At 41.2% G+C, this 143,415-nt stretch overlaps 8 protein-coding genes across 14 annotated transcripts; 4 read left to right on the top strand and 4 right to left on the bottom strand.

Annotated features, from left to right (window-relative positions):
* The first annotated feature begins 7,729 nt into the window (after positions 1–7,729).
* LOC108933539 (neuroendocrine convertase 2-like) lies at positions 7,730–34,809 on the top strand. Of its 2 annotated transcripts, XM_018750685.2 has the most exons (12): positions 7,730–8,273; positions 9,851–9,955; positions 13,704–13,817; positions 14,205–14,313; positions 14,792–14,829; positions 18,464–18,540; positions 21,624–21,712; positions 22,173–22,348; positions 25,993–26,208; positions 28,678–28,778; positions 29,960–30,187; positions 34,072–34,809. In XM_018750685.2, the coding sequence occupies exons 1-12, from the start codon at positions 8,091–8,093 to the stop codon at positions 34,556–34,558; spliced, it is 1,923 nt and encodes a 640-aa protein (XP_018606201.1). In that variant the 5' UTR covers positions 7,730–8,090; the 3' UTR covers positions 34,559–34,809. The 2 variants fall into 2 exon arrangements, with proteins under 2 accessions (XP_018606201.1, XP_018606203.1); XM_018750687.2 differs by lacking the exon at positions 9,851–9,955.
* Positions 34,810–36,609: 1,800 nt separating this feature from the next.
* On the bottom strand, positions 36,610–46,242 carry LOC108933607 (filensin-like). Its single transcript, XM_018750786.2, has 8 exons — positions 45,872–46,242; positions 45,146–45,206; positions 42,643–42,738; positions 42,063–42,155; positions 41,142–41,249; positions 39,502–39,722; positions 39,061–39,152; positions 36,610–37,511 (listed from the first exon to the last, which is right to left on the bottom strand). The coding sequence occupies exons 1-8, from the start codon at positions 46,240–46,242 to the stop codon at positions 36,610–36,612; spliced, it is 1,944 nt and encodes a 647-aa protein (XP_018606302.2).
* Positions 46,243–51,905: 5,663 nt separating this feature from the next.
* LOC108933676 (prokineticin receptor 2-like) lies at positions 51,906–54,237 on the top strand. The gene is made up of 3 exons (XM_018750875.1): positions 51,906–52,021; positions 52,302–52,920; positions 53,480–54,237. The coding sequence occupies exons 2-3, from the start codon at positions 52,478–52,480 to the stop codon at positions 54,210–54,212; spliced, it is 1,176 nt and encodes a 391-aa protein (XP_018606391.1). The 5' UTR covers positions 51,906–52,021; positions 52,302–52,477; the 3' UTR covers positions 54,213–54,237.
* Positions 54,238–60,852: 6,615 nt separating this feature from the next.
* aplf (aprataxin and PNKP like factor) lies at positions 60,853–71,814 on the bottom strand. Of its 6 annotated transcripts, none has more exons than XM_018750840.2 (11): positions 71,498–71,814; positions 70,980–71,087; positions 69,384–69,455; positions 66,901–67,061; positions 66,219–66,366; positions 65,827–65,950; positions 65,137–65,318; positions 64,028–64,362; positions 63,426–63,560; positions 62,934–62,980; positions 60,853–61,529 (listed from the first exon to the last, which is right to left on the bottom strand). In XM_018750840.2, exons 2-11 carry the CDS (start codon positions 71,070–71,072, stop codon positions 61,366–61,368), a joined length of 1,461 nt encoding a protein of 486 aa, XP_018606356.2. In that variant the 5' UTR covers positions 71,073–71,087; positions 71,498–71,814; the 3' UTR covers positions 60,853–61,365. The 6 variants fall into 6 exon arrangements, with proteins under 6 accessions (XP_018606356.2, XP_018606350.2, XP_018606355.2 ...); XM_018750834.2 differs by having other exon boundaries at positions 60,853–61,491; positions 71,498–71,812; XM_018750839.2 differs by having other exon boundaries at positions 60,853–61,491; positions 71,482–71,812.
* Positions 71,815–73,500: 1,686 nt separating this feature from the next.
* On the top strand, positions 73,501–75,549 carry fbxo48 (F-box protein 48). The gene is made up of 3 exons (XM_018750844.2): positions 73,501–73,532; positions 74,003–74,327; positions 75,333–75,549. The coding sequence occupies exons 2-3, from the start codon at positions 74,013–74,015 to the stop codon at positions 75,492–75,494; spliced, it is 477 nt and encodes a 158-aa protein (XP_018606360.1). The 5' UTR covers positions 73,501–73,532; positions 74,003–74,012; the 3' UTR covers positions 75,495–75,549.
* Positions 75,550–77,477: 1,928 nt separating this feature from the next.
* On the bottom strand, positions 77,478–86,117 carry LOC108933660 (pleckstrin-like). Its single transcript, XM_018750853.2, has 9 exons — positions 86,007–86,117; positions 85,148–85,303; positions 83,841–84,022; positions 83,489–83,580; positions 83,137–83,321; positions 80,803–80,907; positions 80,358–80,441; positions 78,790–78,862; positions 77,478–78,673 (listed from the first exon to the last, which is right to left on the bottom strand). The coding sequence occupies exons 1-9, from the start codon at positions 86,046–86,048 to the stop codon at positions 78,534–78,536; spliced, it is 1,059 nt and encodes a 352-aa protein (XP_018606369.1). The 5' UTR covers positions 86,049–86,117; the 3' UTR covers positions 77,478–78,533.
* A 6,140-nt stretch (positions 86,118–92,257) lies between these two features.
* ppp3r1b (protein phosphatase 3 (formerly 2B), regulatory s1ubunit B, alpha isoform, b) lies at positions 92,258–117,828 on the top strand. Its single transcript, XM_018751044.2, has 6 exons — positions 92,258–92,461; positions 105,278–105,317; positions 114,020–114,196; positions 114,638–114,697; positions 114,863–115,047; positions 115,638–117,828. Exons 1-6 carry the CDS (start codon positions 92,459–92,461, stop codon positions 115,683–115,685), a joined length of 513 nt encoding a protein of 170 aa, XP_018606560.1. The 5' UTR covers positions 92,258–92,458; the 3' UTR covers positions 115,686–117,828.
* A 547-nt stretch (positions 117,829–118,375) lies between these two features.
* On the bottom strand, positions 118,376–121,396 carry pno1 (partner of NOB1 homolog). The gene is made up of 7 exons (XM_018751043.2): positions 121,081–121,396; positions 120,750–120,899; positions 119,625–119,708; positions 119,419–119,479; positions 118,813–118,930; positions 118,640–118,710; positions 118,376–118,553 (listed from the first exon to the last, which is right to left on the bottom strand). The coding sequence occupies exons 1-7, from the start codon at positions 121,288–121,290 to the stop codon at positions 118,486–118,488; spliced, it is 762 nt and encodes a 253-aa protein (XP_018606559.2). The 5' UTR covers positions 121,291–121,396; the 3' UTR covers positions 118,376–118,485.
* Between the last annotated feature and the right edge of the window lie 22,019 nt (positions 121,397–143,415).

Consider the following 143,415-nt stretch of genomic DNA (forward strand, 5'->3'; position numbering starts at 1 on the left):
TAATAATTTGTTGATATAATGCACTCGTTCTACTTTTCACTGAAATGTGCATCACTGGGGGTGAGATGGTGCAGTGGGTCCTACTCTCTACTGGGTCTGAGGATCGAGTCCCACTTGGGGTGCCTTGTGGCAGACTAGTGTCCTGTCCTGGGTGTGTCCCCTCCCCCTCCAGTTTTACGTGCTGTGTTGTCAGGTTAGGCTCCGGCTCACCGCGTCCCCGCTCAGGACAAGCAGTTTTGCCCAATGTGTGTGTGCACATCATTTTGGAGAAAAGTGTCAGCTAAATTTAAAAATATAAAGGTTTCACAGTTTCAGAACCGCCTGTCCCATACGGGGTTGTGGGGAACCAGAGCCAACCCGGTAACACAGAGCGGAAGGCCGGAGGGAGAGAGGACACACCCAGGACGGGACGCCAGTCCGTCACAAGGCACCCCAAGCGGGACTCGAATCCCAGACCCACCGGAGAGCAGGACCGTGGTCCAACCCACTGCGCCACCGCACCCCCAAATATAAAGGTACATTTAATAATAAGAGATTACTTAGAATTTCGGGATAAATATATAAATGAAATTAAATCCGGGGGTGCGGTGGCGCAGTGGGTTGGACCACGGTCCTGCTCTCCGGTGGGTCTGGGATTCGAGTCCCGCTTGGGGTGCCTTGCGATGGACTGGCGTCCCGTCCTGGGTGTGTCCCCTCCCCCTCCGGCCTTACGCCCTGTGTTACCAGGTAGGCTCTGGTTCCCCGTGACCCTGTATGGGACAGGCGGTTCTGTGTGTGTGTGTGTGTGTGTGTGTGTGTGTGTGTGTGTGTGTGTGTGTGTGTGTGTGTGTGTGTGTGTGTGTGTGTGTGTGTGTGTGTGTGTGTGTGTGTGTGTGTGTGTGTGTGTGTGTGTGTGTGTGTGAAATTAAATCCTAGCATTTATATGTTCATTATAGTGGTTACAGCTGCTGCCTTTGGTCCCCAAGGTCACAGGTTCAAATCTCACCTCAAGCTTTAGTACCCTTGAGCAAGATACTCGCCCTAAATTGCCCTAGTAAAATTACCCAGCTGTATGAATGGGTAAATAACTGCAAGTAGATTAACATTGTAAGTCGCTTTGGATAAGCATCAATTAAGTGAATGGGTAGTACAGCTAGAGATAAGAGCTGGACCTCCAACCTTTGGGTCTAAAGGCAACAGGGCTAACCACTACAGTAGCAGCTGTCCCTGAGTTTGGGGAGCACACCTTAAACATGCCATGAGGTTTTTATCTGTCCATAATAAATTACTGGTACAGTAATTCATTACAGCATTGACCAGACAAGTACCCGCCTTGCAAATTTTGAGAATTCAAGTCACTGAAGGTCGGGTCATTATGCACCATGAAAAGACAGTCGGAGCACAATACACATGGTGTTTCATCACTGTTGTTTGGTTTATGTCAGGAAAGTTTTAGATAGTAACATTTTTTTTAACCTTTTTAATTATTCATTCTAGTCTATGCAAAAACATCAAAAACTGAACTAACAGTTTTTTTTTGTATTTTTTTTTTTACTTTGTGTTTCCAAACACCAGTTTGTGCATTTGCAGCACTCTTCCTAGTAATATTAATGATTAAAAAAAATGGTATGTTATCTCAATTATATCTGGTAATAACTGCAACAAGAAGAAGAGAAGAAAAATTCTCTGAAATTTGATTCAGTCTATGGATTTAATTTGTTGATCTGAGGGCCAATTGTGACCTCCATGAATCATCTACACTGTGGAGAAAATAATAGCCACTGGAGTACTTTGTAAGTAAGGTGCTATGATAGTTGACTGAAGCCAATGGTCACTACTGAAAAACTTAACAGAAAAGTATAAAGGGGAAATGAGATCAAATGCATGTCGATTTCATTCACTTTGGCACATTTTGCAGTGAATGAATGTACAGAGATTCATACTTTTAGCTCAGTGTAAATTTTAGTTACCTTTGATGCAACAACCATCAAAAGTGCGCACAGTAGTGGTAGTGCCCAGAAGTAGAATGAGATGAACATACTGACAGAATGAAATGAAGCAAACCTTTTGCATTTTGCACATAAAAAATATATAATTAATAAAAGGACAAATCTCTTTGCCTAACTGGAACAGGAATACGGTTGGTATAGACTGAGCATACTTGAAAATGTTAAGGTGTTTAAAGGTCAAGCATGACTGGAATAAATACAAAAAAAACCACTATCATAAATCATATCTTAGACTATGCGTGTGAAGTGAGCTAGACTTCATAGAATGATACTGTGCTCTATGAAAAAAATTGATTTGTTGTTACTGACTGCAAACATACAGTACAAACAACATAGTGCTGCTTGAAAGTATGTGATCCCCTTTGCCCCTTAGTTTCACCATAGTATGGTTGTTTAATAAGAAGCAGTCTTTCTAATCTGGCATAATAGGTGTGTAATGACCAATTCCAAATGTTGCTTTAGAGGAAATCATGTGTGTAGTAGAAACATGGAAGTAGTACAGGTGGAAACATAAGTGAAATCCAAGTTGCATTGATTAAACCAAGTAGGTAAGTAGAATCAAGTGTGTGAATCATAATAATGTTTGTTTATTTTAAGATTTAAGATTGAAATTTTATGTGTTTATTTTGATATTCTATACAAAAATAATGACTATCCCTGTAGGGTTCCCATCCTTTCAAGCAGCATGGTAATGTGTCCTTTTATGAGAAAAGTTACAAAAATAGCAATAGCATTATCTAACAACAAATGTATTGCAAATAATGACTAGTTGTAAAATTATTGTAATTAAGAAGTGGCTGTGTGTCTCGGGGAGAGACTCTTCTAACATTGTTAATAATGAGTAAGCTCTAGTAGGTGTGGATGGTTCTTGTTGCTGGTACAGTGTTAGAACTCTACATTGTCACGATGCAGATGATATCCTTATGGGCAATTTAGTTTTAGTAATAAGGACTAAACGACAAACACTTCAGTAAAATGCATTACTCTATTGCAAAGAAATGTTTCTCAAGAAGGGGGACGTGGTGGCGCAATGGGTTGGACCACAGTCCTGCTCTCTAGTGGGTCTGGGGTTCAAGTCCCGCTTGGGGTGCCTTGCGATGGACTGGCATCCCGTCCTGGGTGTGTCCCCTCCCCCTCTGGCCTTATGCCCTGTGTTACCGGGTAGGCTCTGGTTCCCCGTGACCCCGTATGGGACAAGCGGTTCTGAAAATGTGTGTGTGTGTGTGTGTGTTTCTCAAGAATAAAAATCCAGGATGTGTGAAACCTTGCCGTAAAGGAATTTTACTGCCAGGAAGCTGCTTACATCTAAAAATAGATCAATAAAGGTGGTGTGGACAATTATACCATGAAACCAACAGCCCAGAGCACTTCCTGTGTCTCTTGAAGGCAGAATGTTTACTGCAGAAGCACCAGCCTGAAATGTATGTTGCTGAAGATGTTACCAAGCACTTTTTCCTCATTTACATCTGATCTGAACACGATATTTATAGTTCCGGTGTAGCTGAACATCATACTACTATGCAATGAGTTCAGTTTAAGGAATTCAAATCAAACACTAAAACGCGATACCTTTTTCCTGTTGCTCTCATAGACTCTGTTGATACCCAGCAGAAATGCCTTCAGAATGCTGTCAGATGAGGTCGCAGTAACCACGTGCTCTGCAAGACAGAAGATGTTGCAGTGACACTCTTCTCAACTGTCATTGTGTTCCACTCTTACCTTGCCACGTGGAACTGCTGACATGAGTCTGTGGGACTGCAGGTGTGATGTCCAGGATGTGCTCCTGTCTCCTGCCCTGAACCACATGCTTTATGGATCACACATTTGATCAGTTCAAATGCATCTTTTCCTCCTTGACTGTACTTGACCTTGAAACAAAAAACAAGCTTTGCATAGCTGCTGATCAGAGCAGCTGGGGCAGCTGGTAGTGTAATGGTTACACCTACTGTTTCTGGACCTGTAGCTTGCAAGTTTGAATCCCACATCCAGCTGCAGTTCACTTGTGTAAGGCCCTTAAACCTGCAACAGTACAGAACTCTATGAATCTGTAAATCACTGCAGCTAAGTTAACATCATAAATTGTATAGAAAAAGTGCCAGATAAATGTAATGCACAATATAAGCTTTAATGTACCTTGTATAATATTAGGGGGGTGCGGGGGTGCGGGGGTGCAGTGGGTTGGACCACGGTCCTGCTCTCCAGTGGGTCTGGGGTTCGAGTCCTGCTTGGGGTGCCTTGCGACGGACTGGCGTCCCGTCCTGGGTGTGTCTCCTCCCCTTACGCCCTGTGTTGCCGGGTTAGGCTCCGGTTTCCCGTGACCCCGTATGGAATGAGTGGTTCTGAAAGTGTGTGTGTGTGTGTGTATATAATATTATTAGGTCAGCAAACAGTTTTTAGGTTTTTCAAAGAACTCTCTACTCAATCTGTTATATAAAAGCTGTTACAGTTTTTGCATAAAACTGTGTATATGTATAAATACACACACACACACACATTTTCAGAACCGCTTGTCCCCTACGGGGTCACGGGGAACCGGAGCCTAACCCGGCAACACAGGGCGTAAGGCCAGAGGGGGAGGGGACACACCCAGGATGGGACACCAGTCCGTCGCAAGGTACCCCAAGTGGGACTCGAACCCCAGACCCCCCGGAGAGCAGGACTGTGGTCCAACCCACTGCACCACCGCGCCCCCCTGTATAAATACATATATATTTAAAACATCATATACTGTAAGTGTCCTGTGCAATAAAAAACCCATCCATGGCTTATGAAACTCTATACCCTTTCTCATACATTCATTTCTTTTCAGTACTGCAGCAAGCTGTACTCTGGGTTCAGATGGGGCAAAGAAGGATCTACAGGCAGCATTCATTACAAATGTTTATAAGAACACCGGCACACAAGGAAATAATGCTTTCAGTCTAAAGACCCCTTTTCCTCAAGGACCTGCACCTCAAGCCAGTCTTCCCACCATGCTTAGCACCCCTCAGGCTTTTTTCCCCTTCCACCTGGCAAACACAGTCACCACCTCATATTCCCCGTAATTCTCCCTAGCGGTTGAACACTTTATTCACATCTTACCCACAATCCAACTATTAACAATAGACCTGTTTTCCCGTCCAAACTCATGGTAACGCGGGTCCACACAGCATAATGACATTATTCCCTTTTACACAGTTATTTTACTTCCTCTGCTGGTACTGTATTCAGTATAATGGCATGTATTAGACATTTATGAACACAAACACTTTCAAAAGGTGTCTCAGAAACAAAATATTTTGCATACCTGTGGTTAACTGGTGTCAGCCTGACTATTTTTTCCAGAACAAAAATGACCATAGATTTCCTATCACTTAGACACTCTCAGCCAGTTGCAGCTATCTATTATGGTAAATATCCTTGTCCTCTGTTATGGTAAAATTAGCATTCAGTGCTATTTTTATTAATTTACTTGATGCTTTCCAACAAAGCAACTATTTTAAACTACTTACACTTATTTACTGTTTTACAGTGCATTTTGAAGGATGTGAAGCCCTTTACTGATTGATTGACATTTTATGGTTATTTTGATATTTTATACAAGACTGGTAATTTCTATAGGGCTAATATACTTTCAAGCAGCACTGTGTATAGCAGTGCAATTTCTACTTGAGCAATTCAGTGTAAGTATCTTGAGCAAGGGTTGTACAGCAGAAGCAAGAAATAAACATTTGTTCTGAGTGCTGTGCTGCACAGCACTTCTAATGGCACAGTGTCAATGTCTTTTGCAGAGTGAAAAACATGGGAAGTGATTTTGTGACCTTTATTCCTTATATAATAAGCTAAGCAAAATGTCTCCATCGAGTGTGTGCTTGGCCCCATGCCCTATGTTTCCTGGAAATACTCCAGACCTCTGCAAGCTGTTCTATTTATTTATTTATTTATTGCTTCACCCAGAACTTAATGACCTTCAACAAAAGTCAAAGGGTAGTTTTTTTTCCCCGCTCTTTTTATTGAATTCAGTGGTGTGAGATTAAAGTCAATTTTAATAGAACCTTGGGAGTAATGCGCTCACATCCCAATGTGTATCATTTACGGTTCACGGGCCAGATTTTCTGTATAAATATGAACATTTCAAACATATAGACCACTCACTCAATTTTTCTAACTGCTTGTCAGTCCACCACAGAGTAGCCACACGCAGATACAAACTACAAATAATCTGGTGTCACCAGTTCAACTCAGCTAAATGTGTTTTGACTGTGGGAGGAAACTGGAGCAGCAAGAAGAACCCTGAGCATCCATGGGGAGAACATAACAAACTCCACACAGCACAAGTAATTAGTACAGCAGAAAAAATGACAAAAATTCCTCATGTGGACAATATGATTTTGTTTTATTTTTTTTTTACGTTGAATTTTTTAAACCATACCCTCCATCCTGTCGAGGGTGTACCACTCTAGTCTAACTTCCAGTGAGTCCAGGATAGGCTCCTGGCTGCTGCGACCCAAACAAAGGACAAATGGTTACTGAAAATGAGCGAGATTTCAAGCCATAGTTTGCTGTTTGATGACAGTTCTTACTAATCCTCATGTTTGCAGTGTTGCTACTGCTGTCAGTACTCTTTGGATTTCTGTGATAAATGTTTTTTAATGGTCTTTATAGATGAAATGATAAGCGCACCAGGAACACTATGGCATGAATGTCTCGATACAAAAAATAATTTGAATGGAATTTGAATTGAATTCATTATTCTTCATCTGTATCCTTGACCTTATGACTTGACTGTACGAATTTAGAAGTGCAATTAAGAATGTATTCATGACAGACGACTATGCATCATGAATGCAATTCTAGTTGAACTGATAGTATTATGTTGTTTATCTGACCCATCTATAAGAGAAATTTTTAAATTTGCATTTGCTGTACATGTATCATTTGGGTGTGCGGTGGCGCAGTGGGTTGGACCACCGTCCTGCTTTCTGGTGGGTCTGGGGTTCAAGTCCCGCTTGGGGTGTTTTGCGACGGACTGGAGTCCCGTCCTGGGTGTGTCCCCTCCCCCTCTGGCCTTACGCCCTGTGTTACCGGGTAGGCTCCGGTTCCCCATGACCCTGTATGGGACAAGCGGTTCCGAAAATGTGTGTGTGTATCATTTAGATGTCGTTTTTGCATAGTTTTTGTGAGTTTGTGCAGTAAAATCACATGAACCCCAAAAAAATAATAATACATTAATTATATGAGGGGGTGCGGTGGTGCAGTGGGTTGGACCATAGTCCTGCTCTCCGGTGGGTCTGGGGTTCGAGTCCCGCTTGGGGTGCCTTGCAGCAGACTGGTGTCCCGTCCTGGGTGCGTCCCCTCCCCCTCCAGCCTTACGCCCTGTGTTGCCGGGTAGGCTCCGGTTCCCCACGACCCTGTATGGGACAAGCGGTTCTGAAAAAAAAAAAAAAGAAAAAATTATATGAAAAAATATTGATGGATTATTGAACGATACAGAATATAGGTTATTTACATATTTTACTCTAAAATAAATGCAAATGTTAGCTTTACTGTTTCATATTAGCATTTTATTTATAACCTTATTCCAAAGCACAATAAGCCCATAGTAAGTGCATCTTCAATGCTGTCTGTTATATTGTTTTCTATAAGAAATGTATTATTATTATTATTATTATTATTATTATTATTATTATTATTAGAGGAGCGCCCGGTGCTCAACAGGGGAACTCTCCAGGGTCCTGAAAGTGCCCTCAGTCCGCGGGTGCCAGAGGCGCTTCCATCGCAGTCAGGAGTCCAAAGGGTGGTCGCGCGGAGGCGATCGCACGCACGTGCACACACAGCTGCGCACTGACGGATGCGCGCGCGAGCGTGCGGAGGCACCGTGGGCACAGCTTACGGAACATCCCATCCCTCTGTCCTGTCGGATCCTCCAAGTTCAAGCAGTCCGCCTCCGCAGCCGAGGAGACCATGCAGCGCGAGGGCCACTGACTGAGCCAGCAACTCCGTTGAGAGGAGAGGGAGGCATCCCGCGTGCGCGGCTGCTGCTCCTCCTGCTGCTGCTGCTGCTGCTGCTGCTGCTGCTCCTGCTGCTTCTGCTCCTGCTGCTCGCAACCCGATCGCGGCACGATGCTCGCCTCTGGCACGCGCTGCGCTGCTTCGCTCTTCGTGCTCGTGCACGTCGTCGCAGCTCTCGCTGGAGGAGCGGAAGAGGGCATTTTTACGAACCATTTCTTGGTGCAGCTGCACGAAGGGGCAGGTGGGGACGCGCACCAAGTGGCTGCCGAGCACGGTTTCGGCGGCGCGCGGAAGGTGAGTGAGTGCCGCGCCTCCGACACACGCTCCGCACACTCCGCTAAAGAGTGCGGCGCGCGGTGTTACACAACCACGCTCACCCCGGAGTTCATCTTCCATTGCTGCTCCCAGATACAAAATGCACCGTGAAGAATGAAAAGAATAACAATTTCTCGTTTGTCATCTCCAAGATATGGGTGAAATTAGAAAAGCCGGTGTGTATTTATACTGTATACACATATATATATACTGTACAAATATACATCAGCCTGGCGTGTGCTGTATTTCCACATACAATTTGTTTTCAGGTAATACACATTCGTAATGGTGTTTTTAATATATAAATGCAGTGCTGTGCTGTTTTGTATTCGGAGTCCCAGATGACAATAGGCTATTTCATCCCGTCGCTTTTGCATGATAAAGTGAAGCATACAGGATAGAGGAAATCACATTTTTATGCACTTGTGAAATTAACATGCAGGGGAAAATGAATAAGTTCAGTTCAGTGACCTTTGGAAAATCAGAACTTTTCCCGGAGGGGCTTCTGCTGTAAAGCAGGATGAGTGGAAACGTCTCCCACTGAAAGATTGCTTCCCTTGTGTGTGTTTTCTTTTTTTTTTTTTTTTTTTTTTTTTTCTGGAAATCACCTTTACTATTGTTACAAACCCCTGAAAATGAATTCAAATACAATGCTTTCTTTCATTATTGTGGCTACTAGCACTGGTTTGCAATTACAAAACGCAGTCTTTAGATAAAGGAGTCTTTTTGCACTGCATTATTGTTTCATTAAAGAAGAGTGTTTTTTAAACCTATAATATGGTAAAAAGGGTTTTTGTGATTTGTCAGAGTGAACCCAGAGAAGACCTTTTCAGAATTTATTCACACAATACAGGCTTCTTGCTGTGAGTTCTCTTGTGCTCTGTGTGTGTGTGGGGGTTTACTCCTGGTACTCTGGTTTCCTCCCACCTTCCAGAGGCATGCAGTTCAAGTGAATTGGTGACTCAGAAATGCGTCTGTGCCCTATGACAGATTGGGGTTCCATCGGAGGTTTACCCTGCTGTGTATGCCATGATTCCAGGCATATGTTCTGGATCGCTACAGCTACCTATTTCTGATTTTTAAAAGGTTTTTTTTTTTTTTTAAATTCTTTATAATTTAAATCCTTTACCACAAAAAGTACATTTTAATACACTGACACATCCACTGCTGCTTGCACATGTCAAAAATAAATTAAATTTGTCAGTGGGTGCCAGGATGTTTCTTGAAACAGAATTATGGTGTTTTGAGTCATTCCACTTCTTATTATACTCAGCTGTATTGCTCCATTTTTATTACGCATCCATTATTAAATGATATACAAGGTCTTCTAACTGTTTCTAACTCTCCAGTCCCCACCCTCAAAGAAATAATATTCTTTATTTAGACGAGTGTAACTTTTCTCTTCCTTCATTTTCTTACTTTTAGTTTTTTTTTTTTTTTTTAATCTTAATTTTAATTTTTATTTTTGGTAATTTATAAGTTTCTGCATATTTAAGTTTAGTTTGTCTCCTGTGACACGTTTGGTTCTGTCTCTTTCACATCACCTAATGCTGTAGCTTCCTTTTGGGGAGGGACTTTTCCACTTTTACCCCACGGACATCCACCACACCAGGAGGCGACGAAGCCTTGAGCTCCAGCGACGACTGGAGAAGGATCATAGGGTAAAATTCCTCCACTCATGCTTTGGTTTCCATAGAAACGAGATGTCATATAATCTCTAAGAATCTTTTGGCTAATCTATGGCCTCACACTATGTTTGTCAGGCCATAGTTGCAGTATTAATAGTAGTAGTTGTAGCAGTACAAATAAGAGTAGCACTTTTGTTATATTTTTTTTTAACTGTATGAATGCCTCTAATTTTAATAACAAAATGAAGACAGTATATGGATATTTATAGTGTAATTTATTATTGCTTGCTATTACTGTGTCATTGTACTGTTATTTTTTTCATTCTAAATGAATATTGATGTTGCACAAGATGTTCTGGTGGTTTAAAGCATATAAAGTGTGGAAAAGCATTCAATTCAAATGATATGATTATATCCTTAGAATGCTTATTCCTACAGACATGCAGAAAAAAAAGACATTATTGTTCTGTCTGGTAATTATAACAAGTACAATACAATACGTGAAGTCAACATGTGTCAAGGACGTAGAGTAGATCTGGGTGAAGTGGACTTTGATTCCATTTATGGCTACATCTGCTGGACTGTTTTACATATATAAAGGGGATCTTAGACAGATATGAAAGATTGCTTTTCCCATCTTCACAAATTCATTAGTGATGTTAGCCCTGCTTTCATTTGCCTCCCAAATTAAACTTAATTTGCAACTGGCTTGTCTCTGTTTCGCTCGCAAGTTGCTTCTCTGCTCAAGATAATGATGTGTTAGATTGCATGGAACACTTTGCACATTGTGTAAGTAATGAATTAGTTAGCGCCTAAACAGTTTTGTGGGATGATTGTTGAGTCACCAGTAAGCTGTTAGATTCTTTTTTTGACATATGAAATACCCAGTGGTATGGCACCATTTTATCATATCTGATACTGTCGCTACTGAGTTCCTTGCTGAAAATAGGGGCATATTGTTTTACCCTTCTACACCGCAGCATAGACATTATTCCCTTGCAATCACACAAATTGAAATAAAAAAGAATAGTGCACATGTCAAATAAGATTTATAGAGTTTTGCAGTGTTAAAGATATGAAGACGCACTCTGTTGAACTGTGCTATAAAGATTTTGCTCTTAACATTAACAAGATGTCTTGAGTGTCATTTTGGCTGTTGTGTAACACAACCATTAGTTCCAGTGAGTCACTGCAAGCCTTATGTGTTCTTTTGTGCTTTACAACAACTTTTTATGTTCACACAATCTGTGGTGCTTCCATTTTTCATAACTATCCTTCTGGCTTAAAGGTTGTAGTGCCATGATTCAATATTTCAGATAGATCTAAAACTAAGCATTCCAAAACTGATTCCCAAATATCTTCTGTAGATTGCATGGATAACAGCAAACTGCGTAACCTGACCTCACCAAAAATAAAATTTTCTCAAAAGCAGCATCCAAGGAAAAAAAAAACAGGACCAAATAAACCTTATTGTTTAACATTCAACGCTTCCCTGTTTGTTGTTGTTTATGTTAAAAATAAAACATGAAACGATGACTGCTTCTTCTGTGATTTCAGTGCTAAACTGAGAGAAACTGTATAAACTAGGGAAACAAAAAACATCTGACAAACTACAAAACCTGAAAAATAAAAATGTATGCACCTATCCATCCATCCATCCATCCATCCATCTGGCAGTGATAGTGTGGAAACTTTCGTATGAGTATTATGTGATTGATTAGTAAACAGCAGCCGTTGACATTTTAATCTTTCTTAACAAGGGTTGACTGCTCTGCTATTCATGGTTTTATTATTTATGCTATTATTGATCTTTGGAGTTGCACAGTGACATTTCTGCTCAGAGGCCAAACACAGTTGACAGGTTACAGGTCCATTAGAAGACGTCTGTAACAGAAAAAGTACATTTGGAATGTGCTACATTTATACATACTGCCACAAATGGTTAAACATGATAAGTTACACAGTGTATCTTTTCTGCTACTTATGACTATTTTCAACCCTTTCGGTATGACTGCAAAAAGTAATTCAGCCGCCCTCACAGTCCTCTCCCCTCTAGTATATGTTCTTATGACAACATTTTCCTTCAATTTGCTGTGAAGTTCCAATAAGTGTGCACAACAAAAAAGCATTCATCTTTTCTAGAGATGCTGTCCTCAAGGTTGCTTTATGCAGCAGTTTATTTGCGAATGCCATTGCGGTGTTTGTGCTACTACTGCATTACACAGCTCTCAAGATGCTTCTGAAAGGCTGGTAGTACAGCAGGAATATTCCAATTGCTCACAGACTCTGATAGCAGGGGTTGTTCCAGCAGAGGGACCACGCTGCAATTACTTTACACAGCGGGCTTCCGTAACCCGCCACTTAGGATCACATTCTGTTGGGCTGCAAAATCACAAATCCTGTGATTACAGCAGAACTGCAAGAATGAAGACAATTCCACAGCGAGGGAAGGGAGTATTTGACAAACATTGTGGGTTTTTCAGTCACAGGGTGCAGATGCCTCAAAAGTGAGTCATTAATTTTTTTACTGCGAGGCTTGTCATGTAAATTACAGTAGTCGGAAATTTCCGAAGGGCAAAGGGTTGGAAATGAGTTAACATGATATGATAACTGTAGAGTGCATCTTGTTGGGGACTGCAGCCAGGCCAAAGCCTGGCCACTCCCAATCCATAAAACAAGCATCTGCTCCTTAGAGCAGACTGGTAATGTTATAACAAGTCCCAGGTGCAGCCAGTTCTCCAGTAGTGTCAATAAAAGCCCAGACTTTTGGAAAATGAGAAGAAGAGATTTGTTTTAAAGGTTCTGGAGGAATGACTTGATGATTTCAGCATAGCTTGGATTTTCTAAAAAAAAAAAATATTATTGCTTTCTTGTGTTGTGGCTCTCTTTTATTGTTGTTATACTTGCATTTCTTAAATCTGAAGTGTGGAGAAAAAGAATAAAAAGAGCCTTAAATCATACTCCCACACTCATTCCCCTCCTGGTCACTCCCTCGGCCCAGCACGCCCTGGTGTGCAACAGGAACCTTTTTATTATTACTCACATTATTATTTCTGATTTACTGAGATTGTCTAAAAATCAATTTAAGATAAAAGAAAGCAGATATGAGTTTTATGTTAGGAGGGTAAAAAATATATATAGTCTGTTGATGTGAAACTGTCAGAAGACTTTGCAACTGAATTTCAATAGTTTTGCTTGAAAGCTGTTAATTGGAAAAGACACAAAGGAGGAAAAAATGTTACGTAAATATGTTTGCAGTCCAAGTGGGTGTCAATGCATCACATGACTCTTGCATTTACAAATGAATGATTTTCGCACAAACCTTAACTGGTCTCTATAGACCAATAGACCAATTCCAGTATCATGTTTTTACTTTGCTGCAAATATAACAACCTCTCCATTTACTGTAAATGGAGTTAAAAATGACAAGTATATAAATAGTAAGAAGGTAAAGTTCCCTGCCATCTATTCTCTCTTTACAAAATAATTGAAGCAAGTCATTGAAACAGTGCAACTTATTGTCAGAAACATGCATGCTAAAAGAAATGTGTATTCGATAAGGTTTGTTATTAAAGCAGATAATAAAGTGGATATATCTGAAATATCCTGTATCCAGTACATACTCAATATTCAGAAACAGTATAATGCATACTGACCATGTGAACCTTACAAGTTAATCTTTATAGTAGAGTACGTCATGAAATACATAGCCATTCATTTGAATATTTTTCACAGAGCAGTAATGTTGTTTTGTATGTGTACTAACTGTTTTCTTGTTTAGGTGAAAAATGTTGTTCAACAGCAAGGATTTAGTCGGAAGAAAAGAGGCTATCGGAAGATTGATGATATTGAGACCAAATTAAATGACCCGCTGTTTACTAAACAGTGGTATCTTGTAAGTAATTTGTCAAAGATTACAGTTTTTTAATTGGAGATTTTGTTTTTTTCATACTTTTGGCATTTTGTATGGCCTTTGTTGTCAACTCTAAGCTATTGAGACATTTAATTAGATTTTCTTGAACACTGTTAATTGTTTTTCCTTATTAGTGGACTGGCATCCGTAATGCTCAGCTATCCCCCCTGGGGCCTCTGTCTCTCCCAATTTCCACACAGTTCCATTATCTTTTGACAGCCATGGCATGTAATTTATAAAATGTATCTATATTTAGTCAGTCTGCCTTACCTCAGCTGGATTGTAGCTAAATATATATATAGTCTGCTTTGCTCTGTTTTCACATTGCTGCCTTGGCTCTCCATGACATCTCCGCGTTGACTTGTTTAGGTAAACACAGGTCAAGCGAACGGCATGCCTGGACTGGATCTCAACGTAGCTGAAGCGTGGGATCTAGGATTCACAGGAAAAGGAGTAACCATAGCAATCATGGATGATGGTAGGTGTCTGCCTCATGCAGAACAGTGGCTAAAATTAGGGACTTGTGCAATTACGAGAGCCTAGCGGCCGTTCAAATGATTTATTGGGAAATTGCATGGAGCCACCCAATGATTAAATGTGTATTGTAATTATTTTGTTACTGAATTTGCTATGTGATTAAAGTAAATACAAATGATTTCATGAACTGATTAGAAGGCCCTTAACATAGACTTTAATCACATTATGATGAGCTGGGAAATCTCATTCTGCTGACCAATGCCAAGCTTCGGGACACTTAGAAATACATTTTCTGAAAATTATCAATGTCTGTCAAACTTCTTCAGATACTCAAACAGCCATTATTAACTATGATTTGTTCCCCTTTATCATCCCCACATACACACACCAGCATGCCTGTCTTGTTTTATTTATTTTTTTTTTGCTTTACAATGTGGCCGATGGCCTGTTTAAAACACCCTATTCTTTCTCCCCCGCAGGCATCGACTATTTACACCCAGATCTTGTATCAAATTATGTAAGTATACAGTACACTCAACAGGGCAGAAGCTGATGCCTTAATTCCACATGTTTCTTTGCTCAGCCGTAGAAAGAAACAACCCCAGAGCACAGGTGAAGTGGTGACTGCGATCGCTATTCCAAACACATCTGTTGGCAAGAGTCCTTGTGTTTTCCGAAGGCACTGCTGAAGGCACCTGGCATACTAGGCATACTAAAATACAATGTCCAACCTGTAAATGTTGTGAAACAAGGAACCAGGACAGAACAATTTTCTAGAGAAGGAAAATCTGTCTTTGAACTTTGTCAAATTTAACATGCTTCACAGGGTGTCTGTTGAAGAATATTTCGGACTGTATACAACTGAATATTTCACTATTTCTCTGGCAGAAAAAAAAAAAAAAATGCAATTTTCCAGGAGTCCAGATATCGAAGACTGCTTAACAGCTTTTATAGTTATCTTAAAGGTGAAACGGGCGAACTTTGACACCACAGTGAATAAGTCCTTTTTCCCCTCTCAAGGTTACAACAGTAAATGCTGTCAAAATATGCAAATATTCCTGAGACACAAAAAAAGTGATTAAACCGGTTTTCAAAGAAACAGCTGGCATTTTTAAAGTACATTCTTTATAACTATAGGATAGCGTGGCCTTGTCGTTCTGTGGGATTTGTATAGAAAATTTAAGGTAAGCAGCATGTACTTTTGAGGATATTAATGGCAGTCAAAGAAGTGTCTGTGAGTGTCATTGGGTTGGTTCTTACAACAGTAGAAAGCTGAAACGTTTACATATTATGCCAGCGCTCCCTGTGCGCACTCCTGACTATGCTGTCTTATTGACTCCAGTCTAACCCTTGGACCCCAAAACAGCTCGTCGTGTAAGTGCCCATTTGTTCAGCACTAATGGTCTTATATTTGCATGCGTGTGCGTGTGAGTCTACATCTGTGCCGAAGTGTACCAAATTGTGTGCTTCCTTTCAAGAATAATGAGAATTCTCCCCACTGAAAAAGTCTTCCCTTTGAGAAGACGAGTATTTTTGTTTGTGATTAAGCATTTATGACACTGCTTGCCACTGGCACTGTATTTTCCCTACCATTATATATTTAAGTGAACGCCAAGCAACAAGATGCAAAAATAGCTTGCAAGACAATGGGTAGATATTGTTTTGACTTGGCAGCTTGCCACTTCTTTAAAAACAAGATTCATTTTTGAAGCTCAGTGTACAAAAAACTAAAGCTATATATGCTGTGATGCTTTTGTACTTTAAACATTTTAAGCTTTCTTTAATGAAGAAATTTTCCGAAAAATTGAGTTGTATTTATTGCATTCATCTTTTTGTTTTTGCATACTGACTAGAGATTCCAATGATTTGTAAGACTTCCCTTCTTTCAGAGAACAGTGGGAACCACAAAGAACCGGCAGCTGTTACACAGTTGCTGTAGCAGTCTACTCTTGTAAAAAATATGCGTTCTACTTTCCATCATGACAGAGTTGCTATGACAACGAGTCGGTGTCAATACGTCATATGACCCATGTCTTAAGCAGATCTATGAAAATTTAATGCTGCATATCTGTGTTACTACAGCAAGTAGCCATGGAGGTAATTATCATAAGGCCAATGGCAGGAATCTAAGGACAGTCAAAGTGTTACTAATGGAGCTCTGACTAACCAAAATGGAAAATAACCTTTGTTATAAATGTTTAAAATGAGCAAAACTTATTTAAGCATTTAAAACAAGCCGCATAATTACTTACTTGGAACCCTTGTAAATATTGTGTACTGTCTTCGAAGGTAAAATTGTTTCTTCTGAGTCCTTCATTGGTCTCTATTGGCACCACAAGAATAATAGAACACCAGCATTATTGTGTTTTTGCTTTGCCACAAGTATGTTTTCCCTCTAAATTGAGTGAAACACAGCATCTGTGGAAATAACGGCAAGTGAAAGGTCCCACCCATCCATTCACTGTTAAAAGGTTTCCTAAATATGTTAATAAAAATTATTTATCAAGTGTTAAAACACAGCTACTATCGCTTCATTGCCACTGCAATCTCTAATCAGTTTAGAGTGTGTTTTTCAATGTCCTCTTCCCATCTCTCTGGCTTTTAAATATATTTAACCGTATTTAATAATTGCTGTGAAGTGTTTCGTTGTTTACTCACAGAATTGTTGTTTCCCTCTGCTTTAATTATTTGTCAGAGCTGCAAAATAAAGCTGCAGAATATTCTGCGAACATACGAAATCCAAGCACGGACAACCAGCCGTGCTTTAAATGAAATCGATTTCCTTTACATTAATGATATATTATAGGTTGCAATGTACTTGGGCCTACATACATTTTCCTCAGCCCTGTGTTGAGCATAATCAAATTCACTTGCATGGATTGCATTAGCAGCCCTCTTCAGCATCCAAAATTGCATTATCCCAATGGGTTCCTCTATGGGTGGGGAGGTGGGGAGGCGGGGAGGGCTGGGGCCTGTTGTGAATATTGTGAACTCGAAGCCAGATCCTTCAAGTACAACTAACGAGCTCGCCTACCCACACGGCAAGGAGGATTATGCAAAGTGTGAGTGGCACAGAAAATATAAGCAGACACGGGGGGTGTTGCAAGCCAGGTTCAGAAGAGGAAGTCACAATGAGACTGAAATGGGGAAGAGGGTCACTAGGTGGTATAGGGTTAGACCTACTGGATAGAATCAGGTTAGAATGCCACTTAAACTGATACAGTAGAAGTTACTCAGCTGTATAAATGGGTAAATACTTCTAAATAAGTGTGTGGGGCGGGGTGACACAGCGGGCTTCCGGCGCTCGCTGTGTGGCAGGTCTGGGGCTCGAGCCCAGCTTGGGGCACCTTGCGGTGGACTGGCGTCCCACAGGACAAGCAGTTGTTGACGATGGATGAATTATAAAGAAGTAACCATAAATTGCTTTGGAGATTTACTGAATCAAATGTAAAAATGAAGGGAACGATTCATGCTCTTAAAAAAAATACCTGAATGCATAATGTACAGTTGAAATACTTAGGAGAACTTGAAACTGTCACCTTCACCTTTGTGGAAAAAACCGGAAATGAAATAAGGTTCCTAAAGGTACTAGTAATTAATGTGGTCCACACTGGTTCTTTTTGGTATAATGTGATCATGTGTGCTGCCTTTGTTAGCTAAGTTCTAAAGATATCCCAGGGAGATTAATTGGAAACACAGAATGCCCCCATCAGACTAACTCACAGCTCATCAGCAGATGTTTACAGCTCCTGTGTCTCTTTGCCTTGTTCATGCAGATATTAATTTCTCCGAGCAGTGAGATAGCACACCTAAAATAGCATTGGTTGTCCTAATATTTCACGTTGCGATGGTGTATTAGCTTGATGTAACAGGAAAAACAAAAACAAAGTGCACGGACGTTTCAATGTTTTCGCAAATAGCGAAGGAATAATTTATAAGTTTTAAATCGGGCTCTAGCAGTTATTCAGGTTAGGGCCATTATGGATAATAAATATATTCGCCTTGCACATTGTTACGGGGTTTGTACAGGTCTTGATGATTTGTTTTTGAGATGTTACCACTCCTCTACGGCTAGCTTTGGTGGGGGTAAGTTTACATTTTTCCTGCTGTGCACTGTCATCTTTCCATAGCTCCTTTTCTCTCCTTTGTAGAATGCCGATGCCAGCTTTGACTTCAGCAGCAATGACCCCTATCCGTACCCCCGCTACACCAACAACTGGTTCAACAGGTAATTCTTCGCTGACAAAATTTGAGGCCACACACATGTGGGAACATGATGAGACTCGGGATTCTCACAGGCCTTGGGGTCTTCTGTGACCTATGTCAATACTGATAATCCTTTGGATTCCTCCGTATCCTATGTCAACAGCAAGTCTTAGGTTGTTCTGTGTTTTACATCAAGAAGAACAGGTCTTTCCTTCCTGTATGTCCTATGTCACCCTGAAGAGAAGATTAGAAATGGTAGTAACACAATATACCTATAGGGTAACTGGACCATCCTAAGTCATGATGTGAGTTTGGATACATATCTGGTAATTTGTATTGTATACTCCTGTTTCTTTATTGTCAAATAAATTGGAGATTATTCCTAAAAATTATACATTTTTTAACAAGGTGGGGAAAATGTTCCCTAAGGGAGTATACACACTGCCTGAGGCAGGGTCACGGAGCCTAGCTCGGCAGCACAGGGCGCAAGGGGCAATACTCCTCCATAGGTCAGGGCCCAGCCAAGCCCACTGTGCCACCATGCCATTGCACTCTTCCTTTCCCCAAAGGGAATAATAGAGTCTAAATGTTTTTATTGTGTTCAAGAACTAAACTGAGTAATAAATTTAAATTATTTGTTGAACAGGTTATAATATCAAAAATTAACTGCTGATCAGATAATTGGGCAATTAGTAAATCAGTCACAGCTGCAAAAGTTAGTTGAGGTTATTTTTTGTCCTAACAGTAACTGTGATGTGGGGTGCGGTGGTGCAGCGGGTTTGGACGCGTCCTGCGCTCTGGTGGGTCTGGGATTCCAGCCCAGCTTAGAGTGCCTTATGACGGACTGGCATCCCATCCTGCGTGTGTCCCCCTGCCCTGTGTTGCCGGGTTAAGCTCTGTCTTGCTGTGACCTCACTCAGGACAAGTGATTTCAGACAGTGTGAGTAACTGTAATATTTTAAGTCATCAGTTTAGTGAAAAAAAAACTCGGGCATGAGTGTCCACCCTAAACACACACACGGACACATTATTCTTGAAAGATCTATTGCATGGAAGGTAGACTCTGCTGGGAGCAAAAACTAACCATATTTAGAGCAAAGCATTTCAGAGTAGAAAAACACGACTGCAGTTCCACATTCTGTGACATTATGTCTAAGGTTGAAATACCTCTGTTAAATCACTTTCCTTTACAGCACAATCTGCCACCTTTTAAGGGTGGCTTGAGGTTGAAGAATTTTAATTTCCAGCCTTGTCAGGCATTCACTTTTCCTAGTCTCCTGGTTGCTACAGAGAAAGCAGACAGGGTGATTAGAGGCCAATTTGCAAAAGAAAAAACGCAGTGACATGCATGTATATGTTGTGCACGCAGAGCAACTGGTTCATTTATTCACATGTATGGCTGCTGTGGGGGGGGGCAGCAGGTTTGGCTGGTGCCTACTGTGTGGCAGGTCTGGGTTTCAAGGTCTGCTTGGGGTGCCTGGCATCCCATCTAGGGTGTATCCTCTTCCCCTGTGGCCTCGTGCCCTGTGTTTGGGAGTAGCAGTGAGTAACGCTACTGTCTCTGGACATGGGTTCAATCCCCCGCTCAGTCTGTGTGGAGTTCGCACGTTCTCCTTGTGTCTGCATGGGTTTTCTCCCACAGTCCAAAGACATGCTGGTCAGGTTCCCCAATAGTGTGTGAGTGACAGAGAGAGTTCATGTGTTCCACTGATGTATGGATGAGTGACCCAGTGTAAGTAGTGTATCTAGCAGTGTAAGTCACCGCGGTGAATAAGGTGTGTGGGCTGATAACACTACATAGAGCTCATTGGAAGTTGCTTTGGAGAAAAGCATCTGCTAAAGAAATAAATGTAAAATGTTTCCGGGATGCACTCTGGCCTGTTGTGGCCCTGCTCGGGATGAGCGATTGTTGACATTGGTCTGTTGTGGGCATTTGAATTGTTCAGCCCATGCTAATGTGTTGAGGAAGTTCTTTATTCTTTATTTACATATCTGTTAATAAATACAATTGCTAATTTTTTTTTTCATATGCTAAATTAACTAAAAAACTTTAATCATATTCATGTTAAGTGCTGTTGCATGATGAGGCTACATGGTTAGAATCTGTCAATTCCCATTTTTGGGAATTTCATGACCATCTACACGGACACCCAGCCGCACACTCCTCGCTCTGAAAATGTTCTTGGGACCCATCTGTTTTATATACAAGAAAGAATCTTCTGTACTCAAATCCATTATGAAACGATCATTCACTTTAAACTAGTGAATGAGAAATCAGTTTCCCACTGTTTTCTGCTCAGATGCAATAAAGCTATTAGCCCTGACCAAGAACTGTGGGACTGGATGACTGCTCTGCATTCAAACAGTGTAACAGGAAGCCTGAAATGAAGCATTCATAGCAATATAAAAGACAGACATTATCATGAAGGTCACTGGAAATCCACTTTTTCGAATGATATGAAACAACTTTCAATGTACTAAGAGATTCCATAAATTTGTATGTGACAATTTTATAATTGTTTTGATTACACTGTCAAAGCTTATAGGCCTCTATAGCACAACTCTCGGTGGCAATAAAAGTCACAGCACAACAAAAAGAATTGTGACAATGCACATTTTTCAAAATTTTCATTTAATTTCAAAAATAAATTCTCACTTAAATATAGTTGAGTTAGTTACCCCATGTTGCAATTGTACAGTGGGGGGGTGTGGTGGTGCAGCAAGTTTGGCCGGGTCCCGCTATCTGGTGGGTCTGGGGTTTGAGTCCTGCTTGGGGTGCCTTGCGATGGACTGGCATTCCATCCTGGGTGTGTCCCCTCCCCCTCCAGCCTTACGTCCTGTGTTGCCAGGCTGAGCTCCAGTTTGCCGTGACCCCGCTTAGGACAAGCGGTTCCAGACAGTGTGTGCGCTACTGTAAAGTAACACATAAAAAATTAGTGAGCAAAATCATGAATTTCATTGTAATTTTCCATATTGTTCCAAGTCTCTCAATACATTTTTTTTACAGAGGGGACATTGCACATTATATTTGTAAAACTGAATCTATTCTCTAATGTCTAATAATATTTGTCAATTATCTTAACTTTTTGAAAAATTGCTTTAAAGCCATGGAACAAGATGTGCAGGCGAGGTTTCTGCAGCAGCAAACAACAACATCTGTGGTGTCGGAGTTGCCTACAATTCCAAGGTGGCAGGTATATTGTGCTAGCACACACCAAAAAAGCAGAACAATGCATTTATGATGAGATTAATGATTACATTATTCACCATGTTGAGAAGCTGAAGTTTACATCTTAATTGAGTTCTGCATTTCTTTTGGGAAAAATTCAAAATTCTCATTTAGTATATAGTCTAGACCATTAATATATTTTCATGTCACTTAAAATTTCCTTGCAGAAATTGTGCTGTCAAAGAAGTGCTGTTTGGCTTGGACAGATGGATGGATGGATGGAAGAAAACATGCATAGATACATATATACATGGATTGTTTATTATTTAGTGAAGTAATACAACGAAGTAGTACAACGTCTACAGAGCAGTGTAGTCATACAATGTAGTCATTTTAATCATGCAATTTAATTAAATTCTTATCCAATCCCTATACTTTTGGGCCTAAATAGTGCTTTTGTTTGTCATCTTTTTTTCTGATATTAGGCATTCGGATGCTAGACCAGCCTTTCATGACAGACATTATAGAGGCCTCATCAATAAGCCATATGCCACAAGTCATTGACATATACAGTGCAAGCTGGGGGCCAACGGATGATGGGAAGACCGTGGACGGCCCGCGCGAGCTGACATTGCAGGCCATGGCAGACGGTGTGAACAAGGTACTGGCTAGGAGGTGCTGGGCCTTCTCTTCTGTCAGTGTATAGCAAGAGGAGTTGCATAATCTTCAGTGGAAAAGCAACTGAAGTTGCTAACGACTAAATAATTTCTTTTCTCTATATACATCTTAAGGTAAATCAAACATTTTTTTCTTTTCTCATTTTTATTCACATTATATTGAACATTTCTGACTTCTACAAAGGAGTGCCTGGATTATTATAATATGACATTGGAATTTATTTTGGATATACACGTTTAACTGTTATTAACGGGAAATTTCACTGGAAATTTAACTTAATAAACATGGCAACCATGTATTGGACAGCAGAGATGAAACTGAGCTCCTACGGATCTTATTTTCTTTTAAACAAACAGGCCAGCTTGTTTATGTTCCCTTTTCTAATTACTTGGTTGACAAATTTCGTTGAGCTTTGAAGTTTTGAAGTATTGTAAAAATACATGGATTGCCGGGTTGTTACAATATGTAGAAACCTAAAATAGATCAAATTAGTGCAAAAATGTTGTTTTCTACCCCTTCCTATGGGATTACTTTATTAATGCACTCTAAAAACCTGGTTCAAAGAAGAAATATCTAATTATAACTTGTTCAAAGTGCATTTATTTCAAGAGCAGTTTTCAATAGTTGCTCAACACATTTAATACAGTACTGTCATATTATCTTTTATATTATTCTGCAGATGCCACTTAATATAGATATAAAATATGACTTCTCCTGTCAAGAACAGGAACAGAAGCGAAACCAAGATACTGATGCTCTGGAGTTTAAATTCAGGTACAGGTTTACATGTGTCAGTTCTTTAAAGAGATTAAGCCAGAAAGACATGCAAAGTTTTTCAGATTAATCTTGAAAATATTATTGAAGCTCCTCCACAACTTGAACAGAATAGACTGTGGTGTTACTAGGTGTGAAAATTTTCATATCATGCATACAGTACCGGAAAGTATTCAGACCTCTCCACATTTTCCACACAGACACACATACAGTGTGAAACCACTTTTCCTAAGCGGGGTCGCAGCAAACCGGAGCCTAACCCGAAAACACAGAGCACAAGGCTGGAAGGGGTAGGGACACCCCGAGGACTCAAACCCCAGACCTGCCAGAGAGCTGACTCCAGCCAAACCCGCTGCACCACCGAACCACCTCGCTACCAGACCCACCTACATTTTCCACACTTGTGTTGTAAACTTTTTTCAAAACAATGAATTGTTTTTTTTGCCATCAATTAGCAAACAATAACCCTTCATGACAAAGTGAAAACTTGTTTTAAGAATTTTTTGAAAAAAATTAAAAAACTGAAATATGTCAATTCTTAAAGAATTCAGATGCTGTGCCACTGTGCCACATTGAATTCAGATGCATCCTGTTTCTTCTGATCATCTTTGAAATGTTTCTAGAACTAGAACAGTCCATTGGTAGCAAATTTACTTGATTTTACATGATTTAGAAAAGCACATATCTGTCTTTATAATTTCCTGTACTTCACGTTGCATCACTAAGTAAAAACCAAGCTATACAATAAAGGAACTCTCGATAGCAGCCTCCATCATTATCAAATTAAAGAAGTTTGGAACCACTAAGACTCTTCCTAGAACAAACCATCTGGACAAATTGGATATTTGAGCAAGAAGACCCTTGGTCTACGAGGTGACCATGAAGCACCTCTTAATAGAACTTCAGAGTTCCTGTGTACAAATCATAGAACCTGCTGGAAGGACAACCATCTCTGCAGTACTTCATCAGCAAGCTTGCTATGGCTTGCTGAGTAAAAGGCGTATGAAAGCCTATCAGGAGTTCACAAAAGGACTTTTAAATGACTCCAAAAGTATAAGGGAAAAAAATTATCTGGTCTGATGAGACAAAAACTTGAACTACTTTGTCTGAATGCCACATGCCATGTCTGGTGAATACCTCTCATCATCTGGCTAATACAGAGAAGCATGGTGGAGGCAGCATCATGCTGTGGGGAGGCTTTTCAGCCACAGGCATAGGGAAGCCGGTCAGGACTGAGCGAAAGATTAGCAGAGTCAAATACAGAAATGTCCTTTAAGAAAACCTTTTCCAGAATTCACACAACCTTGGGGAGGATTGAATACTTGTGAAAATTAGTTCAGTTGTTCATTTTTAGTGAATTAGCAAAAATTCCAAAACACATTTTTGCACTCTGTCATTATTGAGTATTTTGTTTCAACTGATGGCAAATGTTTCAGTTCAATTCATTTTAAAAAAAGTCAATAACATAACAGCGTGGAAAAAGTGGAGGGGTCTGAATACTTTTTGAAGGCACCGTATATATGCAAATTCCTCTCTGAGTTAAATCCAAATATCAGTCACATCTGCACAAATCGTTTGCCTCTGAGAAAAAAAATAGCTGTTCGGTAGAGCAAAAACTAATCAACTGGTTTCAGTTTTTTCCTGTTTCATTTCTTTCCTTTATTCTCACAAGACCATAAGCTTTCTTTATCAGATTAACTACTGTCTTAAAATTGCATTGCCTTCAGCACAAGAGAACTAAGCAGTAGAAAAACAATAAACTTGGGAGCTTGCAATATTGGCTCAGGTGTTTGTTTTTTGTTATAATACACTGCAGTGCTTTGCAATAAAGTGCGATTTGAACACTGAGGACTCCTCAGGTAATCTATGTTTTAAAAAGTTACCAGTCATGATGATGATGATGATGATTATTAGTATTATTATTATTATTATTATTATTATTATTATTATTACTGGTGGCAGTAGTAGAAATAGTAATATTAATACTTTCATCTGCAATTACATCTGTTCAGAGCATATTTCTACTAGACAAGAATACCAGGACATTGTGTTTTTAAATGCTTCTTTTTGTACTCATTTTGTAAGTCTAATATCACAACTTCAACATTATTATTATTATTTAGAACTTTGCTGATGCTTTTCTCCAAAGCAACTCGTAGTGTTACAATACGGTGATTTACCCATCTAAAGAGCTGGGTAATTTTTACTGGCGCAATTCTGCTGAGGGATGAGGGACCAGTGAGAGACTGTAACACAGGAAATGGTTGGATTCTCTTTGGCAAGATAGCACAACCTCCTACTGCCCAGGAAGGTTCAGATAAAGGGTGATGAGGACATTCCCCCTCCTCCCTTCATTGCTGCTGCACACAAGCAATAGTCATAAACTGTAAACAGCTTTAATAACATTAATACCATTACCTTAATGTGCTAAACTCTGTGCCATATCTCACATCCTCTGCTCAAGAGGACTACCGCAATACTACATTGGGCAAGTAGCTACTGCTGAGTGAGTGAAAGCATATGTAACTCTAAATGACATTCTATTAATAATCTTTTTTTCTTATAAATATTATACATTTTGGTGTGTAATCATTGTCATGTGTAAAATAGCTTTTTTTTGTCTTTTAACAAATTTTTTGCTGACACTTTTTTCATACGGAACTGATTGTATTATTCTGCTAAGAAATAATCTTGATTTGGTGACGTTAAAAGATGAATTTCCCTAATGAGGTGATTTCACAAAAGGAATTAGCCCTGTTAGGCAAGGGATGAGTGTACTTTCAATCAGCACCATAATAAACATGAGAAGTGACATATGACCATAAGGTCTTGACCGACAGATTGTCTCTCCAGGGCAGAGGCGGGAAAGGCAGCATCTATGTGTGGGCCTCAGGAGATGGTGGCAGCTATGATGACTGCAACTGCGATGGCTATGCCTCCAGCATGTGGACCATCTCGATCAACTCAGCAATCAACGATGGGCGCACGGCGCTCTACGATGAGAGCTGCTCGTCCACTCTGGCATCCACGTTCAGCAATGGCCGCACCAGGGATCCTGAAGCAGGAGTGGTGAGGGGAGGAATTACTTCACTAGGCATATTCAGTGTTTTTTCTTTGTTGCTATTATCTTGCTTCCAAACCTGAGTGACAAATCCTAAACTATGATTCCTCTATCATAGCTATATATCTTGAACATAAAATGTTTCTTATTGAAACTTGAATTTGCATTAAAAGTACAGTGTTTCCTATTGATAAAATTTCTCAGTTTATAATTTTCCCAGGGTTATCTGAACGCTGAAACACTTTTTAACATATGTCAAATAAAACTGTACGTGAAAAATCTGTTTTTAACATCTAATTATGCTTTGATGTATATGATGGAAATTTCCCTCGAATAGAGCATGCTCTCAGATGATCTGTTAATTTGGAATTGTATTTTTCGTCAGATTTTCGCTTATTTTTCCCAGAAAATGCAGAACAGCATTGCTTTGCTCTGGTTTGGCACAGTGAACTATGAACAGTAAATTAATTTTGCTCAGAATAAACCCCACACTTCTTCATCACAGTGGGAATCTTCTCCTATGATGTTTTACTGAGTAAATGTCATAGATCAGTTCCACACAAAGCTAATAAAACGATACATGTACATTATACATTATACATTACAGATGTGACTGGAGAAACCATGTCAAAAAGTTAGTTTTAGTGTTTGCATCTACATTACATTTACATGTATTCATTTAGCTGATGCTTTTCTCCAAAGCGACATATAGCTCATGGAAAATAAAATGTGTTCATTACATTAGCAGAAAGAAACACTTAGATGCAGACGTTTGATTCTTAAGTGCAGTTAATTTGTTTCTTTCCACCATATGAACCAATGTTCATCACACAAGTAGCTGCATAAAGGTTTATCCAAATATCCACAATTCCTAATCACATATTTTATATTATTTTTTAAACATTTACATTAAACAAGTCGCTATATTAAGGTTTATCCATTGTTCAACAGTTATGATCTCAAAGTTATAGAGCGTGAACATTTACACATTGCATGAATTTAAAAAATCATGGGAGAAGTGCATCTGGAAGAGGTGAGTTATAAGACCCTTTTTAAATGTAGAAAAAGATTCAGCACTTCTGAGTGAGAGGGGGAGGTCCTTCCACCACATCAGTGCCAGAACCAAAAACTTCTGTGCTTTTGCTTTACATTACAAATATTTATTTAGCGGACACTTTTCTCCAAAGCGACTTCTAATGAACTCTATGTAGTGTTATGAGCCCACACACTTTATTCACCAAGGTCACCTACACTGCTAGATACACCACTTACAATGGGTCACTCATCCATACATCAGTGGAACATTCTTTCTCTGTCACTCACACACCATGGGTGAACCTGAACAGCAAGTCTTTGGACCATGGGAGGAAACCCAGCAGACAAAGGGAGAACATGGAAACTCCACACAGAATGAATGGGGATCAAATCCACATCCAAGAGCTATGATACAGCAGTGCTACCCACTGTTCCACCGTGCTGCCCACTGTGCTTTTGGACCTTTCATGTGTGGGACCTCCAAGTGGGCAGAGGTGGAGGAGCGTAGCAGCCTGGTTGAAGTATAGCAGGTGATCAGATCTTGGAGATAACTGGGAGCAGTTCCATTTATGCTTTTGTAGGCCATAATCAGAGTCTTGAATTTGATCTGGATAGCTGTACAAAGCCAATACAGACAGATGAGGAGGGGTGGTACATGGGAACTCTTCGGCAAGTCAAACACAGCTCGGGCAGCAGCGTTCTGTATCAGCTGTAGAGGTCTGAAGGCAGTAGCGGGAAGGCCAGACAGGAGAGAGCTGCAATAGTCCAGACGGGATGTCACCATGGCCTGGACAAGTACTTGGGCAGAGTCTGTTGTGAGGTAAGGACGGATCCTGCTGATCTTATGCAGGATGTATCTGCAGGTCCGGGTTGTGGCCTCAATGTGCTGAGAGAAAGATAGACGTGAGTCAATCATCACTCCCAGATGAGTGAGTTGTCCAGTTGGATAGATCACAACAAGAAGACAGGCCAGTGAGGAGGTGAAGAATGTCTGTTTTGGAGAGGTTGACTTGTAAGTGGTGATCAGACATCCAAGCAGAGATGTCCAATAGGCAGGCAGTGATGCATGAGGAAATATCTGATGCTCCAGGTGGAAATGAAAGGAAGAGCTGGGTATCATCAGCGGAGCAGTGCTAGTTGAATTCATGAGAGGCGATGGGTGAGAGGCTATTATAGTGCTTTAGTACTTTCCATTAGTTGCTCAGACCCAAGATTTTTTTGTTCATCTTCATTGATGATATACAGGTAACAGATACAAAGAATGACAGAGTGAGGCAACTACGAGTTAATGACACGTGCGAGGGCAGAATGGGAGTGACAAACACAGCTGCTCTAAGCAACACTTCTGCAGTCATTCATACTCCGAACTCACTGTCATTTCATTGGCGATTAAAATTGTTGAGATACTCTGATGTTTCATTGACTGCTCACTCTTGCTCCAGGCCACCACCGACCTGTACGGGAACTGCACGCTACGTCACTCAGGTACATCCGCGGCAGCTCCAGAGGCGGCCGGAGTGTTCGCATTGGCGCTGGAGGCCAAGTATGTATACACTCCATGAAGTCATAGCAACCGCACAAAACCTTTGAAAGTGATCGAAAGCTGAGAAGCTGAATACTTAAAATACAGTCTGAAACTGTTAACCTCATTTTGATGCAATGTTTATTATGACACCGTTGATGTTATATACCCTGGTTGACATTTAAAACCCCACTGCTTTCTTATAAAAAACAAACATGATATTTAGAAAGAAGATTGTCATTCGCACTATGTGTTTACCATGTGTTAGAAAGCACTGACCATTTTTTCAGCGCATATTCTATGTTAACAGTCTGCATAAGGAACTGGCTGAGGCTGAGCTAAAAACACAATGCATTTCCTTAAAGCAAGGAAAATCCATCAGTTATTGAAGAAAGGCAGGATATGAATAAATATTTTGAAGGTAACTTTGCTGTGAGATATTGGAGCATGCTGACCTATAGCAGTCTGCTAAGGGGGGTCCTTGTCTGCAATTTATTGTTTATAAATGAGTCATGCAACATATGAATTTTTTAGGAACATAATATTTAGTCAAGTATGGTGGATTTCATATGAAAAAAATGCAGCAATCACCTTCAAACAGCCAAGAATATCAATATCCATGTACAGTATACACTTCTTTTTGAACCTTTAATGATGTCACACAACAACTGTAGTGAAGGTAATTTCTAAATAATGGACTTCTTCATCAAGAAAACTATGCAGTTAACTTTGAAATACATGTATATAAATTCATTTAAACATTTTTTTCAGTAATAACACTGAAAAAGGGAAATGAAATTAATTTCCTCTGAACCTTGACATTCCTGCTTTTTCATATTCTCTCAAACCCACAATGTCCTCTTCTGCTACCCATGCTGTTTGATTGCTCTTTCTATATTTATCCCCTTCTCATGTGCATGATTTTTGACCCCCACTCATCCCAATGACTGCACCTCTGCTCAGCCTTGTCTTGTTTGATTTGTGCTGATGTTGGTGACTCTTAATCCTTTTTATGGTGCGATACTTCACCATGAATATGTTGTCTAAAATCTTGTCATCCACATATCTTGTGGTTTAAGTCCTGTAGATGATGTCGTATCCCCTGATGGCCATAAGGACCACTCCTTTGGCACTTGAGCTCTCCTCATCACCTTTTTGTTTGATTATCTCTTCAATCCCACTACAATTTCTTATTCTTCCAGCCCTAATCTGACTTGGAGGGACCTGCAACACCTGACCGTCCTCACGTCCAAGCGCAACCAGCTGCACGATGAAGTGCACCAGTGGCGTCGCAATGGTGTGGGCCTTGAGTTTAACCACCTCTTTGGTTATGGAGTGCTGGATGCTGGCAGCATGGTCAAGATGGCCAAAGAGTGGAAGACTGTGCCTGAGCGTTACCACTGCATTGCGGGATCAGTCCAGGAATCACAGTGAGTGCAATAACACGTTCTACCTCGACTTCTTTGACTATGGGTTTGGCTCCCTCATTTATAGACTGGAGGTATATGCACAGTGAAGTCTAAATATTGTATACTGTATACTGTATATTGTACACTATTGTACACTTGCAAAAAGTTGACAGAACTCACATAACTCATTTTAAAATCCAATTTGAGGCTGCATATAATTTGCTTTTGAACGCTTTTATAGAAAAGAGCTCCTCTTGTTTCAAAGCAGTTTATATTTTGAGTATCTGCCGAAACAGTATCATTTGGATGTAAGCCTCTTTAAGTCATTGGCAATTTTTTTCTGACTCAAAAACAATTAATACAGCCCTGTTTAAAAACTGCAGGTGATGCAGGCATACATTAAAATGCTGAGTGCTTCATAAAAATGGAAGGCTACATTGTATCTATGGTTTTTGACAGCATCATGCCATCTGGATAAATTGTTGATTTTTTTTTACTCTGAACCACCCTTGCTTAATACCAAAAATACAGTCTCACATTTAGAGGTGCTATAAGGATGAATAAGAATCTTTATTCAGTGTCTTTATTTTTGTGATGTAAAATAGAAGTGATTCAGTTAAAATATGTGGATAAAATGGTACATGTTTTTTATTAAATAGTTCATATCTACAATGCACAAGCTTTTCTGAAGTTCTAAAAACCAAAAAAATGTCTGGGGAAACATGGGAACTGATACCGCTGTGAGTTATCTGAAGAAAGGTTAGATATTTATTCAGTGGTCATGAAACTTTTGGAATGCATGTTAATTTCTCTATCTTGTCAATTCCTACCTAACCTACTTTAATCTCATTAAACAGTCAAGTGCTTGACTTTGATGATTCACAGTCTGTCTCCATCAGATCTGCTATGCTAATTGCAAATGTACCTAGAGGGCCAGCCTAATTTAAGATAATTATACAAAGTGATTTTAAGCTGAGCATCTTGTACAAGAGCACTCAGTACAACCATACTGATCCATTTATGCCACACTTGGCCCAAATTTAGGCTGGATATAAATGATCCAATTCATTGCAACTTTGTGTACTCATGTTTATATCATCTATAGATGTAATTTCCTGTCTATTCATATTTACTGCCTGTCACGTTAGGCTCTATGTGATCCTCAAATAACCCCAAGAAGATCAAGGTATATAGTTGCTTTCTTGTTAAAGTGTAGGGGCATCGTACTTAAAACTGCTTCCTTTGACTTGTTGTATCCGGGTTCAAGTCCTTCTCTTGTTAAAGTGCCTGTGAGGGAAGTACTTAGTTTGAATTGTCCCAGTAAAAATTACCTTGTCATGTAAACGAATAAATCTTTGTACAGTCCCGTGGAAAAGTATTTCCCCTTTGCCAACTTCCTCTCTTTTGGCAGCTTTTTGACATCAAATTTGATGAGGTGTCTTTGTTACTTTAGTAAGGATATGAAAGGAGCCTGAGAGAGGAAGTGGCACCAATATGGTTTTCAAATTCTTACCTTGGTGTGGAAGATAATGAAATGTGCAATCATAAGTGGAAAAAAGTAATTGCACCGTCACAGTCAATAACTGGTTGTGCCACCTTTTGCTGTAATGACTGCAACTAAACACTTTCCGTAGCTGCTGACCAGGGTCTCCCATCTCTGTGGAGAAATGTTGGTCCACTCCATTTGCTGCAACATTTTCAGCTTTTCAGTCAGATTCATATGAAGACTGACAAGGCCATTACATAACTACAATTAACACTACTACCACAGTGTTTGAGTGTTAGTAGAACGTTTGTACTCCGAAATGCCATATTTGGTTTATGCCAGATGTGACCGGAACCCTCACATCTAACAAAGCCTACTTTTGATTCATCAGTCCACAAAACATTCTTCTAGAAGTATTCAGAACATCCAGGTTCCTTTTGGTGAACTCTTGGCAAGCTTTCATATTATTTTCTTTTGAATTAGTTAAAAGTTTAGTTTAGTTTTTTTAGTGAGGCTTGCAGTTCTCTGGGTGTTGTTCTGGTGTGCTTTTGGAGGTCGTTAATGGTTTTACATTTTGCTCGTGGAGAAATTTTGGCAGGATGGCCACTAATAGAGAGATTCACTACTGTTCCAGATTTTTCCATTTCACGAGTTTGGCTCTGCGCATGTACCAACTGAAGCTGAGCCGTAGAAACGATTGTAACTTTATTCAAACTGATACGTTTCAGCAACTTTTCTCAAGAATTTTCAGCTCTGGTGCCTGCTGAGCCACCATACCTCCAGGATATGTTTTTAGCTGAAAGAGATTCCTCTTGCTGCTGGTAATATTGTGCATTCAACTAGTCATGAAACAGCTGAGAAGTAGGGGTGGATCAGGCTGGCTTCATGAGCAAAGGCACTCAGAGAACACCTTGAGCTCCGCACAGAATTTGGCGGCTGATTCATAGTGTAGAACTCCTGTTACCAAAGGCAGAAACATCAATCTGCTCATGGATATAAATGGAAACTGTCTTCTCTAAGGGATACACATTTATTGTTTTTCTTTATGAATCCTCCTAACCTGGTAACTGCCAGAAAGAGCCAAAGTAAAACCATGGCTTTATTTTTGTATTGTTCTAGTCTATGCAATGCAATGTCTACAACTGCTTGTCCCAAGTGGAGTTGTGGCGAGCCAGAGCCTACCCAGCAACACAAGGGACACACCTTGGATGAGGTGCCAGTCCACTACAAGGCACCCTAAGCAGGGCTTGAACCTCAGATGTGCCACACAGGGGGGCACAGGCCTCACACATTGCACCACTGTGCCCCCCTGTTATAGTGTACTAAAAATAAAAAAGTTATGTGAACAAAAAATATTGCTTAAGATCATAAAACTGTTTAAACATATCATGTTTAACTGTCCATTGTTATGAAGAGATTTTGTTCTATTATTCTGTTCTCCCTTTTCAGTTCTTTATAAGATCAGGATTAGTGACAGTTCATTAATTTACCAGCAGTGTACAACACACACACACACACACACACACACACACACACACACACACAGTGTCTGAGCCGCTTGTCCCATACGGGGTCGCAGGGAGCCGGAGCCTAACCCAGCAACACAGGGTTTAAGGCTGGAGGGGGAGGGGACACACCCAGGACGTCACAAGGCACCCCAAGCAGGACTCAAACCCCAGACCCACCGGAGAGCAGGACCCAGTCCAACCCACTGCGCCACTGTGCCACCACGCCCCCTACAACATACAACTCAATAAAAAATAAGCAAAGTGCATTTCACAACAGACAAAGAGTAATGAACACAGACAAGATTGTCAAAGCATAGTCAAGTTTGTCCTACAGAATTGTATTTTGCTGGTGCACTATGTACAAGGGTCTGCCTACAGAACTCTTGGGAAATATGAAAGGTGATTGTGACAGATGGTGTGATGCAAGTTCTGGTGCACTTAGGACATCAGGTAAGAACTGAGTCCGAAAGAGATATGTTTTGAGACTCCTTCTTGAAAATTTAAAGGGATTCAACAGTGCTGAGGGACAAAGGGAGCTCATTCCTGCACATTGGAAACAAAACCAGACTTTTAATTTTAAAATTTTCAACAGTGCAACCATCAAGCAGATATTGACCTTGCAAGCACTATGTTGTTTTTTTTAAATTTCTTTATTTTTTTAAAATTCTTGTTTGGCTTATGTATCCTCTTTTGGGTTCTACTGCATACTGTACTATTATTAATTTGTCCACCCAACACTGGAAAAATTATTATACTTCTTCTGCATATATCACTTAATGAAAACATAGTATCTTTTTCTACATTGATCTCCTGAAGAAATTTGATGTGTAAGTATGACTTTTTGGTTTAAAACAGTGCTGTTTTGTGTGTTACGGTGTGATAAAATGTTTCACTCCTTTGTCTTCTTGCAGCAAAATCTCATCTGAAGGCACGGTGACCCTGACCATCACCACAGATGCCTGCCAAGGCAAAGACAATTTTGTGCGCTACCTGGAGCATGTGCAAGCAGTTGTGACGGTCAACTCCACCCGTCGTGGCGACCTCACCATCAATATGACCTCACCCATGGGTACCCGCTCCATTCTGTTGAGCCGGCGGCCCCGCGATGCTGATGCCAAGGTGGGCTTCGACAAGTGGCCCTTCATGACCACCCACACGTGGGGCGAGGATCCACGTGGCTCGTGGGTGCTGGAGGTAGGCCTGGTGGGAGACGCTCCACAGGAGGGAGTCATGCGGGAGTGGACACTGATGCTCCATGGCACGCAGAGCGCCCCCTACATAGATCAGGTGGTGCGTGATTACCAGTCGAAACTGGCCATGTCCAAGAAGCAAGAGCTTGAGGGGGAGCTGGACGAAGCCCTGGACCAGAGTCTGCAGAGCCTGCTGAGCAGAAACTAGAGTCCTGCATTGCATGCCTGGTCTTCCTCCACCCTCACACTCCTGTTCGCACACACACACATTTCTCGTCACGTCATACGGTATTGCACCCCACCATTTTTACCTCCTCTTTGTGTTGGATAGTTGTACCTAAAAAAACACCTCTGGTAACCAGACTACAGTGTAACATTGTTAAGAACGAAGCAATCGTACTATAAAAAATACTTTTGACATTATATTTTTAGTCATATAGGCAAAAATACTAAATGCTTCATCCATCCTTAGAAAATATACAGTATAAAAATACAGTTCGTCATCAAGTATTTTCTGTTGTCATTCAGTTTGTTATCAAATATTTTCTGTTGTCATTCAGTATGTTTGATTTGCCAAAGAGCTAATGTATTTTACAATATTTTTATGGCAAATAATGTTTATATGAAGTGGAGCCACCTGTGAATTTGAAGCATTTCAATTTAAATGTATCCCTTACACATAACAATAAATGTTTTGAGCTGTTTTCAGGAGCATTTAATACCTGAAAAACCCTAAAAACTTAATTGATCAGTATATCTTCATCTTTTTGCCTCAGTGAAATATATCTGACCAGCAGCTGCTTATTCGAAGAGAACCAAGAACATTTTCCTGCTATTTTTAAAAGAGAATTCATACCAAGAATCAAATAAAAATAGAAACTAAAGAGGACACAATACAGTACTGCCACAGCAAATAAGGAGGAATGCTCTGAAACCAAAAAAAAAAAAAAAACACATGGTTTAGGTATTATTTAATGACATATGAAGAGATATACAAAGCCCAAAAAAATGCCTTTCATGTTTTGTTCCATCGTTGTGGCACTTTTGACTTATTGAACTTTTTATATAACTGTATTACACTGTACTTAATGTTTCTTCATTTTCGTTTTTTAACTTGAATTAGTTTCCGGGAATTAATGAGAAAGAGCTTGAGGAAGACATTTAGAGAGAATTCAGAGGGAGATTCCAGATTTACTAACTTGATATTCTGAATTATTTTCTTCTGAAAAGACAGTACCATTGCAGTTTGCTTCAAACTGCCCAAGGTTATTGCTTCTGCCGTGCATTTATATTCCTCTGAGCTTTACACAACCTTTTTAAAAGTTTAATTTTGCAACTATATGATGTTCTAAAACACCATGTACTGTATGTTGTTGACGATTCACGGCTTTTTTTGTAGTCTTCTGTGTTTTCGAGGGAATATACCCTTCTATTCTCATAGTCTTCTACACAATATGGGAAATTAGTCCAATATGTTGCACCAGCCCTTCCTTGGACAGATGTAAGATTCATATGGCTAGGATTATTACTGCAGACAGACATATTTAGAGGCAAGGAAATAATTCTTAGCAGACTTATTGCTTTAAATTTCATGAATATTACCTTTTCCCCTGCCGGAGCTGTTCTAAAGCTGATTGAACAGAAACTATGATAGAAATAATATGTGAGTGAAGAATTGATGTAATTACATCTGGTGTTGTGTGGTTTGTAACCTCATTAAAATTATGCTTGAAGTGTGTATAGCTTCAGTTTAGAAAGTCTTTTAGTTTTGAATGTATTTACAAAGTTCCTAATTACCATTCTTCAAAACACGTTTTGAATGATTCAGCTGCAAATATACCATGAAATATTGCTTCCATATACTGCACCTGTAACTTTGCATTAAAGTAATTATGCAACAAATTTTTGAAATGTATATTTTTATTTCAGTTAGGAATACACAGCCAAATTGTGCACATGCTAATAAATCAACTCCAATTGAGTAAATGAACCAATGTGCAGTAAATCCAAAAAAGACTTAAAGGTAGAGCAAATATGGAATCCAAGAGGGCAGCAGATCTTGGTAAATGACTGAAATTGTTGCTTGTTTGCTGCTTATGTCATTTTGTCACACTCCCTGGATTTCACACAGTAAAAGGCTAAAGGTGCTGCCACTAACAGCAGCATAGTGGTGCTGTTAATCAAAACCAGTCAGAGCTAAAAGCAAAACTAGTGGCAGATTTTGGGCAGGCAGGAAGTCACAGGAGTCAGACAGAGACATCAGGATGACATGCCTCCATGCTTCTTCTTCCTGCTCTTCTCCACCATGGTTTCCACAATCACAGCAGTTTCTTCATAGCCCTTGACCCTGCTGTCATCAGACCTCTTCTCCACAGATTCCACCACCTCCACCTTCTCGTAGCTCACAGAGTCAGGGGGCAGGTCGCTCCCGGCGTATGGGATTGGGGGCAGCACCATCTTGCCTATGTAACGTGGTCTGGATGGCCGGGTGGGGTCTGACTCAGAATCTCTAGACTGCGGCTGAGGTTCCTCCTTTCCCCCAGTGTCATCGCTCTTTTCATGTTCTCCACCTTTTTTGTCCTTTCCTCCCTCACCTTCCTTACTCTCTCCGTTGCCATGGCCTCCCTCACCCTCACCATCTGCCCTCGGAGTAGGTGCCAGAGGCATCGGGGAGGGGCCTGGGGATGGTGGGGTGTCTGGACCCGAAACGGGTGTGTCTTTGCCATCATCAGCAGGTGCGGAACCATTTTCGGGGATGACAGAAACATGCCCTGCAGAAGGGGAGGAAGAGCAAAAGCTGGGGCTCAAGTAGCTGCCCTCACCAGTGACAGTCACATACCTCCCCTTGGTGTAGATGTCGACCACAGGCTCAGGTTCCGGCTGGGGCTTTGGATGCTTCCGTATGTGGCCCTTCACAAGGTCCCGGAGCATTTCAAAGCCTTTGCTGATCCGGCTGCCGTCAGGGACGTCCTCAGGGACTAACTGCCTGTCCTCTTCCATCATCCTTCCTTGCTCTTCCTCCTGGTCCCCTTCCTGGGTTCCTTCCAGTCCACTCTCCAGTGCACCTTTGGAAGCAATTTCCTTCTTCTTCAGAACTTTTTTGGCCAGGATTTTCTGGCGAGGTTTAGCACTGGTGATGTCCTGTACGGCCTGGGTGATATCTGTAAGGCACGTGAAATATGCGTTAATAAAAAGCATTACAAGAGTCATTCAGGTGAGGCTAACTTTCTCAGAAAACATAACGCAGAACTTCAGGTGGTCCAACACTGGAGTGATGAAGCCCAGAAGAAGATGTCTGACACCAAGGCTCCTCCATGCATTCACATCATTACCAACATGGTAAAATTCAGCAAATCAAACCAAAGATTTTCAGCACCAGAGAACCTGACTTCCTAATTAAGACAGTTTAAGAAATCAACAAATTATCCATTTCATCGTTTAAAATTTAAAGTTTATTTCAAGGGTGTTTTAAAACATTTTTCTTTGTTGTTTTTGCAACAGCTGCATTCAGTGTAAATTTTGAAATAGCAATAAAAACACCATAACGATACACAGAAATTCAACATAAGACACACCAAACATATTTCAAAATACAGTATCATGTATAAGGTGTGTCTTTCATTTTAGAATATATCACTTTCAAAATATGAGAAAATAATTCCTGATTCAGTAAAGCTCTTTGAGTAATGACCAACAAAAACATAACTGATTTCACAGGTTTTGCATGAATTACAACTGGTATTGCTCTGAACCTTTTCAAATGGCATTCATTTGACAAAAACATAATAATTTTCTCTCTATGTAGTAAATATGAAAATGACAAAAGCTTCAGTTTCTTTCAGCCTCATTTATATTCTTAACAGAAATGAAAGCTTTGGATTCATAAAAATGTACTGCTTATGTAAAATATATGGGAATTTCTCAGCACAGTACAACATTGAATGTAAGATGAAAAAAGCAAAAATATCGGAATATTGTTTGTGTGTGGCTACCCTGCAATGGACTGGCATCCTGTCCAGGGTGTATCCCCTCTAGCTTTGCCCTGCATGCATATATATATATGAAGAATGGCTTGTTACCTGTAAGTACCTGGCACATTGCACACAAGGTAAACGGTGAAGGATGTTAGGTTATATGTATGCACTTTCGACGCTTTCACCCTGCTGCTTCTCACACTGCGTACTGTGCCGCAGGGATACCATCTGAGTCCACGGTAGAAGTTCATAACCCACTGTAAAGCTGGGCAGCACAACCTTGATTAAAGGTGAACTCCAAGAGGAAAATCATGCTCTGAAAATGTCTACCTCCCAGCCCAGGATGAAATGTGAATCCATGCCAGGCGTGTAGCAATAAAGCAGAATTTGGATCATTTATAACACAAAACCTAATGCAATAATAAGGTCATTCTGTCATACAGAGAAGATCATTGTACATAACAATTGTTTTTCAATTGTGTCCCTGATTCAGATTTATGAAACATTTTTTGGTGCAGTATGAGAGCAAGATAAAGTCCTTACGACACATCTTCTCCTGCATAACAAGTCACTTAATAGGGCTCATCATTACGGCTACAGCACTCTTGCTCGACTTGAACAAATTTGCTTTTTGGATGAGGAACTGAGAAGAGGCCTGCAACGCTCACCCACCAAGAGCACAAGCTGGGCTGCGCATCAATCCACACTGAAACTTCTGTCCTCCATGCCCCCTTACCTTTTCCTCTGCTGCTAATCAAGGGTGTGTGGGAGTACTGGTACCCAGCTGTGAACAAGGACATTGGAGTTCCAATGATGGCCACGTTCAATCTGTCAAGGAGGGTGAGAAAAACACGGAAATACCAAAAACGTTTTAAAAATCATTTTAGCGTTTTAAGGTTTTTTCCCTACGGAATCTGCCGTGTTTTTTTGTTGCATGATGAATTGTCTTTAGAGGTGTGCGGGAACAGAAAGGCCTGCTGGAAGTGTGAAACACCTTCCGTCCAAAGTCTCAGTGCTAGTTTGTTTGGGAAAAGAAACACTGCCACCAAGTGGTTTTATTCACCTTTCATTTGACTCAAAATTTCAAAAAGTTGGATTTCGCTTTCCAAGTCTAGATAGATAGATAGATAGATAGAATGCTTATAAAGTGCAATGACTATTTCTTAGTGGCTCCTACCTGTTGTCCTCATTCTCAATGATCCTTTTGTACCTCTCCAGTTCATTCTCCAGGGAGAGTTGGTACATGGCCAGGGAGCGACACTTGCTGGTGTATTTCTCCAGCACACGCTCAGCCTCTTCCGTCTCACGCCGCAGCACCTCGATCTGCTCATTGTACAGCTGGATCTCATCGTCGTAGCTCTCCTGGGTGTTCCTGATGGCCGCCTCCAGCACGGCAGTCTGAAAGAAGCAGCGTCACGTAGATGGATGCACGTTCCTCACAGCTGCTGCTCCCACACAGTCAAATCCCTGGACCATTCTGATGTTTTCGTATTATAAAGCATATTTGCTACTAAAGACTAAGGAAATTAATGGTTCAATATGAGGGTTTTTCCAGGTTTTTAAACCATAATATTTTCATCACATATGAAGTTCCTTATAAATAAAACTACCAGTTATATATGTGTGTGTGTGTGTGTGTGTGTGTGTGTGTGTGTGTGTGTGTGTGTGTGTGTGTGTATATACAGTATATATAAATATATATATATAGAGGGTGTGGTGGTGCAGCGGGCTCTGCTGGGGCCTGCTCTCTGGTGGGTCTGGGCTTTGAGTCCATCTATGGGTATCTTGAGATGGACTGGTCTCCCATCCTGGGTGTGTCTCCCCCCCCTTCCAGCCTTGTGCCCTATGTTGCCAGGTTATGCTCTGGTTTGCTGTGACCCTACTTGGAACAAGTGGTTTCTGTGTGTGTGTGTGTGTGTGTGTGTATATATATATCTACAGTACATATATACATAACTGGTAGTTTTAGTCATATATATAATTTAATTATATAATTTATATACAGTATATAATTTTTTAATCTGCAAACATGCCACTGAATTACATTTTAAAAATCTCACAATTTTGCACCAGCAAAGGATAATAATGAGGCAGAATAAATAAGTTTTTTGGTTCTTTACATAATAAATGTTGCTATTTATATCCTCTTGCAATATAGAATATGCAAAATAAACTAGAAGGACCTCAACATTATTTGAAAACCATATATTTGACCAAAAACAACAGAAGTACTAGTTTTTTTGTTTTTGTTTTTACATTTTACCTTTAAATTCAGTTTTACATGAAGGTATTCGGTGAAAGGTGTCAGAAAAAAAAAATTCTCACTACAGAACTTTGCTGAAAAGCTCAAAAGAACATCACGCTGGGAACTGAATGTGCAAACTTTAGCTCATCATTTCAGCATCCTAAACACTATATTGATCTTTGTGCTACCTTGGAGCATGTTTTCAGAAATATGTTTAATATTTAACATAATACCAAATGTTGTTTTCATAAACTTGAGTTTTTCTTTACATAACATTAATGAACCTTAATAAGAATGGCAGGACACATATACTGCACACAAACAAAATGAAGAAAAGTAATATTTGGGCAGTGGGGTGAGGAATGTCTTTGGACAAAGCCTGTAAGAAGGAATCAAAGTTTGTGATTTGATCATTGCGTTTGAAAACGCTTAAGCGTTACAGTGAGTCACCTTAGAGACCGTGTTATCTGGCATTACCACATTTACTACATCATTTGCCTGATTTTAGTGGCACTTGACGTGCAAATGCGCCAGATTGCTGTTGTCACATCTCTGAGGCCACGGTACCCTACCTCGCTCTGCAGCTTCTGTTTCTCGCCTTGGAGCCCACAGATGGTGCTCTTATACTCCTCCAGCTGATTCCGCAGGGCAGGAACACGTCTCTGGGCTAAGAATTTCTCCTGGCGTGAGAGGATGAACAGTGAGAGGAAATATAAGTCAAAGCCTTGTATGATTCATTTCCAAAATGATAATAGAAATTTAGATTTTATAAAGTTAAGTCAGGGGGGTGTGGTGGCGCAGTGGGTTGGACCGAGTCCTACTCTCTGGTGGAGCTGCGGTTTGAGTACCGCTTGGGGTGCCTTGCGACAGACTGGCGTCCTGTCCTGGGTGTGTCCCTTACATCCTGTGTTGCCGGGTTAGGCTCCGGCTCCCCATGGCCCCGAATGGGACAAGCGGTTCAGACAATGTGTGTGTGTGAAGTTAAATCAAAGTCCCAATTTATGTGTTTTTTTAAGTGTTTATTTTTACCCACAAGCTTATTCTGTCATTGTTGCTGTAATGATTGTGGGGTGGGTGTGAGGGGGAGACTGGGATTCTGGTGAAACAGGGGTTCCACATTTTTGGGGGAAAATTTCTTAAAGCTTTCTCATTATCCAAAAACATTAAATAATAAACAAGATCAGCATGGCCTGAAATGTCTCCTTCATACAAAGTTTTGCATATTTTTTTTTTTTTTTTTCAAACACACACACACACACTGTCTGAACTGCTTGTCCCATATGGGCTCGCAGGGAGTCGGACCCCACCCTGGCAGCACAGAATGGGGAGGAACACACCCAGGACGGGATGCCAGTCTGTCGCAGGGCACCCCAAGTGGGGCTTGAACCCCAGACCCACCGGAGAGCAGGACCCGGTCCAACCCATTGCCCCCACCCCCTTTTTTGGGAAACAGTGCGTGTTAAAACGATTAAAGCAGATACAGGTGAGTTTACCTCCGCTATGCCAAGTGAGACAGTGGGAAGACGTGGGATCGCTTGGTCTATTTGGCGTAGGATGTTCACGTAGGTCTGAATCTCTGCAAGGTTCTATTAAGGGACCAGAACAAAAGACAGTGTGCAGCACTGAGGTGTCTGCAAATGGACAAAAAAAAGACACACTGGCCACAAGGACCGCAGAACATCACTAAATACTGGCAATTAAGTGGTTTTTCGCCATCTCATAGTGCAGCTGTAAATTCTGAACGAGTTCTTTATATAGCAGTAAGAGATCTAAGCACTGGATTATTGGACAATTCCTTCGCTCTTTAAGATGCTTTATGTGAGATTCACTAAAGCTATGCAGTTAAAGGAAAATAACAGAACATGAAATCTGCCTGTAGAAACATCAATGTTTTCTGATGATGATGAAGATGTATAATTGTTAAAAACTAGGCAAAATAAAACTGTTGGACTTATCCACATCATGTTTGTCTTTATTTTAATGTCAATTGGCATAACTGTATTTAAAAAAGAACTGTACGTATACATAGAAATATTTTATTTATATTTGTAAATATAATATATGAGAAAGTACCTTCCTGTATCTTTCTTTAGTGGCATTTATGTCGTCTTGGAGAAACTGGGACTGGATCTGAAATTCCAGGTTTCTCAGCAGGGCATTGTCAGCCTCCTGAAACAGAGAACAATGAAATCCTATGAAAGATATGTACCTAGATGAGTAGCAGAGTGACTCCATACCTGCACTCGTTTAATAAAGTGGCAGCTCATTTGCAAATGGATGGTAAACAGGACAATGGCAGTGATGCTTCAGTTCATTTTTTAGTACATTGGATGAATATTCCTATTTCAGCTTGCAAGGCTTTTTTTTCTTTTTTTTGCATATTTATCTATGAGGATTGACAGCTGTATGGCACACAATATTTACATTTACATATATTTATTTAGCTTGCACTTTTTTCCAAAGTGACCTAAAATTACTATTGCTTAGCTGAAACCTTTGTCCAGCGTGTTCGATGCTGCACTAAAAAGTTGTCTTTCTATGTTAGATACACTGCACTAAACTCCCTGCAATCATGATTACATCCAAGATTAATTTAGAGTTACCATTTGACCAAAAACACCCATCTTTAGACGGTAGGAGAAACCCTGTGCAAACATGGGGAGATGCTTATACTGGTGCTTTTTAGTTTCTCTTTTAATGTTTACAAACAATTACAATATATTTCATAACCACGTTTAGTATACAGTACATACACACATTGACTGAAAGCACTTGTCCTGAATGGGGTCACGGTGAGCTGGAGCCTAACCCAGCAACACAGGGCGAAGGGCAGGAGGGGAAGGGGACACACCCAGGATGGGACGCCAGTCCACCGCAAGGCACCCCAAGCAGGACTCGAACCCCAGACCCACCAGAGAGCAGGACCCAGCCAAGCCTGCTGCACCACCGAGCCCCCCCATGATTAGTATATGCTTCATTTAGTGTGAGCACAAGTTAATTGTAACATATCTCATAAAATTCATGTGGTGACAGGTTGGACAGGGTTTTCAGCTTTACATTCAGTGTCAGTAGAGCAGTAGAACAATGAGAGTCATCAATCAAAGGAACGGCCTTTTTTTATTCTGATAACTAATATTAATGATTGAAACAACTATCATTTTTAATGGGATTTGGTCGTTTTTTGGCACAAATGGGTAACGGTTTTAGGGCTCAGGAGGGTATAAAAAGTTTCACCATTGAAGCTACTGGTAATTACACCGATGAGCCACAACTTTAAAACCACTGACAGGTAAAGTGAATAATTTGATTTGATAAATTGATTATCTTGTTACAATGGCACCTGTCAAGGGTTGGGATACATTAGGCAGCAAGTGAATAGTCAGTTCTTGAATTTGATTTGTTGGAAGCAGGAACCATGGGCAAGTGAAAGGACCTGAGTGATTTTGACAAGGGCCAAATTGTGATGACCAGACAACTGGGTCAAAGCATTTCCAAAACAGCAGGTTTTGTGGGCTGTTCCTAGCATGTAGTGGTTAGTAGCAACCAAAAGTGGTCCAAGGAAGGACAACCGGTGAACCGGCGACAGGGTCATGGGTGTCCAAGGCTCATTGTTGCACATGGGGAGCAAAGGCTAGCCCGTCTGGTCTGATCCCACAGAAGAGCTATTGTAGCACAAATTTCTGAAAACCTTAATGCTGTCCACCTCCAAAAGCGCCTACAATGGACACGTGAGCGTCGGAAGTGGACCATGGAGCAATGGAAAAACGTGGCCTGCTCTGATGAATCACATTTTTTATAGATCATGTGGATGGCTAGGTGTGTGTGAGTCGTTTACCTAGGGAAGAGATGGCAGCAGGATGCCCTATGGGAAGAAGGCAAGCTGGCAGACGCATTGAGATGCTCTGGGCAGTGTTCTACTGGGAAAACTTACGTCTTGGCATTCATGTGGATGTTACTTTTACATGTACCACCTCCCTAAAGATTGTTGCACATGATGTACACCCCTTCATAGCAACAGTATTCCCTGATGGCAGTGGCCTCTTTCAGCAGGATAATGCGCCCTGCAACACTGCAAAAATTGTTCAGGAATGGTTTGAGGAAGATGACAAAGAGTTCAAGGTGTTGACTTGGCCTCCAAACTGCCTAGATCTCAATCCGACTGAGCACTGTGGGATGTGCGGGAAAAACAAGTGAGATCCATGGAGACCCTACCTCGCAAATACAGGACTTAAAGGATCGGCTGCTAACGTCTTGGTGCCACATACCACAGGACACCTTCAGAGGTCTTGTGAGGTCCATGCCTCGAGGGGTCAGAGCTGTTTTGGCAGCTCGAGGGAAACCTACACAGTATTAGGCAGGTGGTTTTAATGTTGCGGCTGATCGGTGTATGTCCTCGACTTATGAGAATGGCTTTTCGCTGCCAAGATCTGCAAGCTGGGCACTGTAAGCTTCATGGACAATGAATTGGTCATTTGCCTCATGTGAATGAACAGCTGGTAAATAAATAGACGTTTCAACACCCTTCTCTATTTCACATTAAATTATGTGCAAAGCTTGCCTGTGATTTCCACATTACCTTATTAAGATGTTCTAATGTGCTGCGCAGCTGCTGCTGGTATTCGCACTCGCTTTTGTATCTGCCAAGAAAAAGAAAAACACAAAGTTATGTTAGAGACCGATAAATAGATGCAAGCACACATTCATACGTACAGACATTATGCTTCATTTAAGCCCAAAGGAAATTTTGAACTTCAAGGGGGCAAGCATGCAGAAAGTTCAAATGTGAGGTGCTGCATGTTGTAATATAGCACCTTATAACAGCCTGCAGTCTACTTTAAAACTAGTAGTACCACATTTTACCATGTTGTGGACAGAATGTCCCTTAGCACTATAACATTAATTACACAAGTAAAAACACCTTATAAAAACTGTGAAGCTGGACTGAGACGGATGTTAGTATTTTTTCTCACAGTCAACCTATGTAGTCTATGTAGGGTATACACTGCAAAAAAACAGTAAAGCACAATTTCTACATGCATTTAAAAGCAATTATAAGATGCTCAGTAATTTGTCAATTACACATTTGCATTTCATTATTTTCAAAGACCAAACAAACCCACCCATTAACAGGGTAAAAGGATAAATGGGGAAAAAAATATCATTTTCATTTTTTCTTTGTGGGAATTATTCCCATACTACTATTTAATGATATATGGGGAGCTCTACAAGTAATTTATGCAGTTAGCATAAATCTCATGCAGCAGCACCCAGATGTATGTACTTTGATCTAGAACCACTATACCTGCTGTTAAACTCATCCAAAGTGCGCTCAGCATCCTTCAGCTCACGCTCCAGTCTGCCTCGGTCTGAGCCCAGTTCACCTATCCTCCGCCGATGGAGGTTGAGCTGTTCACTGAAGACGTCTGCAAGGTCGGCAGCCTCCTCCATCCTCAGCAGGGTCTCCAGCTGCTTCCTGAGGACAGCATTGCGCTGCTCCAGCACTCGTGCCCGACCAATATACCTGGCAAAGCGTTCATTGAGCTCCTGCATGTTTTCCCGGCCCTGGAGGGCCGACTCAATGCTTAAGATATCTGGGAGCTCCATCTCCTCGAGGCTGTCTGTGTGCTCATACTTCTCCTTGCGCACTTCGCGCAGATAGGTGGCCTTGTACATCCTGCACCAGAAGTGGTCTGCGGGGTCTTTTTCTGATTTGAGGCTGCAGCTCCCTTCAGCACCTCTAATGTGTGAAAACCTGGTGCTTCCCCGTTCGCTGCCTCATCCTGCACTACATCTCTGCCAAGGTGCCTTTCTACAAAATAACCACAAATGTCGCTGGTCATGCCACCCAGACGAGGTATTCCAGAGATTGTTCATCCATTGTTACTGACAGCACAAAAACATCATCATCGTTTTCCAGCCAGATCGACTGGAACGGACAGAATCCTGCTGTGTCAAATGATTCATTATATCACTGTTTTGTTTGCGTTCACCTTCTTTTTATTTTTTTTTTCGTTGGGAATTTGATTACAGCTTCAGCTGCCTGTCAAATGATGTGCAAAAAAAGCCAAGCAAGCTGTTTTCAGGAGGAATACAAAAACAAGTCTGGGGTAACTTGGACGACTGGGATATGAAACAGCTGGACTTTTGTTCTGATGATCATTCTCAGGACTTCGTATGGCGTGCAAGCAAGGGAACACTGTCCAAACACTTAGTTCAGTAGTCCTGCTTTTACAAATTGCAGCATTTATCTGCTTAGCAGATTTTTTTCTGGCTAAATAATCTTGCAAAGTTTACAGTTTTATCCATTATGACAGCAGGGCATTTCCAGAAACATTTTTAGTATCTAATTCAAAGCTTCACCAATTCTCCCTATTTGCATTTGAGAGTACAACATCTAGAGCCCCTCATCAGTTTTGCTTTCTGCTCCTTCTGGTCCACCTTGCCTATGTACCCAGTTGTATTCAGCGTTCTCAAGCACTATGGCTTCACAGCACCATGGCTGTGGGGGGAATCCAGTCCAGTCGTTGTGGAGTTTGCATATTCTCCCTATGTTTGCCTGGGTTTCCCTTGAGGTGCTCTGGCTTCCTCACTCAATCCAAAGATATGTGTTTCAGGTGGAAGAGTGACTCTGAATAGCCTATACATAGTGTGTGAATGCGGTGATGGACTGTTGTCCCATGTACCACAGTGTACCCCATTTTGCACCCCAAGCTTCCTAGACATTCTCTAGACTGTCACACTGGACAGTGTTTATTAATGGATATTGTCTGTTGTTGTTTTTTCATAGACAAACAGATAAATGGATGCAGGCATATATTCATACATACAGACATGACACTTTATTTAATTCCAAACTAAATTTTGAGAAATAATGAAGTTTGCATGTCCTCCCCGTGTCTGTGGGTTTCCTCCCACACTCCAAAGACATACTGTTCAGGTTCACCCATAGTGTGTGAGTGACAGAGAGAGTGTGTTCCACTGATGTATGGATGAGTGACCCATTGTAAGTAGTGTATCTAGTAGTGTAAGTCACCATGGTGAATAATGTGTGTGGGCTGGTAACACTACATAGAGTTTACTGAAAGTAGCTTTGGAGAAAAGCATCTGCCAAATGAATAAAGGCAAACGTAAATTTTGAATTTAGGATGAAGTTTTATGCAGCCATTCGTGTGATGAACATTGGTTTATATGGTTGAAAGAAATAAACTAACTGCAATTATGAATCACGTCTGTATCTAAGCATCGCTTTCTACTAATGTAATAACCACATTGATTTTCTGAGATGTACGTTGCTTTGAAGAAAAGCGTCTGCTAAATGAATAAATACTAACATGCACTTTGTGTGTTGTTCTCCGACATGTGCTTCAATTTGGACAAAAGTATCGGATAAATGAATAAATATTAACATAACTGTAACCCCTGAGGTATTAATGAAATACCAACTGAGATAAATAGAGTCAATCGAATAGCGCAAAGTCATTTGTAGTGATACTGCCTTTCAAGAGAACTCGATCCATTTATAACTTAAGAATTCCCTCCCAAACAATGGAGCGCTCACAGCTGAACTGATTGATTGTTCTTGCAGATATGCAAAAGACACTATATAGTGTGATTTTTAATTTGCATAATTATCTAGGAATTGTAGATTTGAAGGAACACTTCAGCCAGTACATAAATGTTTCTTGTTTCGAGTCCTCATTTCTACACCCATAGGGTAAGAAACACTACAGAACAAGATTTGAAAGATTTGAAAGCTTGACCAAAGGTGAAGAAATGCTAACACACCATGGAACAACCAATGTAAATTAGTCTGGTGTTTGGATTTGATTTTAACAGTTGCCTGTATGTTTCAATAGGAACATCTGAGCTAGCAGAATTGTATAACATTTCTTGACTGAAATATTTGAAACTGCTGAGGAGTAACATATCAGAAATGACTTAATGGAGAGCAGACTTCACTGTCAGCACTTACACATCCTGTAAATTCAGGCCTGAGAGGGCAGATCAAAGCCTCACATTGTCGACTGAAACATCGCATTGTCTGTCCTTGCAGTATTTCAGTATTCTGTGAAAAATGGAAACCTGCTGGTACTATTGATCCTGCATCTTCAAAGCCTCATTTCCCTAGTAATGCATTTTGGTTTTTTCAGAATAGCCCATTGCGAATCCGAAGACATCCAGTGCTGCCTTAACCAGTGTTGACAGGGAGATAAAGTGAATTCCCTTGTCAATGGCAAAATCCATTTTCAATAAAACCAGACTGTTAGACTGCTGTTGATTGTGTGTGTTTAGAGCATACAAGATCTGAACAAAGAAAGACACAAAAGGCTACTATCTAATGGTATGGGAAAAACCTGGTATGTTGACAGACACCGTTACTGTGGCTGCTCACCAGAATAAAACCTACATCTATGCATTTGCAAGATATCAGTCTTTTCATTAAATTCTGCTGGACACATAACCGCTTTGTTCTGCGTTCTCCCCCACCCTACAATCAACCACCCACCATGGACTGTCATATACAAAGGAGCATGGCAGTATATAAGGTAGAACAATGACAATATAAAGCAAAACAAACAGTATTTTAAAAGAAAAAAAAATTCTCTTAAGATGTAAAATTGGTCTTGTGCCTGTCTCTGTTCCTTGCCAGAATAAAGCAATAACCATCACAATTAAGCACATTTTGAAAACCACACTTTTCACTCTATTTGCATGAAAGCTAAGTAGCTTAAAGTAATTTTCATATAACAACAGAAATATAATTTTTGCATTTGAAAAAAAATAGAACAAGATGAAACTTGGGATTTTCAAAATGATCAGCTGCTACAGGCAGGGTTGAAATCATTTCGAGAGATGTTTGTTTCTTTAGAACTGCGCAAACGACTCTGACCATCCTGCCTACTGATGATCTTTGTCATAGGGACCCTGATAGATGCTGTTACTGAACGTACTACTGTTGTGTTCATCAGCTTGGAAAAAACTGTCAGCCAAACAGAGAATAATAATGATAGTAGTAATGTGTCAAGTGTGTCATGTATATTCATGTCATGGGAAAATCGCAGAACAACTGAGGAAAGAAATTAATAGGATTCTGAAAATCATTTGGTGAGGGATATCTGGACATTTCAAAACAGCTTCCTTCTACATAAAAAGTGAAATATAATTGTTTCTGTCCTTTTTCCAGCTAGACAGCAAGTAAGATAAAAGACTACTGTCATAATAATAAATCACATAAAACCATTGCTCCTCCACAAAGGCTGATTTACTTTAGTCTGGTTGTTTTTTCTCCAAAAAGATGTAAAAAAAAAACCCATTTCAATGCAGCTATTGCATTTTCTGTGACATATTTTATACTTGTGCCATTATGCACAGTAATCCACTTTCACACTGATATTTTTCTTCATAAAACTCAAGTTTTTTGGATTTAAATGGCAATGTGGGGTATATTGTATATACTAGAAAATTTGATACTCTTAGCTTTGGTATCAGTGTCTGAATCATCATCATCATCATCATCATCAACCACTTCCACCCCTCCTGGGGCATAGGCTGCCAACAAGGCCTCTCCGGGTGTCTCTGTCCCCAAGAGCTAAAATGTCTTGAAGTTTCCTTGTTGGCGTTTCTGTAGCTGGCAAGGTTTATACGGCGTGGGGTAACTAGCCCTATGCCCAACCCTCCTCCTTTTTCAGCCGGGGTTGGGACCGTCTATGGTGGAGTTCAGCGCCTGGATGGAATATAGAGAATCATTAACTGTAAGTGTTTGTTCATACAATTCCGTGAGACAGATGTCTCCACAAAAAGTGCTCTGTGAATGAATGAATATTTGAGTATTCAACCAGTAAGAGAAATCTGAAAACTATTTTTTGCATAGATGTAACAGTTATGGGATATGTTCCCTAGTGTTCAAGCAAGCCTAATACTGTATGTCCAATACCTGACAAATTGTTATACCCCCGCATTTCTATATACTGCTCTTTTCCTCCACTGCAAAAAAAGAAACAATGGCTCTTAATACAGCTGCCAAGATTCTCAGAAATCCTTCTTGGAATCCATTAATAAAGATCTTGTTTACAAAACATCTCCCTTTCTTAGCAACTGTGTAGCATTTTACTGATCCGAGTACATTAGGCAGCACTGGGAGTCGTGGTTTGGGCAGTACCCTTGTAATATGAACATTTTGGTGTTCCCACTTTTGCTATAGCCTAGAGTGATGACATTTAGGCTGAATTGTTTCTGTAAGAGTACCCTGCTGAGTGAATGGGTAATAAATAAATGGGGAGTAGATTAGTGTAAAGTTGATTACATAACAGTGCAAGTGTCCTTGGGGGAAGAAAAGCTTTAAGGTAAAAGCTTGCAAAGGTTGCTTGGTAGCTGTCTGGAAAAAAGGGGAAAGAAAAAAAATTACTTTGTGTTATTTCTTCTCTTACACTTCAACTGGAATGGGAATATTTAAAGTGCTGATTGTTTTTAATTGAAAATACAAGACAAAAATGAGTATATCGAGAACGGGGTTCAATTTTTGAACAAATTCACCGTGCGGCGCCGTTACCGAAGCGGCTGAGGCGAGGAGCGCAGAGCGAGCGAGCGCGCGGGGCTCCACCGTCTCGCGCCGCTGCGCTGCCGCGAGGGAGGCGCGAGGACTGCCGTTTTCTAACGGTCGAAAACAGAGTCCACAGCACCGAACGGGAAGGTAGGGGTCGTTTCTGTCTCTTTCTTTACAAAACTTACCTCTTTTCTATGTCGTATCCTTAAAACTGTGAAATGTGTCATGTGCACAACTTGGTAGTTCAGCTGTGCATGATTCAGAAAGGTTATTAGCCCGTGATGGACCGGCGTTATGCGTATCCTTCAGACAAAGACAACTTATTTAACCGTTAACAAAGTTTTTTTTTGTCCCGAAATAGCGATTTTCTATCAGTCAATATCGCAATATTATAAAGAACTGATATACTATATATATATATATATATATATATATATATATATATCATAATTTATATATTGTAATTATTGCTTACACAGTTATTTAATAACTAATATAATACAATCAGCTCCCAGCAGCTTCTAAGTTTGTTATATTGTAATAATCATTAATTAATTTTGTGCAATTCCAGATTTTCACTCCGGGCTTTGTTCTAGATCTTGACTGAGTTACGTGATATCGTAATCAAAGTATAAAAAAGGGGTATATATTAATTAAAGGCAAAAGTATGGTGCGGATTTTTCCAAACTTTTTGTGAAATCTGAAGGTTTAGGACGCTTCTTTCGTCATGAGTGTGTGAGCGTTGGAACTGCTTGTGTATTCATCATGTCTCCTCTGGGTGTCTTTTCTTTTCTCAGCAAAAAAATGCAAATTCTTCGAATGAAGCTAAAGGAAAAGAAGAAACTGACTGAAATTGGCTGAAAGTGCACAAATGATAACAATGAGAAATAAGTTCCCAAAAATTGTATGGTAATTTAGTCATTTTATACTACTATCCATTCTTGCTTTTCTTCGGAGCGCTTTTTTTTCCCTCCTGATCTTCTCAAGAATGAGAGCAAAAATATGGCACAGTGCTGTTAAGAGCATATCAGTTAAATTATGAACTGAAGAGAGTAGCATGTTAAGTTCAAGCTTTTTTGTAAACATTTCTGTGGAGTACATGATGTTATTGTGTTGTTTTCCTGCTGATGTTGTGATAGTCTGAACTCAGCTTAGTGAAGCATAATGAAATTCCATTTCTCTTCCATAGACCTGTGTTAGATTTGTCATAATGTGCTGAGCCTCAAAAACTGCTCAAGGACCTCTGCCAAGGTAATTATTGTATGCTGACCGGTGCTCCACCTCGAGATTGACATCTGAAGTATAGTACAAAGAAAGGAACATAAAATGTTTTAAGGCCAAGTCCAAATCCAAAGAAGCAGCAACATGGTAGCAACATACGCAGTGAGCCAACATCACCTGTTGAGAAACGTCTCAGATGTTTACGCCAACAGTTATGACACGGACTATGAAGTTCCACCTGAGGAAATGCCTGACTCCACGAAAGGCCGTGCTTTTTTCGTGGCTACCATCGTCATTGGGGTGGTGCTCATTGCTATCATCCTAGTGTGCGGTGTGGGCAACTTCCTTTTCATTGTCACCCTGGCCTGCTACAGGAAACTACATAACCTCACTAACCTGCTAATTGCCAACCTGGCCGTGTCAGATTTCCTTGTGGCCGTTGTGTGTTGCCCGTTCCTGGTGGACTACTATGTGGTAAAAAGGCTGTCATGGGACCATGGACTTGTTCTGTGTGCCTCCATCAACTATCTGAGGACAGTGTCTCTGCATGTGTCCACCAATGCCTTGCTGGCCATCGCTGTAGACAGGTGGGTTTTTAATCTGTGTACCACCAAACCATCCTTATTTTTCTCTTTTACATTCTGCAGATCATGCATGATTAAATATGATTTACAGGTCACATGGGAGAAGTATGAGTCCAGCATTTGTGATAATTGTCACAGAAAATCTTCATCAAATCACTTTTAAGAAGCAAGATTCATGAAGTATGATCAATAACTTGACAGCCGGCTAAATAAGAGTTATGTCTTTATGACCTTCTGCAGAACACTTTGAAAGTTAAGAAGATATCGCAACACTTTGTCATTTCCTGCCTTTTTTCTTTAGAAGCGTTTGTAGATGTACGGATGGGCCGGATACATATAAAGGGAAGATATTCACAGCTTTTACTTTAAGCTTTTGTCATTTCCATAAAAAATTGCCAGTGGATATGAAGTATAAAATTTGCTATAAGAGAATACACAGATGTATAAAAATTTAATGTTGCTTTGGTTGAACAAAGTACGTAATAACTGTGATGGGATCTTGGCTGTCTAATATTGATTTGGATCTATATGTGTTTGCTTTATTTTTCCACCCCAATTACAGGTACATGGCAATAGTTCATCCTCTGAGGCCACGCATGAACTACCAGACAGCGCGCTGCCTGATCGTAGGAGTGTGGATTGTGCCTATGCTCATCTCCATCCCCTCTGCCTACTTTGCCTCTGAGACCATGTACTCCCATGTTGCCAGCAAGACCAAAATATTTTGTGCTCAGATCTACCCAGTGGACCACCGCATGTTCTACCGTACATATTTCCTGTTCATCCTTCTTGTAGAGTTTGTGGGCCCTGTAGTTGTCATGGCAGCCTGCTACACTCAGATTTCAAGGGAGCTGTGGCTCAAGGGCCTGCCGGGTTTCCAGACAGAACAGGTCCGCGGACGACTGCGCCGCCGAAGGAGAACGGTTGTGGTCCTCATTGGGATCCTGGCTGCCTATGTCCTTTGCTGGGCCCCATACTACGGCTTCGCTCTTGTGCGTGACTTCCATCCCACCCTCATCTCACGAAGTAGGAACTTCCTGGTAGTCTTTTACGTGGTAGAATGTATTGCTATGGGCAATGGCATCATCAACACATTCTGCTTTGTCAGCGTCAAGAATAGCACAGCGAAGCACCTGAAGAAGGTTGCCCTGCTTCACTTCAGATCTGCTTATGGCCTGAGCAGGAACAAAAGTGAGATGGAAGTGCGGACTTCCTCCCTGCAGGTGACAGAGGAGCCTGACTGCTTACGGCTCAAGGAGAGAAAACACACCGTAGGGTTGACAGCAAAATACTGAATTGCTGAGAATGGCCTTGGGTCAAGGGGGGTGCGGTGGTGCAGTGGGTTTGGCTGAGTCCTGCTCTCTGGTGGGTCTGGGGTTCGAGTCCCGCTTGGGGTGTCTTGTGACAGACTGGTGTCCTGTCCTGGGTGTGTCCCCTCCAGCCTTGCACCCTGTGTTGCTGGGTTAGGCTGTGGCTCGCCACGACCCTGCTTGGGACAAGCGGTTTCAGACTCTGTGTGTGTGTGTGTGTGTGTGTGTGTGTGTGTGTGTGTCTCCTTGGGTCAAGTATGGCATGTGCTGGATTTCTAGTTGCCAGAAGAGGCATGTGCATGAAATACAACATTTTAGGTACACATTTATTTACTTACCTAATACTTTTCTCCAAAACAACTTACAGTGTTTAGATACCTAAAAATACTTACCCATTTATTCAGCTGGGTAATTTTACATTTATTCACTTAGCAGATGCTTTTGTCCAAAGCAACTTACAACAGATACTATAGTGTTACTAGCCCGCACACCTTATTCACCAAGGTGACTACATTGCTAGATACACTACTTACAAGGGGTTACTTATCCATACATCAGTGAAACACACTCACACACTCTGGGGGAACCTGAACAGCATGTCTTTAGGCTATGAGAGGAAACCCACACAGACAGAATGAACAAACTCCACACAGACTGAGCAGGGATCAAACCAACATTCTCTCGCACTACCCCGGTGCTGTAAGACAGCATCACTACTCGCTGTGCCACCATGCTGCCCCAATTTTACAAGAGGAATTTAGGGTAAGTACCTTGCTCAAAGGTACTACATCAGTAGGAAAGACTTTTGGATCCAAAGGATGCAGCTCTAGCTACTACACCATCAGCTTTCTCGTGTATTGCTCAGCATGAAACTGGATGGAAGGTATGTAAAATAAACATATATAGCACCAAACCGTCCTTCTCCATACTGCATTGAATTTTAACTGAAACTGAAATGTTTTTTAGTGCTGTGTAAAAACTGTATGTAAAATGTATGGTCATTGTTTTGACAATGAAGAAACTATAGTGTTTATTATAACTGCAATGTGGTGAAAAAGTATTTGTCCCTTTATTTTCCATATTTTTGCTGCCTTTTGGTATTAAATTTCATCACACTCCACTCATCCTCATAGAACAGAAAAAAATTCTGATCAAATTTAATGTCAAAAACTTGGAAAGTGGAGAAAATTCAGAATGGGCAAATACTTTTTACACTGCTGTATGTGCTGACTTATGTAACTGCATTAAAGTGATGTACTAAAAATACGGTACTATAAACTTTAAATGTTCCTTATTTTTTCAGAGGGGGGTGCGGGGGTGTGGTGGTGCAGCAGGTTTGGCCAGGGTCTGCTCTGCGGGGTCCTGCTTGGGGTGCCTTGCGGCAGACTGGTGTCCCATCCTGGGTGTGTCCCCTTTAGCCTTGCGCCCTGCGTTGCCAGCTTAGGCTCCGGCTCGCTGCGACCCCATTTGGAACAAGCGGTAGCACACAGTGTGTGTGTGTATTTCTGCAGACAGGATATTAATATGTTTTAATTGTTGTCGACTTTATTACATGTTACAAAAGCTCAGCCTCATGAAACATTTTATTAAACATTTAAAAATTCAGCCTCCTGAATTTAATGTCATTAAATTTCAGAATGATAAAAATCTCACTTTGTTTCTGCAACCGTTTTTTTTCAGTCCTTCTCAGCAGTCAGAATAACATCAGTTCTGTTTTCAGCTTCTGCTGACTTTATTAGTCCTTGTTGACATTTGAGCCAGCAAGCTGCACCAGCTAGAGCTATCACTGTTCAAATAACACTTTTCCCCCCAGGGTACTGTCTTTCCTGTTAAATTTACTCCTAATTTGTCAATGTCTTAGTTCCAAAACAGTGGTCGTATCTGAGCTCTCCCTCAAAACATTTGGAAGAAGTTTATCCATTTCCCAAATGGACACGCACCATAAAATTGCTTCCCTCTTTCCTGCAGAGCCAGACTTGACAGGTTCCCCACAACACTGGCAGAACACAAGTCATAACAGCAGACTGCCATCAGTGTGTACCATCAGTGATTTATCACATCATTGCACTGTGGCTATGCTGCTGTTGGCATTCGCTTATTAATTCCTCTCCTGTGGATGTTTGTCCTGCCTGGAGGTGCAGCATGACTTGCAAATTATTGTTGAAACATAAACACCTGTGGATACACAGCTGGAGAGCCACACCCAAGGAGGACTCCAGTCTTTATTCAGCCATCTTTAACCTCAAAAGTGGCTCACAGATAAACATAAACAGCATTTTTATTGCATAAAATCTATTAAAGAAAAACATATCCTTTCTAACTTGGCAATTTTTTTCTTATTATTTCCACTAATAGATACCAGGACAATATATTTGGATTTTGAGTGAAGTTTAAAAGAAGACATAGCTCAAAGTCTTGGGCTTGTTTTTTTTAATTTCATAAAGAAGGCTCAGCAATAATGGGGGTGGGTGGTGCAGCGGGTTTGGCCAGGTCCTTCTTTTCGGTGGGTCTGGGGTTTGAGGCCTGCTTGGGGTGCCTTGTGACAGGTTGGCATCCCCTCCAGCCTTGCGCCCTGTGTTGCCAGGTTAGGTTCTGGTTTGCTGTGACCCTACTTTGGACAAGTGGTTTCAGGCAGTGTGTGTGTGGGTTCCCCAGTGATAATTTTTTCTTGCTGCTTGTCTTTTCAAGGTAACAATGGTAGACAGTGGACTTCTCCATGATTTACCCATTTCCACAGCAACAATTTGTGAAGCAATTCAGTATAAGCACTGCAATGAGTTAACCATTTAGGCATCAGGACATCCTTACTGAATCAATTCAGAGTAAGTACCAACAGTACCACAGTAAGATTAAAGTACTACAGCAGGAGCAGGTATTCAGACTGGCAACCTTCAGGTGACAAGGCAACAAGCCTAACTATCACAGTGCCTGCTGGCCAACATTCAGTTTTTCAGAGAAAAGTCATTCCTTGCTGTATAGTTTTCCTATAAAAGAGAAAAGTACAGCCAGCAGTATTAGTACGTCATCACACAATCAGACCTCATTTCTTAAACCTAAGTGTATGTAACTCACAAACTTTTACAACAGAATCTAGAATCGAAATGCAGATCCACTACAGAGCTATTTCTAAAGACCACCGAAGAGCAGAGTTTGGCTTGGAAATCATTATTAAAGTTTTTTTGTATTATTTTGTTATTCATCTTAAAAATGTTATCCTTTTTACATTTGCTGACCCTTGTCGCCAAAGCAGCTTACAAGGTTAAGCTACAAATATTTATCCACTTGTACAGGTGGGTAATTTTACTTCAGCAATTTAAGGTAAGTACCTTGCTCAGGGTACTACAGCAGAAGGTTGAGATTTGTACCAGCAGCACTAACCATCATGCTATGGACTGTCCCAGCTTTAGGACTTCTTTGTCAGAATTACCTAAAATGGAGAGTTATTTAGTATACTTCACCTCTCCTTCTCTCACAGAGTTTTAGTAATCTGCACATAACACACACATAAATATAGTTAAAGAGCATCAACAGTCTCGACAGGAACTCGTCAGATACCAGGAGGCTGTAAAAACAGTATAGAAGGCCACAATAAACACTGCTGTTCCCGTTGTGTCCAGAAGCCAGTGTGGGAGGCCTGCTGGGACACGAAGGCAGTGTCTGACACTTCAAAGTGTTTACCTGGCTAATAGCACAACGGTTATGTTTGAGATCCCTTTCTGAGATTGTCTGGCTATCAGCAAAAACATATCCAGCCCAAGAACATTGGAGTTAAATGTGTCCAACTACGATTACAGTGCCTTGCAAAAGTATTCAGACCCTCCCATTTTACTGAATCACAAATGACACACTGAAATTTAATTATCTGTAATATTTTAGCTCCTAGTTCTGAAATTCAAGGCTAATTATTTATTGATATTGACACTGTTGTTGCGGCAGTGGTAGGTTTATGTATGAAAGGTGACACAAAGCCATTCTTCAAAAAGCACCATCTAAAAGCGAGTGGAGTTTATTAGAGAGCATGAAAGTGACACAGAAGAATTGTGTGAAACATTTTTTGTGGTTTGATGAGACCAAGATAGAGCTTTTAAGAAACACCATGCTTACAGTGAAGTATGGTGGAGGGGACTGGATATCTTGCTGAAATAAAAAGGAAGAATACATGGAGCAAAATACAGGCTATACAGCAAAGGGGAAAAAAGAAATAATGAAAACTTGGGGAAAAGTTCACCTTCCAATAGGATAAAGAGAACAAGCACAAGGTGAAAGAAAAAGTAGAATGGCTCAGGAGCAATAAAGTAAATGTCCTACAGTGACCCAGTCACGGTCCTGATCCCATGGAGATTCTGTGGCAGTATATAAAAATTGAAGTCCTCAAGCATTGCTCAACCAGCCCGAATCACCTGGAGAAAATCTGGCTTGAAGAATGGGCTAAAATTCCTTCAAAGCGACATACAAAGCCGGTACATATTTACCGTAAATTCAGAAGTAGTACAGTACATCTTAGTCTTAGTCTTAGATCCTCCCGTGCTGTTGGGCACATCAGGCGACGAGGTCTCTCCACCGCTGCCGGTCCTCTGCCAGCACTTCAGCTTCGTTCCAGGATACGCCAGCGAACTTAAGATCGTTGATGAAGGTTCGACGCCAGGTGGTGCGGGAACGGCCCCGGCCACACCTGGCCCCCGGGGGGCACCAGTGAATTGCCACCCGGGGAATGCGTTGTCGTTGCATTCGTAGAATATGCCCGGCTACAGTACATGCTATAATTAAATCATCAGCTAAATCAATGTAGTTTCAAGTATTTTTGGCCTTGCAAAGACAGTTTTTATTATAGAATGAGAACACTTGTGTAGACAGTTAAAAATTCTGATAACGAGTGAAAAATGGATCAGCGGGCTGGGAACGGTACATACTGTTACACCAATAAAGTACAAATTACATCATTCATGTCTGGACGTTGAACAAACCTAACAAGTTACCTTGGAAACATCAGTCATGTTAACATCTGTGTTTTCAGCTTTGGGATTTGTGTACAAAAACATACTGGACATTTCAACATATTCACTCCACCAAGGCTCTACCAGAAACTAAATGCTCTGAAAAGTACCATACCGTACCATCTTCCTCCGCTATCCGGGGCCGGCAGTCCGAGCAGAGTCCTCCAGACTTCCCTCTCCCCGCACACCTCCTCCGGTTCCCCTGGGGAAACCCCAAGGCGTTCCCAGGCCAGCCAGGAGACATAGTCTCTCCAACGTGTCCTGGGTCTGCCCCGAGGCCTCCTCCCAGTGGGACATGCCCGGAACACCTCTGCTCTGAAAAGCGTTATTCCTAATTCGGTAAAGTACAAAGGTAGCACAGGCTACTCCGCACTATTTGCAAGAGTGTCAGGAGCATGTTATACAAACACACTGGGATGCCATATCACACACACACTGGCTGAAACCACTTGTTCCGAGCAGGGTCGCAGCAAACCAGAGCCTAATCCAACAACACAGAGTACAAGGCTGGAGGGGGAGGGGACACACCCAGGACAGGACGTGAGTCCACTGCCAGGCACCTTAAGCAGGACTTGAACCCCAGACCCACTGGAGAGCAGGAACCAGCCAAACCCATTGCACTACCATGCCCCCAACACCGTATCACCACTATGCAAACAGCCTTTACAGTTGAGCCTGTAGACTGCTGAAACACATGAGAGCTATCAATTCTATGAATAACAGATGTTTATGATCAAAATGCCTTTGTGGTATATTAAAAGTATTCAATTTATCCATCTTGCATTTCTCTCAAAAACACTACACATCGCACGTTCTTACGTTTAAATGTCTCACGTGTACCATGTTGTGTGTTTTGTAGTTTGAATTATTTTGACTTAAAAGAGCACAAGTTAAATCACCAGGGAAGCTAGAAGAGTCTGAGAACATTCAAGGATCTGCAGAGCTCTCTCGCCTTGGCTAAAATCAGCAGCCTCAATTCCCACATCAGAGAAGCAGTGTGTGCAAAATGTGATTCTTCTGGGAGAAGCAAGGAGGAAATCATTGCTCAAAAAGAATTCTTGCCAAAATTGCCTCCAGACCTCCACAGGAATTTTCTACTGATTTGTCAGAAGTGGAATTTTCTGAGCTCCGGGCATGTCATTATGTCTAGTCAAAATAAAACTCCACAACTCTAAACTTCCAAAATGAGAGATTCATTCCAATTACCAAGCACGGCAGTGGTACCGTCATGGTCTACTGATGTTTCGCTGCCTTGGGTCCTACATGACATGCCAAATGAAGCATGAATTTTGTGTTGGATCACAGAATTCTGTAGGTGTATATGCCAATCAGTGTTTTCATAGGATAAAACTGAAATATGATCCTAAACAAGAAAGACTCAAAGGGAATGGATAACACTGAAATTCATCATCATGAAACAGTGCCTCAAATTCCATAAAAATGCTACAATAGAACTCTGCTTAATTTCTATATGAAGTAGTGATAGTTCTTTGAAATACACAACATACGTACATCTGTATTGTTCGCGCCCTTTGGAAATAACTAACCTTTCAGTGACACAATTACAATTTCTCAAACATGAGAAAAACTGAAAGGGTTATTTACTTTTTTTACTGAACTGTGCATGCAGTTTTATTTAATAATGGAAAAACAAGAAACCAGAAAAAAAGGTTTTCCAGATGCTGGAATGAACCCAGTCATGAATACATCACAAATTTTAAGATAGTGTTCCCTGGCTAAACTTTTCATAACCTTAAAATATTAATTTTAACTTAACTTTTAATATCCTTAAAGTATAATAAAAATACTACATGGACTGATTGAAGACAAGTAGTACTTAGCTGACACTTTCTCCAAAGTGATTTACAAAGTTAAGATACATACAATGATTTACTTACAATGTATATTTACAACATATACAGTTGGATAGTTTTCAGTGGGGCAATTAAGGGTTGAGATTTATCAAAACCATAACTACCACATTTTAAATTTTTTTAATTGTTTTTTTTTTTAAATAGCAACAAAAATTCACAGTTATAAAAGTCACTTTGATTTCATTTTTACATTCAAACTGATGGTTGCCAGGGTAAAACATCTTAATTATGTTCACTTCCTCAAAAATGCTGCCTTTTGTCTTTTCAGTTTCACACTGTCATCAGACTCTGATGGAACATAATCTGAATCTTCATCAAGATCTTCACTCTCATCATCAATGAAGCTGTCTTCATCATCCTGCTCCACATCATTTCCCCTTGATGAAAGCTTTTTCCCTGGATGACAGATGGACAAATCTGATTTGCACATGCTGCTAATATACAAAAACAAAACATAGTTTTACTAAACATTCACAACCTATGCAAACACAAATTTTCAGTAAACCCACACCACTGTCAGAAACTAGAACGTGAATGTAAAATCTGTTATTTTACGTTACATGTAGCATGACTGACGACCGCATAAATACAGGCCAAACAAAAAGTGCTATTGTCTGAACTCATCTGCAATGAAAATTGTTATTGGTTTATAGCAATATGACTGCAGGGTTAAAGTGTGTTTTTCACTGAAAGTGAATTGGATATGCTTGAATTGTCCCCACTGCGACAGGAACCATGGTACTAAATCTTTGATGCTGGTGTAATTATTAGAACAATTTCACTCTTATGTAACGTAGAAACATGTCATCTAACGTTCCACGGTGTTAGCCTTGGCCAGTATCAGCTGGCATCTGCTACTAACTTCTCCAAACAAAATAATACAGAACCGACCTTCTGCAAACTGCTGAAGTCATAAATACCCACAGATATACACTTCATGCTATGAGAAGAGGCTAACTATACTAAGCATCATTTTCTAGCATCTGGGCCATTATACCACAGTAAGTATCAAGTAGCTGTTTTGGAGTTCTGATTGCAGACACTGTACTTTCTACTCACTTACGTAGCTGCTTTGGTGTAATAAAGAAGCATGATATCTCACTTACTGGTGCATGATGGAAAATAGTATAATGTTGCTAGAAAAGCTAAACATCTGATCTATTTAGTTCATTTTGTTTTTACATGAACATCTGTGTTAATCTGAAGGAATAGTTATTTATTTATGAATGAATTCCATCTGTATGCACTGCTCAGTCAAAAACTATTATTATTATTATTATTATTATTATTATTATTATTATTATTATATATCCTGTACATGAAAAAAATACATAGCACCCACAGTTTGTTTATAGTAATGGTTACATACAAAATACAAATCATAAAAATGAGAAACCTAGATAACTAAAGGCTTTGTAAATTGAGTGTTACAATGTGGAATGCTGAAATAAATATACTGAATACACTAAACACACATACAGACGTACACTGTGCAGACAGAGACTGAGTGCCTGGTATGTCTGGTAATATGATGAAACACTCCTCCCCATCCTTTCCCTTTACAAATTCAAAAACCACATGAATACTTCTAGGGTGGGAAACATTTCCTGACTAATTAGTTAATGACAAATACGATCTTGCAATTTTATTAAGCATATAACTATAGTTTTAAACTGCATATTGTCCACCACCAAAACAGCAGAATAAAAATATTGGTTGGATTTAACAACACTTCAGCATTTAGGGTGTTTCATATTTACTGTATAATACATATGAAAATGCAAATTTACTTAATATCATACTGTCATAGCTGCTTTGATGAAAAACAGAAAACGTACCAGGATCCTTAGTGTGTTTGTATTCCTTCTTGTGTTGTGGGTTTTTCCTGAAAGAGTTCACAATCATTTTTGACAAGCAATCACTTTGTGAGCTTGTTACTTTCCCAGACGTGACAATCGAACTGAATGAATGGAATGATTCACACCTTTCAACGTGTTCTTCACTGCATTATAACCACCCACGACTGGATATGAATTTCACATTTTATTCTTTAAGCTGACATGCTGTTCCCACAGGACTTACCTAGATTTTGCAGATGCTATCACTACGATATATTAAGTGAAAATAATAATGAAGAAACGAGGCCAAAACAGTTCTGATTAGTTATACTTGTTGTTTCACTGACATAAAGTGGCACAACCAAGACATAAGTGAACTGATTTATTCCATTACTGCAAATACTATTGCCAACTATGTTGTTCTGCAATGTGTGTAAAGTTGCCTTTTGTTGATGATGCTGATGTAGCTAATGATTTGGAATGACAACCCACCTGTAACAGCTGGTTCCATATGGACACTCAGGTCTGTCATCATCTTCCTTATCATCCTCAACTGCATCCTCCTCCTCCTCCTCATAGTCACTGTCCCCAGGGTGGCTGCATTCCTGAAAATGAACTGGGTTTTTCCTACAAAGAATACCACACAACAGAACTGTAGTTAGACAACACTAGTTTTCTGCATGTCCCATATTCATATCCTAAGAGACTTAGAATTCTTGCTAATTTATACAGCTGAATATTTTTTAGGCACAAGTGTGAAAATGATGATTCTCTTAAGGGGGTGTGGTGGCGCAGTGGGTTGGACCAGGGTCCTCCTCTCTGGTGGGACTGGGGTTCGAGTCCCGCTTGGGGTGCCTTGTAGCGGACTGGCGTCCCGTCCTGGGTGTGTCCCCTTATGCCCTGAGTTGCGGGGTAGGCTCCGCGACCCCATATGGGACAAGCGGTTCAGAAAGAGTGTGTGTGTGTGTGAATATTTTTTACTGTGTTTGTCTTGTGAAAGAATTTATTGCTAGGAGGCAGGCATTATACTCATTTTGCAAGGCAACTTTTGGTGAATTCTGATGGCAGAGTCTTGAATGGGGCCTGCACTGTACCTGTAGCATCTTTTTGCATAGGGACAGGGGGTCCGCAGCCGAGGCTTGGCTAGTGTGGAATGTGAGCTACTCGCTGATTCTCCTGACGATATGCTGTTTTCTTTCCTTCTCGCCCCATCACTCGTACTTTGGAGCTGATCCTCCTGTTCCGTCCTTTCCGTGGACTTTTCTCTTCTGCATCTTGAGGTGCTGGGTTTCACCGTATTCTTTCCAGTGCTTCCCTCTTCTCCCTTCTCAGTGCTGCAATTCACCATTGCACTATGAGACTCTTCACTCTCCTTATCCTGAATGGCCTTCACTTGCCGTCTCCTTTTCAGGACTGCCGAGGGAGCGGGCTATTAGGAAAAAAATGGATTCATTCAAGGGCAGAAGTTCAGTACAGGCAAAATTAATCAAAACTGATTCATATATTACAGAACAATTAATTCCATACATTCTGTGGTAGGACACAGATATAGAACAAATACTGGTATTTCAACGTCCTGTAACAAAATATCAACAGTCATCCCTGAGATACATTCACACACCCAAGAATTTGACTTTACAAGGAGTTTCATTTAATACAAACTCCAGAGACAGAGCAGTGATGAAAACATAAAATAACACAGCCCATGACACCATGTGTGAATTTATTTGCATTGTTTTTGTTGATTTCTTTGCTGTTTAGTGTTGTAATGTTTTTGTTGCATTAAAAATTGAATTAATATATAAACACTGAAAATCATGTGTGTACTTTTTGTTTGTGAGCATTTGTGAAATGTATGGTACATATCAAAGTGCAGAATGACTGTAGATAGACAGCCTTAGAGTATTTGAGTAGTTAATGAAGCAAAACTTCCTTCTAATGTAAACATTAGTTATCATAACTACTAAATTAATTGTGTCCATTTTAATAGGATTTAATATTTCAGCATCAACAGGTGTTAGTTTTGGGGCTTGGGAACACTTTTTTTAATATTCAAACTAATGAAGTTATGTCTAAGTTATGAGACTTTGCCTTAAGAAGGGTTCTTCAGGAACACATTTCCTGCAGACAGTGGGGGAACACAGTATTTAAAAATCACATTTTGAAAGTGAGTGATCAAAACTTGAAAGTTTCATGTGAAGACCTTGGGTTGAGGCTCTTCTCCTTTGTCAATCTTTTTTCTCTTTGCTTTCTTCCTGTTCCTCTCTTCTTCTTCACTCAGCTCAGACTCCTCTCCTGAAGATATGGCTCTGCGCCTAGTCTGCTTGGACTTTTGTTTCTGGGAATGGGAAGGGCTTGCTTTTTCTCTGCCCCGCTTTCCAATTTCTGGACACAAATGGTAGTTTCAGATGATGAAGAATTACTGTATAGATGGAATTCTGCAACAGAATACTCACTAGGTTTATGATTTTGAGTTATATTGCCTTCACAAACTACCACCACTGCTTCTGATTTCATACATTTTCAGCAGAAATGTACAGTATTATGCACACACTGTGATGTGCATTAGATAAAAAAACGACCACAGAAGTCATTTGCAACATTAAACCACAGGGTTGTTTAGCGAGCAGCATTACTGAACTTTAATTATCAACATAATTAAATATAATTTTATTTGCTAGGCAAATAAAAATCAATTTGTCCTTGTCAAAAGTTGTTTAGCCAAAAATGTGCAAAAGAGGATGACTGAAACATTACTAAAACAAGCACAAGAGTAGTGAAAATGGCATATTTGAATCACATATTACTCCAGCTAAAGATGGATAAAATGAACAATGAAAAATCAGAGCTAAAACACATCCAGGTCAGCTGTCATCATCATTGCAGTTCTCACCTTTTTGAGCAGTAGGACTCTGGACATCTGTGGCAGTTTGCATCATCCACGCAGGCAGCACTCGCTTCCTCTCCTCGAATCTGGGCCTACCCTCTGTTTTGCTGCTTGAGTCCACACTGCCGGCCTACAGGACACACTACTGACCTACTCAAACTGTGATAGGCAGCACAGTGCTCAAGGACACACACTAATCCCTTCTATTGTGCCCTTAAATGGAGGTCAACTCAGCTGTAGTAAATAATAGTTATGTAATGGGAGAAAAAAAAAAGCCTAAACAATAAAATCATGTACAAGGATCTCTTCATCACGGTACAAAACGAAAAAATATACATTAACCTATCACACTTTCATGAGTTATATTTGAAAAACATGATGGCCAATGTTTTGCTCACCTGTTTCAAAGAGTTTTCCTCTTCGTTTTGGTTTCTTACAACCGTTTGTTTGTCCTGCTCCCTGATATTGGGTATGACTGAATTGCTCTTGCCATTGCAGTCTGGACTCTTCGTGAAAGCCTCTCCCTCCTCGTAAGCTTGGCTATTTCTATCAACCAAAGATCATATAAGCTTAGCTTTCTTCTTGAGTTTTCAATAAAACTACTAACCAGAATGATTATGCTCTGATGTATGTTTTTAATGTATTACTGCATTTAAGTTTTTGTAACACACTGAATATTCCTAATGTAGTACTAATGTCAGATAAACTTATGTTTGTAGCGCTCAATAAAGACTCAATCTAACGAATTACAGCTATATACGGAAAGCCTGAAAGTTAAACCACTACAGTAACAGTGTCAGTTTTCTTGCATTTAATAATCTGAAAATGAGGAAGTATCAGCAAAAGACAAATGCAAGTATGGAGGTACTGTCAAATGAAAAGTGAAGAAGCAAATAATGAGGTCTGTTGTACAACCAATGAACTTGATAAATCCAATTCTAACTTGCCAGCTTACATCTTGTCACTTTAAAAGTTGTCCTTGAGGAGAGGAAGAGGAAACAGCTTAAGAACACATCAAAGTTCCCTTAGTTCCTAACCTTTTTATTACTTTACTTAGAGCAGAGCAGGAAGAAGATGTACCTCTGAGTGTTGTCCAAGCCGGTGGAGACTACCCTGAAGATGTGTTTCCCTGGCAGAAGGGAGAAGAGGTCACCAGGATGGAGTGAATGCCACCGGTCCTTCTCTAGGGGCTGTGGGGAGTCCTCCAGAGAAGGCTGGCAGAAACAGGGATTCACATGTGTCTGGGGAAAGAAGAACAAGTGCCAGAACATTATTGCTGTTTTCATTAACATTATTATTATCTGAGTAAATCTGAGTAAAGAGAAGTGCATTTCATAACAGACTTAAGAGTTTCAGATTATCATTATTATTAATAATAATGATAATAATTGGAAACTCTAAGTGTGTTATGAAATGCACTTCTCTTTACTCAGAATGATACATCACTTTGGAGGAAAGTGTTTGCAAAATGAATAAATAAAAATGCTAACTACGACTAGTTTAACTGTTACTAGTGCCACTGCTGTCTCACAGCACCTGGGTGGTGGGAGAGGACGTGGGTTCAATACCCACTTTGTCTGCGTGGAGTTTGTGTGTTCTCCCAATTTCTGCATGGATCGCTGCATCTGGATTCCTTCCACAGTTCAAAAACATGCTGTTCAGGTGGACTGGTGACTCTAGAATCACCCATAGTGCGTGAGTGTCAGACAGAAAGTGTGTTTCACTGGCGTATGGATGAGTGACTATGTGTAAGTAGTGTATCTAGCAGTGTAAGTCACCTTGCTGAATAAGGTGTGTGGGCTGATAACACTACATAGTGTTCACTGGAAGTCGTTTTGGAGAAAAGCATCTGCTAAATGAATAAATGTAATGTAACATATTACTACTGCTGCTTACTACCACTATTTACATCACTTTGTTGAAACTAGTTTTCAAAATAACATTTACCCAATTTATACAACATTTGTACCCCAGTTAAGAACCTGTCAATACAACATAAAACATTTCACAAAACATGAAAAATTAATCTTACCCAAAAGGTGAAAATTAATCTTTAAACCTGCAATTAAATTAAAAAAACACTTTTGTTCTATTGATGAAAAGAATTTTCTCCCTTCTCTCACTTATGAAAGATCATGATAGAGAAAACACAAAAAGATTTGATTTACATAAATAAAAGAAGTTAAGCCATTATGAAACACATTAAATGTGATAGCAGACATGCATAACTTATATAGGCAGTAGGACCTTGTCTGAAAAAGCTAATATTAATTTGCATAATGTTTTCTGCTTCTTACATAAAATTTAACTCCAAGTGCTCTGTTAGAGGCATGGTAGCTGCAATTACTTCACAGGAAGCAATAAAAAGCACTGGATCTCAGCACTCTGCGGGCACCAGATAAGTCAAAATGCTTTACAGTCTACAAATAAAATGAAAAACAAACCCGATTAACTGTTAACATCCTGAACCAATTGTACAAAAAATAGAATATTCCACTCAGCGATACAGTCGTACAAGTACATTCAGACAATGGAAAAGATTAATAACACAACAGGACTCCTGACTTCACTGAACATGAGCTGGTATCTAGTGAGACATCAGGCTTCTCTATTATTGTTGATTATGAGAAGTGCCCTCAGGTAAACTATCAGGGTGAAGACTCTGAAATGGTACTTTAATTCTACAAAAAATTTTGCAAGATGGGCCCATCGATTTGTCTAGTTCTTTTCAAAATTCAGCTGGGGTCCACTCCAAAACTCGTTCACAAACCCTTATCTGGTCACATTACAAATATTCAAAGAAACATCTGATGCATTTAACGCAGTGGACAGCTGGTAGCGCAGTGGTTACAGCTACTGCCTTTGGACCCAAAGGTCGCAGGCTTGATCCCTACCTCTAGCTGTAGTACCCTTAAGCAAGGTACTTACCCTAAATTGCTCCAGTAACATTACCCAGCTGTATAAATGAGCAAATAACTGTGACCTTAGCACTGTAAGCCACTTTTGAGAAAAATGCCAGCTAAATGAATAAATGTAAATTTGTAAATAGATGTAACAACAAGACCATTAATATCAGACAGGTAAACACTGCAGAAAAAACATTTGTAAAAACAAAAACTATCACCTACAAACATCAAAGGTCAAATGTTTATATTATCCTATTGCATATATTATTAGCCCTAGTTATAATTAGAACAATTAAACAAAAAAAATAATGTCAACAACAAATTGTCTGTTGTTCAGCCTCAAACACGGATTACCAAGAATATCAGAAGGGTGTTTCAAAGAGGGACAGAGAGAAACTAACCAGATTTATTGCACTTAGTAAAATTATTACACACTAATTCTTTTATGTATGCTATGTGGCACTGGATTGCTATACATTTTTAGTAACTAAGATACCAACCAACAAGACAACAGTGCACATAAATCTGATCCATGACTACTGTGGGCCACATGGCAAAAGAAGGGTCAACTAAACAATCTAGGATCAAACATAAGAAGACTAGTATAAAACCAAGGTTAAAACTAAAATGGTAACCCACCAGGAAAGAAACTCTTACCGGTTTGATGCGCAGTTGTCCAAGTCGGTTCTCTAACAGGCAATGATGTCTGGACACTCTTTTATCATTGATCTGGAACAAAGCACATGAAGCATATAAACCAGACTAACAAATACTCTTGGTCACCTGGACTTTACCCAAAGTGACATGCACAGCATAGTGTTTTATGGTTAACAAATGAAAACAGTTGTTATTTTTCACAGTAGGGGAGAATGTCAACCCCCCCACCAGGAAGCTGAACCTGTAACCAACTGTGACACAAGGCCTTGAAGCTAGCATTTATTTCAACAAGTATGGCACTCTATCAAATGACATAAAATCCCATCACAGCAGCGAGACTTAATTTTTTTCCACCATAATTTGTGATGAATAACTCAAATTGCATATTGACTGCTAGAAAGTTGCAGTAAAGAATCCAAATTCCCCCATGCAAAGTCTGCTTTTACTGAGTTAGAGGCCCTTTTATGGCACAGTCACTACTGAACAAACAACACCCACTCGCATGCACAGCACTTATAAGCACTTTTAACCATGTTCATCTTGGTAGGTTAATTCATCCACTCTTTGGTATAGTGATCTCAGCTAAACACTGAATAGTCAAATTATAAAAGATTTTTCCCTTTATGTATCTGCTTCATCACTGTGTAATATATTAATAATGTGATAATAGTCTGGTTCCTTTTGTATAACCAAAAACATTATTTTTATTGTATATAGCAACTGCAGGAAAATTAATTATATAAAATGTTCAAATAAACCACGATGATGTTAATACATAATATATTTTGTAGTTTTTTGATCCTCTGTTGCACCAAAGTTCATTCAAGTACAAGATAATGCAATGTATTACAAACAGTCCATTTCTGACCTTTATTTTTTCCCATTTTTATTAATATTGTCATTATTGTCTGCCCATGTGATGAATTAGAAGCACAAAGTAATCAAAGTTGTACCATTTTGATACCCTGTTCCACCATGCCTATATTATCCCTACTGACAAATCTGATAAATAGATAAGAGGTTGTTCACACTTTTGCACATATTGCCTGCAACCTCTGCTTTTCCGCTGTGCGCTTCGCTGGAAGGTCTATCACGATTTCATTAAAAGTTATTGAAGAACTCGGGGGAGCAACTGGAACGAAACCAAGCACCCTGCAACCCTCAGTGTTGATTTGGAGGCTAACATACTTGAATGTGTGGGTGGCATGGTGGCACAGAGAGTAGCGCTGCTGTCTCACAGTGCCTGGGTGGTGCAGAAAACGTGGGCTTGATCCCTGCTCACTCTGTGTGGAGTTTGCATGTTCTCCCCATGTCTGTGTGAGTTTCCTCCAGGTGCTCTGGTTTCCTCCCACACTCCAAAGACATGCTGTCCAGCTTCCTCCTTAGTGTGAGTGTGTTTCGCTGATGGATGGAGGAGTAGCTCCTCGTAAGTAGTGTATCTAGCAGTGTAGTCACCTTGGTGAATAGGTGTGTTGGCTAGTGACACTACATAGTGTTTGTTGTAAGTTGCTTTGGAGAAAAGTGTCTGCTAAGCAAATAAATGTAAGGTGAGCAAAACCCTGAGGTTAATAAATGGTAAATGTGACTGTAACTCACCCCAAGGAAAGGACCCCTTCCCAGCTTTGTTTCCCCCTCTGGTAGAGGTATGGAAGTGTCCCCATCCACAGGTTCAAGCTCAAACTGAGACATTGTGTACCTTTCTTTCTGTGGGAAGATGATATAATTTTGCCTTAGACTAGTTAGTTCATGTGATCAGTTCACAATCCCGCTCAGCTAGGCTAGCAAAACTGAATTGGTAAATTTTACCCAGCTGCAGAAAAATGTGCTCAAAATTGGAGTTGATTGTCCAACACAGTGTAAGTCGCAATGTGTGAGAGCTAGAAGAAAAGGTTAAATAATAACTTCTATTTTGCTCTCGTCGAGGACACGGTAGTAAGTTGTTGCGAATACATACAACTGCTGCGGGCTAATTTCAGCATACTGCAATGTTAAAAGTTTCCCGTGGTATACTCCGAGTTCAACCACCACAGATAAACAAACAAACAAATAAATAAATAAATATAATACAACACTTTAAATAGCTCCACGCGCTGCCTACAATTTTGCTGCAGTACCTCTGTGTAAAATGAGCGCCGTCGTGTTTATCTTGCCGGCGCACGCGCGAGTCACCCAACTTCCGGTAAACGCGAGCTGCGCGCCGCGCCTATGCCGCTTTCGATAAACGCGACAGAGTGAGAGCGCTTTTTTTTTGAAAAAAGAAAAAAAAAACCGAACATTTTTTAAGTTAGGTTAATAACGGTTGCGTAAGAGTATTTCGAAGTTTATATCACCACGCCTTTCAAAATTGTGGTTTGGAGTAAAGATAAAACTGCCAAACTGTTTCTGTTTTTGTTTTTTTTTTTTGCAACGTTAAAGGGCAAAAACCAGCTTTTCCATCGCCTGCGTCAGCGTTATAGGGAGGCAAAGATTGTTTTTTTAAGACCCCTCGTCACTTTTACTTCCTGTTTAGCTGCATTAATATTTCCCACACAGGCACAATCAGCAAACTTATTATTGCTCGTGCAATATGTACTGGATACGAAGTGGAAATTAGCTAACAGATCCCGCGTCAAACCGTTGTTACTGTGCATGACAAAAACCTTTGTTCAAGTAGTGGGTCTTGGAGGGGAATAGAGATCTTGGTGGTGGCCGTTCCGTTGAACGCCTGCTCGTGGCAACTGGGCGTTCCTATTACGTCACGGTAAACAAGAAGAATTTCTGACTACTGGGACATTTAAACCAATACGGAAGCTAGAGACAGTGCCGCGCGAGACGCACCGAAGCGAAGGTAGTTGTTTATTCAGTTGCTACCACTGACTAATATAATAAGTATTTTCTATGAGATGTACGTCGCCTTGGATAAAAAGCGTCTGCTAAATGAATGAATATAAATCATGTATTGAAATTGCATACACACTTCTTGTTCATTCATTGTTCCTGGAAGAAATTGCAAGTAAATAAAATTCGCCTTAAAACAGAAAGTGGTATAATCAGAAATGGGTATAATTATCTTATGTACGGGGGTGATGGGTTTCACTTCTGTGACAGTAGATTATAATAGTGCCTTTGGTCTTGTATCAACTGCACGCTGTCGACCACGGCCTCTTAGCTTTGGTTTCACTTCGGGTGATATCGGCAAAATTCATATTCTGTTTACATTTTGTTTTCATAACTTTTGAGTTTGAATCGATTATGTCTGCTCTTTTTGAAGCATGTGTTCTGTTTCAATATTTATTTGCTGATTCAGTCATTGTTTTTTATTATAGTTTTATATTTACATGTAAGCAGACGCTTGTCCAAAGCGACGTAAATCATAAATCTCATAGAAAATACAATGTGTTCATTACATAAGGGAAAGAGGTATGGCTGCAGAGATGTGACTCTCAAGTAAACCTAGTTTGTTACCTTCCCCTTCATGCATCAATGTTCATCGCTCAAGTAGGTGCATAAAACACAGGATAGAAGTTAGAACAAATCCTGATACCCTCCTACCAATTATTATTATTTTTTTAAATATTATAAGATACACAATGTGTAGTGTTATTCTTTTTTTGTGTTTTATTTTAAAGTAGATAGTTATATTATTTTCTCTCAATTGCTGATAACGAAATGGTGATTTAAAGTTTTGCCCTGCAATGTAATTTCATACAGGAATATCCCTGAATAGATGTACAATAGGCGCCTACCCCTAGGGGCGCTATTGAGCACAATCCCAAACAATGTTGACCACTCCTCAATACCACTAGGGGCGCTATTGAATACAGTCCCAGACCATTGTTTGGAGAAAGAGGGCATGCAATTGTAAAAACAGGACTCTCTGGTTGAAAATCACAGATCGGCAGGTGTAATGTAATTGTTCTGGCCGATCTACAAAGCTGCCTCTTCCATCATGAGTAGATTGTTGTATTTATAAGACAAAAATATTCAAAAAGTCATGACATTTTTTATCTTATTCTTAAGTTTGATAGGGGGCTGAGGTGGCGCAGCAGGTTTGGGCCTGTGCCTGCTCCCTGGTGGCTCTGGGGTTCGAGTCCTACACCTTGCGACAGACTGGTGTCCCGTCCTGGGTGTGTCCCTTCCTCCTCCAGCCCCTGCGCCCTGCATTGCCAGGTTAGGCTCCAGCTTGCTGCAACCCCACTCAGGACAAGTGGTTTCAGTCAATGTGTGTGTGTGTGTGTGTTAAGTTTGACAGTCAAACTTAAGGAATATTAGTCTTGTGGAATACTTGACAGTAAAGATTAAGATTGCACTCATTAGTAACAGCACTAAATACTCTTATCCAGTACCTTGCTGCTATTCATGATCCACTCTCAGCAACTGATTTATGCTTTTCATCTCTATGCCAGTCCCTCCTGTTGTCATCCTTATTTTGTCCGTATGCTGGAAGATAATCGCATGACTGAAGTTTTTTTTTTTTTTTTGGTCTCTTGAAAGAAGACAAAAATGTTATCTCAAAATAATTTTTCATTAAATTAAAAGAAGAAGCACATATATCCATAGGTAACAGATTTTGCTATGAACATTTTTCTTTTAAAATCTTTGCATGTACTTTCTACAATATTTGTTATGTATTCATTAAGGACAAAGGTTATGGGGTGCTGCGCTATGCAGTATGTGTCCAAGTGGAACCCGAGGACCCAGTGTGTCTATGGAGGAAGATGTATCCTGACCTCCAAGCAAGAGGTGCCTGGGAAGAACTTTGCTGAAACATTGCCTGTGGAAGTGAGCTTGAAGATCTTCAGCAAACTGGATGTGCAGAGCCTGTGTGTCGCTGCCATGACCTGCAAACTGTGGCGTGGCATCATCAATAGTAGTGACCACCTGTGGAGGAGCCACTGCTTGACAGTGCGAGCGATCTGTCAGAGGGAGATAGACAGAGACAGGGGCAGTGGCTATTCTTGGAAGGTCAGTCTTGTATATTAATTCCTAATATTATGAATTTTTGAGTTACGAATATCGAAGAAACAACATTTTTCCATCTAATTTATTTTTAATCTGTTCTCAAAAAGAAATTGTTGCAGAGTGAACATCACCTGCATGTCTGTGTCCCAATGTTAGTTGGCAAAACAAAATGCAATGAAGCAGTAGAAGTGTGGCAATTGCCTCCTACTGTATTTACAGCTCATGTCAGGTGTTCCTAAGTGTCGATAATCAGTAACAAGATGATGGATGTCACGCATTTATGTAATAAATCAGTTGACAATCAGCAATAAATAAGAATGTTTGAAAAATTCTTTTAAACCATTTAGCTGGAGTTTTATTGATGCTCAGTAAAGATATTAAATATTAAGTGTTGCTTGGGTCCACCAAGTGAAAGGTGACTGCTAGAACCACTATGCTACCTGCTATTATTATTATTATTATTATTATTATTATTATTATAAACAAAAAGGTATACTTTAACCTTAGTCTTAAAAATAGGTATCATAATTTTGGGTGTCTTGTTCCATGAAAGGGTGGCTGGTGGCATCCTTGGTTAGAGCAGATGCTTTTGGCTCCGGAGGTTGCTGGTTCGATCTCCAGCTGTAGTGCCCTTGAGTAAGGTGCTTTCCCTGCAATTGCCCCAGTACTATCACCCAGGTGTGTGACTGGGTAAATAGTTGTGGCCCTGCGATAGACTGACGTCCCATCCTGGGTGTGCCCCCCCACCCCCTCAACCTTGTGCCCAATGTCTCCGAGATAGGTTCCAGCTCATCACGACCCCGCTCGTAACAAGCGGTTGTTGAAATTGGTTGGCTGGTTGTTCCGTGGAGAATTGTGTTACAACTGTTCATATTTGATAGGGCTACATGAGTGCTTCTGTCAAAACAAGAGGAATAATTTAAATTGCATGCAATTTGTGTGATTCTTGGCATTGCTGATCTTTTTTCAGTCACCTGTTGGTCTGTCTGAATGTTCCTGTCCATGCAGGTTACCCTCGTGCGGAATTACCATAAAGGCTGTGTGAAGAAACAATGGCTCTGTGGACGATATAGCAACATCAGGTGTGCAGAAGAGCTCCTGGACAGGAGCATGTGCGACCTGGATGCAGAAACTTGGGGGGAAATTCTGGAAGCAGAGATGGAAAGATAATGTAAACGTTTCAATGGATGCACGGCACAAATAATGCCGAAGGATCTACTGGAAGTAATGTAAATGATTCACTGTACAAGTAATGTTAAAAGAATGTATAAATGGCTTTTATTTTGAAATAATGGGATTTTACATGTTTTTACAAATTCTGTATATACTTGCGGTATTTTAAGGTACCTTCAAATTTTAGAAACTAAAGTGCAATGTACTTATTCTCAAGATAATTGTTGAAATTGTTGAAATCCTGTAAGCTTTATGTTAAATTCTTTGAGTAAACATGCTTTGCCCTGGAGGCGGTTTTCTGTTTATCACTCAAAATTTGACGAGTTAAATTAGTAGGTGGCTGCTTTTTAGTGCATAATGCAGTCCTGGTAAATTATAATAAGCACCAGTTTTGAGCCCAGCCTCCTTACAGAAAACTGGTGTAGAGCTGATATGATACCTTAGACAAAAGTCTAATAGTTTTGCGTTTTTACAGAAGGCTCGTAGCACAGGGCATGAAGGAGACCTTTAATGAAAAAAGATAGACACACTGTAAAGGTCATGGTGAATTTTGAGTCTTGTGAGGCATGGAAGTTGGATATAAAGTGGAAATATTTATAAACCCCCTCGAAATCCATCTGTCTTTTTTGTTTTCCTTTCAATTTTAGCTACTCAATTTGGTAATAATCCTAGACGACTTTAACACACACACACACACACACATTTTCAGAACCGCTTGTCCCATACAGGGTCACGGGGAACCGGAGCCTACCCGGCAACACAGGGCGTAAGGCCGGAGGAGGAGGGGACACACCCAGAACGGGACGCCAGTCCGTCGCAAGGCACCCCAAGTGGGACTCGAACCCCAGACCCACCAGAGAGCAGGACTACGGTCCAACCCACTGTGCCACCGCACCCCTCACGACTTTAACATTCACAGTGATTTTGGGACATACTCTTGGAAGATTCTTTCTGTTTTTTTTTTTTATTTCTGTCTGGATTTACTATGACCTAAGCTACTTGTAACTGGTCCAAAACATTTGTATAACCATACATTTATCACCCCTGTACTGGAGGTACAAATTATCTTTTTTGTCATTCCTATATGTTTATAATTACATATTTAATACTTTTTACATTTAGGTGTCACTTTTCTCCAAAGCAACTTACAATACTAGTCTACCTCCAATTTAATTATGCCCAACAGGACCCATTTGTACTACTGGGTTATTTTACTGGAGCAATTTAGGGTAGGCACCTTGCTCAAGGGTACTACAGCCAGAGGTGGGGATCAAACCTGCAACCTTTGGGCTCAACAATAGTAGCTCTAACCATTACACTACCAGCTGTAAGCATCTATTGCTCTTTCCTTCAAAAGCAGGACATCTTAATTGTTTTGTTCCCATACACGTCACTGCTCTCTGAAAAGCTAAAATATGAGTTTGCATGTTAGAGCTGAACTTACAAATGACTATAGAAGACTTGTAGGGCAAGTTTTAAATGACGCAGTCCCTGTGAAACTATGCAATTCATCACTGATACATACTCTTGTTGGTATGATGCACTCCTTTAAGACTGGAGAGATATAAATTAGATCACAAATGATAGTATTGTTTTCCTGATGGACTGCTCCTGTTGCATCTCTAGGCTGAACATGCAAACGAGCCCTAATCAATAACACGAAATTCAATCCAGTATTTAGTATTCCACCAGTCAGTATCCCATTTCGTTTATGTCTTCTAGCACAGTTGTGTATCATTGCTTCTAATTTTTCAAGAGTTCAATAATTTTCCAACCTTTTGCGAAAGGCGTTATACAAAAAAATACTTCTACAGCTATTTAGCACATTTCCGAGATTGTAAAATTGAGCAGGAATGCCGAATGTCCACCTGGACCAAAGCTTAAGGAAACAAATGGTATTATCTACAGGATTGAAAATAAATGAAAAGATGTAAGAAGCATCAGTTTTCAAACTGTATAGGAAGGAGTTTACTACGAAAAGGGATTTTCTGTTAAATACCAACAGCAAGATTTTCTGCATCAGCTGGTATTATATTTCACACAGAGGTACCAAAAGAATATTGTTCTCTCATAAAGAACTGATAGTGGGTGGAGGCCACCGCTTGAAAAGTTTCACAGTCTAAAATTTATTAGAATTTTAAGTGGAAATAATAAAAAGGGCTGGGGTAATACCATCTTAGAAGAAGCTGTGAGAACGTTAACTTGCGTGACAAGGCTGTCTACATATAATTATAGATATTAATACAAAAAAATCTGCCTTTCTGACTATAATGCAAATTGAATAATAACTTTAACTGCACCCAGTGACTCTGCAACTGAATTGCATTTTGCAAACATTTCTCAGGAAGTAGAAGGAACTTCCGATGACCCTTCTGTTGCTCATTGTTCCTTATTTTATTATTACCCAAACTCCTGCCCCATAAACCTTTTGGCTCCTTTAAACACTACATGACTTGACTATGACTACAGGTCATGACTACATGACTACATGACCTTTAAACAATACATGACTGACTATGTACTGAGCCTTTGTGTCATTCAGACAAGGCTTTTGCCATCAATTTGTGATGCGTAATTCATAAACATCATCTCTTCGAAAACATGTAAGCGTAAGGAAAGACATGGCATTCACATTGTTTTCAGACACATTTTTGTATTATTTTTGTTACGGGTATTTCTGAGATATCTAAAACTAATTTCTTACAGATTGGCTGAACAACCCAAAGTTATTTTTGTATAAGAAGGCTGACTTTCCACAAATTAACGGAGAAATGAGAAACCACAGTCACACCTTGTTTTGGGGTGAAACCGTCAAACTATTTTCAGTGACTATTCTGCTGTTGCTCATATTATGTATTTTATAAGTTTTTCTCTCTCAGCTGACTGATCCATTATTGCATTTATATATTTTCTAAATAATAGTTTTCCTTAAAAGTGAATTTTAAATAATAGTTCTTCCTTAAAAGTGAATTTTGTGACATGCTGTCCATTAGGACTTTCATTTTTGTTTTTTGTTTTTTTTTTTCGTTCTGGCTACTATTTCCCTGTCTTGGACACAGTGTGGATGGCTTGGATCCATTCCTTCCGCTCACTGGCAGTTGTCGCTTCCAGGAGGTAATGAATTTCATCAGAAGTGATGATTTCAAAGAGAAACCCCTCCGTATCCGTCTTCTTAGCTGACAAGACATGGGTTGAAATTTCAAGTACTGAACATATACAGTATTGCAGTTTTCAACTGTCTGCTATAGGGTTGAATGGGTTGTAAAAATGTGATTCTAATAGATTGCATTACCATCAGGCACATGATCCACAGCTGTTACAACTGAGCCGCGCAGGTGGATGGCACCCAGAGGGCCATCACCATCCTAGTGTAGAGAAATAAAGTGTAAGAATACACTCAACCCTGATATAGCAGCGACCTGTACAACGAACAACAACAACTACTCTACGCTAACCATGGCTATCTGTGTTACTCAAAACAATAGGATCTTTTGCATTGTAAGTGATTTTAGGTAAAAAGGTGTTCACTGGAAGACACTTTGGAGAAGAGCATCTGCTAAATGAATAAATGCAAATATAAAAGTACAACAATTTGTGAAAATGCATAAACATTTATCATACAATTTACTTATTTTGCAGAATAACAGCATTTTTACCTGTTACTTGGTAATTTTACACACACACACACACATTTTCAGAACCGCTTGTCCCATACGGGGTCACGGGGAACCGGAGCCTACCCGGCAACACAGGGCGTAAGGCCGGAGGGGGAAGGGGACACACCCAGGACGGGACGCCAGTCCGTCGCAAGGCACCCTAAGCGGGACTCGAACCCCAGACCCACCGGACAGCAGGACCGTGGTCCAACCCACTGCGCCACCGCACCCCCCTTGGTAATTTTACTTCCAGGTATTTCATTATGTACAAGGGCTTGTATAAGACACCTGTCTCAGAGCCAAATTATGAAAATGTCTCCATTGAGTGTATACTCTGTCTTATGACCTGTGCTTGCTGGAAAGACACTGGACCTTCATGCCCCTGCACTGGACAAGTGGTTATTGACATTAGATCAACGTATGAAAACCTATAATATAAAAAACAAGCTAGAAGTACTAAATTTTGTCATAAAGATTATCATCATTGTTGTATGTGAAAATTACCTATTATTTTTGTATTTTAATTCATTTAAGGTGACATATTTTTGACTGAGAATAAATCTTTTTTCTCCCATGAGAAACGATGTTAATTCAACACCCTCATAATGGGAATTTGCCTAACAGGGTGATTTCACTGAACAAATTAACCCCATTATGTGAGGAATGGGTGTTTAATAGGATCCATCTCATTAGAGGAGCAGGCAGTGTTACTGTCACCAAATGGTTGCTGGTTCCTGGAAGACTGCTGATATTGTACTCCTGAACTGAAATTGAATATCAAATGGCAAAATGGTGCAGAATTTTAAGTTGTGCAAATCACATTTAATAATTCCATACGCTTCCATGAAGGCCATTTTGAAGCAGACTGTGTAGGAAAAACACTTTATTAATCCCCGTGGGCAAATTCACTCAGGCTGCTGCTGTGGTGGGAGGAAACCCATGCAAACACAGGAGAACATGCAAACTCCACACAGACTGAGCAGGGATGGAAATCTTCTTCTCCCGCACCATACATGTACAACAAGACAGCAGAAGCTGAAAGAATGTATTTGACCACAAAAATGTTCCTCTCGTCTACTGGTAAACTTTTGCTTTGGCAGCTTTAACCATTCCATGGTGTAAGTATAGCATTATCAGTAAGTAACATAGTAAAACAAACAAAAATATGTTCATAGGCCAAGCAATTGTGGGAAAAACAGCATACCTTGGTAGGATCATAGTAGTGCATATATGCAGGATCATCTCGCAGTATGAATTTTCGTACCTTCCAGTTTTTTCTCCGATGCCCCTAGAGAAATGACGAGAAAATTAAAAAAAAAACAGAAAACACCTTCCTGGAGTTTCAGAATGATCCTGTAGAACACATCCTTTCATATAACTGACACTTTTCTCCAAAGCAACTTACAACATTAAGCTTACAATTATTTACCCATTTCTACAGCTGGGTCATTTTTACTGGAGCACTTTAGGATAAGTACCTTTAAGTACCTTGCTCAAGCATACTATAGCTGGGATTTGAACCTGCAGCCTTCCCTCCCAACATAGCTTTTCTTTATCTGTTAAGATGATTGTCATCTTAAAGAATATGACAATATTTTGCTTTTACATGTTGCAAGATGTTATGCCAGCATTTTGAGCTAGGCAATCACCTGTTTCACCAGACAGCCCTGCTTTACAACGGCACCCCGAAATTCTTCCTTTGTGATGGTATCCTCGTCACTTGAGTACCCCTCACAGAAAAAGCCACTGTCTGCCTACAAGAAAACAGAGGATTAAACATGGAATAAAAAAATGGAACTGAAAAATTGTTCCCCATCTTCAAAATTCAACATCTATTTCCTTTCTTTTCCTCTGTTGCTCTTTGACTATAACTTCTTGTTTCTAAAACATGACCTACAGTAGGTGCGAGGGAACCTCTTTTTCAGCTGTGAAAGAATCAAGACAGAGCTGATGAAGTACAACCAATACAAACCATGCAAAAAAAACACAACAAATAATAAAAAATCCTGAAAACAATGATTCTTCAATGAAACAACTGCAACTTCTGTACATATTGCGCATTGAAAAGATCTTTTTGTCAGTTCTAGGAGTATATGAATGGAGGCAAAGAGTAGAAAAAAAAAGAAAGTTGCAATAAAAGAAAAACATGCAAAGAGAATAAGGGCAAACAGTTTTTTACAGCACTATGTACTGCAGCTAAATATTATAAGGCAAGGGTCTCCAACCTTTTTTGCCCAAGGGCCACAATCATTATTGTGAACGGTTTTGAGAGCCGCACTTAACAAAAATCAAGGTGACACACTGAATCTTAAACTTCTGAATTAAAAAGTATTATATATTTTATCACATAATTCAATAGTTTTAATTATATTTATTGCTTTAATAAGGCAAAACTATCATTAAGTCTGGGGGGTCGTTGTGGTGCAGTGGGTTTGGCCGGGTCCCACTCGGTAGCGGGTCTGGGGTTTGAATCCTGCTTGGGTTGCCTTACGACGGACTGGCGTCTCATCCTGGGTGTGTCCCCTCCCCTCCAACCTTGCGCCCTGTGTTGCCGGGTTAGGTTCCGGCTCATTTGCAAGATATAATTCAAAGACAAGTTGCTGAACTTCTTCATGTCAGATGCACACTGAAAATCAGTGCACTCCAATATTGATCAGCACTAGTGGCTAATTGGTAAATAAGATTAGCTGTAGTATGTCTCAATAAGGTAATTTTTGCATCTTATTTCATTCTGAAGACATTTTATGTCAGCAACTTGCTGAGCACATTCTTAGAAATACACCGTCTGGAAATTTTTTCTGGTGATAATTTCCTGGTGATATTGTCGGCAGAAGTACAGCCCACAGTGACTGTGATTGGGACTTGAAGAACATGCTCTGAGAAAGCCATTGCTGCTCTCAGAATGTACTTTTTGGTTTGCACACTTTGTCTCTACAAAAATGAATGTGAAATTTGTGAAAAGTTTTGAGCTAATACATCTTCTAACAATATATTCCTTAAAAAGTGAAACTGCTTCAATGCATATGAAAAAGACAGGCTCGGGCTTCATTTCGGTAAAGAGATACAGTTTTTGTCTCTGTCAAAATGTTCCACATTCATCAAGAACATCTCTCCTCTTCATGCTTGGCACACAAATTCGAGTAAATGTAAAAATTATTAACAAAGAATAACTAACTCTCGCCACTGAGGATGACTGAGCTGGAGCTGAACATGGCGCAGGTTCCCCGTCCGTTACTCCGTCACTCAGTGTTTCTTACTACACTGTGATGTGAGTCTTACTATCACTGTATATTTTACTGTGTTACCCAAAAGAGTTGATAATGTTTCTAGTAAGCATGGTATACAGGTGGTCCCAGATTTACGATGGTTCGAATTGCGATTTTTTCAACTTTTCGGTGGTGAGCTGGCAATAGACATTCAGTAGAAACCGTACTTCGGAATTTGAATTTAGATTTTTTTCCCCAGGAAAGTGATATGCGGAGCGATACTCTCTCTTAAGATGCTGGGCAGCGATAGCAATCCGCATCTCCCAGTCTGTCATCCAGAGGTGTGTATTAGGTGTATTAAATGCATTTTCAACTCACGGTTCGACCTCTGATGGGTTTCGGAGAACGTAACCCCATCGTAAATCTGGGACCACCTGTATATAATTCCGCCATGGGCGGCCCCAAGCCCGGCTGAGAAAGGAGGAAGGTTGAGTGTGGGGCTAGCTACTCCATGCTGTAAAAACCTTGCCAGCTACAGAAATGCCAACAAGGAATCTTCAAGACATCTCAGCTTTTAGGGATGCCTGGAGAGTCCTTGTTGGCAGCCTATGCCCCAGGAGGGGTGGAAGGCATAAGAATAAGAAGATGGTATATATGAAAAATTCACAAATGTTCTTGCTGGTCGCATTATACAAAATGGTGGGTCGGTGGTTAGACGCCCTTGCTCTAAGGCATCCGTGTGCTTTCACCATGTTTCATGATGAAGTATTCACTCACAAAGTAATAGAAGGCATCAAGTTGGTCCAGCAGGACAGATTCAGCGTGCACCTCGGCTGCCCTCTTGGACATGTCCCCAGCTGGCTGCAAGAGGCCTTCGTTCAGGAGGCCCGTGGCAACTATCACCCCATCCTGTCTGTTTCTGACGCGCTCATGGGACACTAGCCAGTCAACAACAGCGCTACCTGCCCAATGAAGAGTAAGATTCTGCTGAATCACAGGAAGCCCCACAGTTTGGCAACCATCTTTCTCAACAGGAAGGAAAAAAGAAAAGATTCTGCAACTTTAACTGGTATGGAGAAGTATTAGATGGACTTAAGTGGAAAAAAATAAATAATGTTGGTTTCTTTACCTGTAAAACACTGATTGAAGGTTCTGTTGTCTCTCTCCAGCTTCAGCTCTTTGACTCCAACCTGTGGGTCTCTCATCAGGTTGTACAGTTCACTAAAGCAGCAAAACAGACAGAGTTCACTTACTTGATTTTAGTGCACTTCAAGGGGATACCATGTGCATGCCAAGAGCAGGAGAAAGAGGAAGTCCACAGTTGGTCTGAGGACAGCAATGTGGCAGAAGTTCTAATGTAGAGCATTAGAAGAGGGTACTGTATTTTACCACCCATTCATCATAAGAACTTTTCTAGATGGTAAACTTCGGAACAGCATCTCCTGCAATAGTCCTACAGCTGTTTTGCTTCTAAAGGCTACCTCATATTGATGTTGCTGGGCAACTGAATGGACTTCCGCGTTGATTTTCTGCTAAATTTCATGCCGCTGTCGAGGCAAACGATGGCCCTCTTGATGTCTTTGTTCCAAAACTCTCTTTCTTCTAAGTGACTGGCTTGGAAGAAGTGGTCCTGGTTCTTGAATGTGGTGATTTTGAAAACAAACTGTGAAAGCATTGGGAAATACTTTAATAGTCACTCTGTGTGGCATGGCAATGAAGCCCGTTCACAGAAAGACTGCATATGGAGGATTAACATACAACAAGCCTGCTCATTGTCATGTTTTTTTGGAAATTTAAATTTAAAAGAGACAACAGCGTTTCTTACGAGAGGAACAAACATTTGCAGAAATCACCTCAGGAACCACAAATGACAGTTCTCACAAAAAAAAAAAAATTTTCCTCTTTTCACTTTAAATACTTTGCTTTTTATTTTTTCTGTAAGTAGTTCTTGTATCTAAACCTGAAGTCTAAATTTGAAAATAAAGTTTCCAGTGAAAAGTTAGCTTCGATTATTTGCCTCATATATTTATAAAATTATAAGTCTCCTAATGAATATGTCGCTCTTTAATTTTTACACTTTATTTATAGCTTGCTTTTTCAGTAACGTTCATTTATGTGTTATTCATTTTGTCAACGGCATTTCTTGGTCTCTTTTTAACTTTTAGAGGTTGGTGACAGAAAGTGTGCATGGTCATTTCAAATTTATTTAACACTGAACGTGTTTACCAATATGTTATCTATAAGCATTATATAGTTACATCATTCGAAACCCTATGGGAAGCCCCGCATCGATGGAAACAAGGCACTGCATGTAGAGACGGCAAAGATATTCCGTGACTGCCTTGAGAAAACGCTACCCACCACATGCGTTACAGAAAGCGTCACCTCGAAGTGGGATCACCTAAGGGACACTATTCGTGACACGGCCTTGGCAGTTTTCGGGAGGAAGTCTAGGAAAGTGAACGATTGGTTTGAGGAGTACTTTGACGTGATGATTCCAGCCGTTGAGAAGAAACGTGCCGCCTTTCTGGATGGCCGGCGATGCAAACCACCGTGAAGTGGACAAAACCAAGGCGCAATTCCATGGTCTTTCTAGACTGATGGATGCCAATGATGATGATGAAGCATTATATAGCAGAAAATAAAGAAAGATAACTACTGACCAGTGCAAGTGGAAAGTTTTGAAAGTGCAAACTGCTTAGAATACTTTAAAAGCATAACACAAAATAGAGCAGGCGATATATACTGTAGTATGACATATGTTCTATCTATACAAAGTGCTCTTTACCGTTCTTTTGGCAAAGTCTTGGCAAGGGCTGGTCAGCTTGGCCCCCTTTAGCGGTATCATTCCTTTGGGACTGCTGTCAGACTTCTTATTGTAGAATTCCACCCCATCATCTGAGAGGACCACCCACACCACCTTCCAAGAGCTCAGCACCGCACGCTACAAGAGTAGGTAGGCAGAGGTGGTGTCGCTGGGGGGGCTTCACAGCTTGTAAAGTTTACACTGTGCCGAAAACTCAGAAGAATGCATATTATCTTCCATAGAGTCCAACAATTTGCCATGTGTAAGCCACCACATATTTTACTGTAATTGTTAGTAATAGAAGCAAATGAAATACACCTTTACATAATTTAGCTTTTAAAATTTGATTATGCCATCAATTGCACTTTCATAGTCATTACAGTGTTTTGCTGATTCAAATTTTTATGATATTAATACATAAAGACAATGAGTGGCAGCATTTGGGCATTTTTGCAGATTTTTTTGTCCTAGTCTAAGTTTAATTATTTGTGAGCAGTAGCATCTACATGTAACAGTTTTTTTATTGTTTTGTTAAAAACACATTTGCATAAATACTTCTGTTGAATAGATTTCTTGCCTTTCCCGTTAATACACCAGACAGAGCAAAAAAATTAGCATCACACATACACACAAATGCTTGATTACATTGCACTTTGGGGACACCACTATGAAATTCACTTTAATACAATAAATTACACCTAAATCCACAATGTTGCCAAAACTTTTTTTGACGGTAAACTTTTTTTCTCGCATGTTTATTGATGCTAATTTTTGTAACACTCCCAGATTTAGTTCTGATGTTGTAAAGCTTGCAGATAATTTATTGCATTTTGTATCTTACCTTTTTGACCAGAAAACCCTCTCTGATCTTCTGAGGTTCCATGTGTACAGCAAGCAAACTTCTGACTCCTTTTTCAGTTTTATGAATCTCATAATGTATGCCCTCAGCTGTCTCCTTCCCACCCACTTTTGGCAAAAATGCAGTTCCTGTTTTAATACTTTCTGAGAATGACGTGAAAAGCATAGGGGCAGGCCTCTGAGAGACTTCCTTAAAGTCTCAGCTAAAGTCACATCTTTATGTGACTACTGACACGCTCAGTATTTTTTTTCTACTACTTCCGTGATAATTCAACAGCATCAGGTCCAGATATATCTCAAAACCTTTAACATCTGACAATCTATCTTTTTTTTTTGGGAATGCATATACATGCCTGAACAGGCTGCTGGCATCCCAACCCAGCCCAAACTTATATATATAGAGAAAATGAATAGCACAAGGAATGTGGACCAAAAAAAAAACAAGCAGTATATAGGAGAAGAACAGTAATGGGGAAAGACTTTATTTGATAACTTAAACTGTGGAAACCAGCACAAAAAGTATGACATCATACTACCTGCATCTACATATTGCATTGCTCACTAGATCATTACATTCATTCATTTTGCTGATGCTTTTCTCCAAAATGACTTACAATGTTAAGCTAATCAGAATTATTTACCCATTTGTGTAGCTGGGTAACCTTACTGGGGAAATTTAGGGCAAGTCCCTTTGCCAAGGGTACTACAGCTGGAAGGGAGACTTCCACCTACAACCTTTGGATCCAAAGGCAGCAGCTCCAACCACTACAGTGCAAGCTGCTCTAATGTTATAAAGCTTCAACATCTGCTGTGCTTTCTTGAACTAAGATGACTCCTGCATACTCACTGCCAGCATAATATTTTATAGGCAGATTTCTTGCAATAGTTGTATGAATTTAATTGTGCTGACCTTAATGTATACCGTTTCATTGTCTCATCACTTATGGTGATGAGACCCTTAATAAAGCTTAATGGGGGGTGCAGGTAATTTAGTGGTTAGAGCTGCTTCCTTTGGAGGTTCGAATCCTACTTCTTGCTGTAATACCCTTGAGCAATGCATTTGCCTTAAATTGCTCCAGTAAAAATTACCCAGTTGTATGAAATGGCAAATAGTGATAGGTAGCTTAACATTTTAAGTGACTTTGAAGAAAAGCATCAACCAAATAAATAATGCAAATTTAATATAAGCTTGAGGGGTGGATCACTGGATCACCTGATCTGCCATCTTTGGTGTAGCTGCCACTTTATGAGCTCACATAAACATATCAATGCTTTGTATTGTCTATGGTGATCCACTGGTTGACGGAGAAACATTTTTCTTGGTCTGTCTTTCCTATGAACACAGTGACAGAGGAGCGTGATGGCAGAGGCATATGAAGGATGATGCAAATCGAACTCAGCTGCGGTTATTACAGAACAATGGGGCAAGCTGACCACTAAAGTGCATCAGCACTGTAAACAAACCAAGATAGAGCCGACTGAATTTTTGCAAAGTTCTTCAAGGTTTCCTGCTCTAAGATAAAGCAGGGAGATGGGCTATGTGGGAGCGGGAAGCAGAGCGATGACTGAAAAGTTATCGCTGGCTGCAGGAAGGCCATAAAGTGATAAATTTTGGGATGTGGTAGATTACATGATCTACAGTTGTTGAGGCACCATTGTACCGTATTTTAAATTTAATGCACAACTTGTTGAGTCCGTAAATCCAGCTGTTGCATGAGGAGATGCTATTCTACCCTTTTCAGTAACACGAAGAGCCCAGCAGAGATGGAAGACTTCATTGTATCCAAATTCAAATTCACCTTTGTTTCTTTGCTCAATTTTGACAACCTCACGGTTTTTTGAGTTCTCATTTTTTATCACATTTTCTTCTCCCCTATTTTACACTGTGCTCACTCTTACAGGTCTCACCCTTGGCACTTTTCAAAACTCTTTGTAAACCAGGGCTTATCTTTGTTGCACCTCACAATTTTGTTCAGAGCACAAGTCTCTTCAGAGATGCTGATGCAAGAAGCGATAACGCCTGTGTATCGATCAGTGTCATGGCATCAGTGTGAGGGGCTGAAGGTGAAGTATGTTGGTGTGTGAAATAGCTACACCTCTGTGGGGAAAGCCTACAGATCTCAAAGCCCAGGCTGAGTGCAATTCCTTCTTTCAGATTGAGTATGTTCATTGGTTTGTAATAAATGTGGACATAAACTAAAAAAAAAGAAAGTTAAGAAGCTGCTAGTTAATATGTCATTCAGCCCCATTACGGTGCGTTTTTATGTTGATTGGAGGTGGTCATGACAAAAAGAGGAATGGCTCCTTTAAGAGATTAGGGCATCATGGGAATGGTAAGCGAGAGGGATCAGGAAGTGCAGGCAGGAAGTTGGCAAACAGGAAAACAGACTTGGGGGTTTATTAGTGTTCATTCTGGTTTGAGTTTAACTCTTTAAATCTTTTCTTGTTCAGACGGAAGTTTAAGAGTCACATCCTTCCTTGTTTCTTAATTTGTTGAAACTTAATAAAAAGCCTTCATTAGATGAAAACCAGAATAGAAGAAAAACTAGAATAAAATGTATTTTAGTTCTTTATAGTCCATAAGTTTGGGCTTAACAAAATCTGGGGAAATCATCATAGGTAAATAGTTGTCAAAGTGTGGCCTGCAATGTACTCCAAGTTGACCATTTCTTGATTTTTTAAAAAAATAGCATATTAATATGTAGCAACATTCAAATTGATTCTTAGCATTATTATTATTTATTCTAAGACAGCATATGATGGAGGACTTTTTGAGTGTTTTCTGAGTAAATGCCTTGTTTTTTCTTCTCTGGGAGACCTATGTTGTCAAAACCAAAGCAGCAGCCACTGGCAACACAGATATCAAGATATGTCTGTTGTGTGTTGACAGCAATCTCTGTGTTGCTGCCACCATGTCTCCAAAAGAAGCGAGCGGACAGTGTCAGAACATGCCACCAGATTGATTTCTCTTGCTGCCTAGTCAATCCAGGGCTGATGATAAATCCTGCGTTACCATTTGTTTGCTTAAAATGCCCTCCTTAACAATTTTAGGAGGCAATCCTACAGCAACCCACAATGACTTGTAGGTCAGTGGATAAATATTCTCATAATGGTACCTGTTGTTTCACTGAAAACCACCCCATCCCAACAATGCCTAGGGTTGAAAATGCTGTACATTTACATCTGTCTTATACAGCACAGTTAGTATTAACATGAAGTGAAAAATATTTATTAATTGACTAGCGGACACTTCTACTACAACTGATATGTGATATTTGACACATTTGGCAGATCAGTGTTTTAACTAGAAAAATTGCAGGTAGTGTCTCAGCAGGGTCAAAAGCGTTATAGCAGTAGTGAGGTTGCGGATTGTTTTTAAATACCTAACAGGAATACACATTTTTTTCTTATGAAATGTAGAAAAGCAGTGTTGTAATTTACCTTGAAAAGAAGAGCTATAAACCCAGATAAATAAGTGAACATAAGCTGAAAACAAATCGATACATAACTCATCTGTAGGCACAATAGTCTCAATATATCTTTTTCTGCTCCGCAAAAAGCTGCTCAAACATTTTCACTGTTCTGTTATGTGATACACATGAAAGCCTTTGAGTGTGTGCGCCCATTAGTCAGGACGAGTGCTTCTGTCCTCCTCCTCGTGGACAATTACAATTGTTTCTTGTTGCGAAATAGCTACCCACTCACCCCACAGAGACTGATTCAGCAGTTTTGCTGATAATAGAAACTAGTCACCAGAATGGATCATGGCAGCCCCAAGGATACCAAAACTGCATGTGCAAAGCCGAGGGTATGCTGGGTAGAAAAACAGGAGAAGCAATTATATTCGCATTTACATCAAATAAAGAATCCAAGTACAGATCATTTACAGTGCGATCAGGTTTTATATTAGGCACAGCTCAGTAAAATACACTCTCAGACACATAAAAAGAAAGCGCAGCACAGCACAACACATGCCAGACACTTCATGTCCATGTCTCCTTCTATCTTACAACTCAACTCACTGCAGCTGCATTCAGGTTGCATGTAAAGTAGGAGAACGGCCACAAGATGGAGCAGCACCGGTGACAAAGGGCTTAACGTGGACCAGCAGGGCAGTGTTTGTCTGAGAGGCGCTATAAAAGTCAACAGCCATTTCAAAGATTAAAATGGACATTATATCAGGACACCATCAAAGGTAAAGCAGTCTAAATAATAATGATGATAATAATAATAATAAATTCCCCAGCGCTGTCATTATTAGGAACTCAGAAGTTATATGTGCACATAAAAACAATACTGCAACAACTTGATATGATATGCAACAAAAACAAGTACTGTTATACTGAAACTGGATTATTCTGGTTATTTTTCTGACCTACTTTGCACAAAACAGCAATTAAGGATACGTACCTTGATGAGGGTATTAGAGCAATGTATTATATGTACTGAAACTGTTTCTCCCTGTTAAGCCTCATGCTGCTGTAAAAGGAAATTGCCTTTTTCCTAGAGTACTTTGAACACTGTAAAGGTACTGGTTCCAGAAAAGTTGTATAATAGTTTCTCATTATCATTATGAAGTCTGCCTATAGCGTGTATGTGAGTTCTGTGCAGTGGGCTGGTGCCCCATCGAGGGTGTGCCCTGTCTCACACACTATACTACAGGGACAGGCTCTGGACCACTGTGACCCTGCCTTGTACAAACAGTTATTGATAATGGATGGATGAATGAATGATTATCAAGTCTGTAATACTTATTGATGGGTACAAAGATAAGATTATTAAATATAATTTAAAAAAAAAACTGCTTGGTTCTAAGGGGGGTGCGGTGGTGCAGCAGGTTTGGCCAAGGCCTGCTCTGTTGTGGGTCTGGGGTTCGAGTCCTGCTTGAGGTGCCTTGCGGTGGACTGGCGTCCCGTCCGGGGTGTGTCCCCTCCTCCTTCAGCTTTATGCCCTCTGTTGCCGGGTTAGGCTCCGGCTTGCCAGAACCCTGCTTGGGACAAGCAGTTGTAGACATTGGGGGGGGGGGGGGTGTGGTTGGTCTGGGGTTCAAGCACTGCTTGGGGTGCCTAGTGATGGACTGGTGTCCTGTCCTGGGTGTGTCCCCTCCTCCTCCTGTGTTGCTGGGTTAGGCTTCGGTTCACCACAATCCTGCTTGGGACAAGCAGTTGTTCATGATGGATGGATGCTTGGCTGTATGACATGTAATACAGTGATTAGTATGGCTTCAGCTGTAGTACTGTACATGTAATTTTACAGCACTAATGAACATTAAAGCTGTAATAACTGCAAGACGTCACCACAGATGCAGCATTTTGGGGCCTGCAGATCTTTTTCATAGTGGCCCAAATTCCTTGTGAAAGCTGGAATGTGAAGTGCTGGAGGAAAAGTATGTTCACCAGGGTGCTCTATCTGCTGTGCTTAATGAGACCTTCAGGTGTCTGGGAAACCTGACAAACTGCATACCATGTTGCTCCTTATTCTGTTAGTCTTATCTTCTTGGAGCTGTTGGTTCTGCTGGCATTTTGATTTCTTCACCATTTGTCAATGAACTTTGGAATGGAATAAAAATGCAGTGCATACTTTTTAGATCTCGTCGTCCAGTAGGATATCTGAGATATTATTGATATATTGTTGCATTCCTTTGTTTACTCTAGGTAGAATGTAGATGAGCCAGGCAAGGTACAGATAAGAACCCTGAATGGCTAACTTAACCCAGATTTATCCTAGTTTTCGCCATATAAATGATTTAATAGGACGCTTAATGCAACCTCCATTTTTAAACTCAATAATAACACACCCACTGTGTCAGTCCACTGAGTATGCAGGAAATATTTTGTTTTAGTGTTTAGCAAATCGTACTCATCAAGATACTCGACCTGAAATGACAGAGTAAGAATACCCGGATGTAAACAATGACAAATTTAGTTAAGTAACCTTGTTGTTGTGGAAAACCCTGACAAGATGTCTTGGACAAAGACTGAAAGAGACAACAAGTAAAAAAAAAACAAACAACTAAAGAAAATAATAAAAATATGTATTTGTGAACGGCGACTTACAAAGTTAGTAACTGCAGCAAAAAGAATACATTAATGGAGAACAGAGGCAAAAGTAAAGGAACGCACACGCGGCTCTACGTTAATCTGCACGCAGGGGAGTCTGAGTGTTGCAGAAATGCCCGGATGCAGTGTACAGTACTTGGGCCCCTCCCCCTCCTTCCTCCCTCCGTGCACCAGCTACAACGGCAGTGGCAGCGGCAGAGCCTCCTCCGCTCCTTTTCCCCTCCCGCGGGTCTGCGCGAGCCACTGCAGTGAACCCGTCATCGGCGGCGAGCGCGAGAGCGGAGCCGACGAGACAAACACATATATAGATCGCACTCCCTTTTCATTCGATACACATTTTTTTTTAAACTCCGTCTGAAGACTTCCAGCCGACGCAATGGTAAGATGCGAGCCGTGCCGTTCGTGCGCGTGCGGCGACATGCACGGTTTGTTTGAGTGTGCGCGCGGATAGGCTCGTGCTGCTCGAAGCGCATTTCACGCACAGCAGCAGGCCATTGAGTAAGGCTGCAGCTTGACTCTTAAGTACCGAGTTGACATTTTTACTGTAAACCTGGCTTACAAGCAGACGTTCTTGAAGTTGAACAGAATCTGCAGCAGACGTGGAATACGTCAAAAACACGTTGTTAGTTTTTTTTTTTTTTTTCCCCAGTTTAATTTACAGTTACTGAGGCAGGCGACTGCTGCTGCACATGATACAATTTGCTGCTGGGACCTGGGTTACCTCTAATAATGGCGCGAGCTACTGGCTCGCTGGCGGCGGCGCGCGGGAGGGAGAGAAGCGCTCGTTACGCCAGCTCGCGCCCACCCAGCCCCCGATATCGCCCCGCGGTTAGCCAGTTAGCACACTAGCTAGTAGAGTAACAGATATTAACATACATATTGTTTGTAGACAAGTTATTGCGACTGCCGTGCCATTTGGAGAGGAATCCATTCAATTTCAAGCAACTCGGTCGTGGCTGTCCTGGGGTAACTGAGTGTTTACGTGGCTCTTTTAAGGCTTAAGCTAGAGAAGTGGCCAGCTTCGCCATGGGCAACAATGATTATTTCAAAAAACATGTTTGTTTAGTCTCTAGAGTCGTCTGAACCCTTGCGCTAAGTAAATAAAGCGCATTTCCTTGTTGTCGTACATGAGCCCAATTGAAGGGGCCATGTTCCGTAGTAAGCTAGGCGGTTCCCGTTCGGCGAGGAGAGACTCGGACTGTGTTTTAGTCCCTCGCTCGGCAGTATTTCCGTCGTCGGCGTCAGGCTGCTCGCGGCCATCATCGTGTTCATCCACCATCATCTGCTCCTCATGATGTTGCGCCCGACATTTTTCTTCCCTCCACGCTCATTTTGTGACTTTTTTTTTTTTTTTTTTTTTTTTTCCCCCCCCCTCACAACTGGTAACGCTCAAGGTTATTTAAATATTATAGTGCTGCTAGAAAGAGAGAGGCTCAAGCCATTTGGGCTTCGGCGCTGTGAGAGGTACTGGGTGTCGAACACGTAGGGCTGCGGCGGAGTTCTTGCGCTCAGCGCGAATGGTGCCTTTCTCCGTGTCAGCGTTGCGCGCCGAGCGCTGCTGCGGCTCGCCTGCGATTCGGCCTAAATGACAGCGCGCCTCCCGAAAACAGTGGCCTTTCCTGAAACGGCGTGCACGTCTTCTCCATCCCAGCAAACCTAAGTGCAATTGGAGAACATGGTATAGAGTGCAGTATGTCATGTAGGTGCTTTTTTAAAGGGGTACAGTCGGTGAAACTAGCGCAGCTCCACTACTAGTTGTGTTATTGTTGAGGCCTGTTGGGCTCTATAGGTTAGGGTTAGGGTGGTCAACATGACCATGTGGTCCACAAGTTGTGTGTTGAGCTCCCCAGCCTGTTGTACTACTGTGAATCAAGCAGGTATGTACCCTGAGTTACTGCGGTAATGGCCTTTTCGTGCACATGGATAAATGGGTCAATTGTTGAAGTTGTCTGGCATTTTGCATTGCCTTTGGCAAAGCTGTCTGCTAAAAATGCTTTTTCAAAAAAATAAGAATTTTGCCACTACAGTTGAAAGGATCCTTGGTGGCTTTGAAGGGGGGGAGTGGTGGTTTGTGCTTCCTGGCATGTGCTTTATTGTGTACGGATAGGTCTACTGTGTCCTGAGGAGCAGCTCGTAGTGTTTCAGCTTGGAAGATTTGGCAGGAGTGGGGAGAAAGACATGGAAAAACCTGCAGAGTAACAGTGGACAGAACCATCTTCTCCTGGTCCAGTGATAACAGTGCCAAATGGTCGATGAAACTGGAGCAATGCTAGCAGTGGTCCGGCATGTGGTGTGTGGTGATACTTTTGTCTTTGCTTCTTGTCTTTGCCTTCCCTTTGCTTCCACAGAACTATCGGAGCTTAGGTCAGTAGCCCTCAGTGCTATCCTTACAAGCACATGGGCGGTAGGCTGTTTTCTTAATCTATGCTTTCCCTCCACTTGATTTAACTAATTAGCTAATCTTTTGAAGGACTCAAGGCAACGAATCGGTTAAATCAGGTGGTGGCGTCTAGGGCTGGACCAAAGACATGCAGGAAATGTCTTTGGTCCAGCCCCAGAGTCCAAAAGAACTGTGAGGATGACCGGCTTATCGCATTATGCAGGGAATCAGGTTTTTCCTTCCACAAGCACTGTCCTCCAAGCTCAGTTGACCACCCGTAGGTTTCAGCATGGAAGAATTTTTCTCTTTTAAGGTTTTTTCCTCCTACTGTTGTTCTGTGGTGTTATCTGACGACTTCTGGAACTTTGTGTAAAGATTCTTTTGAAGCAGTTGGTCATGGCAGTGTGAAATTTGTGTGATCAGTCTAGCGCCTGAACTGGGATTTGTGTTACAGTGTAATTCAGATTTCATACAGAATCCTTGTGCATGCTAGAAACAACTTGGTGTTTAAACTCAGTAGATACTTGCTAAAAACATCTATACGTGTATTTTTCATCTCTCAGGACATTTCCTCATCCGAGGACACACCATGCTCTCTGCTACAGAAATTAGGGGACACGTTGTTTCTGGTCTACATTTCTAGCCACATTCCAAAATATCAATAAAGAATAGTTGGTTTAAATTTTGAGATCTAACCTCTGACAAATCAGTGTGAACTTCAGCAAATCCTTGAAAGAACAGTGCCTTTTGGACAGCTCAGATGTTCCACATGATGTTAACGCTCTGCAGTCTGCACACGCTGGCCTGCCAGTCTGTTGGCTGACATTTGGTTGCTTTGTTTATGCTCACTCCATGTAGTCAGTGGTTTTCTTCAGTGACTATTAATCACATGATTGGAATTGATTTGGCTAAATGTAGGACTCCTTGGCCCTTTGAAATCCACAGTACAAACTGTAATTGTACCCTACCTTAATCTAACAAAGGTGTCTGCTGAAATGTTCTCTTAAATCCAGGCAGTCTGACACCACCTTCCTCTCTCTGCACTGCCTTTCTTGTTCAGTTTCTGGCCAGCTGCTGTTTCAGATGGAACATGCATGAATATTTATATATTGTGTTGTGAATGGTGCTATAATTTGTCCTTTTTAGCTACTGATTTGCAGTCTTGCAGTGCATTAAGTTAAAACTAGGTGCATATTATAACAAGTGGTTTTGTTACTTAAGGCAAACTTTAAATCAGTTTAAGTTTTAAATATATTTTAAAAAATTTGCAAATCTACAAATTAAAACCATTAATTATTTAGTATAGTAAATATTCTGACATGCCATTTGGCTTTTCCTTCTTGAAATATCTAAGGTTTCTCATAGTATTATTGGCAACAGGCAAATAGTTAGCCTTGACACCTAAACTAGACCTGTACATTTCCTTAATAAAATGACATTGCACACAGATAGGGCTATAGGATCATACCTTTGGAATATTATAACCTTTCTACCTTAACCATTTCCTCTGTGTATGAGGATGTAGTTGTAATTTCCCAGTGTGCTGTTTCTTCCTGCATGTTGCTGTGACCCAGTACTGCTCATAAGTCTGACTTTTTCAAAACGGTTCTATTTTTTTTGGAAAAGAAAAAAAAAAAAATCTGGACATCACCACGGGGCAGTCCTTTTTGTAATTACACACATTTGTCCGCCATCTCTGTGTAATTCCCTTGGTTCTTGAGTCATGATGGCGTGTACTTCATTTATGCAGTGTTGTGTGTCACGTGGATTCTACCCTCCCTCTTGTCATAACCATTGTGCTTCGGCACAGCATAGAGCAGGCCTGTGGATAAGCTGCATCTGATTTTTCAGAGGAAAGTTGAAGAAATTCTGTATTTTTAGTAATTTACTTTGTCCACTATTTAACATGCTGTTGTGCCTACAGTGTAAAATCACAAGGTTTTGTACAATGCTAAACATTCTACTAGTTTGTATTTAAACTTAATATTTTGCATTTAGAATGGCGGAAAGCTTTGCATCATATTTGTTAATTTCTTCAGATGTCTAAATGCCAAGTTTAACTGTAAGGCTTTTTTATTCAGTCCCATGGATACTATATGCATTGCAATAGTTTGTCAACCTTGGGTGCTGGGGCTTATGCAGTGTGTTATTACTGTTTCAATCTGTTTTGAAGGTGATGACTTGTTGTAAAGGCAACAAGGGACAGATGTAACCAGGTAATTGCTTCTCCATTTCTTGTAACTTCATCCTAGAGCTCAACAAACTCAGATATTGTAAATTGATAAAATATTGTCTAACACTTTATTAACCCTGTACCACAGTTTTACTGAAGCTATTTTTCAGCTGAGCCTTTGCTTCTGCAGTTCCTGTTCAGCACCCACATAGCCTGACATTCAGGAATAAAAAAGGTGCAAAAGTGACATTCACAATGTAACTAAGCAGACACAACCAATAGTGTTTTCCAGTAGCAGATGAGTTGAGCTTGCAGGGGGTCAGAATAAGGCAACAGTAAGGTAAGACACAAAGGCACAGCTATACTGTACTTCTCAGTGCTCTGAAGAGTATCTTGTGTCTATGTAAAAGCTGGGAAAGAGCAGGTATGCAGGTAACTTAGTCGTACACGTGAGAGTTTGAGTGTTTGTGGAGAATGTTTACACTGACATAACTAGTTTGACTGTTATGGTCTTATGGCTCCAAATGTTAGAGAATTGTTTTGGGGGGAGATGCAGTCAATAAATCCTTTTTAGGACGTAAAGTGAATGTTCATACCTTAATACTTAAGCATTCTCAGTGTATTGTTAAGGAAGCATGCTAGCTAGTTCATGCATGACTTTGCAGATGAACTGAATTTGAGATGGTTGAACAGGGTTCATGAAGCACAGTGCTGGCCCTTTAAATGGTGGGCTGTGGTTTCTGGCCTGGCTGCTTGCTGCCTGATTCCGCCCAGGAATCTAGGGCTCCAGCCTCCATGAGCATTACACTCAAGGGATTGAATTGCAGCAAGGTTTTAATTGAAGGATTAATTACTGCTCAGACATGAGTTGGCGCATTGCAGATGGCTGAAGTCAAGGCCTACATTAGGAAGAAAAAACATTAAACATGACTGTCACTGGATGAAAAAACTGCATGCTACACATGCTGCACAAAATACACTATATTTTACCCATACATAGAAAAAAACTAGCCATCTATTTTCGCTCCTGTTTACAGCCTAATTTCCTTTCCTTAGACCTCATTGTAGCTGTATCAAATGACCCAAACAAATTGTTCCTGATACACAATAATTGCTCCTCAGATCTCTTTATTTTAGATATTTTTCAAATATTGTGTTTAATTTAAAAGGTGGGGGAGGTTTCTATCATTCCTCCAAAGGTCTACAGCATGAATTTACACTACTCTCCCTGGGGCCTGACACTGATTGCTAGTGAAAGCAGCGTTATGTTCAAGTTTTGTAAATGTAAGGTTATTTAAGGGCACAGTATACTTTTGCACTGTTTCTGGATTGATAAGCAGATGCATTGCTGTAGTTCTTATGAATTCACAATGGTCAGTTTTGCCTCCAAGATTAGCAGCAGGTGCTGAATGAGCAAAGTTGATTTATATCCAATAAAGCTCTTGTTTTACTTTAAAAGTTTTTAAACATCTGCACTAATTTTTCAAGACCTGTGGGAGGGATGATGGCCACAGAGACTGCAGGTTGTACAATTCATAAATCAGATGGGATCTGTAATGGACACCACAGGTAAAGGCCTCATCTAAGGCTATTGACTCTCAATGTTTCTGTGGTTATATACCAGGTTCTTTTGTTTGAGAATGGACACTGAAATTGCAGTGGTGACTAGAGAAAGGTTCAAGAGAGGTCTTCAGTGAAGTTATGTCATTGATTCAGCCACTACTCTGGCATTGTACTTGCTTATTTGTGTATCTTATAATATTTAAAAAAAAATTGGTGGGAGGGTATCGGGATTTGTCTATCCTGTGTTTTATGCACCTACTCGATTGATGAACCTCGGTGCAGCAAGCGGTAGGTAATGAACTAGGTTTGCTTGAGACTTTCATGTCTGCAGCTATGTCTCCTTCTCAATGTAATGCATAAATTGTGCTTTTGCTGAGATGTAAGTCACTTTGGACAAAAGCGTCTGCTAAATGAATAAATGTAAATGGTTCATAGTTTAGGTGGTGAGTGGATAATTTGTGCTGGTCCACTGAAAATAAAACTATATTCCTAAGGGTTAGATCTGTATAAAATGTTGGCTTGACTCATACAGTTGAAACATAATTCAGAAGGCAAAATGCCACTTACCATGTTATAAAATCAGCTGCCCACTATCTCCATGAGAGGCACGACTGGTGATGTTATAGGCGTAGGGTGTGTTAACCTTTTTACAGTTAGAATAGCTGTAGTCAATAAAATTGTAACTAACCTTAAGACTGACTGGCTTCTAAAAGGATCCATTTAAAATATTTTAACTGTTTAAACTTGGACAGTTCAAATAGTGTGCCTAAATTAAAGTATAATTTTAGTGTTGCATTTGAATACCGAAAGAGAACGTATAATTTGTCAAGCTGAATTTTTAAAAAATTATTCTCAATTTGAAGTGCAAGAATTTTGAGCATTTGCTAGTTGCGAAATGATCTGACCTTATCTTGAAGCAGTTATCTTAAACCCTCAATCGCATTCACTTAAATGATCTCTCAAGCCTTATGGCCCTGCATTTTTGCTGTTCTTTTTCAGCTTTCTGTTTTAAGTACCATTTGATTCTTTTCAGTATACACCTTTGTGCAGTTTGTTTCAGAAAGGCAAAATAGATGGAAAAAGTAATGATCTCATTGGTAGTAGTGCTGTGATCAGTCTTAATCCTGTAAACGCTTAAAATTAATGCTCCAAAAATATACATGATCAGCTCAGAAATAATTGGGTTAGGTAAGCAAACTGGACAGTGACATTTATTTATTTCTGATGAACAACAAAGCAAAGTCACAGCAACGTGCACAAACAGTGTACTGAAAAGTTGCAAGTACATACAGATATGCAGTATAATACAGTACAGTGACCAACGTTGAGTATTAGGCAGGGGTGATCAGTTAGCCCTTCCTAAGTAGCTCCAAAAGAGTCACTAGACATTCTAGGATTCATTTAAATAACCACGCGGTTCAAATGCGACCTTTTCTCATGAAACAAAAAATTAGACATTTGTCATCCCTATAATGTGTTTGTAGACCACAGCAATAAAATACTTTTCCTTGCCAGGAGTGATCTGCCTACATTCTATAACTTCATCAAAAGACAAATTTAGGTTATTTAAGAGGAAAGTTGTTTGGCACTATTCAGACTTAGTTTTTTTTTTTTTCCTTTTTTTTTTTATTTTTTTATTTTAAATAGTTCAACACTGTTGCAATAGTTTGTATCCTATTATTTTCTCAGAATAAATATACCAAAGTGCCAGGAAAAGCTTTGTTTAAAACACAGTTGAGATGTCCTGAAAATATTCTACAGTGTGTTGGACTGGGATTATGTGAATGAGCTTGTAGTTTTTTTTTTTTTTTTTTTTTTCCCTCTTCCCCCCCCTGGGTGCTGAGGAAGGTGCAGATAGAGAACGTGATGAAGAAAGGTTTTCTATGCAGGTTGAGGTCATGTTTCGATGCCTCCCTCAATACATCTTAAGAACAGGTAAAAGTGCATGTTAAAACGGTATGAAATGCTGAGCTCTTTCTCCTGCATCTGACTGGTGTGATGAAACATTTTTCAGCTTTTGCTAGTCTGTAAACCAGTTATTTCTCAGATGGTTGAAACTGGTCACACTTTGATCTGCCACTAATATCTGTATCACCCCTGTAATCAACCATTCCCAAAGCCCAGTTGGTCTAAGTGTAGAAGGGTGATCTGGGTTAAAGGCAACAGGAGACCATAATGATAATCCCATTGAGATCCCCAGGTGTCTCATAATGTCTCTCCAGGCTACAAGTGTTCAAATAATTTATGCAGCCCAATAATATCATACTTGGTGAAGAAGCCCTGCTTGTAGAGTTTGGTAAATTCTGGGTCTTGTTTCAGGTTAATCTATGAATGTATACAATTAAAAAGGAAGCAGGGGAAATTGCTTTATATATTCCAGAAATCATTCTAATATGATTTATTCTCCTAGATGATATGGAGAGACCTATGTTGTGAAATCTTATTACTTTTCTGATTAGTTGTACATAGTTGGCAGTTAACAAGTGATAGGATCGAGGATAACTAAAATTCCTTGATAGTTAATACCAGTGCCTATTGGTTGAAAGGGGTTGTACTGTTTAAATTTGGGAATATTTGTGTTGCCAGGCATTTGGAGAGATAAACTTCCAGGTTATAAAATTAATCATAATAGGCAATAACTTTTATGTTTTTCTCATACAAGGATGCATTGTCATAAAGGACAATGCAAGGGATTTTTTTTTGGGGGGGGGTGGGGATAGGAGGGAGAAATTGCTAGAAATGCACTCCATTTCTTCCTTGTTTCACTGGCTTCTAATATCTGTGATAAGGATTATCTTCTGGAAGTTGTGTGAGTCATTGGATTAATGAGCGCACACTGCTGAAAGGCAATGTTAGAGCATGTCTTGGTTGGATGTTTGAACCTTAACACTGCTCTTTTCTCCTCAAAATACATATAAACCCCACAAATGACATTTTGTGCTGCTCATTTTTTTCCAAGCCTCCTGTTGTGATTGCAGTCGAGATGCTTGACAACCACGTGTTGAAAACCATAATAGTGTTTGTTTCTGGATTTTACTGCATTTGTAGCTCTTCATGTCCCCTTTATCTCTGGTTTCATTATACTTGATTTGACTGAAGTTGCAACCCAAAAAATTAATTTTCGGTTTTCCTTTTTTGATTCACTGAAAATTTAATTGGAGACCACTATCACAGTATTACCTTCTTATACTGATGAGTGCTGTGCAGTATGCAGAAATGGCAAAGGAACAAAATTGTTCAATTGTACAGAATCCACATTATCAGCTATGCATTTGTACCATGAAACCATCCGTGTTCTGGAATGCGTACTGACACACACGTCTTCGCTCTTCCCTTCTATTTTCTATCTGCTTCATGAACCTTCACTGTTTATAAAAAAAAAAAAAAAAGCTCTATCAGTTCTCTGTACAGTACAGCTATTTGTGCAGTATATGCTGGCAAGATCGTGGTATTGAACTAAATGTACTTTGATAATCATATGCCTGCTTCTATTTTTCTGTCTAATGCAGTGACCTTTTGCTATATGCCACTTTTTTTCTGGGGGGGGGGGCGGGTGTTGGTTAAATGAATAAATATAAAGATAGGTAATGTTCAAGACTCTTTACATTCATTAACTTAGGTGACACTTTTCTCTAAAGCGACTTCGTTATTTACCCTGGTCCATTTCACTGGAGCAAGTTAGGGTGAGTTAGGTGGGATTTGAACTGGTGACCTTTGGGTCCAAAGGCAGCAGCTCTAACCACTACACTCCCAGCTGCCCCTTTAGTTGAGAAGGGCAAAATTCAGTCCCCTGACTGGATGTAAAACTAGTGCAGATCCCTCTCTTCTCTCTCCATGCAACGTTTTGGTCACATCGTAGCAGGTAAAGGCCTGTAAATGTGCTCAGTTTACACACTGTGTGTGCTGTAGCTGCTCAGTAGCTATTTTTTGAGAGGATCACAGTTCTCTGTTTTAAAGTATGATTTTGTGTTCCATCAGATCATGCAATGTCTTTGGCTGTGTGTGAAGCTTTCTAATGTTTTTGATTTGTGTAATAAAGGATTGGCATATTCTTTTGGCAGGTTATATATTAAAAATGCCTCGGTCCTTTGTGGCAATACAGAAATCCTTGAAGCCGTTGGGTGTATGTTTGCTTTGTTCTTGATCCTAGGAGCAATTATGCAACGCGAGCCCATTTCTGCGAATAAGCCACTGTTTATTTGGCATCGGCAGCCAGTGACAGCGATGCTCCGATGGACTGAGCGTCTCAGTTTTAAAGTGGAACAAAGTCACTACACATCCTAGTGGAGCTACAAAAGGCCTTTATTGAAGGAGTCTGGAGTCCTCGGAAGTGCTGCGTTTGGGTACGGATGGCTTAGGCTTTTAAGGGGGGGCGATGAAGCCTTGGACGCACGTTTAGGTTTTCTTTGCCTTAAAACGAGAGATGTTTACATCTAGTGTCATCTATGTAGAATATTTTTTGCTTCCAGTTCTAATTGTTATGCATCTTACCAACCATCTGTTTTGCATATCTACATGTTGGTTTGCTGCGAGGTGTCTAAAATTACTCAACATTCACTCTTGCATTAAATCAGTATGTTTTTATATGTGTGTGTGCGCATCTCCCTTAAAATATTAAAGATTCTTTGACTCCATTTAAGTTTTGCTTGATTTGGCTGATTATACCTTTATGTAATTCATGTCCTTTTTACTTATTGGTGCTTCCTGTGTACTTTTATCAGAGTGTACATGTTGCCCAATTATTTTGAATTAGCTGGAGAAAACACGAACTCTTCAGGTCACTTTATTCAGCGTCCGCATTTGACAGAGGTGCTTTGAACTGAATGTGCATGAGGTGTGCCAGACTTATTGCTTTTAAAACATACAGTTTTCCCCAGTTTCAAATTATACAGTTTTCTCGTTGTTCTGGAACGTAGTATTCGGACCTGGTGGGGGACCAGGCGTGTAAAGATACCGAGGGAACTGTTTGCGCCGCAAACCCTTGCAGCTCACGTGCTTCTGTCACAACTAATGTCTCGAGTGTCGGGTTTGAGATGTTCGGATGGGCTGCTGTCGACCAAGTTCCAGTTTGGAATGCTGAACAAGATCCTGCATGTAAGCGTTCAGGTTCTCGGTCGGTGCGGCGACAAGCAGTCGTGGAATAGCAGGCAGCCTTAGTAATTCCTCGCATCTTCCCGTATGTTCCTATTAGGGGTACTAATAATGGTCGTAACGGGCAACTATGTAATTGTGACGAAACGGTGCACCTTAGAAGCTCCTTTCACTGTTAAGCTTGTAAAAGCACTTATTTATAAGACACACGCACATATATACAATGAGTGTTCGAAAGGTGTGCACTTGGCGCATTCTTGTTTCCGGTACCCGAGGTAACGCACCTTTTTCGTAGTTAGCAGGTATGATCGGTGGTGCTCCTTGGGGTATTTCTTCTTAGTATAGCTTTGAGAATGAACATCTGCCCCAGATAATGTGATATTCAGTGTAATGTGTAAAACGCTGCAGGGTGGAAGGGTGGGGGAGGGGGGTTGCTTTTCTGCTTGGCATCTCATAGAATTTCAGTGCGTTCCCAGCTACGTGTTCCTCGCTGCGCCGTTCTGTTACGGCATTCGGAACCACTAAATCACTTGTGCAACCGCTTCTGAGGATTAAGCCTCTTTATAGCGAGGAAGGTAGTGGAAGAGCCACATCCCTTCGCAGTGAGACAGGATCCTGAAGGATAGGGCACTAGGGCACATTGGGGGCAGGGCACCAGTCCATCAAAAGGAATCTACAGTTCTTCACTCGCATGAACATGCTCCAAGCAGGCTAGAGTCACCGATTCACCTGAAACGTGTGTTTGGACTGTGGGAGGAAACCTGAGCACCTGGACAAAACGGACACAAACGCAGGGAGGCAACTCATGCTCTGCACGGATTGAAAGGGAATTGAACGCGTGCCAGTTCCTCCGAGCCCATTTCCTGTATCAAATGATGTCTGCAGTGTGTGAGAGGGTTGAAGGAAGGTGATGCTGATGTGTGTGACCGGCATGCGCCTGCAGGTGCGTAGCAGTACTTGTACTGCAGTTGTTATGTTTTTCTTTTTTTTTTTTTTTTTTTCTTTTTTCTTCTCTCCTTCCTTTTTTTTGGCTGTTAGTATTGCTGATGGCCAGGGTTTGGTCTTGCGTTCCTGGCAGCTTCACTAAATGGCCTTGGCCTAATAGCGTTGTGGCTCAGAGCTACTTTTAGTTCGGGTGGGTGATTCCGCCCTGAGCGTAGCCGTGCCACAGCAGCGACCGAGGACTGCAGGGGAATATTTAGAAGCGGAGGGTACAGTATGTTACCCTCTGAAATGGAGGTTATTGTTCGGTTGCTTCACCTAGCTGACAGTTTTAGATTATAGTCTTGTACCTGCTCTTATAAGGAAGCCGGCTGCTCCTACCCTTTGCTGGGGTTCCGCCTATCATCTGTGTGTCAGAGCCACGAAAAAATACCATGATTCGGCACGCCTGCCAAGAGGAAGCCTAGGCTGACCCCTGAGCACCTACTTTGGTGGGGGCTGCTCTTCTGCTTCGCGTGGGACGGGTGGGTGCGGCGAGCCTGCTCTTCGGCATCTCGACGAAGCCCCGGCCTTCTCGTGTCTCCCTTGTTCCCTTTCGAGCTCGAGAGATGACAAAAACCACATTAGCAGCCTAATTTTTAATATAAACTCTAATCGGGGCGTTAATCCTTTATTTTTATGCGAAGTTGCTAGTGAAAGCCGGGTAGCTGTTGCATATTACGTTGGTTGAAATGGTTTTCGCCATCAGCGTACTCTACTGCGTTGTATATTTCCTGAAAAGTATAGTAAAGTTCTTTAATGCCTTTATAGTGATGGATATTGTTTCAATTTCTGTTAGATTGTAGGTGATTGCAGGTAAGATGCGTAATTGTAGCTGTACTGGAGGTTTACAGTAATGACCTCAACTTTGAAGCCACAGACTGATGTATATGTGATGTATAACTGATGAACTGTTTTATGTTCTCAATTTGTCAAAATTTGTTGTTCTGTAATTTCTTTGCTCGTTTGCCTAAAGCTAAACATGGCTCAATTTTTTCCTTCTACAGGGAAATGAAGCAAGTTACCCCATGGAAATGTGCTCGCACTGTAAGTATGTGGCCTGAGCCTTTCTCTTCTTTTGTTTATTCTTGATGCTGCTCATTGAGTTTTTTTTCTTTTATCACGATCACGTTTTTAATGTTCGTAACTGTATGCCTGTTAATCGCCGAAAGGTGGGGAGGGGACTTGCACGTGTACCGCACCGGTGAAGTTTGAGTACGCTTGTTGGTAACGGGTCCACCCCACGCATTCTGAACGAGCTCGAGTTTAATCGGAAAATGAGCCGACGCGTGCTCCCGGCTCGAACGTTTCTCAGAGGTCGGTCGGGACACTTGGGCGTGCGCCGCCTTGCTCGCGCTCTTCCGTGCGGTTCGAGCCGTACGCTCGCTGCCCGCGGGTACTCGCGCTTTTCAGCCGCTCCGCATAGGGCGACGGCGCTTCGTTTACAGCGGATTAATCGTTGTTAACCGGTGCATCAAGTTTGAGTTCTGCGAGCACGCTTTCCTGCCGAATTCTATCACCAGAGCTAGCAGTTCAAGAATACGCACTGGGGGGGGGGAGAATAAAATGCGTTTTGGTAAAACAAAAGCGGGGTTCGTTATGGACTGAAACGGTCTCCGCAATCCATAATTCAGCAAAAAGTTGTGTATTAAAAAAAAAAAGTCAGCAGAGGCTCCTATTGGCTTTGTCAGCCTTATCTTATCACGCAGCGCACCTGCAAATATTATAGTTACGATCGGCCAGCGCACACCATTGCTCAAAGCGCTGTTGAGTTTACGCATGCTTATTTAGCAAAGCAATACACGCCAAGTGCCGCGCCACGTGAGCGCTGTAAAATGGGCAGGGACGGCAGCGAGCGCACGTGCACGCGGGCATCCGCGTGACCCAGGGTCGCGCTGCTCTCTGCGGTAGGCCGGCGCGCGACGTGGACTTGGGCCGGCGTGTCGGGACGACGAGGGGATCGTCTTCTCTCCGCAGGCTAAAAACGCTCCCGTCGCATAAAGGTCACGCCTGGGCCTGCCGGAGGAACCTCGTGTATTTTTAGCAGGTGGAATGCCATTAACGGGCCTCTCGTCCTGCGCTCATCCCGAAGAAAGCAGGCGGCCGAACGAGCGCTTCGGGGTCAGACCGGGCTCGTCGTGGGATCCCCCCCCTTCCTGTCGGCGCCGGTCTGCCGAGTTCACCTCTGAAGAGCCGCGGTAATACCGGTGTCGGATGCGCAGGCTGGCGTTCTGCGCCTCGTAATGAGCTGTGAGGTTTTGAATCATCCTGAGGTATGGCTGGGGTTGGCATCTAGATTTATGATGCCACTTATCACGTGTGCTGTGCTGGAAGTGGAGGTACCTTCCTCCACCCCCCTCACCCTGCCGTTACAGTGGAGCAGGCCTTTGTTGCTAAGTTTTTAAAAAGGGGATTGTAAGGATGGAAGTGAACACTTGGTGTAGCTGATGCTTTCGGTCCAAAGAACCTCATAGTGTTTGACTCATTTACGCAACTGGGTTATCTTACTGAAGTAATTTAGGATAAGTACCTTATTTCAGGGTAATACAGCAGCAACAAGCAATGGAGTCTGAACCAGCAACCTTAAGTTTCATTCCGTCGCACGAAAGCCGTGTTTCGCTCCTTGATGATCGCCGTGATGTATTCCACTCATGTTGTTTACTGCTTTTTCTACCTTCTTCTGTACAATTCTGAAAGATTAAGTCCCATCATTTATCTGATGGGTCATTAATTGACTATGCCTGCTCTCCGGTGGGTCTGCGGTTCGAGCCCTGCTTGGGGTGCCGTGTGATGGACTGGCGTCCCGTCCTGGGTGTGTCCCCTCCCCCTCCGGCTTTGCGCCCTCTGTTGCCGGGTTAGGCTCCGATTTGCCGAGACCCCGCTTGGGACAAGCGGTTGTGTGTGCGCGTGTGTGAGAGAGAGAGACATAATTGAATTTTTTTTAATTATTATTATTATGAGGAAGGCAGGGAACTCACTAGTGGTGCAAGTGAAGTCAGTGGATTTATGTACTGCAGTTTACACTGGGTCCTCATGGTATGAACTTTGGAGTTAAGTGTTTATAGACATTTTTAGCATTTATTGTATTTTCCTCATGTCTGCTTCCAAAAAACAAAAACCTTTCTGTTGCGGAGAGGTCATGACCTGCGCTTCTGCATCTAGCTATTAGTTGGCAGTAAAATGCACCCAGACAGAGTAGGAATGCGGGACTGGATATATTCAGTTTGTTGCCACACTGTTCACAGCTGGCGTGGTGTGTTCTTCAGTGCTGGTCACCAGTAACAAGATTTAAAAAAAAAAAAAAAAAAAAGAGGGAAAAAAATTGCATCTTCTGTAAACATTTAAAAAAAAAAAAAAAAAAAAAAAAAAAGTCATTGCAGAGTCCCCCCCCCTTTTTTTTTTAAATTTTAAAGTAAACTTAATTTTACTCAGCTTTCAAGTGGGAGGGGTGCTAATGCAAGGTGTACCTGGCTTTGCAACCTCATGCTTCCAGGATAGTCTTTGGACCACCACAACTGTACCTAGGGCAAGGTTGGTTAAAAACGAAATGTATTATTCATTTTTTTTTTTAAATTTTTTATTTTAAAATGCATTATAGCTTTTTTGAGGTTTTTATAGACTCTAACCTGTGAATGAATTGAGACCTCTTTAAGCTTTTACAGATTGCAATACAATGGTAAAAGTGACTTGGATTTAGAAATGAAGTGTTACAAATACACTTCCGGCCCCATTTATTTTCACATGTTGAGATCAAGGGTTTTTTTATTATTATTATTATTATTATTTTGTTTACTACACAAAGCACTGCTCACAAAACTTCCAGTTCACTTACATCTACGCTAAAAAAAAATGCTAACAACTGTTCTCAACTAATCGTTTGCATAACCCGTCATTCGACTCGTTTCCGTTCGGAGCGAGTGTGTCGCGCGGCGCTGTCGTTCGGAGCAACTGCGGCGAGTCTTCGCCACCTGCCAGTCGAACGTTAAGGCTGCGTGTGATCTTGACCCCAAAGATGCTGCCTGTGGACTTCCCCAGAATATTTTGGGCCCTCCATCCCCCGCATCCCAGTGGACAGCTGTTCCATCCATCAAGGATGAGGGCAGCCTTAAATCGGCCTGCGCGTCCAAGGCTTGGCCAAGACTCCCGTCCCGTTTCCCCTTTCTTCACCAGCGTCCTTCTACTCGCACGTGAGGGGTGTCGCTGGGATCGTAGCTAGAGCAGCGGTAACCGGAGACTGTCGCTCGGTGCCGAGGTCTCTGCAGCCGAGCTCCGAAATGGCTGAAAACGGAGCTGCCCGGTTGCGTTCGGTTCGGGTCCTGATATGTGAAAGTCTGAGTGCGACGCCACCGGGAAGAACACATTTGCTGGTCGCCAGTTCCTCTGCTGTCGTACGTAACAAAAGTCACGTCCGGCAGGCCTAGAAGTGCTCTCTGACTGCGGTGATGGGCAGCTGGTAGTGTGGTGCTTAGAGCTGCTTCTTTAGAGCCGAATGTCACAGGTTTGATTTCCACCTCCAGCTGTAGTACCCTTGAGCAAGGTACTTAGATTTATTCAGTTAGATGCTTTTCTCCAAAGCGACTTACAGTGGATACTATGTAGTATTACGAACCCACACACCTTATTCACTGTGGTGACTTACACTGCTAGATACACTACTTACACTGGGTCACTCATCCATACATCAGTGGGACACACTCTCTCCCTCACGCATGGGTGAACCTGAGCAGCATGTCTTTGCACTGTGGGAGGAAACCAGAGCACCTGGAGGAAACCCACACAGGGAGAACATGCAAACTCCACACACACTGAGCAGGGATGGAACCCGCGTTCTCTCGCTCCACCCAGGCACTCTGAGACAGCAGCGCTACTCGCTGTGTCGCCAGTAAAAAAAATTACCCAGCTGTGTAAAGGGGTAAATAACTATATGTAGGTTCACACTGCAAGTTGCTTTGGAGCAAAGCATCGGCTAAATGAATAAATGTAACTGTCAAAGTGGGCTGGTGGTGGGCAGCTCCTGGGATGTGGGTCTGATGCCGGCTCAGCACGTGTGGAGTCTGTGTCCCTGTGTGTTCATCTTTTTTGAGCAAATTCATTGCTCTAAACTGACTATTTTGTGTGTGTGTGTGTGTGTGTGTGTGTGTGTGTGTGTGTGTGTGTGTGTGTGTGAGTGTGTGAGACGTTGCTCGATCGTGTGAATGATTGTGTGTCCAGCAGCGTCAGTCACCATGGACAGCGGTGTCTGCTGCGTGCTGGTTAATGTGTTAAATGAATAAGTGTAAATGAGGTTTCCTGCTTTACATTTTGGAGTCACTGAGTAAATTGCAGAAAACCAGCTGAGACACATGGAGACCCTCCCTGGTTGGCACACGGTTCACTGCTTCCTGCAGACACGACGTTCGCCGCTAGTTTCGATCAAGGTCGGCCAAGTGCGACGGTACCCCGCAAGTTTCGCCAGCGTGCGATGGCCCCAAAACTCAAGATGAGGGATGGAGCGGAAGCAGGCGGGCGCGGGGACCGTGAAACGGTTCGGCGGTCTGCGTTCCGTTGGGAAGCCCCGCTGCACGTTGCCGCGCCGCGGCAGCAGCCCGCGCAGCGGATCGTTGGAGCAAGCGGCACGACCCGGCCTCGCGTAGGCGGAGTACGTCTCCCGGGCACCGAACGAGAGGACGATGGTTCCGCGTGATGCTCTCAGCCGAAGCCCTTAATGTAAATGGCGATGCTCTGACTGCTCTTCCATACTGTACCTGGTATTCTACCACTCATATATACACTCACACACTTTGTTTTTCACTTTTATTCACTCCCATTAGCGTTTAAAGTCATCTGACTGCATTTTCAGGCAATCTTCCCATCTCTCTCCCTTTCCTTTTGCGGGATGTGAATTTTTAATGCCATTTGGATAGGACAGCAGTGCACATCGTAATTGTGCCAGCGGTGGTTAGAGTTGCTGTCTCGCAATAGACCCAGGCTTGAATCCGACTCCGTCGGTAGCTTGAAACGGTCGCGTTGGAGAAAAGCATCGGCCGTACGAATAAATATAATTTGGGACGGGTGTCTTCAGCTTTGTGCCTCCCGTGGCTATTTTTGTGTCCCTGTTGCCGTTCAGCTCGGGGTGCTCTTTCTGTTCCCTCCAAAAATAGCTGCTGTCAGTTAGCCGGGTTTCCTTGTTGCTAGGGGTTTCCCTGGGGGAGGGGCGTTCACAGAGCCGCGCGGGACGTCGGGCTTCTCTCAACTCCTGTATCGGTGCCGGTTTTTTTTTTTTATTTTTTTCCCCCTTTTATTTCCCTCAAGCCAGTGGAATTGCATTACAGGACGGGGGAGGAGGAGGAGGAGGAAAAAAAATACCGATTTCACGAATACACTTGCGTTTAGACCTCCTGCTTGAAGTGTGTGGGTGGGAAACCTGGGGTGGGGGACGGGGGTTGTTCATAAAGCTGAAGGCAGTCTTTCATGTGCCTACTGTCCCGAGCAGACTGGTGTGTGGCGGGGGGGGGGGGTCATTTCAATAGAAGATGAACGTTGCCGGCACAAACACCTCTTTCTTCGTGCCCTTCGGATGGATTCTCCCGTTCGCTAAAGCAGGCACGCGTTTTCGCAGCTGTGTAATAGCTTCCCAGGTGTTGCCGAGGGCATAAAGTATGAGAAGCGGGTTTTATGCAGCTACTCGTGTGATGAGCATTGGTTCATATGGTGGAAAGAAACAAACTGTATATAAGAATCGCACATCTGCAGCTGTGTCTCCCAATGTAATGAACACGTATTTTCTACGAGATGTGCGTCGCTTCGGAGAAAAGTGTCTCACAAATGAATACATGTAAATAAGTGCTTGATGTGCTGTAGAATCTTACACGGGGGGGCGTACACACACACACACACACACACACACACACCAGGTTTATGTCTGGAAACGTGTAAATGCGTAACCCCTTGAGCCTTGATGTTACTCATCCCAACCTGCATCTTAAACACATTGTGGGTGGGGTGGGGTGGGGTGGGGGCGTGTGCTCATCATCAAATCAGACTTTGGATGGAGGTGGTGGTGGTGGTGGTGACCTGCACGTCTCATGTTGTCGAAACGGGAAGTTAACTGGCTTAGCATAGTGGATAAAGCCACTGCCTTGAACTGGAAGGACCCAGTTGCAAATCTCACTTCCTGCTACAGGAATCAAGACACACACACAGAGGTATTTACCCTGAATTAATGCAGAAGAAATTACCCTGCTGAGTATAAGTGGCAGGTAAATGAATAACTGAATATCCTGCCATAGTATTTGTATGTAGAGGCATTTTCTGCGGTTTATACAGGTGTAAAGAGTGTGTTACATCACATGTGCTTATGTCATCATGTGTGGTGTGTGGGGTTTTTTTTTTTTTTAATTAAAAGCTCCTCTGGGGACTGTATGGGCAGTTATTTAAGGTGAGGACGAGGGCAGCGGAACGAACGGTAAGGAGTTTATCAACCGAAACCTTTTAGAGTTGAGCAGCGAGACTCGAGCGGCGATTTACCACCGGGATTCCGGCACCGAAGGCAAAGCGGCGTCCTGCTGCGGGCGCCGTTAGTTAAAATAAGCGACTGAAACAGTAGTGCTGTGTTTCTCGGTTACTCGCTTACGTGGAGCGAGCGTCCGGTGTAAGCGCCGAGTCCCGAGTTTGTGGGAAATTCGGCCTAAAAGAGCCGGTTTATTATTAACCTCCTTCCATACAATGAGGCCCTTGTGTATAGAGAGATTGGTGCAGCTCTATAAGTGCTTGTTGCCAGGAAACGGCGTTGGGTAAATTTGAAGTGTTCTTTAGCATCTTTACCGTAGAAGGCGCTGCCATCTCGCAGATCTGCTGTAATTGTGCTTTTTAATATTTCCAGTTATCCAGGTTGACCAAATGTACGTTTTATACGTATTTTATCGCGGATAAGTCTGTCTTCCGCGTCTGGTAGAGAATTATGCTTCTGATATGTGATGGGATGGGATGGTTTCATTCATTCTTGGATGCAGGTGCTAAACACGCATGAAGTACTGTGTTTTGAGGAGAATTGTGCGGACGTGTCCGCTGGTCAGGGGATGTGGTGGCGCAGCGGGTTTGGCTGGGTCCCGCGCTCTGGTGGGTCCGGGGTTCGAGTCCCGCTTGGGGTGCCTTGCGATGGACTGGCGTCCCGTCCCGGGTGTGTCCCCCTCCAGCCTTACGCCCTGTGTTGCCAGGTTAGGTTCTGGCTCTACCGTCCAACAGAAGGTCATTGACTTGGGCTGGAGCCCAACAAGCGTTTGTTTGCAGTCGTAGCCACTGTGGAGCAAACCTGCCCTCCACGGTGGTGTGTGTTCGTACAGGTTAAATTACGATGCGGAACACCTGGTGGTGGAACCTCGCTAGGAGTCGTGTAGAGTTTGTTTCGAAACACACGCCGGTACCTTGACCCAACATATCTTGCTGTACAACTTTTAATTAGCCTTTTACATAGCTGGGTGATTTTTACTGTATCTGTAAAAGGACTTTATATTTTATGACTTCAAGGCTGCTGCTTGATTGCTTAGAAATTACTGTATTTTTGTTAATTTGATTAAATGTTTTTATACACTAACATTTTTTCATTTTTGTGTTGAATTCAAAATGTTAAATAATGAACAGAAATGGAAAACATGAAATGAATAGAGAACATTAACAAGATTAAAAGGGGAGCACGATGGCACGGAAAGAAGGTTGGGCGATGCGAGAGGACACGGGTTTGATCCCGTGGTCAGTCTGCATGGAGTTTTGTGTTCTCCCTGTGTCAGAGTGTGTTTCCAGCAGGTGCTCTGGTTTCCTCCTACTGTTCAAAGACATGCAGTTCACGTCACTTGGTGACTCTCAGATGTCATTCGAAGTGCGTCTACGTGAGTGACCCAGTGTAAGTAGTGTATCTAGCAGTGTAAGTCTTTAGGTGCTCTGGTTTCCTCCCACACTCCAAAGACATGCTGTTCAGGTTCCCCCATAGTGTGTGTGTGACAGAGAGAGTGTGTTCCTCTGATGTATGGATGAGTGACCCAGTGTAAGTAGTGTATCTAGCAGTGTAAGTCACTGCGGTGAATAAGGTGTGTGGGCTGATGACACTACATAGAGTTCATTGTAAGTCATTTTGGAGAAAAGTCTCTGCTGAGTGAATAAATGTAGTTTTCCACGCCTCAGAGAAACGACCTTAAATTGCCATAAAGTTGTTAATTCTTGGTGCATTAAGTGGTCACCCCAGTAATGGTGACGTTTCAGGGTGATGTGGTGCTGAAGATGCCTTCCACAGGACCGGACGGCTTAGGCAGGAGGCCCAAGCAGAGATCCGAAGGGCCTCTCGCAACCACACGGCGTTGCTGTGTTAACAGTTTAAGATTACTAGATATGAGCCTTACCAATAAAGTGATTAGTGTTGCAGATGACGAACGGCTGAGGTCATGTGACTCCGAATGAGCTTAGAGTAGGTAACCGGGTGACGTGCTCTGCCGAGGCTCATCACCACTCTCATGCAGGAGGCAGCAGCTTTGGATGGCTATGGCCAGTATTCACAAGGAACAGGGTAAGCTTCAGTCCCGACGGGGCGACTCTTCTCTGGGCTAAATCGGCGGAAGTGCACGGCCAGCCATGCCCGTTCTCTCCCCTCGGCCCGCTCCGTCAGACGGTGTCGGCGAAGGTTGTAGGAAGCCGATGGCCATGAGGTGGACCTGCTCCTGACTCTACCTTCGGTCACGTTGAGTATCTCTGAATTCCTTTCTCTCTGTTCTTCATTCCAGTTGATGCTGAGGAGATTAAGAGGCTAGGAAAGAGATTTAAGAAACTCGACCTAGATAACTCTGGATCCCTGAGTGTAGAAGAGTTTATGTCCTTACCTGAGCTGCAACAGAACCCTCTAGTGCAACGAGTTATTGATATATTTGATACCGACGGAAATGGCGAAGTTGACTTCAAAGGTAAGATCGAGTTCTTTCATATATTTTTTTTTTTTTTTTTTTTTTTTTTTTTTTTTTTTTTAAGGCATCTAATGCTTCATTTCCTTCATGAAAGTAAATTCTTTAAACTGAATTATGTGTGACACTTATGATGTCTGTGAATTGGGACAGCTGGTCATAAATATTTTTCCCAGTCTGTTTTGCCAAGTGCTTTTTCCTGATAGACAACTGTACTTCAACATTTGCCCCCCCCCCCCCCTTTTTTTTTCTTTTTTGGAGTTTAGCCAGTTTCATATGCTTTTATTATGACTGAAGATGTCCTATTGAAGATTGTTATAGAATTAGGATCAATTAGAAATGCCTTATGTAATAGATAGATAGTAACTTGATCTGATTTATCAGTATTGTAACTGTCATGTTTTTTTTTTTTAAAAATTTCTTTATTTATTTATTCCCTATCAGAATTCATAGAGGGAGTCTCTCAGTTCAGCGTCAAAGGCGACAAGGAACAGAAACTGAGGTGTAAGTAGCGCAACGAATCAGTCATAGTCATGTTACAATCAGGTACAGTGGTGACAGAAGCTTCTAATGATCTTAAAATAAGGAAATGGTGATGATATGCAAAGTCTGGTCTGTTAACTGCATATTTGTTTGCATATCCACTGGGAAAACCTGCTGTCGCTCCAGTTGCCTTCCGGATCTATGACATGGACAAGGACGGCTACATCTCCAACGGGGAGCTGTTCCAGGTGCTGAAGATGATGGTGGGGAACAACCTTAAGGACACCCAGCTGCAGCAAATAGTCGACAAAACCATAATTAACGCAGACAAGGATGGTGATGGCAGAATATCCTTTGAAGAATTTTGTGCGGTGAGTTGAAGCGGAGACTCCAAACCTAGGATCAGTCGGGTGTTGTTGATGGTCACGCACACGGGGCTCCTGCTGGAATTTCGATTTCCTGTGGCAGGTGTTTTTAAATATTTACTTCATTGATCCTACTTATTTCTCATTTTACGTTTGTATACTAGGCACAGTGATTTGCACAGCTGGGTAAGTTTTACTCTATTGATTCAGTGTAAGTGCCTCGATCGGGGGTGCTGCAGCAGGAGCAGGACACCGAGCCTGGGTATTTTGATTGCAAGGCAGTAGCTTTAGCCACTGCGCCACCTGCTGCCCCAGACTGTACACAACTGTGTCAAGAAATGACTCCAGCAGTAATTCGAGATGGGTAACTGCTTTGAGGTTTTGAGGTGGAAAAGCTACTGTCTTGTCCTAATCTGTTCCCCTTGCATTGAAGTTGATGTGGGATGTTCATCTGCAGTGTAACACTGCATAAATTACTATGTGACTTTTAAATCTCAGCTGTTGTGGGCAGCATCAGGAGCGGCGGCACTTCTTTAACTGCTGGAAGTCGTCCTGTTGAATTTTTAATTACACTGTGTTTGCGGTGTCCTCCCCAGGTTGTAGGCGGCCTAGACATACACAAAAAGATGGTGGTGGATGTGTGACCAGCCCATGAGCTCCAACACTTTTGCTTTCTTCTCCATCTCTGAAGATCTGCTCAAGATGTCCAGCAATGCTCTCTGTGTATTTAAATGGAAGTATTTTTTTTTTTTTTTTTTTTTTCTTCTCTCTGTGAAGCCACTGTTTCCAACACAAGCCTCGTCAAGCCAACTTCAATGCGTTATTGAACTTTTGAATCTCTCAATAACTTGGTGTAGCACTTTAAAAAAAAGAGAAAATCTGAAGGACAGCTTTTCTTGAATGAGCATCTCAGTTTGGTGGAGGAAAGGAAGAGGGTTGCGTGTAATTCCCCCCCCCCCTTAATATTTATTTTGGTTTTTTTTTTTTTTTTTTTATTTTAAAAACAAGGAAGTGCATAGGGAAATTACGTAGTTAGTTGGGTGTAACTCAATATACTTGATTTAAGTATGTCGTAAAAAGTAGAGTAAAGTGCCAATCAGTACATATAAAAGAAATCTGAACGTATGACAACCATCGTTTTAACTTGGGGAGAAGTACTTTAGTTGGAAGAAAGAGAAGCGCTGCATGATCAATGCGCAATTCATTTCTAAGTGTGTAGAAGGTTTTTTTTGTTTTTCTCCTCCTCTCCTATTTGTCTTTGTAATATGAATTATGTAGTTTCAATTAGAATATTTTAGCTTCCAGTCACATAACACCAAAAGTTTTTTTTCTTAATTTTTTTGTAACAAGGGGAATTGTCTTATTTATACATGTTTATATATGCAGGGAGTTTAACCTGTTCTTGTCTTGCTTTCAAAATACAGTGGAAGTAGATGCTATTTTTTGTGCATACATACTTCAGGTTTACTTTAAAGGCAAGTCTCTGTGTTACCTGGTAACTTGGTGAGCATTTTGCATCCGTCAGATTATTCCCCTCCGTACAGTACATTTTCATTGCTCATGATGAATATTTCTATTAAAATCAGTTGGAACATTGATGTATTTTGTATTTTATTACCTTCGAAAAGGCAGTTCAAGTAAATGATTTTTGCTTTATTGTTAAATTACATACAATAAAATGCAAGGAGCTCTATATATAATAGTTAACCTTAATGTGAAAATAGGCAATTTCATTTACTTTATAGTGTTACATTAATCAACTGCTGGCAGAGTTAAAATGGTATTTTTTTGTTACCAGTATATGTATATTAGGGAAATGAGGGATACATTTTTTTTGAGCTTTTACAATTTTTAACAGGGAGAAAATTACTTAAGTGACGTGTATGCATCCTAGTAACTACAGTGCCCTATATTTTAATTTTTTTTTTGTACCCCATGTAGAAATTTATTCCTCTTTGGTGTAAGTTTTGTAAGAAGGCGCTGCGTGACTGTGTGATTTGAAAGTTAGCCGTTATCCCTCCACTTCCACTCGTACCACATTGTAGAAGAGACGCTCTTGACAAGTAGTTGTCAGGACTTGACAAAGAAAGATTTTATTGGGTTTTAAAGTGCCCTCGTCTAGTCAACGGATTGCTCACACAGGTGGGTTTTCCTTGTGCGGGGGTGCTAGGCCAGAGGCTTCCTCCTGTATGGGCTGTTCTTCAAACAAGTGCTGCACGACCATGGCTCTGTCTGTTCCAGAGGCCCGAGGCTTGATGTGCTTGCATGAGCTTTTTTCTTTTGCATGTTTTTATTTTTTTTTTTTTTTTTTTTTTTTTTTAAAGGTCCTCTTGTTTACATACAAATGGTAATACTGAATACAATGAGGTTGCCAAACTTTTGGTAAATGTTTAAATTATATACAAACCTCCACTACAAGTTACTTTTTAAAATCTTCTGGATCAGCGCATTGCTCAAACTCCAGCAAAGGTTCCAGTGTCAACTGCCATTATGCTCTATTTCAAGGGGAAACCATGTGTGAATTTTTTTTTTTTTGTACAGAAGTATTTGTTATAAACATGTAGTTCCAGCGCTCTATCTGTATAATGCATTGACAAAGCAGTAGTTTTAGTACAAATGTTCTCTCCCTTCAGAGGTTTTTTTTTTTTTGTGTGTGTGAGGGGGGGGTGGGATTCACAGGAGGTTGAGGACTGTTTTAGGTTTTACTTTTGTCTGCATGCTGCATCATATACTGTGGGAACTATTGGAATCTTCATACTGTATGAAAATAAAAATTTAAAATAACCAGAGTATTTGCTTTTTAAATATAGTTGGTAGCAATTAACTGGGATTGCAATGTTGACATTCCAAAGGTTTTAGATACTTCTCCAAAGCAACTTCATGTTAAGCTCTATATGATTTACCTCTCTACAGCTGTGTAATTTTTATTCAACTTCAGGGTAAATATCTGCATGGTATAACAGCAAGGGCACAGATTTCAACCTGGACACAGTCACCTTCCATTGAAACAATACACCACTTGCTGTCGCCAAGCTTTTTTTTGGGGGGGGGTGAAATCCCACTGATTGAAGCAGCGTTAAAATGAGAAACTCCATGCATTTCTGAATTCCGTTTGCCACGAATGTGTAAGGTTTCCAAAAACGAGGGCCTGCAGGCAATGACAGGAATCGCAGAGTACAAGCGGGGATGGGTCCTGTACCTTGAGGTTAATACACTATTTGTGTAAATTTGTCTCTACAGTTAAGTAGAAGTGGCAGTAAGTAACTGGAAAATTAGAGTAAAAATGACTGCAATCCACTGCAGAAACAAAATTTGGATAATGCTCAGTAAGAACTACAATTTTAACATTTTTAATAGTGACTTTTTTTACCACATGAATCATCCAGGAAAAACAAGTCCATAACAATCCTGCTGCTGTTAGCTTCTTCCTGACTTTTCCATATTTCAGAATCTTTCGGCAGCTCGCGATGCCACAGCCCGAATGTTCCCATAGACCTTCGATGGTGGGCTTCCTGTTGGGAAAGTAACATTGTGCACCTTGGTTGAAAAACTGAAGTCATTCCAGAAGATGTGAATTTACGCACAACAAGTTTCTTACCTAAAATGAGATTGCATATAGCTGTTCGTGCCATTTTTATGTTCTGGAAAGATCCCAATATGTGCACTTTCCTGAGAGAGAAGTAGAAACAAAATGACATCTTGTTACCCTGAGAACAATGTCCAATTAAACAGTTTATCTAGACTGTATGGAAAAAAAAAAAATGGGCTTACGTATCTGCAAGTACAATTCGAGTCCTAGTCACATTCTCAATGGTAAATTTGGTTTTTCCTCCTTTGCCTGCTATCCTTCCAATGGCTCTGGACAGGTGGTCTCCTTTAAGTGGCTTGACTTAAAAACAAAAGGAAGCTTTAAAAAAAAAAAAATCTGAGCCGATTCCACCCAGTATTTCTAAATGGGATCTCAGGGCTTTAATCTTTGGCATATGAATGGTGTGTTTATCCACCCGACAATCTCGTGCAAGGTCCAAATCAATGTACAACAGTCTTCCCCAGCACAGTGTAAATGCAAGTTACAGTGAAAACAGGATAACAGTTGAGTATATGAAACAAACTTCATGAAGATTTGTAGAATGTTACACCTCCGATGAACACAGTTTTAAACAAAGAACAACTCAATTAATTTACTGTGTTTTTATTATTACCAGTGAGTGGGGACATAACAGTACTATGAAGTGATGAGATCAGCCATTCCAAGACAATTCTTAGCATTTATGAAAAAGAGACATTGCAGTTTTCACTTCTGCTGTTGTGCTACACATGCATAAACTGCGTGCTGAAAATGTAATATGTACTTAAGATGAAATTTGTTCTACTTACCATCTGTAACATCAAAGGTTTCAAGAAACAGTTCATCTAATCTGATGAGAGCAAGAGCATCCTAAGAACCAAGATGAAAATGGGGCACAGAGGGCTCCGTTAGTTGTCACTATTGCATGCTGGGTTTAAATATACTATATATACGACAAAGTGCATATTAAATACCACGTTCAATAACCACAGGACAGTTCTTTAAAAATACTCACCTCAACTTGAAACCCCAATACAAATGCCTTCACAAAATCTGCAGCCTTTGTGAGGGAGCTGATGTCTTGTGTTTCTTTACAGGTCTGTTAAGTGTAACACAATAATGACACCGAATACCCAGACAATATTTACAATATAATAATTGACCGTGACTAATATGAACCAGAATGTGTGTCTTCTAGTGAAACTGCACATAGCAGGACTATTTTTCCCCGCAACAAAATAATTAACAAGTTTGCTCATTTGAACGGAGAATCGTTTATTTTCCATGTTAAACGTTATGAAAAATCACTTTAAAACTTTTTTGATGATTTTTAACGTGAAAAATACATCTAAGGTGCTGTACATACATTATAACAGAACACTGATTTGAATGCAGTAGCAGAAGGCAATAACAAGAATGTTTTCTCTATGTACTGTACTAAAGGGTATATTATTTTCCATTTAACCCCCCCTTTATAACCACTGAGTTCTAAAATAAAACATCTTTTGTAACCTTTGATTTAAGGTTAAGGTGCAGGAATAGCAATGAATCTGAGTTTTCACAGCACATCATGGCGACAAATATGAAGCAATATATTAGCAAAAACAAAGTATGTACTGGGTCTGAAGCTACTCATTTTCAAACATATTTTCCATATATCTGTATTTCTCAGATTCGTGGCTACCTATATGTACAAGATGTCAGTTAAATGCACTCAAACAGAATAGCGGGAGTGTGATGCCCCCTAAATAAGTCTGTGTTGGTGATCAATCAATAACAAAGATAGGACTAAAGCCGCGTGAGTCTGAGATGAATCAGTTGCTCGAGACCGAACAGGAATTTGCCGAAACGAGCATTTTTCGGCAGTTTAACCAGCTTTCTTGTTCTTTGTTCACTATAGTTACAATGAAGGATTTACAAATGCTAACCCACACTATAATAGAGGGAAAGATTAATATTCCACTGGTTGTGAATGTGTCTCTGGATTTAGCAAGCAAAAAAAAGCTATGGAAGAGCTGAGGTCCGAACCCAGTTTTGTGATGGAGGTGGTAGTGAGTGATTCGACCGGCTGCACAGCGAGGATCTGTGCTGTGGTGTTCGTACCCCTCCAGGACTATCTTCTGAGGCCACACACACTCACCCTGATCTCCACGTTTCTCGTTTTCAGGTTGAATCGAACCTGCAGGTGAAGGTGCTCAACAATGGGTGTGAAGATTTTCAACCAGTTTTCTTTCAGAGGTGTGTACCGATGGGAAGGCACAGCGATTTTCCGAATTTCGTCCGAGCCACCCTGGTGGAAAGTAAGAAAGAATCACACGCATCATCATGATCGTTACTCTGACTGTGGATCACATTTATGGCTCTATTCGGAGCTGTACACGTCACGTGTTCCTGTGTCACAGTCTGTCTACAGACTCTGTGTGTATCATGTTTGCATATTTCAGTTTCTCTGTGCGTTTTCATGTGTGTACCTGCAGTTTGTCCCCTGAGATGGGGGGGAAATTCGGTCTCTTCGGAGCGCCTCTGTCCTCCGTCTCCATCATCTCCCCGTCTTCTACAACTCTGCGCTTGCGCTTGTTGTTGTTTTTTGATTTCACCTTTTTAAACTCTGTGTCCGCACTCTGACAGTCCACGTCAGCCGTCGCGTTCTGTTTCGTCTCTGCCGCTGTCTCGGAATCCATTGCGAATGCGAACGAGAACGAGAACTGATGTTAAAAGCTCTTTCAGACACGAGTTTACTCCAGGCACATGCCACTACAAGTTGGCCGCCATCTTGAAAAGAACAGGAAGTCGTTGTCAAAACAGGATGCAGATTCTGCACATGCGCAGATCAACATAAACGAGTGACGTGATTTCTATTTATAGTTTTCTTTCGTCTTTCGAATTTAGAATATGAAACCTTACATTAGCTCTTTGAAATTAAACTGTTAAATATACGATCAACTGCAAAAAGCCTGCTTTATGTGCCTATTATTATTATTGGTAGTAGTAGTAGTAGTAGTAGCAGCAGTAGTAGTAGTAGTAGAAGTATTGTTATATTATTAATTAATTAATAGAATAACATGAGTTCAGGAAAAGCCCTTATGCAGCTACTGGTGTGTTGTACACTGGTTCATATGGTGGAATGTGACAAATGGACTGTACTCTAGAATCACGTGTCTGTATCCAAATCTCCCCTTCTGCTGATGTAACGTACTCTCCGTATCGTCCTCTGAGATGTACATCGATTTGGAGAAGAGTGTCTGTTAAATGAATAAATGTAAATGTATTTCCCTCAAGGGGGGGGCATGATGGCACAGCAGGTTTGACCTGTGCCTGCTCTCTGGTGGGTCTGGGGTTCAAGTCTTGGGGTGCCTCGCGATGATGGACAGGTGTCCTCTCCTGGGTGCGTCCCCTCCCCCGCAGCCTTATGCCTGGTGTTTCCGTGTTAGGCTCTGGCTTGTTGTGACCCTGCTTGGGACAAGTGGCTTCAGACTGTGTGTGTATTTCCTCAAGGCCAGTGTTAAAAAACCTGGTAAAAGTCAACAGCCACTAGATGGAGACACAAGCTTCTTGTTATTGCTGCTAGTGCCCAATCACAGTGAAGCCCGCTAGCGCTGAAGCTACTATGGCTACAGACCTCTGAAAAGACGGTTAAAAAATCTACAATGAGTCACATTTTCTACAGATTTTTGATTTGTGGGCATGTTTTCAATTTTAAAAGGAAAAATACATTTCTCTTTACGTAATAGGGAACATGGGGAAATTGTCCTCGATTCAAGGGAAAATTGCAAACATTTTGACTGTCCCACGTGAAAAGTGTCAATGTTTAATTTGCACCAGCCATGTGAAAAAAGAGCAGTCTTTCTCTCATTTTTTACACATGTAATATTCTGCAGCCATGTTGACTTAAGGGTGTGGATGACCATGAGACTATTTGCCAAAGATGACATTGAACTTGAAGGGATTTTTTTTTTTTTCTCTAGTTTTCATATTTATTCTGTGAACACACACACACAGTCTGAACTGCTTGTCCCATACGGGGTCGTGGGGAGCCGGAGCCTAACCCAGCAACGCAGGGCACAGGGCTGGGGGGGGACATACCCAGGACGGGACACCAGTCCGTTGCAAGGCACCCCAAGCAGGACTTGAACCCTAGACCCACCGGAGAGCAGGACCTGGCCCAACCCACTGTGCCACCGTGCCCCCCTTTGTGAAAATACACTTCATTTAATTAAAAAAAAAGAAGAAAAAAACAAAATCTGAAATCATACATTTTAGGTAAATGTTAGTTATGTATTTAATTTATTTGATGTCACAGCGACAGCACTTAATTAGGTCTCACTCTAAATCTCAATTGTTGCCTGTTAGATCTAGTGAGGCTCCACCCAGAATGCCACACATGCGCTAACACATGGGATAACATCTTAGATAAAATCTCAATGTAAATGTCAAATTTAGAACATGAACTGCCCAGATCTTTAAGTGACTTGTCGTCATTCAGACTGAATAGGAGTACAGTTGCAGTCGGTGAGAACTGTACCTGGGACGTGGAGCTTGTTTGACCCTAATGGACGGTTCCCCATCTATCTATCTATCTATCTATCTATCTATCTATCTATCTATCTATCTATCTATCTATCTATCTAAGTTTTGGAATCACCCAGAAATCTTGATATTTTTATTCATTAAGGTTCCATGAAATTGATCAGAAGTTAGAGTCAATACATGGACAATGTCATAGCATTATTTTTATTTCATAACTGTTCTATACATGGGGAGGGGGGCAGCAGGCTTGGTCAAGTCTTGTTCTTTGGTGGCTCTGGGGTTTGAGTCCTGCTTGGGGTGCCTTGTGAGGGACTGGTATCCCTCCCCCCCTGTGCCCTGCGCCTTCAGCCAGTGGGTGTGTGGTCTATACATGAAACTTTACATTAATGAAAAAATCCTCCATTGTGGTGACCATAAGCCTATGTCAAAGACAGTAATCCGGCTTCCTGTTTCTTAACCAAATTTCCTAATTTTTCTTAACCAGGTTTTCCACAGCTTTGAAGAACACTTTGGATCCATGCCCCGTGGGAAGGGACACCTGAGAGTGTAGTGGTTAGCGCTGTTGCCTTTTGACCTACAGGTCATAGGTTTGAATCTCATCTCTGGCTGTAGTACCCTTGAGTAAGGTATTTGTTGTAGAATTGCTCCAATAAAATTGTCTAACTGGGTAAAAAAACTATAAATACTTTAACATTGTAAGCTGCTTCCAAGAAAAGTGTCAGATAAATGGGAATCCATGCAGAAATCTGCACCACTCAAGTGCTGACCACAGGAGATGGCATGTAAAATAGAGTGGTAACCTCTCTGCTTCATTATTTCTCGCTCTCAAACCTTACCAGCACCAAAACAGCCTCATACCATTATATTTCCTCCACCATGCATGACAGAGGTCATCAGCCACTCCTCCACCATCCATTCATTTGCTCTACATCTCACGTATTTTCTCCTCCTTGATCCAATCACTTCAGATTTTGACTCATCCACCCATAATAGTCTTACCAGTCATCCACTGTGCAGTGTCTGTGTCCTTTTCCCCATTTTAACCTTCTCTTTTTATTTTTCAATTTCAGATTTGGATTTTTCTGTGAAACCCTTCCTCTACGGTTAGCATCCCGGAGTCATCTTTTCACTGCAGACAAAACTGCTATTTGTTGTGTACTATTTAATGAAACAGCCAAGTGAAGACTTGCAAGGCGCCTGATTTTTAACCTACGGACTCTGATGTATTTATCCAATTGTGCAGGTGTGCAGCTGGGCCTGTACTGGGACCTCTGCTTTTTTGTGTCCTGGTTAGATCCAGTTTTGCCCTCTTTTTCAAGACAGTAGTGGACACCTTTGTATGTTGTTGGAAAGTAACAAACTAGGTTTACTTAAAAATCACACGTCTGCAACTATGTCTTTCTCCTGATGTAATGCACAAATTTGTATTTCCGCTGAGATGTAGGTCGATTTGGAGAAAAGTGTCTGCTGAATGACGGGGGGCGCAGTAGCGCAGTGGGTTGGACCAGGACCTGCTTTTCAGTGGGTCTGGGGTTCGAGTCCTGCTTGGGGTGCCTTGCGATGGACTGGCGTCCCATCCTGGGTGTGTCCCCTCCCCTCTGGCCTTAAGCCCTGTGTTGCCGGGTAGGCTCTGGTTCCCCGCGACCCCGTATGGGACGAGCGGTTCCGAAAATGTGTGTGTCTGCTAAATGAATAGATGTAATTGTTCTCCAGTACAATGTACAACTTTGAGTAAACAGAAAATGTTGACCCCAGAAATAGGCTCATAAACAAAGCTGCATGAAAGAACATAAGATTGTTCCTTTTTGTCCTTCCTTAAGGTTTTCAAACCTTACTAGTACCCTGAGGTTAAGAAATTGGAATTGAATTGTGGCATTAGGCCAGGCAAGGCTGACTTATGGTTTTGGCAGATGCATGATTTTGTTGTTTCACTGAGAAGCTCAGGCAGAAAGAGTGCATGTTTCTGTCTGTTCGTACAAGATCAGGAAGTTTCCCCTGTAATGTCTATGTACAGTATAAGGAAAACTCACATCATGCTGCCTTCTCTGAGCCCTACAGAAGAAGCACGTTGGGCTTTCAAAGAGCATCGTTGCTGGATCCAAACCGTAACGCCTTCCTTTTTCTTTCAACAACTTCAGGGCTTTAAAAACAAGGTTTGTGTGGTACGGAATATCCAGCCAATATAAACTGTTCACTCATTCTTAAGTGGATTTTTGGACAACATCAGAGAAAATGTCTTGGTTTTCATGATGTTCATGATGTTTGCGCTGCTATTTGCTTTTTTCGTTATTTATTATTAGTTCCAAGGTCTTTGCCAAGTCTAATCTTTCTATGGCTATATATCTTTGTGTCTGACAATCAGAATAGTTGCAAGAAAAAACAGTAAGGTTATGCTGCAATTTCTAAAAGAGAAATAACTGTGTGTAGAGCGGCATACGGTGGTGTTGGGTTGGTAGGTGTGGTGGTGCAGTGGGTTTGGCTGGTGGATCCACGGTTCATGTCCTGCTTGGGGGGATCTTGTAATGGGCATGCATTCCATGCAGGTATCCTCTCCCCCTTCAGCTTTGTGCCCTGTGTTTCCAGGGTAGCTATGGCTTACTGTGACCCCAGTTGGGACAAGCGGTTGGTTGATATTGTATAGTAATATAATATATAATATAATATAGTAATGTAATATATATAATATATTCACACTGTAAAGAAAGCTATTACACGATTAATTCCACAATAATGTTTTATTGCTAATTTTGCCTGTTGTGAAACTCACTCATTTTAAATAACTGCCTGTCCTCATCAGAGTCATGAGGGTCCAGAGCCTATCTCAGAATAAATCACTGGGAGCAAGGCAGGGGGTACATCTTGGACTGGACCCCAGTCCATCACAGGGCAGCCACAGACACACACACATTCTCACATTACAGGCAATTCTGAGCATCTAAATCACCTTAACTCTCTTTGGACAGAGGAAGGAAACCAGAGCACCCAGATAAAACCCACACAAACATGTACAAAACATGTTTACAGAACAGGTAAACTCCACACAGGCAGAGCCAGATTTGAACCTACACCCCAACAGCTTAGGTTCTGTGAAGCTGCAGCAAGACCAATTGTGCTGGTCTACTGCCCACCTTTATGAACCTCGTATGTTTACACCTTTAAGTTTTAAAATTATTGTTACTCATTTTTGTAAGCATGACATAGTTTAGCAGAATGATGAAAAATGGCAATTTCAGAAGTAAGTTCACCACTTACAGTTATACCGACTTCGAATGGAGCTTCATGGGTTCTGTTCTTATTGCAATCTAAGCTGCTTCCTGGGTTATTCTTTGGCAGTTTAAGATGGAGTTCAGCAGAAATATGAAGTTAAGCACTTGGAGCCAGTAAGCGCTTATTCTGATTTGTGATTGGACTGAAGTAAATAAACAAATGAAAGCTAAAGATGGCATTGTATGTCAACTATATTACAGCAATCACTTCTTGCCTTATGATGTTGTCTCCAGTTCAAAGTTTGCACTGCCGTCAGCCTGCTTGAGTTACGCACGATTCATCTTTCCCTCCTTTAGCCTAAAAGCTTTTCTGGCACAGTATTCCATGACATATGACATTTTCATTTCCGGTTTGGTGTGAGATATGGTTCTGGGTAGTCGCTAGATGTGGTAGGAACCCAGCTGTCACTGCAACTATCTGAAGAATACTTTTAGTACATCTTCAGTTGAAAGAAGACTGCTGTGATTCCAGGGCAGGGCAGGGCAGAGAAGAAAGGCCTGTCCTCAAGTGCCACAGTGGTCTGTTTATTAAAGTTGGGTGTGTAAATACATAAAATTTATGAAAAAGGTTTCACATTAAATGGCATCCAATTTCAAAAACGTTTTAACAGGACAGAGTGAGGAAAGAGTTTACGATTTTGAATTTGCGGAGTGTTTGATAAACTCTGAACGTTATTCAGTTATTTATTTGATACCTTTATCCGAGGCAACTTACTAGTTAGATAATCAGTGTAACAGTGATTTACCAATTTATACAGCATGGTATTCTATTCTTAATGTATCGGTTGGGCTAAGTACAATGATCATGGGTACTATAGTAGAAGGTTGGATTTTAACTCCTTGCAGAGTAACAGTAACCACTATCCTCACTGCAGCCTTGAATATACACATCGGGATTAGAATAAACATAAAATCGGTTGAATGCATCACTGTTAACGCCACTACTCCTATCTGCAGTTAGGCCACCAGTAAGGGATCTGGCGGTTCACAGCGTTAAACGGATGTGCACAGGGCCAGTACTGTGGTTTTTGGTATCCCTGCGTAAAAATCAATCCGAAATTAAACAAAATTAAGAAGAGAAAACAAAATAAAATGTGAAGTAATACATGAGTCAATTTTTTGTATAGTATGTGAACATTGAACATTGAATTTATTTTCAAGACTTAATTAATGGAACACACACACATTTATTTTTTCCACCGTTTACAGTACAGACCAACAGTGTATCCATCTACTTTCATTTACTCTTGGTGCAAGGTCAATGTCCTAGAATACATCAAGGACATGACGCCAGTCCATCGCAGTGTACCCACACACACCCCTTCACACCATGGGAAATTTAGTATAACCAATATACCTGAACTGAATGTCTTTGGACTGTGGGAGTAAACCAGAGCAACCAAAGGGAACCCACATAGATATATGGAGAACATGGAAACTCCACACAGACTGAGCTGGATTTGAAACAAATGGCCAAACATCTCAGGCATGATGAGGGAGCAGTGCTACTCTCTGCACCACCACGCCACCTACCAAAGCTCATTTCATAGAAAACAAACAAAGTTAGAAAATGTTAAAGATGGGACAGCGATGCATCATACAATATTTGCATAATACATAAGGTGATGGATCGTCATAATTTTCTAATAAAATTTTTAGATTGTTCAGCAAAGGTTTTATTAATTCTTTCCAAGAGTACAATTTATTTTACATTTTAGCGGCAAAATTTGGTGTCCCCACATTTCAGCACATTTCAGCACCCCTTGGCAATTTCCTAGTTTTCCAATTTATAGAACAGCAGTGGGAGTGGAATTGGTGCAAATGTAAATCAGAAAAGCACACTTCGGGTACTGTGGTACAGGTGACATGATCACGGATAGCCCAGAGTCACACGAAAGTGCAGAATAAAATAAAAGAACACAACAGCCTATCCCCTGAACACACACTGGCAATTGGTCCTCATGTCTTTCCTCCTTTTCTTTATCGTTAGCACTCTTTCCTCATGTTTTACTTTCCCCACATCCTGTACTGTACTGGAAAACGTGCCGTTACACTGAGATCGAGGAAGCGAGAGGTCATGCACAAAGGGAAGGATCTGAGCACATGCTATTTATTACATTTCTTTCTTCGGCTATTTGTTTCGTGACACTCTTCGTCTTCGTTAGCTCTTCCATCTCGTTCGTTTTTTGTTCACTCGCCTGGCTGCGTAGAGGAGACGGACAGCTCCCTAACGACTTTCTTCCATCGAAAAGCCAGAAATTCCCCTTTGCCTCCATTGAAGTCCCTGAACCCCTAAGTGGACCATATGCACTCGTGAAGGACAGATGAGGTCACGAGCTAAGAATGCTGGTTGGGCTGCAAAGCGGAACAGTCAAGTGACATACAGTAAGGGTTCCCATCTTGATTCTCTGTTTATTTACTTATGCGGTATGTTAGAAGCGCAAATGGGGACTGCACCGGGGGTCAGTTTAATACATCATGACACCATCCGGGGAAATAAGCCTAAGGCCTGAAAGGGGGCAGAGGGAGGTTGTCTGTCTATGCTAATTTATTGCTTATTTATTTTAGAATGTCAGACTTTGAGGAGGGAAAAAAAAAAAAAAAAAAGATTTTCTGTTGGAACAACAAATACCGCCGGGCTGTGCTTTGACTTGTTTGAAAAGGAGTTGGTTAAGGCTAATGAGGAGGGAATGAAGCTCTGAGGAGAGGTTGGAAGAACTAAACGAACATATGTTGACAGTGCCAGAGGGGGTAATTTAAAAGAATATGCGTGCGGTGTGTGTGTGACTCATACAAGACGCTGAGCTGAAATCTCAACACGGGCTATCTGCTCAGTCAGAAGGATTTCATTGCTAATTGTATTAATGGGATGCAACGATCCAAGAAACAGGTCTCGCCTTTTACAGAAAAATTCTTACCGGAGTACAGCTAACGAAACAGTTGCCGGTCTTGCGAACTGGTTTTTAAAATCTAAATGTAACGTGATAATTACGACCAAGATTTTTAAATGTTAATTTCATTGCTGTTAATTTTCAGTCTATTTTTTTTTTTAGAAAAGTATGAAGAGCATCAGTTAGAACAGGGGCATCAAAAAATGCAGGATACATACAGATGACCTCCCTTGCTTTTGATAATGTGGATAATACATATGCACACACACACGCACACACACACACACACACACACACACACACACACACACACACACACACACACACACACACACACACCTAAGCCTCAAAGTCAGTAACTTGATTTGTTTGTAAATCCACCCACTGCTTCCCCATCAATAAAAGCCTAATGAAGTACAAATCCCTCAATTTATTCTTAGGCTACGTTCCATTAAAAATTTTCATGAACTTCTTAAAAAAATCACACTTCACTTGTTTTATTATCTTTTATCAACTTGAAACTTTTGGTTTGCTTTATCAATCTCTGACACAGTAAAAATAGAGATATTTTGGCACGAGGGGTTGAACATCTTTCCCTGTGTATTATTGTATAGGATTTATTTACCGGGTTGGTTCTGTTAAAGTCTTGGATATAGCTGTACTAAATAAAAATTTTCTATAACCTTTTCAGATGTTCAAAGTTTCCCATGTCAGTTGCTCTGCAGTGGCCAACACAAGACTGAGAGCCAGTCTGGGCCTTTTCACACATACACATAGTCTGAAGCCACTTGTCCCAAGCAGGGCCTAAGCTGGCAACACATGGCATAAGGCTGGAGGAGGAGGGGACACACCCAGGATGGGATGCCAGTCTATCACAAGGTACCCCACGTGGGACTCAAACCCCAGACCCACTGGAAAGCAGGCCCTGGCCAAACCCAGTGTGCCACCACACCCCCTGGGCCTTTTTGGAAAAGCATAATGTCTGTTATCTGGTGGCCTCTGCTCATAGCACATCATTACCAGTAGACACAAACAAAGAGGATACTAGTCATGCAGGAAAAAACACCCAGTCGAGATTACTGTCAGGGGAAGATCTCTTAAAAAGTTTATTTTGTCAACAGGGAATTCAATTTCCCTTTCATAGCCATAATTCAGAATATTCATTATTTCCAGTTAAAAGTCCACTTTCCAGAAATCACAGCGTTGCTCAATCCAGTGTAATTATGATTAATGCTATTGAATCTGAGAGTGTAACTACCGCAAGAATGCTGACGTATGTGGCAAATTTTTCAGCACGGCGTGGGACTCAAGCAGGGAGGTACATTTTTAGACATTTCCACTGCATTTCCACTCAGTTTCCCTGGTCTGTTACAGTAATTGAATAATTGCTGCAGAAAAAGGTCTCTTGGTTCGATCAACTCTTTTGTGCTTTCAGCTGATAAAATGTTTTAACTCAGCACAAGTGGTTGTCAAATGTGTGTATATATAAGTGTGTGTGTGTGTGTGTGTGTGTGTGTGTGTGTGTAATCAGGCATCTCCAATAAAGCTGGCTAGGAGCAGGGCCTTCTGAGCGATGGGTGCGGTAACTGCCAGCCCTGAGATGTTTACATAAGTTGCTCTCCCCCGGCCTCCTGTAGGCTCTTTGTGCCACCTTTCGTTCACCTTGCACCGTGCAGTTGTGCTGATCAATCAAGATAAGGGACATTTCGTTTACTTTCGGATGTTTTGCCAGGGCAAGACTGTGATTACGCTTTGATTTGAGGTGGTCTGTTCCAGCCAGGGTCCAGCTGCAGTGTCTTGACTCCATGTGCGGGGGGAAGAGGGCCAGTCGTGCTGCTTTACGGGAGGGGATGGAAGTCACGGCAAACTGACAGCATGGACCCGGCAGCTTCCGGTACCCTCCGTGTTCCTTTGCCTGAGTACGGCGAAACTTAACGTTTTATGTTTTACTTCTTGATAAAGGCCACCGGGTGGTGTAGTGGTTGCAGCTGCTGCCTTGTAAAGGAGAAGTTTTACTCCCTGCTCCTGCTCTACCTTTGGTCAACATTTTGGTTACTAAAACTTCATATTACACACTATGTCATAAACGCAAGGTTGAGTGCTGCAGGTTTTCCCAGAATTTTCATTAATAAAAAGAAACACATTTGAGGGAGTATTTTATCTTGATATATTTTAAATATCAAAGTCCTCTGGTGCAGCAGTTAGAGTTGTCACCTTGCAGCTATAAGGTCCCATTTCAAATCCCTGCCCCTGTTGTAGTACCTTTGGTCAAGGTGCTTACTCGGAATTAATACTGTAAAATATACCCTGCTGTATAAATGGGTATATCACTGTCAGGAACTTAGAGTCAAATGTACAGTTATAAGTAACTCTTAAAAAAAAAACACCAGCTAAATAAATAAATAAATCCATTTAATTTCACTGACCACTTGTCCTGAGCAGGGTCACGATAATCTGGAGCCTATCCTGGAAACATTGGGTACAAAGCTAAGGGTAGACATGCCCTGGACAGGGTGCCAGTCCATCGCAAGTTATCCACACACACGAAAACACGCGCCCATTCACACACTACGGGCGATGTAGAATGACCGATTCAACCGAACTGCATGTCTTTGGACTGTTAGAGGAAACCAGAGCACCCAGAGGAAACCCATGCAGGCAAAGGGTTAAACTCGCTGCACCATTGTGCCACCCATAAATAGATACATTGATAAAGAAAATAATTTTGACGTAATCAGTGTATAGCTATAGTTTACATTACATGTACATTTATTCATTTAGCAGATGTTTTTCTCCAAAGCAACATACATCTCATAGAAAATACAATGTGTTCATCACATTAGGAGAAAGAGACATAGTTGCAGATGTGTGACTCTTAAGTACAGTTGGTTTGTTTCCTTCACCATGTCCACCGATGTTCATCACGCAAGTAGCTACATAAATATATAGTTCTACGTACTGTATACTTTGCTTCTGGTGGGAAATGTTTTTCCTATTCCTCTTCCTTGTGCAAAGTGACCTGCATTTTACTCTGTTTATACAGATGGATTTTTACTGCAAATATCCAGGTGAAGTGCTTCACTCAAGAGACACTCCAGGGTCCCTCCTAGGTCCTGAACAAAAAAAAAACCATCAATGTCCTTATTGACGACAGCACCAGCTGCCCCCCGCAGAAATATTTCACCAAACGCATTGCACAGAAATTGGAACCCATATGTGCACCCTTTCTTGTGGTACGGTGAGTAAGTTCTAAAACTGGTCACCATGTGCCACCGCTGTGGTGTCAAGTCGTTGGCGCATGAGGCACAGCAGCGCCACATGGTGGCCTGTCTTAGAATTTACTGAATATGCCATGCATTTTGATATAGTTAGGGACATCTTGGTTTTCTTGCGCTGGCAAACATACTGTTTAGGAGACAACAGATAGAGTTCATTGTCTCACTGCCATTGTGATTATGTTTACCGTCACGTTTTTGGTTTTTACAGACGGCTTTGTCTATATGTGGATCTGTGACCTCTGGAACACACCGAATGAGGGGAAAGCTCACTTTCATTGCACAGATACCTTCATATTGGTAATCTGGAGATTAAGTCGTGGGAGGAAATGTTTCCAGTTCATGCAGGCCGAGCACATGGAAGGAACCAAAGTAAACTTCAGCGCGGAGGAAAGGTCCACCACAAAGACTGGAATGAACGTGGCAATAATCATTTTGTAAGTTAAAAATATAAATAACCATCCCGTCCTTCCAATTACAAATAACCACTGGATTGTGGTTAAAAAAATTAATAATGATCTAAAAATAGTTTATATGCATATGTTAATAGTATATACACATACACACACAGGCACAGACACACACACTGAACCAGTGTATTTATACAGTAAATATTAAAAGATTGTCGCAAGTTTCGCTGGAACATTTATGGCAAGAACCGTTAAACTCCGGGAAATGGTGGGCCAGTAAACTGCGGGTTCCCGCATTCTGGAAGACTCTTCATTGGAATTATGTGGGATGTGGAAGATTCGTCTTTAGTGCTCCTACGCGGCTGGCAGCGCAGAGCGGAGGTGGGAAACGGCAGTCTGCGCCGGCACACCAACCTTTTCCGTCCGCCCACATCCGTCCGTGCATAAACACACCCAGGACTCACGCACGCGTGCACACACGTGAAGACACGCGCACACACACACACACACACACACACATACACACACACTCCATGTGGCTGTGTTTAATCTTTTGGTGGAGCAGGCTGTGATCCAGAAGCTCTGGGTTATAAAAGCTCTGGGATATGACAGGTTAGCCGGGAATTAAATGCATCTCGACCCTGCAAAATAAGTCGGCTGAAGATGTGACTGTGCTCAGAGGCCAGAGTTAGAAGCAATCCCACTTCATGAATACATTATTCTCTGCCACTGCATTCCATCACTGTTACTGATAATGACAGTTTTGGTAGGTACCGTTTTCTGCAGGTCTAAGCCTGAACAAAGAACAATGGAAACATATGGGAAATATGGTGTTTTATCTTTATATGTGTCTTTATCTTTATATTTTTAAGCGACTGGATCTCGCAAGGCACCACAACGTGAGGGTACCACCATTTGTGGTTTTGTGGCACACATGTGCCATTGTCAGGTTGGCATGGTGGCACAGCGAGTAGCGCTGCTGTCTCACAGTACCTGGGTGGTGAGAGATGATGTGGGTTTGATCCCCGCTCAGTCTGTGTGGAGTTTGCGTGTTCTCCCCGTGTCTGTATGGGCTTCCTCTGGGTGCTCTGGTTTCCTCCCACAGTCCAAAGACATGCTGTTCAGGTTCCCCCATAGTGTGTGAGTGACAGAGAGAGAGAGTGTGTGTGTGCTCCACTGATGTATGGATGAGTGACCCAGTGTAAGTAGTGTATCTAGCACTGTAAGTCTTTGGGTGCTCTGGTTTCCTCCCACACTCCAAAGACATGCTGTTCAGGTTCCCCCATAGTGTGTGAGTGACAGAGAGAGAGAGTGTGTGTGTGTGTGTGTGTGTGTGTGTCCCACTGATGTATGGATGAGTGACCCAGTGTAAGTAGTGTATCTAGCAGTGTAAGTTACCGCAGTGAATAAGGTGTGTGGGCTGATAACACTACATAGAGTTCGTTGGAAGTTGTGTTGGAGAAAAGTGTCTGTTAAATAAATAAATGTAAAATGTTCTTCGTCATACACAGCCCAGTACACTGACACTATCAAAAACTCACGCTTTAGGTTCTGCAAGCCTGTTGAAAAGAGTGTGTGTGTATGTGTGTGTGTGTGCATACATAAAAATGGCATAGCTCTTAAGTGTATTCATAAAAGTGATACATGTATGTGGAGGTAAAGTGTAAAGTAAAGTGAAGAGTAAATACAACTGCAGTTTTATACTTTTGATGCAGTTCAACTTTTTGCCTGTTGCAAAAAGCTGCAAAAATGAACTGTTCAATAGTATGAATATATGACTTTGGACTTCTCACTGATGTAAACATGGGGAGATTTTACAAAGAATCAGTTTACCACAATAGTGTGGTCATGTACATGTCAAAGTACTATGTTTTGTACACCAGGTGGCAGTACAAGTTTATTTACAAAGATTTCTGTTCACTGACTTTCATGTGAGTGCAATAAGTGATCATTCCTGAACACAAGACAGAGTACTCTCATCATCAGCAATGGGAAGGATGAGGTTTGGAGAAATAAAGACATGTACAGATTTTTTGCGAGAATTATGATTTGGAGGCAAAAAAAAAAAAAAAAGAACTACACAGGCAGCACTGATTTTGGCCTTGAATTTGGATAATTTCTGAAGCAGAAATTCTGCGTACGTGTGAGAAAAAATATTGGTGCCGATATCAAAGCTAATTGAACTTTATTTAACTTTCCCATTACTTCAGGCTTGGATGCAGCTTCTGCATTTGCATGGTATTTATGAACAAATGTAATAGTTTTTTTTTTTCATAATTTATAGTATAAATAATTTTGTTTTCTACAGAAAACAAAAGAACAAAAATATATTCAAAAGATTCAGCAAGTGATTCATCCATAATTTATCATTTGTTTTGGCCAAAGCTCTGATGTCATTAAAATAACTTTCTGCAATTTGCTTAATGCATTAAATGTAGTTTTTAATTTGGAGCCTTGGCAATTCTGTTTGTGCTTCATCCAAGAAAATAACTTTGTGTGCATGCAAGCATTTTTTAAAACTGATGCATTCTGTATTTTCTTTCAAAATCTGAATTAGAAAAATGTTGGGGTCTCTGTACATGGGAACACTTGTCTGCACTTGGCTGCTGCCTCTCAGTACTGCAGTCCCCCTGGGAGGGGCGGACCTTCTTTCAAGGTTAATCCCTATAAAAGCTGACCACAAACAAAATGACCTAATCCTCTCTTTCAAACTGAATTACCCCCGAAAATCCTCCGCTGACTGCAAGGCGCACAACACTTCCTGAGTACGATGGTGGATTAGCACGATAGGCCTCCCCCCCCCCGGTGTTTTCACACTGTGAGAACGGTCATGCTTCAGCTCCAGGATGCTGGACACGCAGCGCGCGCATGGATACTCCACTTCGGCCACGGAGGAAGGTTTCCCAGCGCCCCATACGTAGGGCCAGCGTGAGGGTGTTTGATGCACTTGGGCATAAATCAGTGCAGCATCCCTTAGACTAAAGTAATAAAGGTACACAGATATACAGAGAAAAAAAAGATAAAAGAGAAACTAAGATTAGAACTTCTCTGTAAATAATTTTTTATTTAATTCTACAGTTACATTTATTTAGCAGACGCTTTTCTCCAAAGCAGCTTCCAACGAGCTCTATGTAATGTTATCAGCCCACACACCTTATTCACCAAGGTGATTTACACTGCTAGTACTGTACACTACTTACAATGGGTCACTCATCCATACATCAGTGGGACACACACACACTCTCTCTCTCTGTCACTCACACACTATGGGGGAACCTGAACAGCATGTCTTTGGAGTGTGGGAGGAAACCAGAGCACCCAAAGACTTACACTGCTAGATACACTACTTACACTGGGTCACTCATCCATACATCAGTGAAACACTCTCTCGGTCACTCACACACTATGGGGGAACCTGACCAGCATGTCTTTGGAGTGTGGCAGGAAACCAGAGCACCCGGAGGAAACCCACAAAGACACGGGGAGAACATGCAAACTCCATACAGCAGCCACATTTTAATTTAACAATTTTCTTTTAATTATTTAGGATATCACATACATGAACATTATATTTTTAGTAAAGGTAAACAAACATACATATATATGAGAAAAATATTTTTACTTTATACATTAATATATTGAATTAAATAAACTCATCAAAGTTTTCTTTATTTTTCATGTAATTATTTATGATAACCTATATGTGAATGCTATATGTCTACAGAGCACAAATTTATACTTAAGTGACTGAACATGAATGGAAAACTTATTTACCAGACTGAAGCTTGTTAAAGGAATGAATATATACTATTATACAATATACTATGTAGTATGATAGTATCTATCCATTCTTTTAATAGTATAAGCTATAATAGTATATACAATTTCTTTCACAGAAAATGTTACCTACAAAGTTGCAGCGTTTCAAAGACATCGGTTGATGATGTTTGATATGATGTTTACATAATATATATGACAGCAGATCTTCAGTTTTTTAATGAAACAGTTTCTTTATCTGACACATTTGACGAAGGCAGCTTACAGCGTTAGACACACTCCAGTAAACTGCCTGCAGTCATTCAGCTGTCTATACAGCTGAACAATGTAACACACACACACACACACACAGCACCGAGAAGAAATGTCACACAAACACACGCAGAATATGTAAACTGCACACAGGCTGAGCTGGATTCAAACCTGCAACTGAACCCACAGTTCAGGACCTTACATATAACTAAGGATGCATCTCCACTCTCAAATCATTATTTATTTATTTATTTATTAGGGGGCGTGGCAGTGCAGCCAGTTTGGCCTGGTCCTGCTCTCTGGTGGGTCTGGGGTTCGAGTCCCGCTTGGGGTGCCTTGCGATGGACTGGCGTCCTGTCCTGGGTGTGTCCTCTCCCCCTCCAGCCTTGCACCCTGTGTTGCTGGGTCAGGCTCCGGTTTGCCGCGACCCTGCTTGTTACAAGCAGTTTCAAACAATGTGTGTGTGTGTCTGTGTGTGTTTATAACAAGTATAACTACAGAATTTGAATCTACTAATTTATGCCCTGCACTTGAGACTTGAGTTAACGTTCCTGCTGAGGGACCCAAGTAGGTCCAGAAAATACACACTGGCCAAAATTCATAGGCTTATGGGAAGCCTATGCGTGTGTCTCTGTTGTGAAAAGGTAGCCTCGCGAACCACACCAGGATGCCTTTCCATCTCCATGCATGCACGACAAGTCAGGTCGATGCTGCTCGCATTTTGGTGCACATTCAAATGCGCGCGCGCGCACACACACACACACACACACACACAGATTTACCAATTTTGGCTACTGAGATAAAGTTGCAGTGAGTGCCAAATCACTGTTTGGACATCTGAATGATCTTGGCTGCTGTGGCCACGGTATGAACCCAAAGTGAAGCAAGGGCTCAGAGAGGGCCGCCTGGCATCAGGTTTCACAAACAACTCCCTGTTGTACCTACTCCAGCACAGTAATACTGCGGTCGGCTGGGAACGAGCCGGGCTCAAGGTTAGCAGCCGGGCAGACTGCTCTCCTCCACGTACGTTACGCTGCAACCTGTGGAGGGAAAAGAGGCAGGTGGCTCACAGCGTGCGGCTGAGAGGAGCCGTGATTTTGCGTTCACCCCTCTGGAGTTTGCTTGGGTGTCGCCCGTCACGGAGGAGGCGCCGAAACCGGGCACTTGGCTATGAAAATAGATTCCAACGCTGAGAAACCACACGTGCGCATCTGTGTACTTCAAAATATTACTATACATATAAAAGTATACTGATACCATCCTATTACTAATAATAATTGCTGCTACTGCTATTACTACTAATAATGTAATGTTACTGTAGTGTATTACTTTGTACTTCGGCGTTACTTTTACACTGTTCCTTTACATTACGTGTCCATTGTTTGTGTAAACATATTTGGCTGTTAACACGTTATCTTACAGTTTGATGAAATCTGTGAACGTAAAATGTGTCTTAGAGGTTACTAAGGCTTTTTCTACCTATATATATATATATATATATACATGTAGGTAAGAATGACATTAATACACACGCACATTTTCAGAACCGCTCGTCCCATACGGGGTCACGGGGAACCGGAGCCTAACCCGGCAACTCAGGGCATAAGGCTGGAGGGGGAGGGGACACACCCAGGACGGGACGCCAGTCCGTCGCAAGGCACCCCAAGCGGGACTTGAACCCTAGACCCACCGGGGAGCAGGACTGTGGTCCAACCCACTGCGCCACCGCACCCCCTGATATTAATATATATTTATTAATTCTATTAATATATATATGATATATATAATATTATTATTATATAAATATTCTAAGAATAAATCTGTTATATATAATATATATACTTTGCTTTAGTGAGGGGGGTGCGGTGGCACAGTGGGTTGGACTGGGTCCTGCTTTCCTGTGGGTCTGGGGTTCGAGTCCTGCTTGGGGTGCCTTGCGATGGACTGGGGTCCCGTCCTGGGTGTGTCCCCTCCCCCTCCGGCCTTATGCCCTCAGTTGCTGGGTTAAGCTCCGGTTCCCCGCAACCCCGTATGGGACAAGCGGCTTAGCAAGTGTGTGTGTACTTTGATTTATATATATAAATCAAAGCACATTAATGAGTTTCTTATTTGTATCTTTACAGAAATGTCCGAGGCAAAATGAATACACACACACACACACACACAAACACACAGATGCACACAGACACAATAAATCTGGACAGATGTTAACTACATTTCATAAGAGGACATTTACTGAAAGTGAGCTCCCTTCCAGACAGGACTCTGAAGGATCAAATTTCTTGCCGTTTTTAATCGAAACAGTGATGGAAAAATTTCTCAAACTTATGCCAATCCCCCTTCATAAACTAAAAACTGTTGATGCAACTCAATGAAAAGTGTGAAGAACCTCAGTGCTTCTTGCCAAAATGAACGAAGATTTATGGATGTCTGGTAGTCGAGTGCGGAGATCATCTACGAAAGATTAGCGCCGCGAACGGGATCGATGCAGACGTGACCCGACCGTACCGAATTTACAAATCTTGGATGTGAGTTCTGAAGCAGGATGACGAAACGTTTCAGTATTTGTATACGCGAGGTCTTTCTGTTATTTCCGAAAATGTCAGCGATGACAGGTAAATCGCTTTGGGCTGAAATTCATTTCTTTCCAGATAATGTTTATCCAGCAATGTATCATGGCTCCTGATTGATGCGCTGTCTCTTTTCACATTCTGACCTGGGTAACAGAGATGTAAGGCAGATAAGAAGCTCCGCGTGCAAGCTTTATTAACATACCGAGAACAGGTAGGCCCTACGTGAGCATTTTTGCAGTGTTCGCACAGCCACCAACAAGCTCTTTGACATGAATATCACTGTCTATTTTCTCAAAGTTTATGACAATATTTTCCTGCACTGATACTCCCAGAGGCCATTTAGTATTTAATATTAGCTGGCAACGAGGCATCGGTGAGGGGCGGTGGGCACCGAAGTGGTTAGAGATGCTGCCTCCGGACTCTTCTTGGTGTAGTACGGTGCAGAAATGGTTAAAACACCGCCGGCTGATTCTGAGAAAAGTGTCAGCTCGGTAAATTAATGTATAGGTATTTTAAAACTAAATTTTGGAACTGAGAAAATGACTCCTTTTCATCTGCCTTTTTATATACGCAGCAATTTTGTGGCTGCAAAACGATTCTTCTTATTTTTCTTGTCGTTGTTGAGTTACTTTCCTGCTATAATTCGCTTATCCTAAGGCAGGGTTGTGGTGGTCCAGAGCCTGAGGCACTGAACATGACACCAGTCTATCACAGGGTAGCCACACACTACAGGCAATTTACAGTCACTAATTCACCTGAACTGTACGTCTCTGGACTGTGAGAGGAAACCAGAGCACCTGGAGGAAACTAATTTGAACATGGGAAGAACGTCTAAATTATTACTGTTATTATTATTATTAGTAATATTACACGTGGGTGGTGCAAGTGGCCGTGGGTTCAATCCCTGCTCAGTCTGTGTGGAGTTTGCATGAGTGACCCAGTGTAAGTAGTGTATCTAGCAGTGTAAGTCACTGCGGTGAATAAGGTGTGCGGGCTCATAACACTACATAGAGTTCATTGAAAGTCACTTTGGAGAAAAGAGTCTGCAAAATAAATAAATGTAACATTATTATTATTAGGGGCGCAGCGGCACAGTGGGCTTGCCCGGGTCCCTCTCTCTGGTGGGTCTGGGATTCGGGCAGTAGGATTCTGGCAGGCAGGTCTGCTTGGGGTGCCTTGTGGCAGACTGGCGTCCCATCCTGGGTGTGTCTCTCCCTCCTCCAGCCTTGCTCCCTGTGTTGCCGGGATAGGCTCCGGTTCACTGCGACCCCGCTTGGGATAAGCGGTTGTACACATTGTGTGTGTGTGTCTGATTATTAGTATTGTAATTTTGAAATGATAAATTTAGTAACTTTATTCAAAAGCAACTTCCAAAATTTGACCCAGTATTTATTTTCCTGGAGTAAAACAGTGTAAGCACCCTAACCAAGGGGACTACAGCAGAAGGAGGCAATGGGACTTGAACCGGCAGACAACAGGTTGTCAACCCACGTCTCTGATTGATTCCTGTTATTGCTGTTATTGAAACAGTGAAGCAAAGTCTCAGAACTGAAGCTGAAGATACTGTCTTTGGTAACAGCATCATACTTCTTACATGTGCAACAGCTCCAAAGTACCTTTCTTCTGTACATCCCATAAAAAAACTCCTGGATAAGCTTCTGACTGACAGCAGGTGCGGCCAAAGTAAACATGACAATGGATGCCAGTTGTGCTTTGAAGCTGCGCTTTGAAGCTCCGTCAGCCGAGCTCTCAGCAGGTCTGCCCGCGGCTGCTTCCGCTTACACCGTGGCCCGTCCTCCCAGACTCACCTTCCTGAACACCTGAGGACAGCAGGCTTTGTTCCTGAGCAGCCTCCCGCAGTGCACCCATCTGTCAACTCCCACTCGACCGCCGATGTGCCGCCCCCCCAGCCCCAAGCCTACTTTGCCATCAGTGGTGGGGAACTTCTTCCGCCTCTCCGTTGACTGAATCCTTCTGCTGGAAGTGATGAACCATGTGGCCTGAAAGGCGACCTGTTCCACATACTGATGAGAATGCCAGGGTGCTGGGTGTTGGAAATTCTTTTCTGGATGTTTTTGCCACGTTAATCCTATAGCACGTCACGGGCGAAACAAATTGAAATACCCCGCTGTCGTGACGAATACGCAGACGCGAGAGCATATCGAGGATTTCCCGGCGCGGCTTTTAATCTCGACAACAAAACCAAAACGAACGTTCTCGTCGCTATGGAAAATGTGAAACAATCGCACTTCTCTAAACCAAGAGATCCTATGGATTTCCCGTGGCTTTTCAGAGGTCCTATTCTAGCCCGAGCTGCGATATAAGCGCCCACATTTGTTTATGGCCCAAATAAACCGGGACCTTCTTTCTCTCCTTTGATGTCCAGATTTGTAGTTATCCACATCCCCACACCATTGTACACTTAAAACACTCCCTGTGGTCTCCCTTGATTTATTAGATTATAGTTTATCCTAAGCAATTGGTTGATTTTCCCAGCTGCAAAGATGGACTTTATACAAACCAATCCTGATGTTCTCTGGAGAAATTCTTCTCCTCTCGCTTTCTGATCAGCTTATCCCTGCATGATACTTCTTTACTTTGGAGTGACATCGAAAGTGATACCCTCTATGTCTGTAAAACCATGCTAAGCATCTTCTTGTTCCTCTGACCCCCCAGTTGACCTGAAAATGGCCCAATGTGCTGCAAGTCTGATGGGCAATTTATTAAATTTTACTCTGTACAAATCAGCCCTTCAGTAACATCAGAAAGTCTATCCAGCAACTCTTGAAGTCGTAAGGCTTGGTTATCTGTCAAATAATAAATCACTGCATAGAAACACCCAACATCAGTTCTGTACAGCTGAACAGCGTTTAAAACGATTTACTCAGTCTTGCACCATGGCGGTGGTAAAAGTTGAACACGTATAACAAAGGTAACTGAAAGATGCCGTTCCACAGATAACGTCGTCTGTGATTGTTGTATCAATAGAACTTTCACCAAATTCTTGGCCTGTTTTCCGATTAACATGCAGGGTTGCCTCAGTCAGGGTCAAAAGTATCTATTGCTCCACATAATTCATAATTGTGATCCTATTTATCATATATTGAAGTTTTTCAACCTCCGGTCGCATTGCCATACAAAAAACGTAAACTTACGTTGAATATTTCAGAATGAACTTTCATTTGTATAATTACATTTTTAAAATTTTCTTTCAGTTTTCTTTTCAATTTTAAGATGAAAAGTTCAGCACGAGTATTGTTTCAAAATCATGGAATAATAACTGCAGCAGGCCAGAACTTGGTAATTGTAAGTTGGTGTATTTGCCTAAACAAACTCATATTCTACAACCTTTAGTCAAACCATGACTGCAGCAATGGTCCCTCTGAAGTACTAACCCTCAGCAAGAAAGCAGATGAAGAACAGATTGCGCCAACACATACAGAGTGTGGCAGAGTAATGGTGTGAGAATTTGTATTGAAAATACACTGTATATGTTTCATCTCACAAAACTGACAGCATGTGCTCTCTGACATAACAGCAATAATGAGCAGTCAAAAAGTAAGTCAGATTGTGGAAATAATCAATCACTCTACCACTTTGGGAAGAGCATTCGGGTCTCCTGCACTTCTAAAATGACATACAAAATAGTATAAAAATATGGTTGCACTGCGGGATATGCCCATTCAAGTTATGAGAAATCGACTTTACAAGGAGTTTCATTTAGTAGCCCTACTTTGACTCACAAGGCATTTTTTTCCAGTTTATGATGAACAGATTTTGATTTGATGTGCCCGCCAGTAGGTGATCACCTCAAGAAATTTATATTTACATTTAT

This window comes from Scleropages formosus, chromosome 16 (genome assembly GCF_900964775.1).
Source record: "Scleropages formosus chromosome 16, fSclFor1.1, whole genome shotgun sequence".
Lineage (NCBI taxonomy): Eukaryota > Metazoa > Chordata > Actinopteri > Osteoglossiformes > Osteoglossidae > Scleropages > Scleropages formosus.

Excerpts from the sequence above, each read along its gene's own strand:
- ppp3r1b (XM_018751044.2), top strand. Across the intron at positions 105,318-114,019 it reads CATGGAAATGTGCTCGCACT|TTGATGCTGAGGAGATTAAG; the intron begins GTAAGTATGTGG and ends TCTTCATTCCAG. Across the intron at positions 114,197-114,637 it reads TGGCGAAGTTGACTTCAAAG|AATTCATAGAGGGAGTCTCT; the intron begins GTAAGATCGAGT and ends ATTCCCTATCAG.
- pno1 (XM_018751043.2), bottom strand. The coding sequence starts at position 121,290 with ATGGATTCCGAGACAGCGGCAGAGACGAAACAGAACGCGACGGCTGAC. Across the intron at positions 119,480-119,624 it reads TATTGGGGTTTCAAGTTGAG|GATGCTCTTGCTCTCATCAG; the intron begins GTGAGTATTTTT and ends CTTGGTTCTTAG. Across the intron at positions 118,711-118,812 it reads CGAATTGTACTTGCAGATAC|GAAAGTGCACATATTGGGAT; the intron begins GTAAGCCCATTT and ends CTTCTCTCTCAG.
- fbxo48 (XM_018750844.2), top strand. The coding sequence starts at position 74,013 with ATGGGGTGCTGCGCTATGCAGTATGTGTCCAAGTGGAACCCGAGGACC. Across the intron at positions 74,328-75,332 it reads GCAGTGGCTATTCTTGGAAG|GTTACCCTCGTGCGGAATTA; the intron begins GTCAGTCTTGTA and ends CTGTCCATGCAG.
- LOC108933607 (XM_018750786.2), bottom strand. The coding sequence starts at position 46,242 with ATGTACAAGGCCACCTATCTGCGCGAAGTGCGCAAGGAGAAGTATGAG. Across the intron at positions 39,723-41,141 it reads AACAGAAGCTGCAGAGCGAG|ACTGCCGTGCTGGAGGCGGC; the intron begins GTAGGGTACCGT and ends TGCTTCTTTCAG. Across the intron at positions 39,153-39,501 it reads ATTGAGAATGAGGACAACAG|ATTGAACGTGGCCATCATTG; the intron begins GTAGGAGCCACT and ends CCTCCTTGACAG.
- LOC108933539 (XM_018750685.2), top strand. The coding sequence starts at position 8,091 with ATGCTCGCCTCTGGCACGCGCTGCGCTGCTTCGCTCTTCGTGCTCGTG. Across the intron at positions 14,830-18,463 it reads CAGATCTTGTATCAAATTAT|AATGCCGATGCCAGCTTTGA; the intron begins GTAAGTATACAG and ends TCTCCTTTGTAG. Across the intron at positions 22,349-25,992 it reads TGGCAGACGGTGTGAACAAG|GGCAGAGGCGGGAAAGGCAG; the intron begins GTACTGGCTAGG and ends TTGTCTCTCCAG.
- aplf (XM_018750840.2), bottom strand. The coding sequence starts at position 71,072 with ATGTCTCAGTTTGAGCTTGAACCTGTGGATGGGGACACTTCCATACCT. Across the intron at positions 69,456-70,979 it reads GAAGGGGTCCTTTCCTTGGG|ATCAATGATAAAAGAGTGTC; the intron begins GTGAGTTACAGT and ends GCTTTGTTCCAG. Across the intron at positions 65,951-66,218 it reads AGGAAAACTCTTTGAAACAG|GCCGGCAGTGTGGACTCAAG; the intron begins GTGAGCAAAACA and ends TGTGTCCTGTAG.
- LOC108933660 (XM_018750853.2), bottom strand. The coding sequence starts at position 86,048 with ATGGAACCTCAGAAGATCAGAGAGGGTTTTCTGGTCAAAAAG. Across the intron at positions 84,023-85,147 it reads AAGACTTTGCCAAAAGAACG|TTTGTTTTCAAAATCACCAC; the intron begins GTAAAGAGCACT and ends ATGCTTTCACAG. Across the intron at positions 80,908-83,136 it reads TTGATGCCTTCTATTACTTT|GCAGACAGTGGCTTTTTCTG; the intron begins GTGAGTGAATAC and ends GTTTTCTTGTAG.
- LOC108933676 (XM_018750875.1), top strand. The coding sequence starts at position 52,478 with ATGGTAGCAACATACGCAGTGAGCCAACATCACCTGTTGAGAAACGTC. Across the intron at positions 52,921-53,479 it reads CTGGCCATCGCTGTAGACAG|GTACATGGCAATAGTTCATC; the intron begins GTGGGTTTTTAA and ends CCCCAATTACAG.